This window comes from Castor canadensis, chromosome 2, assembly GCF_047511655.1.
Source record: "Castor canadensis chromosome 2, mCasCan1.hap1v2, whole genome shotgun sequence".
Lineage (NCBI taxonomy): Eukaryota > Metazoa > Chordata > Mammalia > Rodentia > Castoridae > Castor > Castor canadensis.
Window position 1 is genome coordinate 190,271,891 of NC_133387.1, and position 144,179 is coordinate 190,416,069.

Genomic DNA, 144,179 nt, shown 5'->3' on the forward strand with positions numbered 1-144,179 from the left:
TTCTACTCAGCCATGAAGAAGAATGAAATCTTATCATTCACAAGTAAATGGAAGGAACTAGAGAACATCATCCTGAGCGAGGTTAGCCAGGCTCAGAAGACCAAAAATTGTATGTTCTCCCTCATATGCGGACATTAGATCAAGGGCAAACACAGCAAGGGGATTGGACTCTGGTCACATGATAAGGCAAGTGCATACAAGGGAGGTATGAGGATAGGTAAGAAACCAAAAAAAGCAAGATAGCATTTGATGTCCTCAGTGCAAAGGAACTAATGCAGAAACTTCAAAGTGACAGAGGCCAATAGGAGAAGGAGATCAGGAACTGGAGAAAAAGTCAGTTTGAGAACAATCAACTTAGAATGTAACCCATATGTATAGGAAAGCAATGTGAGGAATCTCCCTGTACAGCTATCCTTATCTCAACCAGCAAAAACCCTTGTTCCTTCCTATTATTGCTTATACTCTCTCTACAACAAAATTAGAAATAAGGGCAAAATAGTTTCTGCTGGGTATTGAGGGGGAGGAGAGGGAGGGGGCGGAGTGGGTGGTAAGGGAGGGGGTGGGGGCAGGGGGGAGAAATGAACCAAGCCTTGTATGCACATATGAATAATAAAAGAAAAATGAAAAACAAAAACAAAAACAAAATTAGAGATAAGGGCAAAATAGTTTCTGCTGGGTATTGAGGGGGTGGGGGGAGAGAGAGGGGGCGGGGGGGGGGAATGACCCAAACATTGTATGCACATATGAATAAATGAAATTTAAAAAAAGAAGGTTGAAGTACTAATAAAGAAACATGGGTGGTAGTAAGATATTAAGATGGCATCAAATTACTAACTAGAGGACTAATTAAGGCATGTGATCATATGTGTTAAAGGGGGAGTGAAGGTTTGCCTCAAGTGAATGACTAAGAACATCTATGTCTACCAACATTGAAAATTTCAGCCATAATGCCCAGTTACTGAAGCTAATGGTATGCAAAATGATGTCTTTAAATTTATTTTTTAAACTAGCTCCTGTATTTGTTTATGCTGCTATTAGATGAGACTGTAAAAATGAGAAATATTTTCATATGTATCTTTTTTATTTCAACATATTAAATGTACAATCTTGGATTTAAAAAGTAAAATAAAATAAAAGGAGACAAACGAGTTCAAAAATTTTTTTTTAAATCTTGATATTTAAGAATCATGATGTTCAGGCTGCATACCCAACCAATTAAATCAAAATTTCTGGGAAAATCTGAAATCATCAAAAGTTCCCAAACTGATTTCAATGATTGAGAATCACAAGTTTGGTTTCTGCTTCTTAAATTCTCTGCTAGCTATAGGTGATTTAAAAAAAAGATTATGGTGTTGGGGTCGAAACACATGGCCTCGTGACTGCTAGGCAAGCAACTCTACCATTGAGCTACATCTCCAGTTGCTAAAAGAGTTTTTTGCTCAAATTATTTTTCTTATAATTTATGTAAGGCCTCAAGAGAGAAAACTCTATGGTACATTTTTAATCTTCCTTATCACTTAACAAAAGACTGAAAAGTTCTCAATACTTACTTGCCAATTGCTTCCAGCTCTCTGAACCCTGCTGTGCCTTTTCCTCACTCGACACAGACCTATTTACCCCAGGAAAACAGAACAAAACAAAACCTCTGTATTCCATTTATGGATTGAAGAATAATTCTCAATTTCAAAAAGAATAAATATAATATAGGTGCTATAGTTATATTTAGTATTAGAAAATGACAAATTCACACATGCAAGAAACATCTGTGTGATCTCATATCATGATTCTTCAATTCTTGGAATGCATGTGCACATTTGGATGTATGCACGTGTATATGCACACATGTGTATGTTTGGGAAAAAGAGACATATTTTGCTGTCTACATTAAACATGTGGGTAAGAAAAGAGATCCAGTGAATGTGACTTAGAGAAGTCAGAGATAAAGAAGATAACTGTAGTGCAATCTTCAGAGGGGAGAAAACATGTCTTTTGGGGGGGGGGCAGGACTGGGGTTTGAACTCAGGGCTTAACACTTGCAAAGCAGGCGCTCTACCACTTGAGCCACACCTCTCATCCTGAAAATATGTCTTGCTCATTTAGTACCTAGGTGGTACTAGCACAACTGTGTGTGCGTGTGTTGGGGAAGAGCATATGTATGTGTGAGATGGAAGAATATAAGATCAGTATTACAGCTGTTGAGAAAAATATGCTTCAAAGAGTCATCCTTGAATTGACTGTAGAAGCTATTGCATTTGATCACTGGCACATCCTGGAAGGACCTCATGTTTGTAAGAAATAGCACAGCCAATTATCAACTTTACAGCAGATGTAGCCCTGAATTAAGAATATAGGTAAAAGGATTTATTTCCTTACATCTCCAGAGAGGTTTTAACATAAACATATCGACTGAACTAGCAAACACAGTGCATTGAAATGCCTAGGGAAAAACCAAAGGAAAAGAAAAGAAACCCGAAGTGGTTTGTGGGAGACAGAAGTGTCATGGGTTTTACTCACCTTTGAAGAACAGGTAAGAGAATGAGTTGTGCTGTACACAATAAACGATGATGAGCTAATTAATTTGGTCTGGCTCACAGAGCAAACTAAACTTTGCTGGAAACACATTTCTCCTCCTTTTTGCTATTCTTTGTTAAAATATTAAGTTGTTTTTGTGAAATGCATTTTTAAATCATTAAGCTAAGCTTCTGACAAGCAGGCAAGGTGACTCTGGCCTAAGTAAAAGGTTTGAGGTCACGTCTACTTTTATCTCATATGAAAATGAGCGCAGCACAATTTATAGTGCTTTCCACTTAAAAAGAACAAAAAGATGATTATATCATCAAGGGTAGCAGCTAAGAACATGGGCCTGGTGTCCTGGGTTTGATTCTGGCTCTTGCACACCACAGCTATAAGATTTTTCACAAGTACTTCAATATCTCTAAGAACCAGGCTCTTTATTTGTATAAAAGGCATAAAATGCAAGCAATTAAGATTGTTTTGAGGCTTATAATAGTTTTTGAAGTATTTAGCATGGTGTTCAATTCCCAAATCTATATCCTCCTCATTCCTCAAAATTAACTTCCAATGAATGATAGCTATGATTATGATTATGATATACTGTTGATATTGTAAGAGTACTTATGATCTGATTAGGTTTGGGACCTAATCATATCTGGGTTCAAATCCTTATTGTGTGACCTCAGAGAGTCACTTAACTTTCCTGAGCTTCATCATTCTATTTGGGTATAATGCCCACCTCTTTGGTAACATCAAATGTTAGTGAGATATTGAAAATATGCATACCCAATAGATGTCAGTCGACTTCAGCCACATTCTCTAAAGAATAATGTCCAAATTTTTACCAAGAAATTCAAGGTCCTTCACAATTTGAGTTGCCTCAAACTCCTTTTCTAGACTCAGCTACAAATGCCTTCCCTCTCATCTCCCTTTCTTCCTCCTCTCCTTTTCCTAATTCCTTTCTCCTTCACCTCATAATTTCCCACTCTTAGATCTGGGATTATGGTCTTTGAGGAAAAGAGCCCCTCATGAGATTTTAACCAAGGAAATAGAAATAAAGCCACATATGTGATCTTGAGAATTAAATGAAGTCAAGAGCTGTCTTCTATCAAAGCACCTCAGAGAACTAAGCCATCAATACTTCAAAATGACAAAACAAAAGTGAAGGCTTTCTGTGTGTCACTTAGACTGCTTAGAGCAGCTTCCATACTGCATATGTGTCTCCCTTGCTCGGCAGAATTGAGGGTTGTGGCAGAAGTTTGAATACAGGTCACAGAGAAGCTAGAATTCACATCTGACAGTCATCAAAACAACAATAACAAATGTTGATGAGGATGTGGGAAAAAGGAACCCTTATACATGGTTAGCGGGAATGTAAACTAGAGTTGCCACTATAAAAATCTGTATGGGTTTTTCTCAAAAAGAAAAGCAAAACCTAAAAATAGAACTGCCATATAATCCTGCTGTACTACTCCTGGACATTTATCCAAAGGAATGTAAGTCTGCCTACAATAGAGATACCTGCACAGTCACGTTTATTGCAGCACTGTTCACAATAGCCAAGCTATGGAATCAGCATAGATGTCCATCAACTGATGAATGGATAAAGAAAATGTGGTACATATACATAATTGAGTATTATTCAGCCATAAAGAAGAAATTGAATTGTTATTTGCAGGAGGATGGAACTGGAAATTATCATGATAAATGAAATAAGACAGACTGTGAAATACAAATGTCACATGTTCTCTCTCCTATGAAGAATCTAGACATAAAGAATGACAAAAGTATAAAATGAATTATTTGGGGGTAACAGAGAGGGTAAAAGGAGAGGATGAAGAGGGTTGAATATGATCAAAGTACTTCATTTGCATGTATGAAAATAGAATAATGAAGCCTGTTAAAATTATTCTAAAAGGGTGGAAAGGCATAAGAAAGAGTAACAGAGGGGATGAGATTGATAAAAGTGTATAGTATGTATGTATGGAAATATCACAATGAAACCCTTGGCACAATTAATATATACTGATAAGGAAAAGAGAGAAGAAAGAATTCACTCCTGAGATGAAGACAGGAAGATATGGGTGGAACTTTGCAAGTTTGGATTCAGTACTGAGAGTAGTGGAGAATCACTGGAGTTCTCAGTAGAGAAATATGATCAGATTGGTGTTTGAAAACAACAGAATATGTGTTATTGCTTAAAGGATGGTGAGGTTAGAGCCAACAAGACTTCTTGTTATTTTTGCCATTTTGACCATGTAAGTGAGCACCTTATTGGCATTGTTAACATTACGCTAACCATGTTGTTTAGCCATCGACACCTCCACTTCCAAACCTCTTCCAACTCTTCCAAATAGAATTTCTATAACTATTAAGCGATGACCTATCCTCCCTCCTTCAGTTCCTGGTAAACTCTACTCTACTTTTGTCTATTCTAGATATTTCATATAAGCGGAATCTTATCATAATAATTGTTATTTTACATTTGGATTATTTCACTGGGCACAGTTTTCCAGGATCGTCATGTTGTGACATGTGTCAAAACTTTATTCCTTTTGTGACCCAATAATATTTCATTGTATGGATATGTCACACCTATTTATCTGTTCATCTGTTGATAGGCACTTAGTTGTTTCCATTTGGGGCTACTATGAGTAATGCTGCTACAAATACTGGCATACAAGAATCTGTTTGCATCCTTGTTTCAATTCTTTGAGATCACATACTGAGGAGTGATATTGCTAGGTCATGTGATAATTCTGTGTTTAACTTTTTGATGAGCCACCAACTGTACCATTCCCCATGCCTACCATCAATGTATGAGGGGGAAAGAAAACTCTAGGGAAAATCTTATTCAGAAAATTTCTATGGGTGTGGCTGAGAATAAAGACAAAGGAAACTGTCTCAAGGGGACAGTCCTCAAGGGGAGAGGACTTGGTTGTATATGGCAATGTCTGGGCTGGAATGGGGTGGGAGGCTGTTGGGTTTGAAGAGAGGGAGAAGTCTAAGATTTTGAGCTTGAGTTAGGAAGGCACATGATAGAAGTTACAAAGAACTGGTCAGGGTTGGAGAAGAAAATGAGTTCATGGATCCAGTTTTTGACTGTTGGGTTTGAGGTGTCCATGAGGCTTAAAAGTAATTTATTTGGGTGCTCAACAGAGGCTTGGGATATAGCTAGGGAACTAATTAATAGGAATCCAATTAGTATTGCATATAAGAAATATGGACAAGGTTACAGAAAGTTCCAAGAGCACCAGGATGGCTGAGGGTAAGTCCCCAGGCATTTCTGAGGTAGGAAAAAAAAATAAGAGCATAAAGATATCTGACAAAGGAACCAGGAAAAATGATGAAGCAGTGATTTTCAAGGAGTGAGTGAAGAAACACCCAGCCCATGGTCTACCACATTGACTAACTACTCTTTTACTAGTGTTCTCAGTCCTGTTGTCCTTCATCACATTCAGCTGGCAAGCCCTCTCCCTGAGCGAATCCAGTCTACTTTCCATAATCCTTAAAGAGAAGCCTTATGCAGTACAGGCAGCCCGTTATAAATTCATGGCTGTGTACCTTGGCTGAGACCTCAATATAGACTTCTTGATCATTCTCATTCTTCCATGTCTGTTTAGAACATTCAGCTCACCTCTTCCCTCCAATCTTTAGACTCCTCTCCTAATTCTCTACAGAATTCACTGACTCACAAACTAATCGAAGAAATATTTACTGAGCTCTTAGCCTCAAACTATGTTCAGCGCCTCCTGCTTTACAGAGAACACAGAGCACTTCAAAAGGGCTTTCTGTCTTAGTACCCTTGCTTCTCTGCTTCCCCATTGTGATAACAGAATGGATGCTTTTGCTCTGATCTAGATCAGCCCCTCTATCTTTGCTCTAGATATCCCATTCTTATCCCATTCATCCCATGTCTTCAGCTTCTATATCACCCCAGTGACTTCCATTGAGTATATAAACATGTTCACATCTATAGTGAGACTCTTATGGGCTCCCTTCATACCCCCATCCCTCTCCCCAGTTTCTGCCTTTCCTTCCCTGCCATAACCATACTTGAGGTCAGAGAGTTGTTCATATTCACTGTATCCACTTCTCATCCCTCAATTCCTAGCCCACTCATTTCACTCAAAGCTGTTCTAGATAAGGTTGCAATGACCTTCTGGTTTTTAGATACCATAGATTTTTCAGTCTTATCTTTCTTGACATTGTTGATCACTTTCTCTTTCTAGAAACACTTTCCCCTGGTCTTGCTCTCCAGGTGAAGATTTAAAGGTCCTCCCTACCTCACCCTTAATGCATCTAAACTTCCTACTTTAGTAATAAAACATATCAACAGAGCCCATCTTATTCTGATAGGGACTGCCTTTTCTTATTCCCACCCCTAGTTTTTCAAAGAGCAGTCTCAACCTTTCCCCTTCCAGTTATGTCTTAACCTCACTAGCTATTTCTTGCAGTATAAGACACTGTCAACTATTTCTCATCTTAAAAATTTCTATTATGTTGACCTAAAAATGCACCCAGTTGGTATTGCTCATCCTTCTCTGGCCCCTTCCCTATCTCTCTTTTTCAGTTTTTCACCTTCCATTACCTTACCTCTTAGGAATTCCTCAGTACAAAGGACAATGATGACTATGACAGTACATCTCTCATAGGGTTGTTGTATTAAAAAAATAACATAGCTATATTCAATTTTAACTGGTTGGTTTCTTGGAGAAGTTGAACCCAGTATGGCCAAACTCTTGATTTTTTAAAGTGGAACCAAGAATTCTACATAAAATATTTTGTTTTTAAAAGGTTGGAAACAGCTTGAATAAAGTGTACATATTGAAAACATACCTGAGTTCACCCTGTAGGCCATCAATCCACAACCTCTGTTCTAGGGTGTTCAGATATCGCTGAAAGTGATTGATGTGTGTATCTTGGGGTTTACAAGGGTTATTTCTATGGACTTACCAAGTGCCTGGCACAGTGTGCTGTATATAAATACACGTTAAATGAGTCGCACGATCATCTCCTTTTATAATAAAATTTCTTTGTTGGTATTCAAGCTAATGGTTGGCAAAACATTTTGGTTTCATTCATAGATTAGTTTCTGCTAAAGGTCTGCTACTGGTGTTTCCCAGCTGTTAAGTGTTGCTATTCTTAGTATTTTGCCTTAAGGTTTGTTTCACAAGATGCATCTACTTGTGTCAGACATTGGCCATTGCATTCCTTCAATTGCCTTATCGTCACTTTTGTTTATGGCATCACCTTTTACTAGAACATAGCATTTCCAGTGTATAAAAAAATGCTTTCCCTGTCTAAAGAATAAAAGGACTAGTCCAGAACTGCTTTTTCCCACATCTTCTTAAAACTACACAGTATAACAATGGAGGTGAAGATGGTCACTTCTATATTGTGTTTATTCATCCAAAGGTAAGAGATTGGGAAAAAATCATCGAGAGTATATTTGTGTATCTGGCATAAAGAAGACAAATAAAATACAACCTTTTAAGAAAAATGGAACAAATGATAGAGTATGGTGTAATATGAGTTACAAAGAGAAGCAATTATATATACACTTTATAGGAGAGGTGGTTGGCCAAGCGATTAAGAAGAACACAGGTTTCTAGAACAGACTTCCCAGGTTCCAAGTTTGGCTTGATTACTTATCTGCTATTTTGAGCACACTACTTAATAACCTCATAGGACTTGTTTTTTTTTCCATTTGTAAACAGGGAAGTAAGGGAATATACCTTATAGGATTATTTTAAAGATAAATGTGAGTTAGTATGTCTGAATGCTTAGACTAGTGTTTGGTATAAGGTAAGCACCCAATAAATGTTAACTGTTATAACTACACAAGATGCACTTAACTTGTGCGTCTGGAGATAGGTCACTAAAGAGACATAAAGTTAAGATTTTTTCCTAGGTAATTACTGATTGATGTACTGGAGATTTCCTCAGTAAATATTTATTGGGCATTTTCTATGCACTGGGTACTAGATATTTAAAAATAAATACAGAGTAGAAATAAAGGGAAACTTCCTAAGCAATGAGAACAGTAGGTTCAAAGTCAAGAGAATGTGAAAAGTCAAGGTGAATTCTTAGAAATCTCTCTCAATGTGACAGAGAACAGCAGAAGAGTTGACCAGCAATAAGAGATTACAAGAGAAAGAAGTAGGAGTGGGGGTGTCAGTCTTTCATATCACACTGTGGCATTTGAATTTTATCCTATAAACACAAGGAGCCAAAGCTGGAGGAGATGTGATCATGTCTGTGTTCCTAATACATTACTCTTGCAATAATCTGAGCCAACTCAGTTTTTTAAGGAAGTGAGACTTCCCTTAAAACTTCTTATGGGGGAGGGAGGGACAGTTTTTTATGTGAACCAAAACTAAGGGATTTGGTAAAAGTACTTACAAATGAAGAAGTGAAATTGAAAATAAGTTTTCCATGTATGCAATAAAATATTTTGATTTGGAGTATAAGGCAGTTATCACAAAAAGAAACACTTTATAATATCTGGGTATTACGTGGGTATTTCACAGCTCTTTGAGCCTGGTCCTTCTGGATCTTTCTCATTGCTATTCTGTGCTTCATTAATTCACTTAATTAACAAACATTTACGGTGCCAGACACTGCTTTAGACCTTGGGATTCAAGAATAAACAAAAAAGACAAAAGTTTCCTGGCCACTGGAAGCTTACATTGGAAAAAAGACAAAAGTTTCCTGCCCACTGGAAGCTTACATTTCTCTGATGCACATAAAATAAACACTAAATATAAGTTAAATAAAAATAGGAGATAAATGTTATTGACATAAAATGAAACAGAGTAAGAAAAATTGTGACCAGGTGCAGTGACTTACACTCATAATCCTTGTTAGTTGGGAGGCAGAGATTAGCAGGATCACAATGCAAGACCAGCTGGGGCAAAAGTTACCAGAGATCCCATCTCAACCAACAAAAAGCTGGCGTCCTGGCATGCACCTATCATACAGCTATGCAAGAAGCATAAATAGGAGGATCCCAGCTCAGGGTGACCTGAGCATAAAAGCAAGACTTTATTTGAAAAATAACTAAAGCTTAAAAAAGGGCTGGTGGCTTGACTCAAGTGATAGAGCACCTGCAAGTACAAGGTCCTGAGTTCAAACCCCAGTGCAAACAAAAAGAAAAAGAAAAAATTATTTCAACAATAACTGAAAGGACCTGCAAAGCCCCCTCACTGCAAAACTCAAGTCCCCTTGATATGCACTGTTCTCAGCCACGCAAAACAGAGTCACCCTGAAAAACTGTGTGTGTACAATTACATATACATGAGATTCATTAAGTCTACTTTAAAGAAGGTGGTGTAGACAAGGCTTCAAATGAGCTGGAACACTGTCTCCCATTATTTACACAATAAATAATCCCGGGGCTTGGCGATAATGATGGTAGTGGTAGTGGTGTGTGTGTGTGTGTGTGTGTGTGTGTGTGTGTGTGTGTGTGTGTGTGTGTGTGTGTGTGTTTTGGACAGCATCTCCCATTTGGAACAGGGCTAGCCAGAGTCCTATTCTTCTATAACCTGTCTTAATAACAGCCCAACCCAGGCAGGAACCTTGATTGTTTTTATTTTTTCTTATCACAAAAACAAACTAACCCCCCAACAACCTAGTACCACGGAGTGACGTCCTTGCTCACTGATCTGCCTCCGTTTTTTGCAGTCCAGACTCCAGGGGAAGAATGCCACCTACCGAATCATCCACACCAGCTAGCCAATCCTGCAAAATGCAGCAGTATTCAACCCTGGAAGGCTCCAAATCCCTTCCTTCTGATTATTCTTTGGTCTAAAGGGAAAAAAAAAAAAGCCACTACTTGGACTGACAGGAAGTTATGCTCTCAGTGCAGATATCTGATAAACACTTCCACATATTGTAGCCCTCTGAATAGCTAAGCCAAATTTCAGCCTCCTCTCCCCCTACATTTTTCTTAATTGCGCGTTCGGGGTCAGAATGTCCGCACCTCTGCAGCCCGCAGACAGAGGAAAGCGCTGGTGCAAGCGCGTGGGGCTGCTGGACTTGGTGCTGCAGAAGCCAGCTGGGGTTACCCACAGGCTAGCTATCTCGGGATTGCACAAGAGGTCAGGCGACACTATGGGCTTCCAAATTTGTACAGCCGCTGCCATCCAATCCATCCCAAAGCCTCGGGAGAGGGGGTGGGGGATCCCCTCTGCAGTCCGCTGAAAGCGAGGCAGCAATCCCTGCAACTCCAGTGTTCATGCTGAGGTCGCCACCGCTCCGCAAATGCGTGTGCTGCAGAGGCGCCTTCCTCCGCGCGCGGCGCGGGAAGGGATGCGGTCGGGTGGGAGTGGGCAGGGCGGCGTGAGAGGCGCGTGTCCGTGCGTTAGAGGTTCTCGTGCGTGATACGATCGGGTTGAGAGCCTTCAGGCTGTGCCGAGTCGGAGTCGCGGACCGAGGTCAGTTGGTGGCCAGGGGTCTAATGCCATCGATCAGAGAGGCGCCCGGCTCGGCGTACCGCAGGCCTGAGGGGAGGGCTGGGGCTGGAGGAGGGTGGCGGGGGACGGGGGGGGGGGGGCGGGTCCGTCCCAGCGCCCAGCGCCGAGGGGCGGGCCCCAGGGAGGGCGGGCCGCGGCACTGCCGGCCGTCGCAGTTGTAATCGCCTCCAGCCCGCGGTGGCGAGCGCAGGCTACGGTACATGGCCCCGACGGGAGGCGCGCAGCCCGCACCCGGAGCTCGGCTCCCTGCTTAGCGCGGCGCGGCGGCACCTCGGGACGCGCGTCCTCGCCCCTCGGCCGCCTGCCCGTGGACATGACCGCGTAGCGTCCTCCTGGCTGGGATTTGCTTGCAGATTTTCTTCATGGAAGCGATGTCTCCCCAGCAGGATGGCTTAGGGGGGCAGCCGGGGCGCTCCTCTTCCCTGACCGGAGTGTCTCAGCTCGCGGGAGGCCCGGGCACCAAGAAGGTGAGGATTTTGAGCGGGGGACTCCTGCGTCCTCCGCCGCGACCAGCAGCCAGGGCGATTTAACAGTCGCTGCCCTCTGGCTTCATCCCAAAACGTTCCCGCCTTCCTATCCCCCACCCTGGGGCCGCGATGCTGCCTCCCGGTCACCCCCAAACCCTCGCTTCGTGGTATTAGAGTCCTGATCCCGCTCGGAGCGGACCCCGCAGCCTTCCCCGTGTCTCCATCCGCTGCAGGAAGCGCAGCCCGGCGCGCTCAGTCCTGGGGCGCGGACCTGGATTGGGGGTCGTCTTTCCCCGGCCCCTGGGGTTCCCCTCCCCCAATCCTCCCCGAGGTGGCCTAGGCTGGGTCATCTGTCATCTCCAGTCGTCAGGACCCGCGGCGTCGGCCAGGTGCAGCGGCCAGCCACGAGGAAGGTGGGCGGCCGAGGGCGCCCGCGGGCTGAGCCGCCTCACCTGGAGGCGGAGGCGGAGGCAGGGCTCCCCCTTGCCCTCCGCCACGGTCCAGGGTCGATCCGGGTTTTGTTTGCGGGGGAGGGAGTCTGGGAGGTGCGGGTGTGGGATGCTAACGGTCCACACTGCGGGCCGCTGGGGCTCCGTGGGCCTTGAGCTGAGCAGGGTGGGGGTCGCGCCGAGCGGGGGAGCCTTCGCCCTAAGCTGGTCCTTGGGACTCGGGCCGGGTGTGGGTGTGAGCGTGGGGGCGGCGCCCTGGTTCACTGTCAAAGCCGGGAGGACCGATGTGGGCAACAACTTGTAGCGTTTGCTTGGGATAAACACGGCCCGCGGTGCCGGGAGGATTCCTGTCGGTGTCAGGTTTCCTTGGATCAGTTCCCAAAGCAAGTGCACGTGGGCCGCGGGCCGCCGGCCTCTGCTCTTACCCTCTCTTAGGAATTGATTTGGGGGTTTCTAGCTGTGTCTGCCTCCCCCCTCCTCCAGCACAGGACCTTCCGAATATTTGGGCATTTTTGTTTCTTGCCATGGTGGTGCCTTTCTAGCTTCTTTGGAAACAAGTTGTGTGATTAGAGAAACCATCTAGCTCTTCCTTGAGAAATATTTGGAACATTGCATGGCTATAATTAGACTTAAGGGGTTATACTGGCTCACTGTTCCTCCACATTTATGGGTTTTCATAAATCTCCCACCAGGATGGTGGGTTGGCTAGAGGTCAGTTGAGAGGTGAGATCACTGCGCGCGGTATAGAAACATATGTGAGCTCTCAAAGACCTTGACAATTTCGCAGGGCCATTTAGGGGCATCCAAGAACTTGATGAATGGGCTCTAGTGCCATCTCAGTCTTTGCAGTCTTTGATGTATTGATGCTGCTGTTTGTCCTTGTCGTTTTCTCTGCCTTTGGAGATGGAGGGTGTGTGTGTGTGTGTGTATGGAGGGTGTGTGTGTGTGTGTGTGTGTGTGTATAATCAAGTATTTCCTCTTTCCAAATAAAACGTGAATTTACCAAGCTAGCGGTATGTTTGGGGTGGTAAATGGACATTTAGTAATTGACACAGATTTTAAACCTTTGAAAAAAAACAGATTTATTTTTTCTGAACAGTTTTCTTTCCTTTTTCCACCCCTCTAAAGCTAACTAAGCTTGCTGACAAAGGGAGCAAGCATTAAACAGCAGCTTCCTACTGTCGAGTGGTACTTGGCCACTAGGGAAGGTTGCTGTCCCCTTTTCCCTGTGTTCTTTTTACTAGCATAGCTACTGGCTCTAAGATGGTGTCCTGCATTACAGCATAATGAGGTAATACTTTACCAAACCCAGTACCTACCTTCCCAAAATTGTTGGGAAATTTAAGTGTGAAAATTGAAGGAATAACGGTATATAAAGTAAAATTTTGTTCCAGTTGTTCAAGCCCCACATCTAGGATTCGTTTTGAATTCATTTCCTCACTCTGCACCAACCTATTCACCAGCAAATCTCCTATCACTTGATAGTAGGGTAAGTCTCTCCAGTTCATCTCTACTGCAATCTCCATAGTCCAAGCCAAGCCAGCACAGTTTCTCTAGTTCCTTTACAGAAATTCTTTGTCTCTCTGACACCTTAATGTCCTTCTAGGACCCCATCTGCATTTAGCAGTACCAATACAATTTTTTTAATGTAAATTGAGCCCAGCATGGTGGTGAATATGTGTAATCCAGCACTCTGGAGGCTAAGACAGGAAGACCTCCAGTTCAGGCCTATAAAGCTGGACTATATAGCGGGTTCAAGACCAGCCTAGGCTACAGAATTGATGGTGTTGCTTACAAGTGGCTTTCTATCACATTTACAATAAAATCTAGACCCCTTTTTTTGGCCCTGTCTACTTCTCTCACCTATCTGCCTGTCCTTCCTCACTTTTGTGTTCTCCAACCATGTGGGCCTTCTTTATCATAATCAAGTCATCACATTCATTCCTAGTTTGCAGCCTTGGGTGTTGTGAATTCCCTTTGTACTTGCCCCAGTGTTAACTCGTTTGTGTTGTTCACATCTTAGCTCCTCCCAGAGGCCTGCCCTTACTTCCTAAAGGAAGTCACCCCTCAGTTACACTATACCTGCAACTTTATTGTCATCTTAGCATTACACTTTGCTGATATTTTCTTGTTTCCTACCTGTTATCTGCATCCCTCTCTATTTTAAAACCATGAGAACAGGCACTTATTCTATATTCCAGGTTCTCATCTCCATGCCTAGAATAGTTCATGGTATGTTTTTGGTGTTTCATCAGCCTTGGCTGGGTTCTGTAGAGCAGTGAACAGGACAAGCATGGCCCCTGTCCTCAGAATTTATGGCTTACTGCAGGTTCAGCAAACCTTTTCTTAAAGGACCAGGTAGTAAATACTTGAAGTTTAAAGTCCACGTGGTCTCTGTTGTGGCTATGTAGCTCTGCCCATTGTGTAGCCCTAAAGCAGCCTGGACAATATGTAAATCAATATGAAATTGAATGGGCACAGTTGTGCTCCAATAAAACTTTATTTAGAAAAACATGCAGTAGGTTCCTGCTATGTAGTTTCCTCACCCCTGGTTTGGAGCAGTGGTATTGAGGAGGACTTTGTGTGGGCATGCAGTTGTCTCTACAATGTCTAGTTCAGTAGCCTCTACCTGCTTGTGTCTGTTGAACTCTTGAAATGGGGCTGGTGCAACTGAAGCGCTTCACTGAGGTATAATTGATAAGCAATAAACCACACATATTTAAAGTATGTAAATCTAAACGTTTTGCTGCAAATATGCACCTATGAAGCCATCTCTGCACTCCCAGGCAACCTATGGTCTGCTTCCTGTCACTGGAGATTAAACTTGCATTTTTAAGAACTTATATAAATGGAATCATACTTGTTATTCTTTTTTGTCTGCCTCATTTCATTTGATATAATTATTTTAATATTCATCCATGTTTATGTGTCTATTAGTAGAGCCAAAAGAGTTCAGATTTTTAAATATTTGCATATGCATAATAAGATATCTTGGGGATGGCACTCAAGTCTAAACATGAAATCCATTAATATTTCATACACACTTTATACATGTAACTTGGTAAGTTTATACACTGTTTTTAGTGTGCCTGTGTTTTGACTGCAATCTGTCACGTGAGGTCTGCATTAGAATTTTTCACTTGTGACCTAATATTAGCATTCAGAAAGCTTCAGAGTTTGAAGCATTTTGAGTTTTGGTTTTTCAGATTAGGGACACTCAATCTGTAGACCACAAGATTTGCTATACACTCACCTCATAATGAGTATTTGTATTGTTTCCAGTTTGGGACTGTTATCAGTAAGTGGCTATGAATATTCAAATACAAATTTGCATGGACCTGTGCTTTCATGTCATTGAGGTAAATACGGAGGCATGGGATGACTGGGTTGGATTTTAGCTGGATAGCTTTTTAAGAAACTGCTCAGGTGTTTTTTTCCAAAGTGATTTAACACTTCCACTTCCCCACATTCTCACCAACATCTGTTGCGTGGCTTGGGGTCATAGCCATCCTAGGTATGTATAAAGTAACACCTGTTGGCTACTTCCTTAATGACTGGTGGCTTTGAGCATCTTTTCGTGTTTTTATCCATCAGTCATTTTGGGTGAAATACCTACTTAAATATTTTTGCCCAGTTTTAATTGGGTTTTTATCTGTCTTTATTATTGCGTTTTCGGAGTAATTTATGTATCCTAAATTCCAATCATTTATTAGATCTGTGATTTTTCAAAATGTTTTCTCTATGACTTTTTATTCTTTAACAGCAGCTTTCAAAGAACAGTTCTTCCATTAGGTAAAATCGAATTTGTTAGGGTTCTTTTTAATTTTACTTAATTTTAATTTTAATAGCCACATATATTTAATGGTTGTAATATTGTGCAGCACAGATCCAAAGAAAGAAACAAAAACAGGAACAAAAACCTAGAAAATATTGGTGTTATTAATGAAACAAACATGATCCTCATTTGGACAAGTTGTACAGATTTTGAGCTTCACCACTCTGCGTTAGGTCATTCAAGGAAAGGCCTTTTTAAAGTGACCCTTAACTCTTTCATAAGTGAACAAGAGCGTGCTGCAAAAGCTTTCCAAAAGTGAGAGATGCAGTGAGTTCAAAGGTCATAAGGTAGTCTCAAATTTGAGGAACTAGTTTGTAGATGCTGTATAAGATGCTAGCCACATTTATTATTTTAACCTCAAGCAGAATTACCTATCTGATCATTCATCTTTATTTGCTATTTAGAAGATTTTACTCTTTCTAAAAATCAAATCTATCCTCAGAGGACAAAAATTTTCTAACAGACTCTTCAAATAAATTTGTACAGTAATTCCTAAAAATAGGGCTCTAATTATATAGATAATTTCTTTAAATTCTTCTGGAATAATGCATTCTCAAGCTATCCATCTATGTACTGAGCAGTTCAAGCACAGGGAAAGCACATATTAGAATCAGTTCAGGGATGACTTGTGTCACATTCAAGCACACTCGCCCTATGGTTTCTCTTGCCAATCAAAAAATGTTTAACTGGGGGAGTGTTAGGGCAGGGAAGAGAGGCTTACAGGCACAGAAAGCCAGTCAAGGGAAATAATTTTAAAATAGCTCTTACGTTTTTAAATATAGCAGCTGCTGTTACGAACTTCATTCTGTTTTGTCTGTCTTTCTGCATCCTCTGGGTCCGAGTCTGTACATAGCACTTCATGCTGACTTTGCCCATGCCTGTGTCTGGCACTGGAGACTCAAATGAAACATCTTCGTTTTACTCTGCAGTATTCAATTAATGAAAGGACTAAACCCATGGTTATACCAGTATCCGTCTCTGGTTCTCTGGTGTAACTCACAAAGTTAACTGCTTAAAAGAAAGTGCATACAATTATTTTTTGTTATCCTCACTGCAGCAACTAGGTGAATATTAGGTAACCTTTTATAATCAGAACCTTAATTGCTAATCTAATTACTTTAGTATCTTTGTGGCTTTTTTTAATGCCTTCATGTCTGCCACTTTCTGATGTTCTTCATAAGCTACATCTCCATGCTGATACCTCAGCCTAGCCTGCTGTTGGAAAGCTTGGGATATTCTCGAGACTGACTCAGGACTATATTTCAAAGTCATGTGTGGGTGCTCTGAGACCTGTGCCTTGGGTAATTCTGCTGTGGGAGGTCAAGTGTGTGGGAACCCCAGCAGAAACGCCTTCAGTTCAGTAAACTGAAGAGTTTCAATCTGAAAAAAAAATACTTCTGCATCTAGAGTTATTCTTAATTCAGATGTGGGTACAATTACCCATTGTAGCATGGCAAAAGAAAAATTAACCTTTTGTAACTCTATAATTCACATATTAGGCAAGTACAAATCACAGTTAAAAACAATCTTTTATTTTTATGTATTTGTCTAAAAGTTCGTAATTTTGAAGATTGAGTCTCGTAGGTGAAAATTGGCAGTTGTAACTCATAGGCTGGAAAGTCACAAGTCACAGACATTCGTTTTGTGCAGATGTTGCTGTTAGATCTGAGATAAAGATTGTCATGAAGCAATTTATTAGTCCCAATAATGGCAGCATTCTCCCAAGCTACGTTCCACAAGAGGTAGAATATGTACAACATATGCAGTTTCTTCTCTTTTGTTTCTCATTTTTCTCTCTTCTCCTGCAAACCCTAAGACTGGTGGATGACTGACGGTCATTGCCTTGGCTCCTTTTCCAGCCTTCCAAATTGTGGCAAAGTTCCCCAAATGTGAACAAAAACTAAAGATCACCCCCATCCTAATTTTCTTCAGACAATTGCTATAGTTACTGATATTGAATAGAGCCCTCTGTCTACAGGCTTTCTGCACTTGCCGGGACCTGTGTATTTCTGAAATCTGGAAAGTTTGAAAGACCAACAGAAAGAATAGGGCACACACTTCCTCAGTAAGAGTTTGTGTCTCTGGAGACCTGGAAGTATATTTCATGAAACCTCACTGAACCATAAAAATAAAATATACATATGCCTTTAAAGAACTGCATACATATAATTGTTTTGTAACACTTGACAGTTGTAAACATGTTTAACCACAAAGTAAGTTGAAAGGAAGTCAAGATTTGTAATCACGTGTTTTGAGTAAGTTGTATACGGCCCTATAAGTCACAAAATGACTCTGTATTGAAAAGAACATCCCGACAGAAGGACAAGAACAGTGAAAATTCAGCCATCTAAGTTACCAGGTGGAGAGGATTTCACTTTCTGTAGGACCCATCCATTTTCTCACTTCTGTGTCTCGGGCAACACAGCCCAGATTCTTCTTTAAATTTTGTTTCAATCTTACTTTCTTTTATCTAGAACCAGTTTAGGTTAGAAACATCCACCAGATAGCAGAAGCAGCCTATCAGCATTGACGTCTCTGGTATGCTGAGCAGCCTTGACCTAATTTTGACAGACACCTGTCACACGGCACCACTGAAATGTAAAACCTGTTTTGGGATGTCTGGTCACTTGTGTGTGGACTGTAAATGGAATACATGTGTGGCCACATCAGCTCACGTATCAGAGATCTGGAACAGCGAGCTTCCTTGTGGCCATTTGCTTTCCTTTTCTACCTGGGACCTGATTTACATCTAGGAAAGGGTCTGGATTTTCTCTTCTGCCTATCCATTTGCCCCACCCCTGAACCTCAGCTTTGGTGGTAACCATTGCTAGGTATTACTATGTCTGTGTCTAAACAGAGTTGGGTGTTTTCTTTTCTCTCATTTGATGCCCTCTTTTTAAATCATTGCGTCTTTTGGATTTGATCACAGCACCTCTTCCCTCTGCATGAGAAAGCTGAGTGGCTACTGTAAGACAAGGACCCCAGTCGCTGCAGGGGTATCTGATACCTTCAGCCCCTTGGCCCTGGGGCAAGTAGATGGGTACTGGGATATCCACAGAGACCCTGTGTTTATTGCAGTGTCCCCTGGCTGTACAAATGGTAGTATGTTGTTTGGTGGCTATGATGTGAAAAAGATGTGGTGGGGCCCTGCCATGTAAGGGGTTATTGGGCAGAGAGCATTGGTCATGGGCCCTGTGTACTTGAGTGCTGCTGAGGGGGACCATGACCCAAGGTTGAAACTACTGGCTTTGCTAAGAAAGTCCAATCAACTCAAAGGCCCCACGCAATACTCCAGAATCCCATATGGGCAGAGGGGCAGGTGGAGGAACAAAGAATAATATACAAATACGGGAGATTCTAATATTGTCATATTTATATACGCCCAGCACTCAGGCACTTTAAAGTTTTCCGAGGACTTTCATAAGTGTACTTATGGTGAGCTTATGTATTGTGGTGAGCGGGCCAGGTAGTATATCCATTTTAGAGACCATTTGAGAAATTATGCCGTAGAACTATAGCCCGGAATTAAGGCCCACTCCCTGCTACCCCTGTGTCCATTGTGTGGGTTCTCATGCTTGTCACTAAACGGCATGGTGATAATTGTCTTGTGGAAAGAAGAGAGAGCCAAGGTAGTAATTGTTTCTTTCTTAACCTCAGAAGGGATTTTAATCCTTCTCAGAAATCTATACTGTGGTGATAGTTGTTTTAGCTAGATGCTCAACCTGATTCTGGATGAGATGATTTGTGAGCAAATATAAGATTGTACTAGCTTGGGGTGGTGGAGTGGCTCAGGTGGTTGAGAGCCTGCCTTAGCAAGTGTGAGGCCCTGCATTCAGACCCCATAAAAAATAGCAAAAAAGATTGTACTAGCTGAACACGGTGGGACATGCCTGTAATCCCAGCACTTGGGAGGCTGAGGCAGGAGGATCATGAGTTAAGGCCAGTGTTGACTACATAGTGAGTTGGAGGTCAGCCCCTGACCTACGTGTGTGACACTCTTAACATCCCTTCCCCCAAAATGCTTACACTATCACAGGCAAACTGAACATTGAAGGAGGCTTTAGCCTATCCAGTGGTCAAAATCTTATTATAATAGGAGCTAGAAGCAAGGTGCACGGGTAAAAGTAATTCTCTTTTTCCCTAGCAGGGCCAGTGTTCTTGAACCATAATTATTGGATAACTTGAGCATGTCTCCACACATAAATGCTGCAGGTATGCAGAGAAGGCAAGAAAGAAAGAGTATTGCTCACTAAATTGCACAGACTAGCCACAAAAGGATTAATGGTCAACTTTGAGTAAGCTAGAATGTGAATTTGATTAAGTGTTTTTCTAACCTTGAAAATGTGCACTTCTTGAAAATCTTCCCCCAAAGCTCATATTTTAATGCTATCCTTATTTATTTTAAATGCTTAAAAGTGACTTTAGCACCATTTGATTGAAATGCTTGGATTTTGTTTCTAAACAAAGCATGGAAAATTGCAGTTCACCTCTGCCTTAAATCTTTTATCCTGTTCCTTTCTTTTGATATGCTTTATTTTTCTTTCAGTCACTACGAGAGCTAAGAATGACCAGCTCAGAGTGATTTAGAGGTTGTGAAAAATACTGCTCTACTGATTGACATGAAGTTAAAATTGTAGTGAGGGTTTAGATTGTAGATTTTTATGTCAAACATTTCTGAATTGTTGAAAATACAGAACTTTTTTTTCTTCACTTACCTTCTTATAAATCCATTTGCCTACATAGGCACACTTGTGTTACCACTTTAAAATATCATATGTAAATGACGTTAATTCATTCACTTATGTACAGCTCTTGAGAATTTACTATGTGAAAACCCTAAGTAGGGTCCGGGAGGAGTAGTGGCAACCCATAATAGGCAGATGGCCAAATTCCTCAAAACTCTGAGGAATTCAAGAAGAGAACTGCTGAAACATTTTGTACAAAAATGTATTAGACAAAAGGCAAATCAGCAAGTTTTACATTCTCATATGTTTTACTTCAGATGGTTGTTACAAGAAAGAAGAAAATTATAGCATCTGGCCAGCAATGATCTTGTTGGGAGTTTGCCTAGTGGTTTAGTAGTTAGGTAGTTAGGTTTTCTCGTTTCTAACAAATATAATTCATATACCATACACTTCACCCACTTCAAGTGTAGAGTACAGTGGCTTTTAGGTTAGTTGTAGAATTCTACAACCATCACCACAATCAGTTTTAGGGCATTTTCATTACTTAAAAAAGAAACACCACACTGCTCAGTTGTCATCTCCCAACTCCCTAGTCTCCCCAAGCCCCAAACACTAATCTGTGTTAATTCTCTATATATTTGCCTAGGACAGTTTAAGCAAATGGAATCATAAAATATATGCTCTCTGTGACTGCTTTCTCTAAATTAGCGTAGTTTTTTTCAAAGTTGAGCCATGTTGTAGCATGCATCAATATTCATTTTATTGCCAAGCAATGTTTCATTGTGTAAGTGCCCCACATTTTGTTTTTCCATTCTCCAGGTGACAGACATTGGGTAGGTCCCACTTTTTGCCCATTGTGAATAATGCTGCTATGAACATTTGTGTGCAAGTCTTTGTGTGAATGTACATTTGCAGGTCTCTTGGGTATGTACCTAGGAGTGGAATTGCATGATGTGTTAAGTGACAACTGTGTTTAATCATTTAAGGAACCACCAAACTATTCCCCTAAGTAGGTGCATCAATTCATTCTCCCACCAGCAGTATATGAGTCCAATTTTTCCCACTTCCTCACTAGGAAATTATCTTATTTTTATCATCCTAATGTGTATGAAGCGATGTCTCATTGTGGTTTTTATTTACATTTCCCTGATGGCCGTTGAGAGAAACAGTTTCTCATGTGCTGTTTTTATATCTGTTTTGGAGAGCTGCCTCTTTAGAGCCTTTGCCCGTTTTTTAAATTTCCTTTACTAGTGAGTGGTAATATTTCTTTGTAAATACAAGTCATTGATCAGGTATATGGTTTGCAAAATTTTTCTCCATTCTGTGGGTTGTCTTTTCACTTTCTTAACTGTGTTCTTTGAAGCATGGAAGTTTTCAATCTTGACATTGTCCCTTTTGTCTGTTTTTTTTTTTCCTTTTGTTGCGTGTGTTTTTAGGTGTCACATTTAGAAAATCATTGATTGCCTCACCCAAGGTGACCAAGGTGGCCTGTGTTTTTGTTCAGATTTTTATAGTTTTAAATTCTTGATTTTAGGTCTTAATTTTGAGTAGATTTTTGTATGTGGTATGAGTTAGGAGTTATTTCTCTGCACACAGTTATCCAGTTATCCAAGAACCATCTGTTGACAAGTAATTCACTTCTACTGTATCATCAGACAGATGTTTACCATGTAGCACAAAGTGATGAATGCAACAGCGTCTTTAAAGATAGATTGCAGTGTGCAGGTATGTCACCGACTGTCTAGTTCCTTAGCAAATGCCTACATTTCACTTAATGACACCATCCAGCAGAGCCCTTTAAAGATTTTGTTTTTCTATGTGTGTGTTTGGTGGTATTGATGTGGTAAATGGGTGGTTTTTAAAATTCACATAAAACCCCTATTTATTGTATATGTAGTTTGTGCCAGGCATTATATTTCTGAATGCAAAGTACAGTTTTAAAAAATGATTGTTAAAGAAAGAGAGACAATTTGGAAAGGAGATGGAGTCCCTGCTTTCTAGAAAGGGGCAGAAAGATTAATAATATAACAAAACAGTCTACAGCTGAGGCATAGTATAGGAAGAGATAGGGACACAAGGAGTTGAATATATTATACAAGTCCAATTGCTTAAAAATGACTTGAGATGGAAAACACCTTTCAGATTAGCTGATAATGTTGCACTTTTGTATTATTATTGTATAAACAAAAATATGAACTACAGGCTTTTGGTTCTTATCTGTAGTTGTGACCTCTGTTCCTTTGCTCTTGGGCAGAATAGGATTTTTTTACCTACAAAACTGAATTTAGCATCAGAGAAGATAGCATAGAAAATCAAAGCTCTACTGTGTCTCTGATGTGGATGTTTATACTTCCCTAATAAATGGCTGTTGGTGAAAAAGCAACAGTTGGTAAAATTTAATCACTTGTTATTCTCTTTTACAACTTCTTCCAAGTTCTTCCCCCCCTTTTCCTATTTGGGGCAGAGGAGTAGATAGATATTATTTCGTGTTTTTTGTTTTAGTGCACATAAAATTCTTAATTAATGAATTAGGATTTTTGAGACTGGGTCTCACCGTGTAACCTGGGTGGGCCTCAAACTCATGATCTACCTCAGCCTCCCAAGTGCTGGGATTACAGGTGTTTGTGCATGTTTAATTTGGGAGACTGATTAACACTAGGTAAATGCCATCTGGAAGATCATATCCAAAAGATTAATGTAGTGATTCTTTCTTTTTTGTGCCTAATATAGAGCTTATCGATTTTTTAAATATTATCTTTAAAAAATTGCCTTCCTGAATAGCATCCATTATAATGATGCCGTCTAGATGTAAACATCTTGCACTTAGGAATTCTGAAAAACAGAATCCCAGTGGATAAGTGGCTTTTAAGCTAACAAAGAAAATATACACTAAACTTTGCCTTCTGTTTCCTGTGAGGCAAAGAATCATAATTAACCGAGTCACAGAACAACTGAAATTCGTTGGTGCAAATATGAGCATAACCTTGACCTGTCCTGACAAGTTTGCGCTGGTATATATTTGTAAAGGAATCAATAGTCTCGTTCTCTTTTGATGTATTGTATTTCATATAGTTGTTATAAACAAGCAGAAATCCAAGTCCTTATTGCCTTAGTGAATTTGTTTTAAGGCTCCCATTGGCCCTACATGAGCAAGAGAGATCTGTGTATTTTGAATGAATTACTATCTAAATCTGTATATTAAGTTCCAGTTATATCAGTGGCTCCTAAGACTTTTCATTACCTATAAACAAAATTAATCCTGTGGATCCTAAACACATGGTTCATGTAATACTTATTTCCTTATACATCCAGGGTGAATATCAGAACTAGAAAGGACCTAAGAGTAGTCCAATTTTCTCATTTTATAAGTAAGGAAATAGTCACCCAAAGAAGTCACTGAATTGTCTTGGGTTGCATCTCTCATTAGTGGTAGAGGAAGTCTGAGTACAAATAATAGGACCTCAGATAGTCATAGTATTCTGCCTGTAGTTTGATTGCATTATCTTCCATATAAGTCCAGCTGGATGAGATGGATACAGTCAGTATTTGACCCTTTATGCACCTGTCAGTGTCATCACTGAGAAAACAGTTTAGACACTGTTTTCCATGAAAAGGTTGTATTTTAAAAGTACTTTTACAGAGGAATACTTGTCACCATTTTCACAATTAACTGATACCATTGAGAAATAGTTCCTTAAATCAGAAGGTTTCTTAATCCATGGATCTCTAAGAAATCCATTTTATGGGGGTTTCAGAACCCTCTGAAATTGTGTACAAAATTTAGTTCAAAGCTTTTGTAAAATCTCAAAGATCCACTACCCAAAGTCATCCTGGACACTTATTCTTATTTTGTGCCATCTCTTTTTTGCTTCGTCTTCCTTGGTAGATACTTATTTTCCTACATGTGATAGTACTGCAATTCATTTAGAAATTATTACTGTTTCCAAATGAAGAATCTCAGATCGTTTTAACTTTTTTTCATAAGCTCTTTCTTTTCTCCACATTTTAAGTCATTTTATGGCTGCCTTTTGAACCTTTCATGAATTCTTCATAAACCCCAATGCCAAGGAGCTCAGAATCAAAACCATGTCTAATGTAAAACTAATTTAGGATCTTAGATCTGCTGACAGTAATGACAGAGGTTAGGGGAAGTGGGCACAAGGCTGCTGAGATAGGTCCAGGAATGACCCTACAAGATAGCTTAGACAAACCCTCAAAACACACAGAAAGTAAGGGTAAAGCCAACAGATTTTGATACATAGAAAATTTCAAATTTAACTGGGTCCTGATAAAAGGGAATCAGGATAAAGAAATAGAAAGCAAGCCTAGACCTGAAGGTGAAACATTTTTGCAAAAAAAAATCTTGTGTATATAAACACAGCTTGTGTATATGAATAAACTGGCTCCCTTTCTTTGTAAAATCAGTCTTCCAGTATTGAATCTCTTCACATGTGGAGATGCTGGTACCTTGCAAAACAAATACTTGTCCAGAGTCTCTTTCTTCTTGCAACCTTTGTAGCCACAGCAGCCTCTCAGGATGTTAGCTTTTGAGACTTATGTTTGTAGGTATGTTGAGCTCACATGCCACAACATACAAGCTAGATTACAGAATTCACTAGTGTTGGGAAGGTTTAGACTCTTCTGAGAATCTGATGACAACTGTAGACCATTTCTCTACAAGGAAGGCACACATCACACAGAAAATTTTTATACATGTATCTTGGGGCCTGAAACTGATTCATGATTAAGAACGCCTGAGTGAGGTGTTTGACATTCTCTATTTCTTAACCCATTTGTTTCCTCTCCTTTATTAATGTTTTATATAATTGCTTCAGTTGGTGCTAAGGAGATTTGAGCATATCGTATCCACACGTGAGCCAAAAACTAATGAGCAGAACACTAATACGGAGGCCAGAGTAGTGGTGACAGCAATGATTTGGGAGAGATTGCTGGGAGCATGGTGAATTTGTGGGAAGTTCAGCCTGTCTGTCACGCTGGATGATTCTTCCTCAACTCCTATGTAGGTTTTATTTACTAGATAAGAAGTGGTTCTTTTATCACTCATGTAATGGGATACAACACTGAGCCAGCTAGTTAGTTTTATATGGTTCTTATTAGAACAAAATGCAGTTCACAAGCATGGCTGGCCTAAGCCCTTAGGCGGTGAGTGAGACCTCTGGCCGGGATGGGGTGAGAGCATATAGCAGGAAGAATGGCTTTGATAGCATGGCCTATGTTGTTAATTTTACTTATCTGTCTCTGGAGCCAGGCCCTTTGGCTATATATAGAGCTGTAAAATATTGTACGCTTGAATCTAGAGAGCAATTACCTGGATAATTCAAGTTGCATTCTCATTTAGCACAAACTTGAGGTCATCAAAAGAGGGTACGTGAAGTAGCCAGGTTGTCTTATATTTATTTATAGATCACCTCAAAAGAAGAAAAAGATTTTCCTGAATGTATAAATGCTTAAATTTAAAATAAAATGTAAAGGTTGACTGCATGTTTATGTGAGATTCTAGTTGCTGTGCTTACCTTTAACTGGTTTTCCTCCCCCTTTACGTGGCCTCTCCAGGTCCTTTCTTCCTTTGAAACCCTGTTTAGGACATTTGCTGTCTATGAAATAGAAATAGTACTATATACCCTGATGACTTTGTGGGGTATAAGTGAGATAATCCATGCCTAGTCTTTAGCATAAAACCTGACAATAAAGAGCAATATTAATGTTTATGTTAGTGTTTTTCCCAGGTATCCTAGCCAACCTTTAACAGCTCTTTATTCTCTGACTGTAAAAACCACTGCCTATACTGTGTTTTGACACTTACTGTCCTATTTTAGATGCTATGGCTTTATATCTATAATAGAATCGTGGGCTTCTTGATAGGCAATACACATTTGTTGAATTGGGCTGCAGGTCAACATTTCCTTCCCTTACAAAGCATCTGGTCTTCATTTTGTTTTTTTTTTTCCTCAACAGAAAATGAAAACATTAGCAGAAAGGAGAAGGAGTGCTCCATCTCTTGTCTTGGATAAAGCCCTGCAAAAACGACCCAGTACCAGGTGAGTGCAAACCTTTGTGTACGTATCTGATATGTTCTTGGCACTGTGTGTTAGGTAAAAACTTTGGCAGAGCACATACTTTTTTTTGAGGTATAGTGGTTATTGATTTACAAGCACCAGAATTCTCTATTTAATAATGAGAATTATTTTAAAATTCTGAATTTTTTTATTATTCATATGTGCATACAATGCTTGGGTCATATCTCCCCCCTGCCCCCACCCCCCCCTTACCACTCACCCAGCCCCCTCACTCTGCCCCCCACCCCCTCAATACCCGGGAGAAACTATTTTGCCCTTATCTCTAATTTTGTTGTAGAGAGAGTATAAGCAATAATAGGATAAGGATAGCTATACAGGGCATTGACTCACATTGATTTCCTGTGCGTGGGTGTTACCTTCTAGGTTAATTCTTTTTGATCTAACCTTTTCTCTAGTACCTGTTCCCCTTTTCCTATTGGCCTCAGTTGCTTTAAGGTATCTGCTTTAGTTTCTCTGCGTCGAGGGCATCAAATGGTAGCTAATTTTTTAGGTGTCTTACCTATCCTCACCCCTCCCTTGTGTGCTCTTGCTTTTATCTTGTGATCAAAGTTCAATCCCCTTGTTGTGTTTGCCTTTGATCTAATGCCCACATATGAGGGAGAACATAGGATTTTTGGTCTTTTGGGCCAGGCTAACCTCACTCAGAATGATGGTCTCCAATTCCATCCATTTACCAGCGAATGATAACATTTCGTTCTTCTTCATGACTGCATAAAATTCCATTGTGTACAGATACCACATTTTCTTAATCCATTCGTCAGTGGTTGGGCATCTTGGCTGTTTCCATAACTTGGCTATTGTGAATAGTGCTGCAGTAAACATGGATGTGCAGGTGCCTCTGGAGTAACCTGTGTCACAGTCTTTTGGGTATATCCCCAAGAGTGGTATTGCTGGATCATATGGTAGATCAATGTTTAGCTTTTTAAGTAGCCTCCAAATTTTTTTCCAGAGTGGTTGTACTAGTTTACATTCCCACCAGCAGTGTAAGAGGGTTCCTTTTTCCCCGCATCCTCGCCAACACCTGTTGGTGGTGGTGTTGCTGATGATGGCTATTCTAACAGGTGAGGTGGAATCTTAGTGTGGTTTTAATTTGCATTTCCTTTATTGCTAGAGATGGTGAGCATTTTTTCATGTGTTTTTTGGCCATTTGAATTTCTTCTTTTGAGAAAGTTCTATTTAATTTACTTGCCTATTTCCTTATTGGCTCATTAGTTTTGGGAGAATTTAGTTTTTTAAGTTCCCTATATATTGTGGTTATCAGGCCTTTGTCTGATGTGTAGCTGGCAAATATTTTCTCCCACTTTGTGGTGTTCTCTTCAATTTAGAGACCATTTATTTTGATGAACAGAAGCTTTTTAGCTTTATGAGGTCCCATTTATCTATGCTATCTCCTAGTTGCTGTGCTGCTGGGGTTTCGTTGAGAAAATTCTTACCTATACTACTAACTCCAGAGTATTTCCTACTCTTTCCTGAATCAACTTTAGAGTTTGTGGTCTGATATTAAGATCCTTGATCCATTTTGAGTTAATATTGGTATAGGGTGATATACATGGATCTAGTTTCAGTTTTTTGCAGACTGCTAACCATTTTTCCCAGCAGTTTTTGTTGAAGAGGCTGCTATTTCTCCATGGTATATTTTTAGCACCTTTGTCAAATTCAAGTTGGTTATAGTTGTGTGGCTTCATCTCTGGGTCCTCTATTCTGTTCCACTGGTCTTCATGTCTGTTTTTGTGCCAGTACCATGCTGTTTTTATTGTTATTGCTTTGTAATATAGTTTGAAGTCAGGTATTGTGATACCTCCGGCATTGTTCTTTTGACTGAGTGTTGCCTTGGCTATTTATGGCCTCTTGTGTTTCCCTATATATTTAACAGTAGATTTTTCAATCTCTTTGATGAATGTCATTGGGATTTTGATGGGAATTGCATTAAACATGTAGATTACTTTTGGGAGTATCGACATTTTTACTATGTTGATTCTACCAATCCATGAGCATGGGAGATCTCTCCACTTTCTATAGTCTTCCTCAATCTCTTTCTTCAGAAGTGCATAGTTTTCCTTGTAGAGGTTTCACATCTTTTGTTAGGTTTACACCTAGGTATTTGATTTTTTTGAGGCTATTGTAAATGGAATTGTTTTCATACATTCTTTTTCCGTTTGCTCATTGTTAGTGTATAGAAATGCTAATGATTTTTCTATGTTGATTTTATATCCTGCTATCTTGCTGTAGCTATTGATGATGTCTAGAAGTTTCTGAGTAGAGTTTTTTGGGTCTTTAAGGTATAGGATCATGTCGTCTGCAAATAGGGATATTTTGACAGTTTCTTTACCTATTTGTATTCCTTTTATTCCTTCTTCTTGCCTAATTGCTCTGGCTAGGAATTCCAGTGCTATGTTGAATAGGAGTGGAGATAGTGGGCATCCTTGTCTGGTTCCTGATTTTAGAGGGAATGGTTTCAGTTTTTCTCCATTAAGTATAATGCTGGCTGTAGGTTTTTCATATATAGCTTTTATAATGTTGAGGTACTTTCCTTCTATTCCTAGTTTTCTTAGAGCTTTTATCATGAAATGGTGTTGGATCTCATCAAAGGCTTTTTCTGCATGTATTGAGATGATCAAGTGGTTTTTGTCTTTGCTTCTGTTAATGTGGGTTATTACGTTTATTGATTTTCGTATGTTGAACAACCTCTGCATCCCTGGGATGAAGCCTACTTGGTCGTGGTGAATAATCTTTTTGATGTGTTGTTGAATTCGGTTTGCCATTATTTTGTTGAGGATTTTTGCATCAATGTTCATTAAGGAGATTGGCCTATAGTTCTCCTTTTTGGAGGTGTCTTTGCCTGGTTTTGGGATAAGTGTAATACTGGCTTCATAAAATGTGTTTGGCAGTTTTCCTTCCCTTTCTATTTCATAGAACAGTTTCAGGAGGGTTGGTATCAGTTCTTCCTTAAAGGTCTGATAGAATTCAGCAGAGAATCCATCAGGTCCTGGACTTTTCTTTTTGGGGAGACTCTTGATTGCTGCTTCAATTTCATTTTGTGTTATAGGTCTATTCAGGTGATTAATTTCCTCTTGGTTCAGTTTTGGATGATCATATGTATCTAGAAATCTGTCTATTTCTTTAAGATTTTCAAATTTATTTGAATATAGGTTCTCGAAGTAGTCTCTGATGATTTCCTGGACATCCATGGTGTTTGTTGTTATCTCCCCTTTTGCATTCCTGATTCTACTAATTTGGGTTTTTTCTCTCCTCATTTTAGTCAGGTTTGCCAGGGGTCTATCGATCTTGTTTATTTTTTCAAAGAACCAACTTTTTATTTCATTAATTCTTTGTGTGTGTTTTTTTTTTTGTTTCTATTTCGTTGATTTCAGCTCTTATTTATATTATTTCTCTCCTATTTGTTTTGGGATTTGCTTGTTCTTGTTTTTCTAGGAGTTGAGATGTATCATTAGGTCATTGATTTGGGATCTTTCAGTCGTTTTAATATATGCACTCATGGCTATAAACTTTCCTCTCAGGACTGCCTTTGCTGTGTCCATAGGTTCTGGTAGGTTGTGTTTTCATTTTCATTGACTTCCAGGAACTTTTTAATTTCCTCTTTTATTTCATCAATGACCCATTGTTCATTAAGTAATGAGTTATTCAGTTTCCAGCTGTTTGCATGTTTTTTGTCTTTACTTTTGTTGTTGAGTTCTAGTTTTACTGCATTGTGATCAGATAGTATGCACGGTATATAAAATTCTGAATTTTTTAAATAAGACATTCTTCTTAAGAGTGGTAGAACCTTTTAGAGCTAGTATGTATGCTTGGTTGCTTTAAAACTGATTTAAAAGTGAATTTCACATCACATTGTACACAAACATGAAGGTTCCACATTTTTGCAAAGTGTATTGTAAAAATGATTACAAATAACAATATTGGAAAAATGACTGATTATGTCCCCAAATTTGCTTATAATTTTATCACAAGGTGATGCCTGTACATGGATGAGGTGATATTTTTTATCAATTTTAGACATTATTTAAATACTTTAAACTTATTTTTAAAAGAATCTTGATTTATCTTAGGAATTATTGATTAATTTGTGAAGTTTAAAGTGGGAAAACAGATTAAATATCTATTAAAATGGCCATTTTGTGTATAGAGGAAAAGAATGTCCCTTTTGTTCTGGCTAATCTGGAGTGGTTAACTGAAAGTTGTAGTAAAATCTCTCATAACAGAATGAAAAACTGCCTCTACTTGTGGGAGTTTACTGGAACCTTCCAGATAAAGAGAATGAAGTAAATACCTGATAAAGGCCTCTCTCAGGCTGAGACAAAAACATAGGAACAGTAACAGTTTAATATAGGAACAGTAACAGTTTAATATAGCTTAAAGAAAAAGTTATTTTAAAAGAAAGTTATTCTGAATTTCTTTCAGGATTTTAGAAATTTTCTGTACCTAGATACAGTTTCTTAGTATAAGACATTTAAATAAAATTTTCAAGGAATTCTTAAAAATCATTTTTAAATCTTTAAGATCATAGGAAAAAAACCCATGCCAAGATACTCCTTTGCTGTCTTGCCTTGCACACCAGTTGGCTCTCTACGGTCTGTTCCTATGTATTTGGAAATGTGTTCTGAGGTTTTTAATTGACAGATCCATGGATGCTCCAAGGTGGATGATGAGAAGAACACCAAAGTAAAAATTTAACACATGAAGTTCAGCACCCTACAAGATCCTTTTTTTCTTTGCAAGGACAGTCTTTCAAAGTTGTAAAGCTCAGATATAAAGGAAAGAAATAACAATTGCTTTATCAGGTGGTAAAATTGGTGACTTTTTATCAAGTGCAGTCTGTTACTTTGTTGGACATGAGGCTTCTCAGACCCACATATTTATTGCTTTATTCTTTTCAAACTTCATTTTATATTCTGTAAAATGATCAGGTGCATCTGATCCTGGTGTGTTGTGCTATTTCTCATGGTACAGTTCTCGGGGGAGGTTTTGGAGATTGTAGTAAGTACCTCCATGTTCCGGTGGGCTTTGCCAGGGTCGTATTAGTTTATTTTTGTACTTGCAGAACAGCACAGCCACTTAATTTCTTCATTCCAACTTTAGCTTAATTTGCTAATTGCAGTTATGGTTCAATTTTATCTTTCATTTTGGCACCAGGAAAGCACCTCCTCATTAGTGTGTGTTTATTTGCCCTTTCTCACCCTTGTCCACAGGGATGGCGGGCAGTCCTAATATATCATTCCCTCTGTTAGGCTAGCGACTCCCTTACCCTGTGCAGCTTGAAAGCTAAGGTTTCCCAGAGCAGTTTTGGCATTTTATGATTGCGTTTCCTTCAGAACCTTGGAAAAAAGACATGAAGGAAACAGAAGAATAATTGTAACTACTATTGAGAAGGTTCACATTGTTGTGATTAAGAAAAAGAAGGTTCACATTGTTGTGGTTAAGAAAAAGTGGGCCAACCTCCCTGAGTTCAAGCCCTGACCCTTCTTCTTACCAACTGTGAGAAATTTGCAGTTTCTTAACCTCTTCAGGCTTCACTTTCCTCATCTGTAAAATGGCAATAACCCCATTGAAAGAGTTAATATTATAATGTATTTCACATATTTTAATTCTTGTTTAAGTTCTTTTAAAATACAGTTATTCAAAGTATCTAAATCTGTGTGGTCCTCTGACATATAATATCTAGTGATTTGAGTGTTCCAGATTTAGGTCTTGTCTTCCCAACTTGAGTGTCTATTTTTGAGTGAAGGAACCATGTTTTCTGCTCTTCACGATCTACATGTTTGATATATAAATGCTAGCTAAACTGAATGATTCCTTTCTTCCTGTAGATAAGTACTTCAGCTTTCCATTGGTGTGAAAAGAGGTATAGAAGCCCCTGGCTGTCTAGAAAGTGCAATACAGTCAATGTTGAAAACCCAGAAACGTCAATTTTTTAGTAACCAGATGTCTAATGTACGCTGAGTCAGTGTTCACATAATTACTTTGTCCTCTATATGAGGAGTCACTGTCACTGGTTCTCACACTCATAGTGCCTAATGTAATGAGAAGACAGAGACTACATCCTAGAGCCCTGCTTTTAGTAACACAGAAAAGAAAGTGGCATGGATGGTCCCTGCCAATGTCCCCCTTTTTGCATATAAAATTTTTATTTCTTGTATTTTGCTTTTAAATTTCATGACAGATTTTTTTCATCTAAATGCATAAAATGACTGAAAATGTTTTATTTACCTTACCTCCTTTATTTTAATGCATAAATGTAACTCTTAAAACATGTCAGAGTGTGTCTGTCACACTGCCGAGGAATAAAGTCTCCTCTTTCAGTGCAAAGGTCAAATATTTGCTTATCTAAGATCTTTATTCCTTGACATAATGTCACTTTACCAGCCAGCTCCCACAATGGCCCCCAGTGATTCCTGCCTCCTGCTATTCACACCCTTGTATGCTTCTCCCCCCCAACATCATATCACAATTGAGCAGTGTAACCCATAGGATGTAGCAAAAATGACAGTGTATCACTTCTGAGCTCTGGTTTTAAGTGATCATGATCACACTCTCTTTACTTACCTGGGAGGTTTGGGGGAAGTCATGTCATGAGCGGCCCTATGGGGAGACCTGCAAGGGGAACAGTTTGGAAGAGTGTTAGCTTCTCCTTTTAAGAAAGTGTGTCATTTTTTTCTTCATAAATGTGTAGTATAAATTTTCAGTGAAGTTATCTAGGGATTGAGTTTTCTTTCTGGGAAGGTTTTTAATCATGATGAAAAATTCTTTAGTAGATGATAAGTAGAAGTATTTCAGTATTCAGTTCTTTCTTGGGTTAGTAACTCACATATTTCAAGGCCCATGTCCATTTTATTCTCATTGTCGACTTAACACAACGTCACACATAATATTCTTTTATGTTTTTAAAGTATGTCAGAACCACAACAGTGCTTCTTTCACTCTTGATGTTGGTATTTCCAACTTCTCTTTTTTCCCTAGGTAAGTCTAATTAGAGGAATATTAATTGTATTAATCTTTTCAGAGAACCAGCTGTTGATTTTGTTGCTGTGCTACATTGTGTTTTCACTTTCTGTTTTCATTGGTTTATTTTATTTCTTTTTTTAAGATCACTGGATAACAGTTAGGTACAAGAAAGCACACATATTTTTAAAATGTCCAGTTTGATGAATCTTGATTGTTACGCATTCATAAGACACACTACAATCACATGAATATTTCTCTTACCTTCAAAATATTCCTCATTTGCCTTTGTAATCCATCATTCTCAGATACTTCCAACGCACATTAGGCCATCAGTGACATGCATTGATGTCACTAGAGTCTAATTTTCTTTTCTGAGACTTTCATATAAATACTATGCTACCTTATATTGCTGTGTAGTATTGTCCTTTGTGGGCACACCACAATTTGTCAATCCCTTTTACTTACTGATATACTGGATTTTCCCCAGTTTTGTATCAAAAATAAAGTTGTTTTGAACATTCATGTACAGTATTTGTATTTCATATACTTTCATTTTTCAATATATACTAAGAAGTGGAATATCTAGGTTATAAATTAGGCATTTATGTTAAGAAGCTGCCAAATTGTTTTCCAAAGTGTCTGTACAATTTTATATTCCTACTAGCAATGTATGAACACATCTTTGCCAAAACTTGCTATGGTCAGACTTTAATTTTAAGCATTCTTGTGTGTGTGTGTGTGTGACATTCTATGTCCTCATGGCTTTAATCTTTATTCCTCTGGTGACTAATGATGCTGACTATCTTCATGGGCTTATTTAAAAGTGTATATCATCTTTGGTAAAGAATTCGTTTAAATATCTTTTGTTTTAGCCTGGCGCCCATGGCTCACACCTGTAATCCTAGCTACTCAGGAGGCAGAGATCAGGAGGATCATGGTTCAAAGCCAGCCTGAGCAAATAGTTTGTGAGACTCTATTTTGAAAAAACCCTTTACAAAAAAGGGCTGGTGGAGTGGCTCAAGGTATAGGCCCTGAGTTTAAGCCTCAGTACCACAAAAAAAAAAACAAAAAACAAAACCTTTGTTGAGTTTTAAGTGTTCCTTTATAAATTACTAATCTGTACTATCCAGTATAGTACAGATTAGTGTATGTAGCCAGCCACTACACTGGCAATTTAAATACAAGTTAACTAGAAGTGCGATACATTCAGTTCCCCATTCACACTAGTCACATTTCAGGATGTCTTTGGTTTCCATATCAAGATAGTGCTAGCCTCTATGAATAATTTGGAAAATATTTCCTACCCTTCAATTTTCTAGAAGAGTTTGTATTGAAGAATTGTTTCTTTATTAAATATTTGAATTTACCTTAGAAGCTATTTGGGCTGAGAATTATTATTTGTGTGTTTTATGGAAAAGTTATAATTACATATTCAATTTCTTTAATAGGACTATTTGGTTTGTATGTTTGTTTACTTATGTATTTATTTTCGTGGTACTGAGGTTCAAAGTTAGGGCTTTGCACTTGCTAGACAGGTGCTCTACCACTTACACCATACCTCCAGCCCTTTTTGCCCTGGTTATTTTGGAGATAGAGACTTACTTTTGCCTAGGTTGACCTGGACTGAAATCTTCCTCTTTTATACTTCCCACTGTCATTAGGATAACGGGTGGCTGCCACCAGGCCCAGCTTTTTCCCATTGAGATGGAGCCTCACTACTTTTTTTTGTTCAGGCTAGCCGAACTATGATCCTCCCAAGTAGCTACGGTTACAGGCATGAGCCACTGCACTGACTTGTTTATTTCCTTTTGAGTAAGTTGTGGAGATGATGTATCTCAAGAATTTTTTTCATGTAAGTTGTCAAATTTATAGCTGTATTTTTTCATAATATTATCCATTTAATATCTGCAGAATCTGTAGTAATACTTACAAAAAATGAATGTTGAATTGTTTTGACTATGTCATTTTTAAAGTATCATTTAGATGTGTTAATTATGAAAGTGTTACTACATTTTTCCAAAACTGCACTGTACCCAGATATTAGTAGTATATCACTTCAGCTTGAAGTATAATTTTACTCAACTTGAAAACTCAGTCATTTGATTTAAAGGATGTTTTTAGTTGACTTCTGAGTGTGAATTCCTTGTCTCCCTGCTGCTTTTTCCCCCACTGTTTTTCTTTCCCCTTATGATTTAGATAAATACATGTTTTTCATTTATTATATAAAAATGACTTTATGGTTATGTTTGTGCACCTGGATACTGAAATGGAATAATTCCTCTTGGACTTTGTACCATCATTTATTTTTTATTAAAAGAAAAATGAGGAAAAGGAGATGAAGGAATCAGTAACAACTTTTTTTAACATTCAGTGAACACTGGACAAATGGAATAACTTTTAAGTGGAATACTGGTTCAACAATGGCCCTCTGATATATTTTGTTTTAGAATTGTGCAGACTTCTTAACTGAGTATCAAAAATCTAGAATGTAGAATTCTGGACTGAGTTTTCACTGGCCTGAAACTTTTTCATTCTAATGATAATTAGAGATGGCTTTATTTGAGGGTAGCTTTCAATTGTTTTCTCACATTTTAGTTGTGGGAGAAAATGTGTTATAGACGTTACAGTATCCCTTACATTGTATGACTGCAGGAGTCAATAATAATTTCAAATTGTCCCACTTGGCTAAGGTAACCTGATATCCTCTATAAGGGCGTTTTCCCCTTTGCAATTAATTGATATTATAACATCTACCAGATATTCTGTTGTTTGGGCAAGAATTTGAATTTTGCATGATTTTAATATCAGTTTGTGCATTTGCTGCATGCTAAGTGCTCTAAATATATTTCTTCATCTTAAACTCAACAGTCTATGAGATTGGTACTTTTAATTATCCCCATTTGTAGGTAAGAAAAATACAGGCTCCTAGAGTTTAAAGATTAACAGACACAACTTAGTAGAAGAGCTGAGATTTAAATTCTGACTCCAGAACCCACACTATTAACCACATTGCTTAAAAAATAAATAAATAAAAAACAAAACAGTCCTGCATATAGAATGAATGGAGAACTTATACATTGAGCCTTCCACATAGCATTAAAAGAGAATCTTGAAAATAGAGGTATGCATGCAGGAATACAAGAGGTAAGACCCTGAGGTCATTGTCTGTGGTTTGGCTACATGACCTATCCAACAGCATTCTGTAGCTGAAAAGCAGAATCACAGCTCAGATACTCTAGGCAGTTTCAAGATTTCTAGGGGCTATCGTACCCCTCCTCAATAACTCATTCCTTGGCTATAAATCATTGTCTCTTTTAGAAATAGAACTTTAGCATAAAATTACATTTAGCTGATGCATAGATGTGGTTTCACAGAACATAAAGTTCAGATAAAGGCACATAGTTGTAGATAGAATTTTTATTAGTGGGATGAGGAAATGGAGGGAAGAAGAAATGTGCCTGCGTGGAAAAGGAGAATCCTTTACTCTGTTGTAACTAGAACACTAAAGCCTTACTGACAAATGCATCTGTGATGGTGATAAGCTACTGTATTGACATATGCAGCGTTAAAGGGGTATTACCAGTTCAAGTAGAACTTAAAGTTTTCATTGTATTTCCTCATTTCAGATGACAATATTCTTTTTTTCTTCATACCAGTGAGGGAATATGGAATCTTATAAACATTATTGGCTTTTAGAATTGGAAAGACTTTTTCAAGATAAATGTATGTATTTTTCCACCAACCTTTTTATTTAACGAATGAGGACCTAAGGGTGAGAGACACTGACTGCCAAGGAAGTATTTCAGCTAGGGCTAGGGCCCAGGGTTCATTACTCCCTCTTGATTCTCATTATTTTTTTCATATATGGACTTAAAAATAAGACTGGATAAAAAAAAAAGACCAACCATAATCAAGCACAGGAAATCCAGAAAGAGAACAGCAACAAACCTGGTTTTGTTTTGTATTTTTCTGAGGTAATGAAAATGTTCACCTGGAACTGTGGGTGACCTCTTTCGGTTCTAAGAGGAATAACCTTTAGAGAGAGATCAGGATATTCACCCTTGATGGATTGTTCTCCTAGGAATACCACTCCATCTTTGTGTAGGAGGTAGTGTAGAACAACTGTATTTCGGCTGAATAAATTGGCTCTTACTCCTACAAGGTAATGAAAATAATATGAAGGCTGATCTTCCAGAACTTTCCATCTATCCCTAAGTTAAGCCTGGAGATCCTGCTCCTTTCAAAAACTGAGTGAAGAGCAATTCATTCCTTCCTTATCTACCTTGCTGTGTTGTCATTATTTATTTGGTACTCTCTTGTTGTCATGGTTCTGTCTGTAAGTCATGACATTGATCTCTTCTAATTCATCAGTGACTGGAAGGGTCAGCACTCTGTGAGCAGTAAGCTCCTTTCACAGTGTGGTCCAGGCACCAGAAGCGTCAGCATCACCTGGCAACGTGTTAGAAATAACCATTGCAGAGCCTGAATAAAAAATTCCAGGAGTAAAAGTAGACATTTTCTGTGTTTTAACAAATTCTGATACAAGCTAAAATTTGATAACCATTGTCCTAGGTCTTTCTGTATGTGAAGCTTTCTGTCTTGGGAATGATTAGGCCTTAGCCTAATGGTCCAGGAAATGAGAGATACAGTTAATTCTTAGCAACACTAGGAGGGCAATTTCCAGGGCTCTTTGGGATTTCTAAGTACCTAAGAGCTGCTGGTAACCCAAGACAAAAACTATCAACAGCAACCTGTGTCTTGGATCTTGTAGGCATGAACTAAACCTTAGTTCTTGATACAGAAATGAAGTCTTGCTGAACAGTATACCTGTGATTCACTATATTTGCATTATGTGAACCTGATTTAACTCTGCCTATAAATAAGAACAGTTTTCAGCCTATCTTGTTTTTTTTAATCTTCTTTCCCTCCCACAGAGAGGCAGTGAAACAGATGAAATTAGTAGTTCTTCCTTCTTGCCAGGCATAAATTGTTACTTGCTGCTTCCCAGTAGAAGTCTCGCCAGAGCTACTTTTAAATGTGTATTTTAGTTTTTGTACTATAAGAACTACAATATTTTAAGAAGATCTCTTGTAGGTAGATATTAATACTTAGATTTTGACAGGTTTGATAAATGCAGTTTAACCAACTGTCCAAAGTCATATAGTCTTGAAATGGCAGATCAAGTTTCAAACTCAAGTCTGTCCAACTTCTAAAGTTATGCTCTTAATCCTCATCTCCTGGCTTTTCAGCTCCAGACACATCTAAGATCTACTTGCTTCTCTCAGTATTCCTGTTCTGTATTTCTGCTTAGATAATTACTTCACAGCTCAATTCAACTTAGGCCTTTCCTGGCCAGATCTTTCTGTACTCCCTCCCCAACCTAACACTATATTCTCATAGTGATTTTTCATGTTAGTTGTTTCTGTCTCACCACACAAGTAGCAGTCATTTCTTTAAGCTTTTGCCTTTCCCAGTGGCCAGTGACTATCTCAGAGCCAGACTTAGTTTCTTATTTTTTTTCCCTAGTAACTCAAGCCTAAATTTTAATTGACCTTCTATGATCTTCTCAGAATCATAGAAATTCTGGAATGAACTTAACCAAAAAGGAAAAAAAGTTAACTCACATCTCAAATGACCAAGGATTGAAAAAATAGTAAATGTCTTTTCTTAGTAAAATAAATACCCAAGTGACCATCATTCCCATCCTAACATAAAGTCTTTAAAACTGTAACTTTTCCTGAACTCATTAATGAACTGAGTTTGTAAAATCATCAAGTGAATAGAATTCCAAAGCATTATAGCTCCTGAAAAGAGATAGGATGCATGAGTTTTTTTGTTTTTTGGGTTTTGGTTTTTTACCTTTGGCAAAGCATGGAAAGAAAATATAAAAAAACAACTAAAAAGAAACTAAAAGTTAAATGCATTTCTCAAAGATGCCAAGTGTGGGGTTAGTTACCACTTTAAAATAACTTGGATCCCCGTATGTGAAGGGAGTTTTACATTCATACACTGTGAGCCTCCATTGCTTTTTTCACCAAAAATAGGTCAAAGGTAATTCATGAGTTGGAAGAATGCCCTCCTCAGGCAAAAGTTGATTGGGTACCTCCAGGAGACATGTATGAAGCACTGCCAATTTCCTCAGAACCTTCTTTCATACTAACCAAAAGCCTTAAACTACCAAGGAGGTACAACAAACCTTCTCATCCCCAAGGCACAGGCAAAGTTCCATTCATTCCTGGGGAGAAGTAGAAGCACAGCTCATCTGCTGCTTGAAGAAGGAATTCACTCCCTCACCCACAGGACTCGGAGAAATATTTGGTGCTTCTGGAGAGGTAAAGGCTATCTGTCAATATGGGAAGGGTAGAATAAGCCTCCTGGTCCTAGGATTCTGCACCAGTACAAAGAAAATAAAGACAGTCACACTGAAGGAGAAAACTCTTCTCCCAAGAGCTGCCACAGATTCAAAAGCATGGTTTGCCAGCTATGGAATTATGGAGAAGCAGGAATATAGAAAACGCTATCTCCAAAGCCCAGGTGTGCACAGTCTGTATCAAAAAGTGAGATGACCAGGACTGAAAATCCCACATGCCCCCACCAGAGCCTAATGCAAAGTCACAAACAGTAGGAGCCTACTGCTGGAGGAGGGGCAGTACCTGTCAACAGACACCCACCCTCTCTTCCATAGTGCATGCATTCGTGGACTGCTGAAGGCTGAAAGTGGAGCAGGAGCAATGGGAAAAAACCCTACTTGGACCCAGGCCTCATATTAAGCACAAAGTAACAGCAGCTCATCGCTAGAAGAATTTGAAGCCTTTGCTTTACTGAGGTTAAAGACAGCACCAACAAAACCCAAACCTAACTATTGAGTAAATTGACTCAACTTCTCATGCTATCAGCTCAGCAGGAGAAGAAATATGCCCATTTCCATGACTGTATACCATTGACCTTGGTCTTTATTATTTCTCTATGTCAATTTCCAGCATTCAAGCAAAAATTTCATATCACTAAAAAAAAAAAAGGAAAACAATGGAAACCCCCTACTTTTGAACAATAAAGCAATCAACCAGGTGAAGATATGAACCAAATGTTGAAACTCTCAGACAGAGACCTGAAAAGAGATCATTTTATAAAGGATCTAATGGAAGAGATGGACTGCATTCAGCAACAGATGGGAAAGTTTAGCAAACAGGGGAATTTAAAAAGTCAAATGACAATGTTATATGATCTCAAAGATGAAGAATTTTTCAAATCATCTTTTCTGCAGATTTGACACAGCTGAAGAATGAATCAGTAACCCCAAAAGAAGGGTTAATGGAAAGTTTCCAGTGTGAAGTATAAAGAAAAAATGAATTATCTAGGAGTAGTGGAATAATATCAAACAAGCTAACATACATATAACTAGGGTTCCAGAAGAAGGAGAGAGGTGAGAAGGAATGACTGAAACTGTCAGTCTTGTCTCTGGACTTCCACACTCCATTAGGGACCTCTTCCTAGCTATCACAGGCATCACCACACCAGCTGTTTTTAACACTCTGGCCCAATTAGAGTCAAGGGACTCTTCACTTAGTACCAGCATCATGGGCAAGGCAGACTAGATGTGAGCATCAAGACAAGACCCAGGACTGCATTTCTCAATAAGTGTTCAATATATAAGCAGAACTTCCCTGTCAGGTGTTCAATTGGGAGGAAGAAAAGTTCTTCATCAGCTTTCAATGTCTTATGGACATAGTAAAAAGCTCTGAAAAATAGGGAAATACAGAAACTCTTCAACCTAGTATTTCTGTCAAGTGTCTTTTTACCTAACATAGGCTGAGTATCCTTTGTGTGAAATTCTTGGAACCATGACTGCTTCAGATTTCAAGATTTTTTTTATATTTTGAAATATTTTCATATCTTAGGGATGGAGCAGGAGTCCCCATGCAAAATTAATTTATCTCATACATACCTTATAGTCTGAAGATAATTTTTATATAGTTTTGACTTCTACCTGTCACATGAGGTCAGATGTGAGATCTCCTACTTGTGGTGTCATGTGGGCATTCAAAAAGTTTTGGGTTTCAGATTTTTGGAGTAGGGATGCTCAACCCATGTTGTATATTATGCCTTCACAGGATGGGGGTTCCAGAAGAGAAAGGCTTTTTTCTGTTTTATTCAATCCTCTAAAATGATGGCTGACAAATGTTCATTTATTCAGTAGATATGTAAACAACAACTGTGTACCAAACACCTCCTCAGGTGTGTGAAGTTGTATGTCTCCTGCTTTGAAGTTTATATTCTGGTGGGGGATATGTATAGCAAAACATACAAGTCCATTTTGTTTAAAAGTGGGATCTAGTATGGGAAATTGAAAAAAGTCAATTAGTGATGAGGTGAGGATGGTCAGGGAAGACCTGAGACAACCTAACATAGAAGATACTCAGGGCCCAAAGGGAAATAAAGGCTATCATATGCTCTTAGGAAATCTTGTGTATAAAGCAGAACTTGTTATTTTTCTTTCTCAGTCATCTTATTGCCAACTCCAGAGAGCTCCACTCTTGTATAAAGCACCAAATAGTGGGATATCAGAGATAGGCACTCTTACTGACTTCAGAGACCCACATCTTCTTTGGTCACTAAACCTGATGGTGTCTGCCTCTTTCTGAGGAAACCCATCAGTGTCTGTTAGGGGCTTTATGAGACCATAAAAAGAAAAACATCTATCATCATAATTCACTCAGCAAACATTATTTCCAATGACCAAACATTCATAGGAACAGAGCTGTGAACAAGACAGATAAAAACCTATGATTTCATTGGAGCTTTTATGAATGTTCCATCTAAAACACTGACCCAACTGCAATTCACATGCAGTTCTTCCATTCCGCCCCATTCCAGATTGCACTGCTGATAATTAATTGATAACCTAGAATTAAATCATACTTCTACTGAATATTAGTGTAGAATTTTTGTTATAAGATAGTGACTTCCTACTGCACTTGTAGTTGGTGGCCACCAGTTGAAAGTTTTCTCTTCTTTAATAACTTCAGATATACTTGCTTTGTCTCGGTTGAATGTAAGCTCCTTGAAGGCAGGGATCCTGATTTGTTCTGCTCATATTTTGGACATATTAGGCTCTAGTTCCAGATGAGAAACTGGCTTATTCTCCATCCTCCTTTTGTTTTCTTCTCTTTCAGAAGACTGTTTAGCTTTCTGGTGGTTTTAAAAAGAGAATAGAGTCTAGATAGCTCAGATGCATTTAATTGGTCTCTGTTTTTATAGACTACTAATTCTTTGTATAGAAACCCAGAGTTGAGGTCAGTGGAGAAGTTTTTTCTGAAGAATGAGAATGAAACTCCTATTCAAGCTTATATGTGCTCTACTTAAAGATGTATTCTTAAATCTTCTCCCAACCCCTAGACTTAGAAACCTCTAGAGTTTTTGTACAATATAATTTTTATCGGGAATACTAGAGTTGGTAAAGTACTTTCTCACTAACCCTCTTTCCAGGAAGGCCTCTAACACTTGTGCTGAATGGTGAGAGAAAGCACCTTATAGCATTGCACTAAAATGTTCACAATCTGGAAATAAATCAAGCCCACGTGTGTGTGTGTGCTCAGCTCCACCAGCACAGATGCAGTGCGTGCTTTCTGCTTTGTTCAGGGAATGATGTCATCATAGCTATGTGACAAATGACTTAAAGTGTGGTTCAGTTTTAGTTGAGCTGTCAGTTTTTATTTTGGCTAGCTTTTAATATATAGGTTTCACTCTTTAACATACAAGACTGAGCAAAATAGAAACTAAGACACTTGCTATTTAACATTAATACATGGTCATTGTGATTAATCTCTTGATAATTTAAATATAAGGAAAAGATTTTTGAGAATGATGAAAGGACTTTTATTTCATTTTTTGGTGGTATTGGGGTTTGAACTGAGGGCCTCGAGCTTGCTAGGTAGTCTATACCCCCAGCCTGGACTGTGATTTTCCTGTTGTGCTTCACCACATAGCTAGGATGTCAGTCTTGCACCACCACGCCCAGCCATTGGTTGTGATGGGGGTCTCACCACCACCACCACCCTGCAGCTGGCCTCCAACCATGATCCTTCTGATCTCAGCCTCTCAAGTAGCTAGGATTATGGGCTTGAGTCATTGTGCCCAGCCATGAAAGGACTTTTAATATGATTGTTTGAATACGATGTTTTCCCATCGGCCATGGGCAAGTACTTAAATGTTTCTTTATTTCCTTCAATTCACTTTGGATTTCAGTTCAGCAAGTGTCTGTCAAGTGTAAATATATATATGCCAGGCTTTGTATTTTGTAAAGAGCAAATTTGAAAGATTTGTCCACGCCTAAGGGTTTGAGAATTCCAAAATCAATGAGAGCATCTTATCACATGCTTTTATATATGTGTACATAGCCCAAGTCTTCGAGAGGGATGAATTTTAATTAGAGTCTGTTGACCTTTGCAAGAGAAGCAATTGGCTTAGGTTATTTCTAAGAGCTTCTAGTTTGTTCCACCTTTCAGAATGCTATGATCATTTGAAAAAAAGCTCTGCCACTAAGCCCTGCCATGAACTAAGCTGAATGAAGTCAAATACCCATCTTTCCAGAATTCTCCTCTCTTCCTCTTTTATTTTTATGTGGAAGCACTAGTGGAAAAGAATGCCAGAAATAGAGCTGCATTGGTATATAGGTTGTGACAACAATCACTGATGTGGAGAATGCAAGCTGGTAGTCAGATGGACCTGCCTCCTCCAACAGAGTAACTTTCCTTACCCTACACTCCAGTGGATTATTGGAACTGTGGTAGCCATAGACCAAAGAGAGAAAAATCATTCTTCTTCTTCACCTAACTCCAGATTAAAAAATATTACGGCCACTTAAGTGGCTTTGGGGTTTGGTTTTGGTTTCTGAATGATCCAAATAAATTGAATAATTTCTTCACTTTACTTTTATAGATAGAAATGAGCTAAGAACACTGATTTGTTTATTTATCTACTCATTTTGCAAACATGAGTCCTCTGTGCTGAGCACAGTTCTGAGAACAAATGATCAGAAATAACACATGGATCCCATCTTCCTACACAGCATGGTTAAAGTACCCACTAGGAGCTTGTCATCCAGTTCGGGAAACAGGGTACACAGGCACTAATTAGTACATTTGTGTGCTATCAGTATAAGCAGTCAAAAACTAATTACAGCACCTATTCTAAGTCAGATACTGCTAATATACCAGGGATATGGAGTTTTTTTTAAGGTTTCATACAGTTTCTGTATTTAGAGAGGAAAAGATCAAGTAACATAGGTAATAAAGAGAAACTCTGAAATTTTTCCTTTCCTCAGTGACCTTTTAGTAGTATTTTTTCATTGTGATTTATTCCAAACAAGAAATGGAAGAATAGACAAGCTCGTTGACTGTGAGTAAAACTAGATGGAAGTACTGCTAAACTGTTGCTTCTGTCCAAAAGTCAATGCCTGATCGAAAACCTCCTTGCTTTGCATCAGGAAACCATTGTTCCAGGTCCAAATTTGCAAACCAACTGATTTTTTTATATGATGAAGTTTTTTCATTCTGCCAAACCATTACTCTCAAGAAGGTTCAGATCTTTGTTGACTCCTCTGTGAAGATTTTTCTGAACCCTTGCCTTCCTCCAACCCACCCCTCATCTGCCTTCTTTACCACCTTGTGGTCTGAAGAACCCATTCCAGTTCCCAAACACCCTTAATGTTTAGGTGATCCCTCCTTTCTCTTTTTCATATTGCATCATTTTTACATCTAGTTTCAGTGTGTTCAGTAGAGATTGATGGCAACATGTGCCTGGTCAATTTAGAGGATCTTTGTTTTGTTTTGTTTCCGGTTTTGGTGATAGTGAAGTGAAATAGAAGACAGTAAAGTTGTACAGGGTAAAAAGAGTTATTTAAAATACAGTGTTATATGTCATTTACATGTTTGTACCAATAGTGATAGCACCAGGTGAAAAGAATTAGTAACTGGAAAACAGGTAATTCTTTATTGCAGTTGTAAATCTAAAAATTATTTCTCTTTACTGTTAAAAGTCTTTTGGCATAACACTGGTTTACAGTATAGGTTGTCTGTGTTCTACCTAAATCTGTTTTAAGGCTTGGGATTACTTTTGTTGGAAATTGGAAAGTATGTTAGATTTTAATGAGTCAAAGGATGAATGTCTAGGTGAGATTTCTCAGCAGAGGCTTGCATGGAGAACTTGTTAAGGCAGCCCTCTCTAAAACCATAGCATCTTTTTAATGGATTTGGACAACAGGAAAGTTGTTCAGTCATGAAGGTTGAAACAGAAACATCCCTGCTTCTTGTAGTCATCCAAATCTTAAACTACTTTTAGTTTTAAAATAAGCTTTTTGAAAACTGAAATAGACTAGCTGTCAAAGAACATTCTGACTTCTTTATCATCTGATTCTTTTTTTTTTCATTTTTCTTTTATTATTCATATGTGCATACAAGACTTGGTTCATTTCTCCCCCCCTGCCCCCACCCCCTCCCTTACCACCCACTCCGCCCCCTCCCTCTCCCCCCCACCCCCTCAATACCAAACAGAAACTATTTTGCCCTTATCTCTAATTTTGTTGTAGAGAGAGTATAAACAATAATAGGAAGGAACAAGGATTTTTGCTGGTTGAGATAAGGATAGCTATACAGGGCATTGACTCACATTGATTTCCTGTGCGTGGGTGTTACCTTCTAGGTTAATTCTTTTTGATCTAACCTTTTCTCTAGTACCTGTTCCCCTTTTCCTATTGGCCTCAGTTGCTTTAAGGTATCTGCTTTAGTTTCTCTGCGTTAAGGGCAACAAATGCTAGCTAGTTTTTTAGGTGTCTTACCTATCCTTACCCCTTACTTGTGTGCTCTCGCTTTTATCATATCATCTGATTCTTAACCTCAACATTAATTTACAAAAATCTGCTAACATTTTGTAAAAGTTACTGCTGCTGAGTGCAGGAAAGTATGCCTTGCAGTCAGGTACCGTTGTATATGCCTGTATTCCCAGCATGGGGAGACTGGGGCAACAGGATTCTGAGTTGGAATCTAGCCTGGGCTGCAGAGTGACAACCTGTCTCAAAACAAAATCTCAGAGATGAGGCAAATTCTTGGCACTCTGGGGGAGAATTTTCTTGGATACCTGAAAATATCTACTCTAATTTTGAAATACTTTTATAGATTATAACTTTAATTATTTTATCTGTTACGCTGAGAGAATACTGTTGGGGCTTTGTGAATCTTTATGCTAGGTAATGACCAAAATCATTTTATTGGCACCTCCTTGGATTTGGAAACTTTTTTATGTGCTTCTTATTTCGTATGATATCTTCTTAAGTGTTTTCCAAAAATTGTATAAGGTGACCTTGCAGAATCATCAATTACCTAAAATTTTATGCTAACATAAATCCAAATTGGAATCATTTCTTCATAAATGTGCATCAGAATTGTTCTTGTCAAGGTCACTCCTTGGTACTTGGACTTTTCTTCAGCATCGGACCCCTTCCTCCTCCCCTGGTCTTCTGGCCTTTGTTTACAGACAGGCGGCTCGCTCCACTTTGTTAGTTTCTCCTTTTCCTAAAATTTAAAAGTTAGTGTGCTCCAGGGCTCAGTCCTTGAACCTTTTCTCCATCTATTCCAGCTCCCTAGATGAACTGATCTCTTCCCAACCTTCAAACCCCTGTTTTGATATCTTGCAAGTATGTCTCACTTAACATGTCAAAAACCAAAGTCCTTATCTCTGCCTTCACCTGACTTGCAGGTGACAAAAATGGATTTGTCACCAAATCTTAGTAGGTTCTACCTTTGAGCTATCTCCAGAAGAGAGCTATTTCTTACCACTTTCATGGTTACCATACTTTTGCCTACTACCATTCTCTCTCCTAACTTATTGAGTTGCAAAAAGCTTCCAATAAGTTATTATTTAAGGGCTTTTAGCCTCATTACTGTGATTTGCTTTTGAAGTTTCTTGAAGCAAGTGTTTATTACATGCTTGGACTCTTGCCTCTCTCCACTCTGTTCACCAGATAGATCTGTCATTTTTCTGTTCAAATCCTCCCCTTTTCCTGCCTCACAATAAAAGGTGAAATTCTTTACATGGCCCCTGGCTACTTTTGTTGTTCTACCCCCCCAGTACCATTAATAGTGCTTCATGCACTATAGGTAACTGATATGTAAATGACTTGATAATTTATTTACAAATATAGAATTTAAGATTTAAAAATAAAAGTTAAACTTTGGCCAACTAGTTCCACACAGCATACTAGCTTAAAATATTCCTTTATATTCAGCTTTTTATTTAGCAACTGCTAATGATTATTTGCTCTATAGTTCTCCAAATTTTTTAATTTGAGGAGAACACATCAAAAATAGGAATTTATTAAAAAATTTATTTTGAAGGCTTCAGTGAGTTTACTTTCTTAAGACACTTTGATTCATTGCTGTTATTGAAGCAAACACAGTAGCCACCCCCTTATCTGAGGGGGACATTCACATATTCCCGGTGGGTGATTGGAACCATGGGTAGTACAGACTATATGTGTATATGTTAATACACTCAATTCATTTTACTGTACAGACATACTTATGATGAAGTTTAATTTGTAAATTTGGTACAGTAGGAGGCTAACAACAATGACTCTATAATAGAGTAATTATAACAATGTACTAAAATAAAAGTTGGGTGAATGTAGTCCTTTAAAATACTATTGTATTTGCTTACACATCTTCATGAGATGTTGTGAGATGACACAAAGTCTGTGTGAGCAGCGTGATGTAGGCATTGTGTGTGGCCCAGCACTGGACTGTAACCCACAGGTTCCTTGAACACGGCACTAAAATACCGTGACAGTTAACCCGATAACCTAGGCTAAGTGGCTAAAGCCAGGCAGTGTATACAGTGTCGATACACTGGACAGAAGGACAGTCACATACCAGGCAAGACACGGTAGGAATGAGTGCAAGTTCATCACACTACTCAGGATGATGCATAATTTAAAACTTAGAAAGTGCTCATTTCTGGAATTTTCTATTTAATATTTTTGTAGAAAGGAAAACCACGGACAAGCAGAGACCACTGTGTCCATTATGTAGTTGTTTCATATCCTAAAATGTACTACGTGAGTAAATGAATAGGATAGTAGTTAGAAGTTCCTGTGAAAGCTAACTTTCTCTTAGCTATGAATCAACTAGTTGAATCAACTAATTTATATATTAACTTGAATGCTTATATTTTGGCATTAATGGGCTAGAGATAATAGATAGGTTAAGTCACTGCCAGGAAGGTGATGTAATTTGTAGGTATAATGTGACATTTCTTAGTTTTCTAAATAGAAGTTGCTAGCCAAGCACCATGATACATGCTTGTAGTTCCAGCTACTCAGGAAGCTGAGACAGGAGAGTCACTTGAGTCCAGGAGTTTGAGACCAGCCTAGATAATATAACATACTAAGAGTTTGTCTCAAAAGAAAAAATATTAAATAATATTTTAACTTTGGTAGATCTAAAAGTTACAGATAGAACTACTTATAACCAGATATAATTATTTTTCCTCATTATGCCATATAATTATTACCTAAACAAAACTACCCAAGATATTGGAGTGTCTAGTCAGCATGTTGGTAATTTGGTTCATTATTGAATCAATAAGCTTGCTACCAAAAATATTATACTGTAATCACTACACATCTATAATCCTTTGGCTAGCTCGAGTGTGTTTCGTATTCTTCTCTGCTTCAAGATGACTCAAATTAATTTTATTTAGTAGATAGTGAAAGCAGGATTTTTAAATCAAAAGGCTACATAAAACTGACAATTGATTTGGGGGATAATCTAATACTGGTACAGTGTGTGGGAGGTGGTTACTAGTGGAAGGGGAAAGGGTGAAGGAAGGAAATTAAGGTGAGGGTATGTGGTAGATAGACTTCTTATACTTCTGTGAAACAGAACTAAGGAACCTCTTGCAGTTGCTTTAAATTGGGTGGGGAGGAGATTGAGGGGGAGAGACAGTGGGGTCAATGTAACTAATGTATACTATAAGTCTAATCAGATTTGCCACCACAAATCCCCCCCATATAATGAATATATCCTAATAAAAATATTTTTAAATCATCCTTTCATAATGAAATAGAGCTATTCTTGAATAGTTACCATTTGCCACTGGGTTTTTTGAAGTTCTAAATCTCAGGCTTTTCTTTGACAAGTGGGTTTGCATCATTGTTTTTAATTTATACATAGATTATTTCTTTTGAATTACTCAGAGTGCTCATGGGAGTTTGTTCTTTCCTTCATGGAATGTCTTGTCAAGTGCCTTGACCAAAGTAACTTTCTAATAGATGTTGAGCAAATTCTGTGTCAAGGCCAGAAAGAAGTTAGGAAGATTACTCCCTCCTTTGGAAACAATACCTCATTGTGTATGGATCTTGCTCTGTTAGTGTAGCTCTTTTTATCCATCTTTGTCCTTCAGTCCCTTCTTTCATCCTGCCATTTTTAATGTTTTTTGCTTTCCTTAATCTTTAAATGTTAACATCATCATTGATAGAGGATTGTTAATATCAATATATTGATAATCAGTATTTTGGTGATAATTTGAAAGTTCTCCTTGGTACATTTCTTGCTTTTAAGAACCTGCTCTGTTTTATCCAACCTTTTGGCCATCTGTGTTACAAGCCCTTACCCTATTTACTTCATTTTGATCCTGACATTGACATTATCACTAAGCTATCATAATCAAAGTCAAAATTCAAGCTCTATTCATGTTAATTTGGAGATGAAAGTATAACATATTGCTTACCAACACAGCATGGCATAATCACTCTATGTAGTTTTCTTTGGCAATTTGACTGTGATTCTTATCAAGATGATGACTGTTGAGATGTAACAGTTCCTTCCTATGCTTTACCTCATCAGTAAGACATAATTACTTTATTCTAAGTTTCCAGATTTGTTTTTGATGCTGAAATGTTTGAGATGTCATGAATATGCCAAAACCAGGTTTTTATTGCTGAATAAGATAGATTAATTTTGATAGTGGTTTTCTAGCTTCATTTCAATAGTCACATCTTTTTGTCCTAAATTACTTCTGAACCAATTTATTCTGTAAGACTCAGCAGGCTTACTCCTGGCACAGGCAATATAGAAAGTTCTAACCTGGCATATTATAACTAGGTAAGGTAAAACAGATGCTATACTTTGCTACAATAATCACTCAGGCTTGCTATTTAACAGTAAAATCACTGATACCGTGCATTAAGATTAACTTGAATGAAATGAATTAGTACAGATTGGAGAAAAGAGAGCAAGGGAATAGAGAGTCCAGTTAGGAGTTCATTACAATCTGTAGAAGAGGTTATGAAGACCTAGGGTCAAGATATTTTAGTTTTGGGGTACAATATCCCAGAAACATAAGAAGTGATTACACAAGGGAAGTGAAAGAGGGAGTCAGAAGTTACCCGGGGACCCTCACATTGCTGATGGGAATATACACTGGTAGAGCTACCGTAGTGAACAGTTTGGAGGTTCTTCAATAAGTTAAATATAGAATTGCCATGTGATCTAGCAGTTCTAGTCTAGGATATATCTTCAAAGGAATTCAAAACAGATGTTTAAACAAAAAATTTATATGTAAAATTTTATAACAGCACTATTCACAAAAGCTAAAAGGTGCAAATAACCCAAATGTCCATCAACTAATTATTGGCTTTAAAAAATAGTATACCAGTACAATGTAATGTTATTTGGCAATTAAAAGAAATGAAGCACTGAGACCTGCTTCAAGATGAATATCTTTGAATATATCATGTTCAGAGAAAGAAACTGGACATAAAAGGACAGACATTGTGTGATACAAAATAGCCTGAACAGGCAAACCCATAGAGACAGATGTCAGTGCCAGTAACTGTGGGTAGGGAAGGGCTGGATGAGGAACGACTGATTTATAGGTACAGGTTTTCCTTTAGGTGTGATAAAGTTATTTAGGATGCTGATAGTGATAATGCACATTTTTAATGCAGTAAGTGCTGCATTTTAGATTATTCTATGTGTTTTACCATAATTGTTTTTACAAAATTCAAAATTAAACTAGTTTAAAGATAAACAACAGTAGGGCCAGAATCACAACTGAAATGCTTTTAGGTCCTGGGAGGTGCAGTAGACTAAGTAAAGAAGTGGCAGACCCAGAATGTGGTAGTCTTGAGAACTCCAGCTGAGCTGAGTCACTAGACCCAAGGTTTCACAAGAGTAGGAAATAAATTCAATTTGCTTATCCCATACTTTCACCAGTTAACACAATGACTACCCAGCATGTATCGATGCTGAACAGGTATTTGATGAAAAATTAAAATTAAATAAATAAAAGCTGGGCAATAAGGCTATATTCTTTTTGTTGGTCAATTTTATCTTTGTCTTACCCCTGCACACACATAAACACACACACAGCTAATTAATTTACAATTTGTAACAGTCTGTTTTCTTCTTTCTTCTATCTTTCCTGTTTCTTTCTCATTCTCAGCTCAGGCATTCTGCATTTTTTGCCTAAGATTACAAAAACTTTCTAATGGCCTCTTTTCTTCTCTGTTGCCCTATTCTGTTTTCTTCAATATATTACAAACCACGGTGTCCTGCTTTTGGATAGAATCTAAATAAGCATCAGTGGTCTGGCCTCTCGCCACCTCAGGTGCTGTAACCCCAGCCTTCCCCAACTTCCCACGGTTACTGAAATACCTGGTCATGGTTGCCACACTCTTCCTTCTCCTCAGTGCTCTTCAGCATTATTGACCTGTCTGTCTATTCTTTACAACTTTGGCTCCTCCAAGAAACTTTCCTAACCAATCCAGTCTCAGATAGGGACTCATAGTTTTCTCTTCTTTGTGCTCCAGGACTCTGCATTTCTTTTACTGTACTACCTCACTGGTTCATCATTGTGTTTACTTGTCTAATTCCCCTAGATAATTTCTAACTCCTTGAGGGCAGGAACCAATTCTGCTTCCTGTGACTGGCCCATGTCAGGTACTCAGCAAAGACAACTCAATGCTGTTTTTATAAGTAATTTACTATACGGTATGCTCAGTAAAGGTTGAATGGGAATATTTAAGAGATGGAGAACAGAATATAAGTCACAGAGGGATTCCAAGTGAAAATTCAGTTGGCAGAAGTTTTTCATGGAAGAGATGACTTTTGGAATGGGTTTGAGATATGGGAAAACTTTTGGAAGGTAAACTCTCAGTTGCATTCAGTTATTCAACAACTATTGAGCAGTGACTGTGTACAGTGACTGTACCCGATTTTGAGGTTATCTGAATCTAAAACATATCATCATAATCTCTAATTGATTATTACTTGGAAACATAGACATGTCCATGAAGTATTTTGAATTTTAGTTTTCCTTTGTGATTTATATGAAGCAACAACACCTTGAAAACTGTACCTAAAAGTGAACTCATTTTTAGAAAAAGCCTTAGTAATAAACATTAAGAGCTATTATTATGGCCAGGTTTTATGAGAGCTGTTACCTACTTTTAGTAACAAATGATTAAGGTTCTAAAACGTATTGGCATTCAGAAATAGCTTCATAAGCCCATTTGAAAATGAAATGTTAATATGTAAGAAGCAGCAGCAGGTTAATTCTTAGATTCTGCTGGTCATATTTGTTAGATCACTTGGGGCTGTGTTAATTATAACTTCTGAGTCCTAATCAGGCTATATTAAGAGGCTAGTAGAAGTTTATAATCTTACCCTTCCCCCAATTTCTGTACTAGAAGAAGCTCAAATAAACGCATCTCCATTGCACTCAGAACAAAAACAAACACTTTAGAATCACATTATTGAGAAATACATTTTAAACTGATTAAGATTGTAGTTTTTTAAAAAATGCAAAGGTTATTTGTGTTTTTGTTTCCTTCTATGATTTTTTTTCTTTTTAAATTATGGGATGATTGTTTTTCTGCCTGCCCTCCTACCCCACCAGGTATACCCCTTTAGAATCCTTCAAGTATCCTTCAAGCTCTTAAAAAGTAGCTATACTTTCTGCCTTAAGTTCTTCATTTCTCCTTCTTTTACCCCTCAGACTCCAGGCCATTTGACTTCTGCCCTCCCTGTTCTTCTGGAACTCTTTTTTTGAGTCTTAATGACCAACTAATGACTTCTCCCCCAAACATCTCAGACCTCACAGTTTTTGTTCCCTCTATCAGTGTCAGCACACCAGACCATTGCCACCTTTTGTCTTCTTTCTCTGCTGTGTCATTCACAGTCCTCATCTTGTCCATGGGTTCTCTTTCCTTCACTTCTTCCATTCACATCTTTTCTAAAGAATGTGTCTCTGCCTATTTCCTTTTTCCATGTTTCTACCATGTGAAGTTCTAGCCATTCTCAGTGTTATTTATGCACCTTCATATGGTTACCAAATCTGTATTTCTACTTCTGACATCTCTTCCAAGTGAAGTGCTAGGTGCTTGCCTGATTTCTCCATACCATCTGTCCCACTGATAACTGCAGAATCAGTTCATTAAAAACTGAGATCATCTCTTCTTCCCCACCCACAAAAGCTTTCCCTCCCTTTTCTTCTATAATCTACTAGGAAGTGGAAAGGACCTAGATCGTCCAAAGCAATCTGAAAACAAAAAAAAGGAAAAGTTGCTGGATTTACACTACCTAATTTCATGATTTACTGTAAAGAGAAACAATAAGGCAATGTGGTTCTAGCATTAGAATCCACAAGAGGATGAGTGTCACAGAATAGAGAGCCTAGAAATAGACCTCCTATACTTTTAGTCATTTAGTTTTTAACAGACGTGCAAGGAAACCTACATCTCTGCTTCTGAGATCTCTTTCAAGTGTTAAACACTTGAAAGGGAAAGCCTTTTGTGCAAATGATGCTGGAATAAAGAGGTATCTATATAGAAAAACAAAATTAGTTTTAGCTTCTACTTTACACCATAAACACAGTTCATGTGTGATGAATCATAGACTAAAAACTAAAGATCATGCATATTTTTGTGGAGTACAAAGGAAAGTATCTTCATGACTTGGTGCTAGATGAAGGTTTCTTAGAAAGGTTACAGAAAATAAATACCGTATGAAAAAAATTGATAAACTCCATCAAGGGTATAAACTTTTTGTCAAAAAGACAATTAAAGGATATAAGCAACCAACAGATTAGAAGAAAATGTTTTCCAAAAGAAAATATTTTCCAACAAAGGACTGGTATCAAGGATATGTAAAAAAATTCCAACAACTCAACAATAAAAAGATAATCCATTTTTTAATGTGAGGGGAAGGGCAAAAAAACCAACATGGTGACACAAGCCTATAATCACAGCACTTGAGAGACTGAGGTTGAAAGTTCTCCAGCCTAGGATACATAGTGAGTTCAAGGCCAGTCTCAGTTACCTATCAAGACTATCTCAAAAACAAAAATGAGCAGAAAACTTGAAGATAGTTCACAGATGAAGACACATGTAGCCAGTAAGAATACAACAGAAACTAGTTATCAAAGAAATGCAAACTAAAATCTCAGTGAGGTGCTACCATATATCCACTAGATTGGCTAAAATCCAAAAGGCTGACAAACACCACACATTGGAGTGGTAGTGGAGCAAGGAACTCTCCTGTAGTGTGCTGAGAACATAAAATGGTACCACCACTTTGGAAAACTAACTGGCAGGTTTTTCTAAAATTAAGCACCTACTCTGTGACCCAGTAGCTCCACCCTGTGGTATTTACCCCAGAGAGCTGGAAACATAGATCACAAAATACACAGTGCAATAGTAGCAGTTTTACTCATAATTGATAAAAACTGTAAACAGGTAGGTGTCCATCAGCAGGGGAACAGATAAGCTCTGATATACTGAATAGGATTGTGATAAATGTAACATGAATGGATCCCAAAAACATTCTGATTAAAAGATATCTTACACAAAAGAATATATACTGTGGTGTTGTTTTCATAGAATTCTAGCACAGGCAAAACTTATCATCATCTAGAAAAAGACCCGGAATAGAGGTTGCCTCTGGAGCGATAGAGTGGATAACTGGCATATGGAACTTGGGCGATTTCAGTGCTGGTCAAGGAAAGAGATGACCTTGAGACAGGACTGCATAAGAAAGGAAGAACTTATAGCATAAGATTGTCCAGAGAGTTAGGGACAGGAGCAGCCATCTAGTAGGGAAGTAGGAAGAGGGTCAGAGAGGGTGTCGCTGAAGGTTATGTGTCCAGAGGATGTTGCTGGTAGAATGGCCAGGGTCAGAAAGCCCAGTAGCAACTTGGGATCTCAGAACCACAAACTCTTTCATCACTGGCCAGCAGATGCTGGGTGTGCAAACAGGTAGGCTAAAAACTTCTTACTTGGGCTAATTTTAAATAATTGGATACGTAAAAATTTGCATTTGTTATCAGTGTGCTTTTGTACTGATGGTGCTCAGCCTGCATTGAAGAAGTCAACAACCCCAGGGCCAATCCCTGGAGACCATACTGGGCTCATTTGTATAATAACCAAGACAGAGCAAGAGGGAGATTTTTGGGGTAAATAATAATTTTCTGTATCTTGGTAGGAGTTTAGATTACACAGGTAAATGCATTGGTCAAAACTTAGTGAATATACACTTAACATAAGTACTTTTGTGCACTTCATTTGTATGTAAGTTTTATATCAAGAAAAATTCTTGGTGGTAAACTCTAGTTAACAATATGCCTGCTAACTTATTTAGGGGAATATGTACTGCTTTGAGCAGTACTGAAATGCAAGATATAAAATGAACTAATGGATAGGATAGTCAGTTGAATTTGTTTATGATGAAGGAAAGATAGTAAAATTTTAATGGTGGAATCTACATTGGGTTATACATGTGCTTACTGTAAAACTGTTTCCATTTCAATATATGTTTCAAATTTTTCATAGTGAAGTATTAAAAGGCTATTGTATAAGAAATAGGTAAGGGACCAGTAATGACACTGTGCAATTGCATTATACTTCTTGATCAACCATAAACTCTGATTTTATAAACCTTTGTCTTATAGTTGATCATTTGACTAACTGATCTGTGGCATGCAATTTGTTGTAGGGAAAGTCCTTCTTCTGGCATCGACACTTGTGCATTTCTGTCATCATTTGTGTGCTCCAATAGAACTCTGTTGATTGATGGCCAGGTAGAACTCAAAAGAGGCCTACAGAGGCAGGAGCGTCATCTTTTCCTATTCAACGATCTGTTTTTGGCAACCAAAATCAAGTAAGTATACACACACTGTCTTCCAGTTATCATTGTAAAATTGCATTTCTACAAAGGTGCCCTTTCTACACAGTGCTTACTATGGCTAATATCTGAACTGATTTTTATTCTTGCAAAAAAAGTTTCAACTGTTTATTCATTCATCACGTTCACATTCATTTAGGTTCCCATTTGTGGTAGGACTATGAGGAAGAATCTGATGCGCGTGGTCCCTGCACTTTTGGAGCTCACACACTAATGTGGAGCTTATGTGGGGGGAAGTTACAGATTGTGATTTGTACTATGAAGAAAATAAGGTGCTGGGGGAACTAAAACATACAGTACATAGGCGTAGTAAGGGGAAAAAAATCACTAAAGGATGACAAGCAACTAACCATTCAAATACTGGGAGAATGGGCTATATTACAAACGCTCCCAAAATATAACAGCTTAAAACTGCAAACATCTCACACAGTTTCTCTGAGTGAGAAATTGGGAGTGTTTAGCTGGAGGTTTCCAGTTCAAGGGCCCTCAGTAAGATTATAGTCATCTTGAGGTTCGACTGGAGAATCCACTTCCAAGTTCACTCAAGAGGATGGTGGCAGCCTCAGTTCCTCTCTGGCTGTGTCCAGGGGCTCTTTACTTCCTCTGTGCATGAACCTCTACAGGTGCTTCTCAGAGCATGGAAACTTGCTTCCTTTGGAAGGAAAGATGTTTGGGAAGTATTGTGCTGTCATTTGTGAAGACTGTTACTGACCACACAGACCAATCCTAGTATCAGTACGGAAGGGGCTACACCAGGGGTATCAGGAAGCAGGGGTCACTAAGGAGAATCTTAGAGGCTCCAAACCTCAAAGGTTGTGATAAGGAGTTTGAATTTTTTTCTGCAGGGTTTCAGCTGGGGAGTACCATAATGTGATGTGTATTTCTAAACCATCATTTATTCATGTTAGATAACGGTTTTGAGGGTAGGCAAGCAGGAAGACTGTAAAAAGAGGTTATTGTGGTAGTCCCAATGGGAGACGGTGAGGGCTCTATCTAGGTCCATGACATTAATGTTACAGATATATTTGGAAGATACTTTTGAGGTACCCAAAAGGATTCAGTGCTTACATACCAATGCAATTAACACCTGACCTAAAAGGTGCTGGCTGCCTGCTCTGTTCCCTATTCTTGCTAATTGAGACATACTGAAAAATGAGAGTATTTCAACAAATACACTCTCTACAAAAATATTTTTAATCATAGGTAATCACTTTTATTTTATTAACCATACTCCCATACCTAAATTATGCCATGTGGTAAAAAAAAATAAGGTACAGACAGAGTTAAGGGATTGACCTAGCAAAAAACTATATTTAATATGAGTAGTATTAATAATAACAATAAATAAGCATTTATTAGGATCTAGTTGTATACTAGGAAAAAGACCTTAACTTTTATAACTGTTCTGTGTGTTGAGTGTTATTTTCCTTACTTTACAAAAGAAATTGATACTCAGACAAGTTAAGTCACTTCCCCAAGATTGCAGTTATTACTTAGTTAGGTCCGTGTACTAACACAGGTCTATCTTATTTCAAAGTCCATTCTCCTAACTAATATGCAGTCTGCTGTCTCTGTTACTTCATTGATTCTTCTGAATTTCATGAAAGATTCCTCAACCATGTAGAGTGCTTTCCACCATTAAATTAATCTTTTCTTTATAAGTAAAAGGCTCCAACCAAACACTCATTTAGCAAAAAATGTGGTAGAGAGTGCTTAATGAACTGTTCAAATATTTTTTAAAGTCAAAAATTAAGGTAAGACTTTCAGAATGTATTTTAAATAGAAGTAATGCTTACAGTGTAGCTTTGGGATGGATATGATGTTAGGAGGAACACAGAGAAAGAAATCTCTCCTCCCAACCTTTGTACTAGGTGCACTCAAAGCTCTTAAGCAGGGAGGCTACTAGTAGGGGAGCAAATCATTATTTCTAAAAGTAGTAGGTTAGTTATTGTTCCTTATTTAGAATTGTTGGATGCAGTCTGCCTGTTAGTATTATAATAGGAGAATCACAAAGGCCTCAGTTTTTCTGAAGAATCCCCTCAGGTAAGAGTTGTTACAGAAATTGAGCACTGAGGCTCAGGGGTGTTTGTCACATACTAGGAAATGGTAGAGCTGGGGTGGGAACGAAGGCCTTAATTCAAAAGCTAGCTCCTCCTACTCTACCACATTAGGTGCCTCGGTGTGAAGGCAGATGCGCAAATCACAAAATTTTATTACAGTGATTAAATTCCTGAACTTAAAGACTATTTACTTGTAACCTGTATTCAGCTGTGAGGGAATACATTTTCCTTTACCTTTTCTGGATTTTTCCCTCCTTAGCAATTATGATAATGTTCAGAGTAGGAGACCTTTGTTTTCTTACCTGCAGTTATTTATTGTTCTGAATACTGCAAGCATCTAAATGGATTTTATGCAACCTATTGTTTTGCTAAAAGAAAAACCCCACATTTTATATAGCTTTTTCATGTACCTTGCTGTTTATAAATACATTGGCAAATCTGTACCAAAGTCAAGTAGCTGACTTTCATCTCACTTCTTCCTTTCTTTCTCACACAAGGTTGTACCATGTTTTTGAAATATTGTTTGGGTCCACTTAAATGTTTTTATGAGGTGACAAACTATCAGTTGATTTAGGTGCTGTGATTTAAGGAATTTGGTTCATGAAGGGTTAAGTATTTTTTTATATCCGTTAGAAATATTTTAAATTACTCTTCATTTTTTGGCATCAACCCATGACCTTTGAAATAGAACAAAGATATTTGAGATTATTGAATTATTGTTGTTACTATTGTCTAAAATAAACAGCAACCAAGAAGGATTAGCCCTCTGCAACACCAAACTTGTGTCTTTCCTATCCTATCTGACCCTTCGATAAAGGGCTGGGTGGTCCTCTGGACGCTTCATTTATTGAAATAATCCAAGCCTAGCACCTAGTATTTGGTTCTTAGTGCTTTTTCTCTAGTCATGGGGAAGGGAGGCCTTGGCTCCATATTGTATCAACTCATCTTTAGACTGCATTTGGAAACTGCTTTCGGCATAAATAATTGCCGCACTGCCAATTAGTTTTTAGTCAAACTAAGAACGCTTAGTTTAGCAAGTGCAAGAGCTGTGGAAGGGGTGACCCCAAGTATGATGCATTTGATACATTGTAAGAATCTTTGTAAATGCCACCATGTACCCCCGCCCAGCACAACAATAAAGGAAAAAAAATAGTAGAAAGGGTCTAAATGCTTCCTTTTTACTGGCTAGTGTTATGTTTGCTCCATTTTTGTGCTTGATGTCGATAGTATTTGCTGAAAATTGTTTTCAGTTTTGCCATTCCTTTCCATACTAAATTAGCAGAAGTGTTAAAGCCAGATGGAGCCTTCCAGACCATTTTTCATATTCATTAGAAAGATAAGTTATTTCTCCAATAAAATTATGGATATCCATTTTTAAAAACAGGATCCATTTTACAAATACTCAAGTATTTAGAAAGCAGTTAATATTGCCTCTGTTAATAGCCATAGAGAAAAAAAAATGACTATACTTAATAGCTCTTAAGCTATTAACTGTTTGTATACTTTATTCCCTAAGCAAATGGTAAACAACGAGTTCTATTCAGGTTAAAAAAAGAAGATATTTGACAAAGTTCTGATTATTAGTTATCACTAGAATTATATTACATATTTGTGGACTCTTATCTTGATTGCTGCCTTAAAACACAGAATACCTCCTTCTTTAAAAGAGGGTTAAAAAAAAGGGAGGTAAAAATCTCCCTAGTGTTGTGTGTATTTCAACAGGCTATTGGAATTCCTTCTCATATAAAGACTAGAGTATAATAAAGCAAAGTACATCGGTCATATTAATAATTTTGTAGCAGTGAACTACATTTAGAAGTATATTGATTTGGGGATTGTCATCATTTTTTCAGCTGGTTTAAATTAGGTTTATACTTAACCCCTATTGGTGTAGAACTAGTAGAGATAGTGGTGAATCTGCCAGGTATAGTGGCTCATGCCTATAATCCTAGCTACTCATTGTTCAAGACCAGCCCATGGGGAAAAATGTTCTTGTGACCCCATCTCAACCAACATAAAACCTGGGCATAGTGGCATGCACTTGTCATCCCAGCCATGTGGGAAGGGCAAATAGGATCATAGTCCAGGTCAGTCCCAGATAAAGGGAGACCCCATTCAAAAAATGAGGAAAAGGGCTGGGAGCGTTGCTCAAATGGTACATTGACTGCCTGGCAAGTGCAAGGCCCTGAATTCAAACCCCACTACCACCTATGTATATAATAGTCATACCTCTGGGGTCGGTTCACATTAGATCCGTAGGGTTTTAATTCCTCTAGTCTGATGCTATTTGAGTTTGGGAGTGAAGTATTGGAAGTACACTATGACCCCAGGACTCTCCACTTTAACATGAACATTTATTAGAATGCCTGTTTTAAATGCTTTCAGGCTAGTTCCTCTAGATGTTTTGTTTTGTTTCTAATGGTACTGGATATTGAGTTTAGGGCTGTGCACTCACTCAGCAAGTGCTCTACCACTTGAGCCATGCCTCTGGTCCTTTTTACTTTTCGGCTATTTTTATTTTTCGGATAGGGTCTGAATTTTTGTTTTGGGTTTATTGAGACCATGATCCTCCTGCCTATGCCCCCCAGGTAGCTCAGATTACAGATGTGTACCACCACACCCAATTTATTGGTTGAGATGGGTCTCATTTATGGTTTTTTTTTTTTTGGCCTGGGCTGGTCTTGAACCATGATCCTCCTGATGTCTACCTCCTGAGTAGTAGCGATTGTAAGTGTGAACCACCACACCTGACCTAGTTCATCTAGTTTTATGTAGGTAAATGTTCTTGAGATTTTTCTCCCATCTCCATAATAGGCAGATAGACCCATCAAGAAGCCTTGTATCTGATAGACGTGATAGAAAAGCTGAAGGGAACTCCCAGGAGCTTTGTAAGGAGGGCAGTTTCCAGGGCTTTTCATAGCTGCAAAATGACTCCAAGCAAAAATAAGCTCAAGAGTCTGCTCTAACCCAGTTCAGGTTCTCACCCTGCTGCTTAACGTGTTTGATTTGTGGTCAGTTTTTCTGTGACTCCACTTCCTGTGTACAAAATGTTTGAGGATTAAACTAAACAATAATGACCATCACATCGTAAATTCTCAGTCATCATTAGCCGTTATTTTTCATAAAGGAGAATGGAAGTCATTGTTACACTTTCAGATACTTTCTTGTTTTGGCATCAGTGGTGGATAAATTTGATACTTCATTGTTCCAGGGAAAAGATTGTTGCAATGACTTTTTTTCCAGGTCAATAGATGTGGAAATTCCCTCAAAATATGTAAAGTATCTAACACAGAGAGAGAACCGAATTAGAAAACACAGAAGTCATGACCTGGCCTTCCCGAGGATCTGTAGTTTTAGTTTTATATTACCTAAATAGTTGCCAGCAAGAAATAAGATGTTGTCTGTGATCACATCTGTTTCATAAAGATTCACAGCAATAGGATGAAAACTACTGAAATAAAAGACAGAATGCAGCCATCGTGCCATAAGGCACTTTTCTATAACTTAATCAGTGCACCCTAGAGGAAGCTAGAGGAGGCTTTGCATCTAGATGAACCTTCATATATAGCTCCTGCAAAAGCCTTTTCCATTTTATAAACCCCACTGGAGAGTTTTAGCTTTAAAGATTCCATGAATTAGAGGAATGTTAGGGCCAGCTCCATTTGATTTCACATTAGCTTTTAGGTTTATAAACACAAATGGCTTTGAGGGATAGGAAGTCCTAGGCAGTCTCTCTGTCCTTCTCAGTACCTTCTAACTGGAAAGTCTCAGACCCATCCTGAATATTGAATATGTCAGTTAGGTTAAAATTTGTGATGGAGAAAGTGTCAAAAAGCAATTTTACTGCAAACTTAAAGTAGGTCACTGTCTAGGTCCCCCAAGATGAATGTTAATTTTTTCCAACCCTACTTTTTTCTCTTTTGTAATTTAGTTTAGGTTCTGTTTTTAAATTATGGTTTTTCTGGCTCTGCCAGAATACCAGGAAAACAGTTGAACAAAATCTGAAGAAAGGCTGGAAAGTCTTGCAACCACTCAGTTGAAAGTATATTATAATTTCCTCTGATTCTAGGATTTTTTTAATTACATCTATCAAAAGACTGTAATTTTGTCAACATTTTAATAAATCATGTTTTTATATCCAGCCACTCAAATCATATTGCAAGTAAACAGTTATAAATAATAAATTTTTGTAAACAGCTGTCCATTTAAATTAGGGTTTTGATCCAAATTCAGTGATCAATTTTTAGAAAAATAGTCAGTTTTAGATATTTTCTGTCATAAATATAGGCATGAGGACTAAATGTTTCACCAAATATTGAGGCCTTCTTGGCTCAGTAGCCAAGGGTGTTAAAATTTACCAAGCTAGTCACCAAAGATAGAAGCAGCAAGACAGTCTGTCCGTGATAGTGGAGACTTTCCTCACTTAACAAGTAAAAGAAGCTCCTGTAAGACTTAAGAAAAGAAATAACAAGACGTCCTGTTTGGTTTTTATCCTTCTAGACATAACAATAGCTTTAAGATAAAAAATAAAATAAAATTAAGTGATATGTGGACAGCAAGCTGTGTGGATGAGGTTGGAGAAGGCAACACCCATGCCGTGAGATCCTTCGTCTTAGGCTGGCCCACAGTGAACTTTGTCGCCACTTTCAGGTAAGATCCACAGCACGTCCTGGGTACTGGAATGCCTGGCTTCCCTCCTGTTTAGGCTGCAGAGAAGCAAATTTAACTACAACTTGTTGCTCCAAGTTTCCAAGGAAAACATTTTGTTCTGCTTATGTATTAAGTCAAGAAGTCATTTTCTGACTTAAAACATCCACTAAAAGTACTTAGGTGCCTTATTTTTCACCTGCAGACTTTTGAATTAAAATATGTGAAAAATTAATAATAAATAGTGAGAACTCTTGGGGTCATTTTCCTTGGTTTGCCCAGTGATTTTTTAAAGAGGTTCCACTGAAAAGACTGGAAGGAAGGTAACTTCTGGGAATATGAAGTGAAGTGGAGTGGTTGGCTCTCTAGAAACCTCCATCTCCACTATCCCCTTCGCTGATGTCTAGGTATTTGTTTTAAATATTGACTTTTCAATCCTTATCAGTCTTTTCAGACCACTGGAGCAGACTTTCACTGACATGACTTTTATAAAATAGTCCAATTAAGTTTGAATAAGTAACTTACCCCCAGGTTTTCTAAAGGAAAAGCTTTTTTTTATATAAATAAAATTAATGTCATAAAGTACTGAGTTTCCTGAACTGTGCATCAGACTTTGATTTGTCGTTTATTGAGATGTGACAATTGAAAGCAAATTTATGGTATTGTATGAAAATTAGTTTCTTCCTAAGACTGACTCCTAAACCTGGGCTGTGCTGGAGAATGCATGAATACAGAATATGTGTCCTTTTAGCCTGCACCTGATTAGATGGCTCTTTTCGGTTCAGAGCGAGCATTCTAAAACTCCCACCCGTGATTCTGAGAAACCGTACCCCAGCTCCAGTGTTTGTTTTATACTTAAGGAGTCAGTGTTTATGACAAGTACATGAAGTTTCTCATTCCGCTTCTCTTCCGACAGCTCAGGAGTCATCCTGAAGCCAGACAACTAAAATTTTCCAAGCTCTTCATGTTTTAATGAGGGACAGACATTCCATTAAATTTTGTTATGCACTATTGGCCTACCACAAGATTTTAAGAGCTTATTTGGAAGAAACATGTGTTTGTGTCATTTTATGCACATCTTCTATTTTTATGACAGATTTCTATAGATATTATCACTTCCTATCATTTGACCTGTTTGGTGAAAGGAAGCAAATTCAAGTGAGGGATGACTACAAGATATTTTTAATCAAAGAATTTCTATGAAATGTCTTTTTAAGAGAGGGAAGCATGGGAGCATATCTTATCTGCATTCTATTGCTCAGACTATGACTTGAGAGTGATCAAGGTTAACATCACCAGTCACGTCATGTGGATGTCATTATACCCCTTTAATATGGGATGAGAGGAGCAATTCACCTCTGAAGCATTCCTCTCTCCAGAAAACAACTGTAATCTAACCATGACAAAAACATCCCACAAAAACAAATTGAGGAAGATTCTATATAATACCCAACCAGTATTCCTCAAAACTGTCAAGTCAGGAAATTGTCCTAGACTAATCCTAAAGAGACATAATAGCTAAATATACTGTGGTACCCTGGACTGGATCCTAAGGCAGACAAAGGTTGCCAATAGAAAAGCTGGTGAAATGTGAACCATGTCAAGAGTTTAGTTAACAGGAAGTGTCATCATTTCTTAGTTTTGGCAAATGGACCATGATGATGTAAGAGGATAGCAGTAGAGGAAACCAAAACTGGATGTGAAGGACCTAGGAACTCACTGCATTATCTATGTATCTGGAAGTCTGAAGACTAACAGGGGATAGATATAATCAAAGTATATTATATGCATGTATGGAAATCTCACAATGAAACCCACATGTTGTACAATTGATATGTACTCGTAAGAAACATAATTGCTTTCAAAAAATAAAATAATTTCAAAAGTAAGTTTATCTTTCAAACAAAGCAAGCTGTTGAGGAGTTGTGCCTCTCATTTGGCAGAGTGCAATCTTAACAGCTTGACCACACTATAGACAGCAACTCTAAAATCTGAACAAAATGGCAACAGCAACGACCTGAGGGTTCTGAGTGGGAGTGGTCAAAAGGTGAGAGATTCTGGAGAGGAGATGACACTTGGAGGCACCAACACTCATGTGGTCAAAAGGTTTTAGCCTGAAAGCAGACCACAGTCACATCATGGTGCAGGGTAACTAAAACTCACAAACCTCCACAGTCATTCTGGCTTGAAGAAGCAGAGTACAGAATCTGAGCCAAACAAGGTTATTGGAAAGCAAGAGGGTGAATCTCAAAATGGAACATATCAGAGAAGGGAAGCTCCACATTCTGTGTCTAGACACTGTCCAGGGGGACTGACTGCTGAGCCCCACATACCTGGGAGAGACTCAAAGCTGCTGGAAGCTAAGACAGAAAGAGTTCAACTGAGCTGCTGACTGCCACAGGTGAGATAGTTTTTAACTTGACTCAACCAAATTAGTTGTCTGTTGAAACAACAAGAATGTAACAGAGGTCAGAGTCTCTAAAACAAAACATTCCTAATGTCCAGAACGCAATAAAAAATTCCTTGACATATAAAGAAAAGAGAAAACATAATTAGTAGAAGCAAGCCTTGAGATGACTCACATGTTACCCAGGAAAGAACTTCAACACAGCTTGTGTAAGTATACATGAAGGGTAAAAGGGAAATCTACTGAAATTAATGAAAAGATAGGAAATCTTATCAGAGAAATAGAAAATGTTAGAAAAGATCAAATGGAAATTCTACAACTGAGAAATATCTTAAATAAAAATGTCTATGTGACCTTGCAGAATGGAAATGAGAGGACTCACAGATTTGAAGATATATCATTTCAGGTTGTTTTCTCTGATCATCAGACTTTTTAGAGCCAAAATGCATCCAGGACTTGTGAGAAAAGATCAAAAGATGTAACAGTGGAATCCCAGAAAGAGGAGAGAGAAGGAAAGGAGTAGAAGAAAGACTTGGAGAAATAATGATTAAAAACTTCCTAAATTCAGTGAAAGACATAAATACACAGATTCACTAAGCTCAGTGAGCTACAAACAGGATGAATATGAAGAAAATGACATCTTTTCATATAGACAAACTGCTATGAGTCAAAGACAGAGAAAAAGTTTGAAAACAACTAGAAGAGGAAAAATATTAGATATAGGAAAACAACAAATAAGCAAAAGTCTGCTATTGGAAAACTGGATAGTGGGAACTTTCCACGGTAATCTTCTGTTTCATGATCTGGGTGCTGGTTACATAGGTGTACATAGTTTGTAAAAATTTTTCAGGTAGTGCACTTAAAGTTTATACAGTTTTCCCTGCATATCTCATATTCTATTTAGAAATTTAAAAAACACTAAGTATCTTGAAGAAACAGTTTTATTTACTTTGAAAAACTTGATGGGTCAAAAGAAAACATCACATTAATTGTTTTCAATGCAGACTTCCACTAAATAAATCTAAGATTTGACATAACTGAATCTGGAAAATCTGTTTTAGAAAAGAGAGAACACCAAAAGATAATAGGGAAATGTTAAAGATAAAAATTGTATGGTCAGTGATTTTTTTTAAAAAATGAAGTATATTTTCTGATTACCAGTCCTAGTAAATTTTTTATTGAGAAAATTACTAAGCCAACAAAGTTAGAAAAAAATTATAATTTTTATGTCTTTTTACAAATAATATTTTATTTTTCAGAGCAAGAAAATATTTACAATTTCTCAAGAGATTAGAAATATGATTTTAAAATTTTTGTGACAAGACTATATATGAATAAACTTGAAATTATTTTTAACTTTAAGAATTAAACATGCTCAAAAACTAAACTCCCAAAAAATCAATGACCCAATGAAGAAATGGATAAATGAACTAACTAGGGCTTTTTCAAAAGGAGAAGTCCGAATGGCCAAAAAACACATGAAGAAATGCTTAATATCCCTGGCCATAAAAATGCAAATCAAAACCACATTAAGATTCCACTTCACTCCTGTTAGAATGGCTATCATCAAAAAAACAAACAACACATGTTAGTGAGGATGTGGGGAAATGTAAATTAGTACAACCACTAAGGAGACAGGATGGAGGCTCCTCAGAAAACTAAAAATAGAGCTGCCATATGATCCAGAAATACCACTCCTAGGGATATACCCAAAGGAATGTAAGTCAGATTATAACAGAGGCACCTGCACACCCATGTTTATTTCAGCATTATTCATAATAGCTAAACTACAGAAACAGCCAAGATGCCCCACTACTGATGAATGGATTCAGAAAATGTGATATTTAAATACAATGGAATTTTGTTCAGCCATAAAAACGAATGAAATTTTGTCGTTTGCAGGTAAATAGATGGAACTGGAGAACATCATCTTAAGTGAAGTTAGCTAGGCTCAGAAAATCACAGGCCACATATTTTCTACAGGAATATTATGAGAAACAGATTATGCTAAAGGAAGGTCACATATGAGAGAGGGAGGGTAAAAGAAGACAGTTAAGAAGGTGAATATGGTTGTTGTACTTCCTATATAAGAATGAATATGGAAATTTTAAAACTATTGAAATCACCACAAGAAGGGGCCTAAGGTAGAAAGAAAAATAGAGAGGATTAACCAAATCAAGTTATAATACAAATATACATGGAAATGTCACAATGAAACACCCTTTATAGCGATCTTAAACAATCAAAAATGCCGTTTTTTTACAAAAACAAAACAGGAAGGCAAAACAGGTCCTGTCTGGGAGGTGGTACCAGTGAGAGAGAGGAGGATATAAGGAAAGAGGGTCAGAGGGTGATATGGTACAAATATTCTGTACTCATGTTTGTAAATGGAAAAACGAGACCTGTTGAAACTATTCCAGGAATCGGGGGAGGGGAGATAAAGGAAAATGATGGAGGGGTGAATTCAAGTATGATATATTCTAAGAAATTTTGTAAATATCACAATGTACTCCTAGTACAACAGTCACCAAAATAAAGTATAAACAAGAATCATATGGAAAAAAGAATTAAATGCAACAGTGACATCAGCAGAAAAAAGTATTCAATAGTAATTTAGTTGTAAATAGATTCTTATTACTCAGGAGGTTCCTAATTTAAATGCATTTTCTATTAGCTAATTTACTACATTACAATTTTGTTCTCTGAATTTTTTTTAAAAAGTGTCTTTTCCCGTTGACTGACTGGCTTATGGACCCAGACAGTTCCATCTGTGTGGCAAATTTGCCTTTCATCTCAGTATTAAGCATACTTTTTAGTGGCATTATGCTTTAAGCTGCGGAAATACTCTGGGTGAGATAATTAACACAGATTTACAAGTGTGGAAACTGAGGTTTTTGGTTAAGGAATTTGCTTGTCATCTAGCTTGCGTGCAATTTTGAAACCAAATATTTGAATTTGAAGTCAAGTACTCTTTCCTCTACAAGAGCTACTTGTCCCTTATATCTACTACCACTGGTAAAGAGCAGTAAAGTATTAAAATGGGCCTGTCTTGAATCCATCTGAGAGGATTTAATAAAACAACCCCTGACTGTGTCATTTTTCCCAAGTAGCTAAAACTTCCTTCGGGGTCTCCAGAACACAGTTATGCCAAGCTTGCTGCTTAAGTATACAGTTGACAGTCTTTAAAATAAGTATTTTATGTGGTTTAATTTTTCTCCTCCATTTTCTTTGATTGCAGTTCTCCAGAACAAAAGGATACATGGCTCTCTCTCCTCCAGAGGTACTTTTTCAGTATTTAATCTTCAGCAAGTGCAGAGATGTGCTCCAAGCTATTCCCTTTCTCCTTAGAAGAAATTGCTCATTTGTCCTCAAAATAAGCTGCTGTTGAGACCTTACAATAGCTGCTACTTACTGGAAGTAACGTTCTCTCATCAAAAGCATCTCTTCTTTCTAGGAAGGAGAACATTGATCATTTTAGGCAGAAATTAGTCAGTACTATCTCTTCTATCTCTCCTGTCATCTCCAAGCTACCTATTGGAGCTAATAGTTTCTTTAGAGTATGTATTAAGTTTCCATAAATACAAGGTTTTCTTCAGAGCACTTCAAAAATTAATTATCCCTACTGTTAAATATACAGACTGAAATGGTCAACTTAGACTCATCAGTTAGACCCAGAGTCCCTTCCCTCATTCCTTCCTTTCCCTCTCCCCAGGCAAGGGGATAATAGAGATTTACACTCTGTTGGAGAACTAAATGAAAAATGAAAGGCCATCGCTTTGGGTTGTGTTAAAATATTTCATATGTTCTTGTGCTTAGCAAGGTGCCACACCTGTTCAGAGAACACAGGGAGGCTTTATGGATGAAGCATCACCCAGCGCTACCTAAACCTGACAATGCGTCTCAAACCTCACTCAGCATGCGTGGCCCATTCTTTTTTTGTACCCGTGCCTAATGTCCTGAAGAATTTTCCTCTTTCAACCCATAATGTAATCTGACTTGGCTGAGTCTTTTATGTGTCTTTTTTTCAATAGTGTATAAGTACATTGAAAATATTATCAAAACAGATTGATTTTTAAAATAAGCCATGAGCGAATTCCATCTGACTCAGTGTTGTTTTGGGTTGTCGTTGCATTTGATTAGATACATCAATCTAGAGAAAGAAAAGGACTACCCGAAGAGCATTCCCCTCAAAATCTTCACCAAGGACATTGGGAATTGTGCCTATGTAAGTGTTTCTAAGCCAGAAAATTAAATTCCAAGTCCCTGCATAGGTAGAAAACACCATGAATAAAAAGAGAGAGAGTTAGGCAGACAGACAGATTGTGAATGTGCTATGGAAGGAAGGTGTTTAGAAATACCTTAGGGGGAAATGCATTTTCCTATATATGTATATCTTTGTGTATGTGAAAAACAAACCCTAGAGAAAATGAAGCAAGAGAAATTTATATTAACTATAGTATTTTATTTTACATTTACCCTTGGAAATAATATTGCTTGTCAGATGTCTCTTTCTTCTCTCTGCATGAATGTTTGTTTCTCTGGATCTTTCAAAAGTGTCTTAAAAGCTTGCAGTAAAGCTGTTTCCACAAGGAGGTATTTCCTATTATTATTAAGCAGTTTTCCCAACTTGTCACTTCTTAAGTTGAGAGTGCTTATGAAAAGTTGTTTGAATTTTTAGGTATTTAATCCCTCAGGTTAAAAAAAAAGTAGATGATATTTTTAAGGGATTGGTATGTTTCTATCTCACAGTGCTGATTGTACTGTCAGTTAAATACTGTCTTTAATGCCAGTCATGTATAGTTGGTTGACTAAAGCCAACTAAAAGATCCAAGATCTTATCAGTGATAAACAAGCTGGAAACTTGTTTTTATGATGCTGTGGTCTGTAATACTTCATAGCAGCACTGGATCATGCAGAATAGTTCATGTGTGGAAAAGTGTTGTTTGGGACACAGCCAAAGTTATAGAAATGTTCTGACCAATTCTGATGTCACTGCATCAAGGAAATACTCAAATTTTTATGGTATAAGACCACCTAGATCTATCTCCTGTAGTAAAGTAGAAAGAAAAAGTCTTAGTTACATTAAAGATTTTCATGGAAATTCCCCTGACTTAAAAAAAGAAAAAAAACCACTTTATGTATGGAAAGTGTGTACTTGAGAATGAACTTGGAAGAGAAGACAGATGTGGTCAGGTTGGGGTGCTCTGTTTTTTAGCACTAGAACTGTGGATGTAGCTAGGATGGAGTAGCATACTCTAATTGATCTCTGAAGTAGCTTTCGTGGCCAAAGTCTCTTTCAGGAGTGATTCCCCAGATAGAAGTGAATGTAGGGGAAATGTGTTTTGTTTTGTTTTTTAAATCCTTTGCCTTGAGTTGTGCTCAACCTGTGAGTGAATTCTGCTAACATGTAACAGAGGGTCACATTTTAAGTTTTCTCTTTTATTTGTTGATTAGCCAAAGAGTTCTATCTGCTGAAACATTTGTTTTGACTCCCAGAAAGGAATGTAGGGAAAAGTATACTTCTTCTAATCACTGTTTCAGGCATATGTGCCCAGTGATAAAGAAAAATTATCTCAGAAACCAGGTAATTAAAAAGATAGACTCTTTGCCAAAGGCTTTATAAGAGCGTTTCTTTAAATTGAACAGAAGAGACTTAAAAAACAGCAAAGCATTTTCTGAAATTGTATTTCAGTTTAAACCCAGTTTATAACATTCCTGCGCTACTCTGATAGAGGTAGATTCTGGATTGGATACTCTTTAAGTCCTCCCTGTTAGGCTCTGAGACATTTTTATAATACCCTTGGGACTAGAAACAGCATATTTTGAAATCAATTCATTCAAAATCCTTTTTTATTTAAAAAATAAAACTAAAATTCAGCTAACGGGCAGTTGATCCTGTCAAGTAATTGCTGTACAGGGTAGAACACTATCACAGAAGACCAGGGACATGCTTCTAGTGGATCTCATGTAGCCTTGCTTCCTTACATCATTTCCATTTACACTATTTATTTGTGCCAAGTAACCCCTGTCTATCAGGGATGCAATGCTTATTGCTGATTTATTAGATAATTATCATATGCAAAACCTCTGTGCAAAGCAAAAGTGTTTTGATAGTTAGAACTCAGTGAACTTCACACATAACTCAGAATCTTTTTAATTCTTTTTCTGATTGTTGCAGATTGTTTTTAAGCAGCAGTTCTCAACGTAGTGTAGCACAGAACCCTTATAGACCAATACCCAGTTCAATGGGAGATGGTGATAGAATCGAGCTTCCTAAAATTTTTGTTTCTTTTTCTTACTCTTTGACTTCAAGTTGTCTAAGATTTCCACAAAAATCTTAGTAGCCACAGTGGTAAACACATGGAAAGCACTTAATAAATGATCGAGTTTTAGATGTATTTTATAACGGTTTTTACTCTTAATTTCACCTTAGCTGATTATACACTACCCTAAGGAGTAGAATCCCTATTGTGAAAACACAGGAAGAAAGTACACAGGAAGTAAGAAAGAGATCCAGCTCCTTTCCCTTTTTAAATCTCATTGCATTATGGAGTGTAACTGTGGAAATGAGGCAGAGAAATGGCTTCACTGACCTTTGTGTGTATGTGATTAGAAGTGGGGTCTGTGTCCTCTCCCTGAAGCACATTTATACCTTTTAATACTTGCTTAAAGCTCTTATATTCTTTGAGACATATTCTGTATTAAAGGATATAATATGTAGGAAATATAAGTGTCTTATATTCAAGATTCTGTGTCCTATTTAAGTCTTGTGCCTTTTACTCTGTCCACATGTGAAATCAAGATTTACCTTTGGATAATCATTTGACAATGATTATTTGTCTTAAAATTCTTCATTTATAGCTGTATTTCTTATTTCTTTTTTTTCTACAGTCCAAAACTATAACAGTAATGAATTCAGATACAGCGAGTGAAGTTATCAACATGTCATTACAAATGCTAGGGATAACTGTAAGTTACTCTGCTAGACTTTTTTTTTTTTTTTAGACAGGGTCTTGCTAACAAAGCCCAGGCTGGCCTTGAACTCTCTATCCTACTGCCTCCACCTCCTAAATATTCTTAATTGTAAAAAAAAAAAACTGATATTTTAGATTCAAACTAATATTTAGAAATGTGAATGTAACTATTATCCCTTTTCCATAAGAGAGCCAATTATTACATACAAGTCATATTTGGTCTCCAAAAATGTAGAAAGTAAGGACTGAAAGCCTTTACATTAGGGTAATATGAGTGTAGTCTTTTATTTTAAAGCCTGTGTGAACTAAAAAGTATAAAAATTGGACTATAATTTTGTAGAGTAATACATATTTTTATTATATATGCTCTGTACATACAAAAAATATTTATAAAATATTCTTGAGAAGAAAGTTTGAATCTTCTTCACCTCTTCCTTCTTAGCACTATTTGACTGTTCTCCTCCCCGATTTAATTATCCTGTTATTCCAAGATGCAGTCTTAGGATGATGATGAATTTCAGGAAAATTTGTAGTAGAATTTTTACATATGGAAAAGCAGCAGGAGGACGAAGGGGAAGGTGGTGCTATGATCAAAGTACTTCATAGCACCTATGAAAATAGAATAATGAAACCCATTAAAATTGTAAAACAAAAGAGAGAAGAAAATCCTGGGGTGAGTTTAATGAAAGTACTTTATATGCATGTATAGAAATGTGACTGTGAACCCCCTTTGTATAATTAATACATGCTAATTAAAAGAACACTTGCTCATAAGCCATACTGACTGGCTGTAGGTCCTGAGGAGGTCATTACCTCTTATCAGGTAATAAAAAAGGCTGCTTTGAATTGTCATGGATTTGAAGAGCTGTAGTACGCATACCATATTCTTCTGTTTTGCTTTTAGTTTCTTCCTTGTTTGCTGGGGTAGAAGTGAGTTGTTGAAATTTTCTCAGTGGGAAAGATTAGAGTATTTGAGGATGAGGTAAAGGAACATTCTTCTCAGTCCCTCCCTGGCAGTTATGTCAGCACCATAGTGAGTACCTTGATGAGGCCAGGGGCTTTTGAAGGGGGGACAAGAAGGGAAGCATGTGAACAGCATTTTTTCCCTAACGAGACTTTCTCATTAAAACACTCTGCATGGTGTGACAGACACACATAGCACATGCTGCAGTAAGCTCTTAAGGACTCAGGGAAACCACAGTTTGGGATAAGAAATCTGATTTCTTGGTAAAATTGAGTAATATGTTTAAAGTGTAATTAAATTTTGTATGCACTGGTTAAAGCAGGTACTTCTGCATTGATATTTAACCTATATTAGAAAGGGAACAGTTTAAGGGATAGGAAAGGAGATTAATACATGACCCATTTTCTTATCTATGCTTCTTTAGATAATCTGCTCAGACCAGAAAAAAAATCTAATTAGAAACTGAGGCTAAGGGATTTTTACAGTGTTTTCAACACTGCCTAAAAAGACAAGATTTTTATTACATTGCTCTTCCTCTTTGGCTGAGATGAGACAGGGAAGAAATGACTATCTGCGCGTGTGTGTGTGGCCACAAGTGGTCATATGGTGCTCTTCAAAGTCAAAACCCTCTATTTTAAGGGCAGGGCCATGATTTTTAGTCAGAAATACGAGGATGTGAAATATTACCAACATACGTAACTCTCTCCAGTCTACCCTCACTTTAAACATTTTTGTTTTATCCCTCCTAAAGAGTTCTGCAAGATCTGTATAATTTGGAGTTATTTCTTTCAAGTAGGGTTTGCAGTATTGTGGATTCTAATCCTGCTAGTGAACAATTTCGTTTTCCTTGATTGGCCTATTCTCTAGGTAGAATTCTTATCCTTTCTGTGCCCAGACCTGAATTAGGGCTAACTGTGCCAACTACCCATATCCTCACAGCCTATCGGTCATTCTTCTGTTCAGGAACAGCTGAGCTGACAAAAATGTGTCCTTTGAAATTTTATTTTTTAATCACATAGACAGTAGTGTTTTTGATTTGATAGGTAACAAGGCTATCTTTGCAAGACATGTTGGACATTAAGTCCAGTATTCTCTGAGAAAGTCCAGAGACATCACAGAAGTCAGGATTTTAAAGAAGAAACTAGCTTTTTAGAACCAGAAGTTTATTTTTCTTTTGTAAAAGGCCTCCTTATGATTTCACACGCCCCGGGCTACCTGTGTAGTGAGGGCCCAGTTCCATTGCAACTTGTTGGTTCCCAGCCAGAAGCAGGGGAAGCAGTGGTTCTCAGGCCCTTTTGAGTAACGCCAGATGGACTGCAGAAATTAGCATTACCCTCTTGAAAAAACATAACCACCCCAAGAACCCAAGGAGCATTTATATTGTTGCCAAGCTTTTCCTTTTGCAAAGCATAAAAATGCCCCCAAATGTGTCCTCATTCAAGTGTTACACTTGAAAGATTTATTGTGACTTTAATTCTTTTATCTCCAAGGGCTCTGAGAGGGATTTCCAGTTATGGGTCAACTCTGGAAAGGAAGCAGCGCCCTACCCGCTAATCGGTGAGTTTCTGTGAAAATTTAAGATAACTTTCTAATTGTCTAAGAATTGGTCATACAGTCCTAATCCTAAATTATTATTAAATCTCATGTGATAGGTGTTTAATATCTATTGATAATTTGCTGTTATCTATTGCTAGGCAATAGTATCTTTTCACTCAAGCAGCCAATGGTAGAGCTGAGAAAAGAAATGTGAATTTTCCTCTTTGCTTTTCACTATACATGCAGAGCTTTCTTGCCAAGGCTTTTTAGGATTTCTCTCTGAGAAAGCAGTATGTCGTGGTACTCCTTATTCTTCATACATTTATTTTTTCACATTCGGTTCTTGAATTTCCTGTTTCCCGCCTATTACTATGCTGCTTCTGTAGACCGTTTTTAATCCAATCGTGCATCTAATCCATACATGAATGTCCATCTCCTTCCCTAAAGAAAATGAGACAAACAACCCATTTGACTTCTAGAAGCCTTTGCTAATTTACAAAGTAGCTACTACTTTCCTAACTTTACCATTTGTCTAGCCAAATTTTCTAGCACATTTTTGAGACAGGATCTTTACAATATAGCCTACACTGGCCTTCAATTCCCTGTCCCCTTGCTGGTTTGAGGAATTATTGCTAAATAGCTTATGCCTCACCTTATTTATTTAGCTAAAAAATATTTCTTGATCAGTAATTTTGTTCAGTATAGTTAACAGAAATAGAGCAATTAATATGAGGAACAGTATCTGCGGCAGGTCCTGAGTGGTGACAGTTGGTTAGCAACTCTAAAATGCTCACTATCTGCTGCACATGGTGCATAGCCTGTGCATTCTTTCATGTGAGGTCACGATTATGTAATTGAGCATTTAAGTGGTATGGGTCCTCTAGCATCAAACTTTTCTGTGAAGTGTTTCTGGGTTTTCTAATACTCAGAAACTAGGAAGTTGTCCCTCAAGCTGAGGGATGTTGTCATTTTAACAAAAATGACAATGCAACGAAAACCCAAATATTTAAAATAATTTTAGTAATGTTTTGGTGGTACTGGGGTTTGAAGTGAGTGCCTCAGTTTGAGACCCTGTCTCCAAAATACCAACACAAAAAGGGAAGACTGACTAACAAGAATTTTGGGTTGGGTATTTTTCAAGATAGTCTCGCAAACTATTTTCCCTGGCTGACTTCGAACTGTGATCCTCCTGATCTCTGCCTCCCAGGTAGGTGGGATTACAGGTATGAGCCACTGGTGCCCAGAAATTATATTAATTTAATGAAAACCAGGTAGATGGTAACTTGTAGGCTTAGAATCATTTCAAGCTTTACTTCTAGTGCTTACTAAAAAGACTGTGCCATGATTTAGCAGAAATTTTTTGTTATATGTTTTAATGTGCGTTGCAAAACAGTTACAGATTGGCTGCTATTTTGATAAGTGAATTTTGTATTATTGCTGTTATAGAAACCTTTTTGCCTTAATCCCTAGAAGTTCTGTAATGTGTAAATATTAATAACACATTTATGTTAAATGCCTATGCCAGCTGGAAATGAATACTGAGTTATATTCAGTGATAAGAAAACTTATTCTCTGTGCATAGAAAATCTACAGCATGATAGAACTTAAGGATTTACACTAAGAGGAGTATCAACAGAGCAAAAAATCATGTCATCCAATGTCTAAGTTTTAATTTTTCTACTTTGTAAAATCCTTTTCGCATCTATTTCTGTTTATAATTCTCTTCCTGTTGATTATTGCCTATAAATTCCAGCCTGGAAGGGGGCAGTGGGAAAGAATCAAGCAAACCAGTCCCAGTGCTTTTCAGTAACTATGTAACTAATAAAAACCTGTGAGCCAGACACAGTGGCTCACACTATAATGCTAGCTACTCTGGAGGCTGAGATGAGGAAAATCACAGTTCCAGTCCAGCCCAGGCCAGACATTTGTGAGACCGCATCTCAGCCAATGAGAAGTTGGGTGTGGTGGCACACACCAGCCATCTAGGCCTAAATGTGATATCTTATTCAAAAAATACCTAAAGCCGAAGGGGCTGGGGCATGGCTCAAGTGGTAGAGTGGCTTCCTAGCTAGCTCAAGATCAAGTATTGCCAAAACAAAAAAAAAATGATGAAATGCCTTTTCAGACATTCTAGATGATAACAGTGATGTTTGATGCATATGATTCTTTGCCCCTGTTACTTAAATAATATTATCCACTAGTGTTTACTTATTTGAACCTTACAATACTGTGTGATGGTGCTAAATCATGAATTTGCTGAAGATTTACAGATCTAGTTAGTGGCAGAGGGAAAGCTAGAATATCTGAAATGCTTTTCAATACAAACCTGGGAAAAGTCAACATCATACAACTCAAACTGATTTGTACAATCATTCTAAATAAGATATTCTTTAAAGATTTTTTTCTCAGAAGGAAAGAAAGCAAATAAGAATGAAATCCATCACATCTGTGGAGGAACAAGACACAATGAAAAAAGGTTAAACAACACAGGGTAGGGGAAAGGGCAAGGAAGTGCAGTGGAAGGGGGTTTCGTTGACTTAAGTACAACACATGTACAGGTATAAAACCAAGGCAAAAATCCCACTGAACAATGAACAGACACCTAAAAAATGAAGGATAAGATGAAAAACAAGTCACACTAAGAGGAGGGTAAAAGAAGGAAGTACAGAGGTGAATATGGGTGATGTAATTTCTATATGAGAATGAATATAGATTTTTTTAAACCTGTTGAAATCACCATAAGAAGGGAATTAAGGTAAAAAGGAGAAAAATGGAAAGGATGAACTAAATCGGGATACAATACATATAAATGTGGAAATGTCATAATGAAACTCTGTATAGATATCTTAAACAAAAAAGGCTTTTTTTCTTCAAAAACAAAGGACAGGAAGATAAAATGGGTCCTGTCTGGGGGATTGGTACCAATGGGATGGGGAAGATATAGGGAATGGGTAAAGAATATGGTTGAATACTATGTACTCATGTATGAAAATGGAAAAATGAGACCTGTTGAAACTATTCTAAGAATTGGGGGAGGGGGATAAAAGAGAATGATGGAGGTGGTGAATTTAAGTAAGATATATTGTCAGCACTTTTGCAAATGTCACAGTGTACCCCCGAGTACAACAATAATATAATAAAAATAAAAATTTTTAAAGATATTTTTCTCCTTCCCTTTACCCCTCCCCCCCACCACCTGTATTATGTGGTTGTCTGAGTGTACAAGTTGGTTTTTCAGTCAACAATAGGATTCTTTATATCGTCACCCTGGAGTCTACATTTATACTTTTCCCTTTGTAGGGCATGAATATCCCTACGGAATTAAGATGAGCCACCTACGAGACACTGCTCTCCTGACCCAGGGACCCAAGGACTCTACTAGCCCTCCAGCCTTCCTCATGGAACAGCTGCCCCGTGAGATGCAATGCCAGTTCATCCTGAAGCCCAGCCACCTGGCGGTAGCCCAGCAACCAAGTGGTGAGTGGTTCCCTCCTTCACAGGGCCTCCTTTTAGCAAAAGTTTTCATTTCTGGACACAGATTTAGAACAAAGGCAAGGAGCTAAACTCCTACCTAGATAAGGTTGGTTTCTTTCCTTTTGAATTTGCTATAGTTTTTTAAAGGAAAGATGAAGTTTTCGAAGATGGTCTTACAAATCAGCAAGAGGCATCACTAACTTGTAGCCAGTAGCCTCTTCCTTCCTTACCTCTCTTTCCCCTATAACCTCTGCCTGCTGCAAAGTCAAAGTCTCAGGCCATGCCACAGATGCTTCAATACCTCTTTGTACTGTGATACACTCTACCGTGTGCTCCCCCTAAATTGTCGTATTATGAAAAAGAGGAGCTGTCAGTGATGGGTGTCAGAAGTCTGTGATGCACTGCCTGGATCCTGGTACTGATAAGTATGTGATTAGCCTGCTAATCTAATCTGGAATTCCTGTGAACGTGGCTGGCTCTTACTCCATAGTGAAGACTCCAGAACAGTAGCAGTAGTGTTCATAATTTGTCTTTACTCAAGCTATAAGCTCTCTGTATGAGAAACAGAAAATTGATACCAAACTTCCCATCTGCCTTTGTCAGTCTCACCCAAGTAGGGGACTCAGTGAACAGCAGCATAACCTTTTGCAAATGAGCAAACTCGGGCTAAAATTTAAAGGCAGGCATGGGTCTTGAGAGATCATTGAGGCCACTTCCCTGCTACCTGACAGATTATGGTCAGCATCTGAAGGCCAGAAGACACTCTTCATCTGTGTGATCCAATTGATACAGCAATGATGAAAAGACTAAGAAAAATTTGTGTGTGTGTAAGCTGTCCAAACTTAGAGAAACTGACAAAAGTTTTTCTTGTTAGTATAAAATCCTTTTAGACAAAAATCTCTTCTAGTGCATTCAGAATTATTTAGCTTATATTTTTATTTCTGTACTAAAACATTATAGTTTTGAAATAATTGTGATGTCAGTTTGACATTTACTTGGCTCTTTACTCCATGGATTCAAGATTTTGACTTTTTGAGGGGGGCAAAAGAGTTGCAGCTGTCCTCTCTCCTCTTCAAAACAGCCATGAGTATGTTTTTCCTTTCTAGAAGCCCAGATTCCTGCCGATCTCTACCACTTTCTCCATCCAAAGCCCTATCCTGTGTCTCCTTCCCTCCATATCCAACTTGAATTCCATGGTTACCATGACATCTCCTTCTTGCAAATGACTTCAACTTTTTTGATGCTTCTTCCAGCTTTCCCATATACCTAATAAAATCCTATCTTTGGATGCACTGTTAGGGGAAATAATACAGCAAGAGAAAAGTTTAGTATCACCAATGGTCAACCTCCAATGAGTACTGTATACTGTTTTGTGCACATTCCCACACATGCACAATCAACCTTCTGACTGTTGATAACATAGCCTCCAACTTTATACTTCACTGAAGTCATCATAGATCAGCTATCACGTGGGATCCCCTCATCTTGCCAACACCAGCTGTACAAATTAACCTTACATTTGCACCAGTCATCATTTTCTCTCCTATAATGGTAAATTGAGTTTTGGAGTCTAAGGTTGTTTGTTTGCATACTTGGACCATTGAGGGAATGCTGTAGTGATAGCATGAATTTCCATCCACTAAAATAAGAATACAGAGATTTTGGTGTGTTTATTCCAGCACCTAGAACAGTTCAAATAATTACTCCATAAATATTTGTTGAATGATCAAATTAATTGATGCCTATTGTTACCTCATTAAAGATACAAAGAGAATCTTTAAAGTGAGAATATTCCCTGGCTATTCTACCTTTATACTCGTGTTTTTTAAAAACTATTTCCTTTATCAGTTTTTTTTAGTTAAGTTGACTAATCAGGGATCAGGAATCCTGAGATATTTTGCCATTAATTCACTCAGTAAAATTTTAAGCATCCTCTACTTAAATTAGTGGTTCCAACTTTAGATGCTGCATGGTAAATGGGGCAAGGGATGGAGTAACTTTAGCTCACTGGTGTCAAGATCTAACCTAAATACAGAAGGTTGGAAATCATTGTAAAGATCCTGATAGTAAAACTTAAGTCAACACAAAGGATTGCCAGTGAAATTCTGAATCTGTATGTGATCCAATCCATGTAGCATAGTGAGGATATTAAATAAAACTAATTTCCATAGAATTTTTATTGATATAATTGTATACACTACTGATATATCATGGAGTTACTGAAATTTGTTGTGCCCTGAGCTACCAGGCAAAGCAATGAGAGCATCACGGATTACCCTGAGTCCTCAACAATGGAGTGTGAACAAATGAGTTGGGGTTGTATTTCAGTAGAACGATTACGGACAATAAAACCAGAATTCAATTTGTATACATCACTCAACAGTCTTATTTTTTCAATCTTTTTTAAAATGTAAAAATCATTCTTAGCTCAAAGGCTATCCAAGGAGAAATGACAAATTAGCCCAAAGAGTATGGTTTGCTGTCCACTGATTTAGATAATTGAAATTTACATTTAGTCAAAAGTATACCCGCTGAAGTCTGAGTATTCTACCAGACTTTTAAAACAGAGCGTCACACATTCATATCATTTGACTTGTCATCATGCCTTTATATCTTTTGGAGTGTTTTCATTCCAAGTGCAAAAACCAAAAGGCATCTAGAAAGACTAAAGAATGGTAGAGTCTAGAAATTCTACAAATGAAATTATTGGCCCTGAGGATTCTCTCCCTAAATGTTAAGTCGTTTCTACATGGAAATTAGCAGTTTATATAATACTTTGTTTTAAGCTACAAAACAATTACCAAAGGTTTATACTCATTTTACAGATGACTCAGACTTTTTCCAGCAATACAAAGCATGTAATACCAGAGCAACACTTCCCATAGGTCTTTGGTACTTGAATTGTTGCTCTTCTCCCCAGACCAAGCTGCTCATTGTGTGGGCTTGTTAACACTAACTCTGTTCATGAAATAGACCACTTTAAATAGTGACTTTCCCTTACCCTCTCCTTCTGGTACTGTCTTGATGTTACTTTTAATATAAAGCCAATGTGTACATTGTTTTCAGTACTCCCATTGACACACAAAATATGTGATTATCCAAATTTGATGAAGTTTAATGTACTTTAAAGGAGCTGCTTTTGTTACCTCCTTTCCCACTGTGTGCCTAAACTCATCACTAACATAAATTAAAAAGGAGACCCCCCTTTGGAGGAAATGAATTTAACAATAAGACTTTCTTCATTTTCACTCCCTACCCTTGTTCACACACCTATTAGTCTAGTAAACTGACTTCTAAAATGGAAACATGAGCAAATGCTTCTTTTTCAGCACATACTACAATCATGTAAACTTGGCCATATTTATAAAGTACCTCTTGTTATACTCACAGTCAATCTCAGTCTGTGTTTTTTATCTTTAAAATCCACAGAGCTCAATCTTAAATTGTTTAGTACTAAGAAATAGATACTTTGTGTGTGGTCTCCTATGTGGAAAACAGTATCTTGTTCTGGATAAAAAAAGGAAGACAATTCCTATTAGCGTATTGGCTGAGAATTATTAAGCCACAATTAGACAAAATTCCATATCTTCATTTCTAAGAGAGGCTTGTGCTAGTTAGCTTAAGGGAAATATGCCTGTTAACTGACATAGGTGAGCATAGCTGTCCCCCATCTGTTTTAGTTTTCTGCCTCACTGAGAAGACCTATAAATAGTCTTAAACTGAAGCCAGAGGAGTAGCAATGGACCTTTCAGAAGGTCAACTCTGAGACTTGGATTGCTGAAACCACCCTTGGTGTGTTTGGCTGCAGTGTAAATAGGGGGTTGTAAGACTTTCCAATATCTGATCTCAAGTCCCAACCCTGGGAAACCTTTGTTCCTTCTGGCAGGCAGTCGCCCCTTCTCTGTGTCCCAGAGCACTTTATCTACATTCATTTCAAAGCCTGAAAACTCACCCTAGGGCTTAATCCAGTAGAGGTTAAATAAAAGGTTAAATGGCTTAGTTACACCTAGTGTGGAAAACCTGCGTGAAATGGTTTTGGAGGCAAGTGGAACCTGGGTGTGTTCTGAAGTAGCTCTCTGGGTTCTAGCCCTAACTGAACTCTCAGTTCTCTGCCTACAATAGGCTCAGTTTCCATATCAACTTCAGACCCAGAGCTAAATTGAAATTGAACCGAGCTTTCACGGCATATGTCTTTTATTTGCTACCTTTTTGCCCTATTGTTCCTGTATGTTCTTCATTTGTATTTTCTGCTCTGGGGGGAAAAAAAAAAACCTGGTATCTTAATTTGGGGAGTTTATATGGCCAGGATAGAATTTCTAACTAAAGCTTTTTGTTGTTATGATTATTATTCTCTAACCATGAAGTTTTGCAAATTACAATTTTTAATATTCAGTTTTAAAATTTAAGCATGAAACACTTGGCCTAAATCTTGTCAGTCTTATTTAGGAAAACTGTGTGAGTTTAGTTTGCTTTACATTTCTATCAATCACCCATATGTTGTTTATGGCAATAGCATGTTTTTTCATCAGACTTTGACATGCATTAAAAGGACTGCAAGAAAGTAAACTTTAATGAAGTCTTTTCTCAGTCTGAGAGGGAGCCTAAACTCTCAAACTGAATGTTGCATACAATAAAAGGCCTGACTACCACTGAAAGATTTAAGATCAAGTAAACAACTTAATTTCTGTTTTATCCTCTTATCTACATTCGTAAGATGGCTGGTTATATAACTTGTTAATACTGCATTCTTAACTCTGTAAAAGCTAAAAAACAAATATGATGGTTTTAGAAATAAAATGAGGTCCAATATACATAACCAAGACTGAGTACAATGTATACATTAACATACATAGTAAGCAAAAATGTGCACAGCTTGCTAGACATGAAGGAACTCCTAACTGGATTTAAGACAGAATTTAGTTTCATTTTCTGCTTTTGCTCTGTTTTGGTGAAAGCTGAAAATGTTGGGGCAGGAAGAAAGTGCTTTAGTTGAGCAGAATAATAGCATTCTCTCATGTGCCCCTACCTCCTGTAGGCTGTTAAGCCATTGGAGAGTGCGTGCAGAGAGGAGGTCATCTTTGTGGGGAGGAGATTGGGATCATGGCAGCTTTAAGCTCTGTGACCCATGCCCTGGGCAGAGGAGTTTACACATTAGCCTACATAATCTTCTAAGTATTGGAGAGATAGGTAAAATCCTTTTCATTTTAAAGTTGAGGGAAGAGGATAATTCCAAAAGAGTGTCTGAATAAGCAGCCAAACAAATCTCCTAACTCCAAAGAGCATTACATACCTGAGTGTGTGTACTCTGATAGTAGTTACTGTATCCTAAGGAAGAGAAGCATGAGTGATGGTCTTACAGACATTTTGTAAAATGTTGCATATTTCCTTATTATCCCACCACTTGGCTTATTTCATATTTGGTTTAAGTAAGTTATTCTGAAGAAATAAAATACTGAGTTACTGTACAGCCAAACAATGTAAAAGACTTCTTTGAAATTGGTATTTGACACTGCTGACCGTTGTCCTCCTTGGACCATCTCCTTCAGTGTTCCATTATCAGCAGATGTTGAAGAGCTAGGCACCTTTCTGTGTAGCTTGGCTGGGTGACGTAAGAAACAATGCCACGCAGTTTAGTGACCAATTCCCATGCATGAGTGGGTGCTATCGGTGTGTGATAGCTCTTAAAATCTCAGTTCTCTTAATTGCAAACTGTTTTGAATCTGTCCTATGAATGCCTGCTTCAGGTGTCAGCCACAGAAAGGGACATAACTTACCTACAATATTTGAGGTTCCCATTATCAGGTTTTCACTTTTCTAGCATCCTCCCTTCCCCCTTCATTTTCCAGCTGCTATGGCTACCTCTGTCTCTATTTCTCTCCAGAATGTGTTGCTCCATCCTCACCCTGGTGAACTTATAGATCTCACACACATTTGCATCTAGTCATGCTGCCTTAAACCTACTTTTTGAAGATGCAAAGAAAGGGGGGAAATGCAGGACATTATCTCTGGTTTCAGTAGTAGAGACATGAGGTAAAAGCATTCTTCGTTGTTTCTAGATAACAGCTGAATAGAGAAAACCCCTTTTCTCCCTGTCTTTCATCTTGATCTCCTCCTCACTATTTGTGATCTAATGAAGTCTTCAGCTTTTTTGTATGCCTGGTTTATCTTTTAAGAAAATGGGAAAATGTGTGTTGGTATGAAGCACTTTTTGAATTTAGTACCAAAGTGATATCCCAAAAAATGGATGGAAGAAGAACCCAAACATTTGATTCTTCAATATATAAAATATAGTGGAATTTCATGTTTCCTTAGTAACAATGAGCTTCTGTAAGCATTTTCTTTCTTTGAGCCATTGTAACAAACACACTATAAAATGGAAATTATAGAAATGAGTGAAATAACCTACTTTCCCTAATTATCTCATTTTTCTTAGATTCAGGTCAGAAGACATGTAGAAGACGAAGATCTATCATAAACTGGCCCTTTTGGCGGGGTTCCAGCATTCACCTGGACAGCTTGCCTGTGTCACCAACATCTCCTGTGCCAGGACAGCTCTTTGGAATCTCTCTACCAGATATTTGTGAGAATGACAATCTGCCAAAACCTATCTTGGTAAGTCTCATTTTGGCCTGCCAACTAATGGGAACAGAAGTTTGGGAAGTAACAGACTCGGGGAAGTAAATGTGTATCCCCAAATGAAACTCTAGAAACACCCCTGGCTTTGGCTAAGAATCCTTTTTCTTACTTCAAAAAATAAACTTCTAAGCCTACTCAGATAAATTAGAATTCCCTCTGTAAATGGAGAGTCTACATCATCCCTCACAAATCCTTTCACAAATCCCTCAGAATTCTACATTGTTCTGAAAGACTATCTTGAGCTTTTAAAAGTTTTAAAAACTGCTTTATTTGTATCTCAAGTGTTTTAACCCGCAAGATAAACTCTGTGGCACTTAGCTGTCTTTTGCATATAGCATATGCAGTTGGTAATCTAGATAATCACTATTAAGCAACATTTGCTGAGCACCCACTGTCCTGCAAGCACCGTACTTGGAGTATGACATTTTAGACTATGCTGTGCATCTGTAAATGCCAAGAACTACTATAGCCACTTTGTTTATTCTTCACATCAAATTTCGGAAGTAACTTACTTTCCAAATATTTTTTTAAAAAGCCTCAGAACCTTACCCAAGATTATACGGTTGGTATAACTGGCTTTCAAAACTCATGGATTGCTTATTTCCAGAGCCCATTCTCTTTTCTACACTGCAAATAGAGGACATATAGAAAGAAAAATTAGAACACTCAAAATCTACTCTGAGCAATTTTCAAGACTATAATACATTGTCATTACTGTAGTCACCACTTTATACAATAAATGCCTGAACTCATTGTTCCTTACTGAAATTTTGTATCCTTTCACTAACCATTATCTCTCCAGTCCCTGGTAAGGACCACTCTGTCCTCTAAAAACAAAAAAAATTTACTTGAATCCTTTTAGCCATCCATACAGCTCCAGACCTTCAGTGCTTTCACCCTGACCTTTGGAAGCCACAGAAGGCCAGATTCTTCTCTTGTTAGTATGTGTCAAGTACCATTATGGATTTTTCTCCTTTGCTTCCTTATAGGATATACTTTACTTTCTTAACCAAAAAGGCCCACTCACAAAAGGTATCTTCAGACAGTCAGCTAATGTGAAATCTTGCAGAGAGCTAAAGGAGAAACTGAATTCTGGAATCAAAGTAAACCTAGAGTGCGAATCCATTTTTGTGATAGCATCTGTCTTAAAGGTAGGAAGAGTCCATTTTTCATATATACCATTATGTAGCTCTGGTTTTAATTATGAATATTATTCCTATCTGCAAAATCCCATGATAGATTTAGAATCTAGAAAGTGTTTTAAAAATAATTTCATACAGACAACATTGAATTTTAACAAGTACTGCCAATCAGGTATGGTGGTACACTTCCGTAATCTCAGCACTTGGGAGACTGAGATAAGAGGATTGTGAGTTCAAAGCCTACTTGGGCTACATAGAGAAACTCTGTCTCAAACAAACAAAAAGCCACTGCCATGAAGTGACATGTCAGATACGTTTTAACTTTCCCTCCCACAGTACTCTCATCACTTCTGCCACCCCATTAACAAAAGCAAAATTTAATTAAAATTTAAAATAGTCAAAACACACACAGCATGTTTGTCAAAACATTTCCTTGCTATCTGACTGCTTTCCTAATGAAGATGATGTTTTCAAAAATACACTTTTATTAGGCTTTTAAGACAGTTACGTAAGTTTACCATAACAAACATTTACCTTGCAACTGAAAAAGTCGTTGACACCACTGAAAATTCCATTCATTTCCATAGTGAAGCCCACAAATATTCCTCCTCCTAGTCTCCTAACACCTACCTTAAAAGGAGAAGTAGGAATGACTCCAGCATCTGGGCTGCCTTTTGCCTTTACCACATGTGGTTCTTACCCTTCACCCATGTTTCCTTAAGTCCTATCTATGGTTGCAAAGTTCTAAAATACTTTCTTCCCACATTCTTGAATACATCTACCTTTTTGGAAAACCTCAGGTCAAACCCACCTCTACATAGAGCTTCTGACCGCAGCAATCGTTTCTGCCTCAGCCTCCCATCTCCTGAAGGGTTGCAATGCACTGGAGTCAGAGGTAGAGAAGGTCCCAGCCTCCATCCCAGGGCCTGAGGCATAAAAACCTAATTAAGGAAAACATGACGAAGACTTGCATACTCCTACTCCAGCTGAGTGGCCAGCTGATTATAGAACAAACTTCATGATTCTATGAAAAATCAGGTGTTGCTTGGTAAAGGGGCTATGGTCTCCTTTTAAACCCTGCTGTAGACTTTTGAAAATATATCTATATCATTCAAGCGAACTGGAGAGCTTGAGCTAGCTGGTCATGTAATCATTGTGCAGGGTTTTGACTTCTCTTCAATCCTGGGATAAAGATATACATGGTAAGCTTAGCTAGGGACATATGCCAGAGATAAACATGCATCATAATTTTTTCATACAATTGGAATTTCCCACATTTAATTTAGAAAGGTAAAACCTGCATTTTAGAAAAACCTCTTTGCTAAGCTATTCTTCATGGCACCACACAAGCTATTACAGAGAAGCATGGTGTCTTTCAGATTACAGGAATATTATTTGTCCAAAGACAAGCAAAAGACTTGAAAAGTCTTGTTGAATGACTAACACATAACTGAAATGTTGGCATCATGTAACTGTGTTTATTCAGTGGTTTCAGGAAAGAAGACAATTTTTGCCCTAAGCTGGAGTTTGTCTTTGTAAAACTATTTTGAAGTAGTATTTAAGTTTTCCTTTAATTTTTCACTTACCTGGTTTTGCTTAAATTATAACTCTTCAAACTATAATTGGACAAAAATGGCTTGAGACACTATAACTTTGATTCCTCAGACTTTTGAGAAAAAGTTCATATTTAATCTACAGAATCTCATCTTAAATGAACTGTAGAGTTCTGGTGACCTAGGCTCTGGTTTTGAAGGGGTAGAGAATTTCAGTTGATGCTACAAGTTCATAATTGTAATTCAGAACCAGCTCTAGTGCCCTTCTCCACTGTGGCAGTGGTTGTATTCCAGCTGTGAGAGAGTTTGTTGGGATCTTATGAGTTATTATCTTTCAAGTGTAAGATTAAGATCCAATGATATTTTTCTTCAAGATGGATCATAGTGTATGTTCCACTGAGATTTAAAATAGCAGTTATTGCTATATAGTTTGAAATAACAGATTTTTCCCCTTTTAAATCTGACTTTTAAAGTGGGCAGAAGCAGCTAAAATTAGCTTGGAATTATGAAAAATGTCAATAGCTTTACCCCAAAAGAGGTAACTTTTGCAACGATACATCTGAATCACCACTATCTTATGATGGTGCATGTCTACTTGAAAATATAAAACAGAGGAGGAGTTTGAGTCAGTCCATCTTTCTTATTAACTACTCAAAAAAGAAAAAAACAGCATAGTGATAGTGACATGACTACAAAGAAATTCTAAAAATTGTCTTAGCATCTGAATTATAGTTGACTGGGGCTGTGTCACAGTCTCATTTTACTACACCCAGACCCATCAGTCATCTCAGCAGAACAGGGTCTCTCCAGGGAAGAGTAAAATATTGTAGACATGTTGTTTAGTTATTTACACATCATGTTTATTATTAATATGTAAGCTGTGGTAACTTAGTTAACTAACCACGGCTATGTGATTTTCTTCCTCACTGCTCTACTCAGTGAGGAGCCCAGTCGTCACCTAGAATGCTTTCTTCTCTGGAATCTGAGGGCCTTCTAAGGGGAATACTGGAAGGAAAACCCCATTATACCTTGATGCACATAGGCACCAGTATCAGTGGAATATAACGTTGTAGGATCACGGAGACTTTGTTTCCGTCACTTCTCTGTATCAAAGACATCAAACAGAACCTGGTGCATATGAATAAATACACATAGAATGGTTGAATGATTACCAGATTGTGGACTTCACAGAGACCTTTGTGGGCATTTCCTTGAACTAGCTATTTAAGTAAAAGTCGGAGTGGAGAACTTAGGATGGTGTACTTTCAGATCTTTGTTGTACTAGTTTGATAAAATGTATACAAACAGAAAATTCAGCCCAAATAGGTTGCCCTTTGTTTTATTTCCACCACAATCCTGACATTATCTCAAAGACTTGTTAGAAAAAAAAAATCAATGCATATGTTTCTGTGTGCAAGTGATTACAGAGCTCTGTTTACAAAAATGTTTTCTCATGAGAATAATGGCTTTAAATATTTGCTTTTTCATCTATGCAAGGATTTTCTGAGAAATATTCCAGGAAGTATTTTTTCATCAGATCTCTATGGTCACTGGGTCTGTGTAATGGATCAAGGAAATGATGAAGAGAAAATTAATACAATTCAAAGGTATTTATTCTATCTCAAAAATACTTTTAAAATCCTTACGTTTTATATGCTTGTTTATTACAGGTTTGCTGCTGGTTTTGTCCCTAATCTTCTTAATATGAAATATTTAAGTTGTATACATTCTGTATATTTTTATCTGATAGGAGCTGAAATCCACTGGCCCACTAGCTAATACTGAATCCTAATCTGTGAAATATTTAAGTAGACAACGTATATGTTTCATTCAGTGACAGAAGTCATGCAGAGAAAATTACCTGTTCCCTTCTCTCTAGGAAGTCTTATAGATAGGTAAATTGACAACTGCAATGCAGAATAATCAGTGTTATAAAAGACATCTGGAGGACGCTGTGGGAGCACAGCAGAGGCAGTTGACTACTTGAAAAGTGACATGGAAAGGGGGAGTTGCAAAGGTTCAGTATGATCCGAAAGAATGCAATGTCTGTACTCATCACAGGGAGATGGCTGTTAGAAGTCACTGTCCTTCATTCCAGGATATTTCCTGCATTGTAAGTGTGTATTAACAAAAAGCAATACTCCAGTTCTGTGAAACTCTTGAGTCTCAGTATCATTTGCTTGTGCTGAGTTACTTTTCTCCTAGAGCAGCTTTCAAATCAAATCTGTAAATTGCTATTGGTAGACATCTTTTATCAGTATAACATTGTACAATTGTTGAAGACATAGATATCAAAGGCCTTTAACAAAATAGTAAACTTTCCATTCTAGTTAGGTATAAAGTATTCAGAAATAGTCAGCATCCAATTCTATACTTTGTTTCTCATTGTCCAAAATATATCCTAGAAGGTATTTAGGGGATGCTTTTAAAAAATACAAAATGGTGATACTCATGCAAATAAACCTTTTTTTTAAGTCATTAATTAATGGAGGAGCCAGTCCGATGTTATAGTCTGTTCAAAGGAGATTTCAAAGCACCATAATTTAACAATGAAATCAGAAGTGTTGGCATGAAGCCAGGAACCAGTGGCTTACACCTGTAATCCTAGCTACTTGGGAGGCTAAGATGGGATCACAGGTCAAGGCCAACTCAGGCAAATAGTTTGTGAGACCCCATTTCCAAAATGACTGGAGGTATAACTCAACCAGTAGAGTCCCTGCTTTGCAAATGCAAAGCTGTAAGTTCAAATCACAGTCCCACCAAAAAAATTAAGAAATGCTGACATAAATTTAAACGTGGGTACAAAACTGCCTTCTTTTAGCAGGGCAGGGTTGCAGATCAATCAGTTGTCCTTCCACCAGGCAGAATGCTATAGATCAGTCTTAGGTATATTACTATCAGTTATCTACAACTTGAAAGCACATGCTAGATGCTTTATTTTGCACTGAATACACGCAACAATCTTTTGGTCTATTTCAGAATCTTTTATAACTTATCCCTATCAACTGTAGTCATTTTCAGTCCATTGTGTTCAAAAATAGGCCTCTGTTATGTGTTCAACATGGGTCAAATCATCTTATTTTCCTAAGGTTGCAGGTTCTTGTAGGAGAACAACCAATAGTCATGAATATCTAATATATATACGGGATATGTGTGTGTATGTTTTCTGGATGGAAGTAAAAATTCATTTTTGGTGAATTATCATTGAAAAATCTTTATCAAGCTGGGCACCAGTGGCTCATGCCTGTAATCCTAGCTGTTCAGGAAGCAGAGATCAGGAGGATCAAGGTTCAGAGTCAGCCTGGGAAAACAGTTTGAGAAACTCTGTCTCAAAAATATGTAACACAGAAAGGGGTGGTGGAGTGGCTCAAGGTGTAGACCCTGAGTCCAAGCCCCAGAACTGCAAAAACAAAAATCCTTATCAGTTATAAAATGGGAACAGTGGTGTATACTATGATAAGCTTTATACATAAAAGTGATACCATGAGACAGATTTGGAACAGATTTGACCTTGGAAGCTGGTACAGCAGAGCACAGGACCTGGGAGCCTTAATGGGTACTCACCAAGACAGGGCATCCCGTGTTGCTACTTGAAACAAAGTAACACTTTTTATCAGAAAGCTTTTTGTGGGTTTTGTTTGAGAATATTCTGAAATGTTACAGGATTTGCTAGTTTCAGAGAAATACCCCAGGCAACATTTTTATATGACATTTTATACATTCTTTTGCATTGTCATTGACTTATGAAGACAATGTACAAAGTGTTTATTTTCTTTCTGTAGGAGTAGTACTCATGAAAGTGTGTATAATACATGAGCTAAAACTTGTGTATCTGAACTGCTCTTGACTTGCAGGGTCCTGCATGCAAGGTCAGGGGTGTGTGTGTCTTTACACATTTTTTTGTTGATTGCCTTGCTAAAAGATTGCATTTTTTTATGTCTTCAGGCTATTGGACCAGCTTCCGAAAGCCAATGTTGTTTTCCTAAGGTATCTCTTTGGAATATTACACAATATTGAACAAGACTGTTCATCCAATCAGATGAATGCATTTAATTTAGCTGTGTGTATTGCTCCAAGCATTCTTTGGCCTCCTACTTCTTCTAGCCCAGAACTAGAAAATGAATTTACAAAAAAGGTAATGAAATTTTTTGGTTTTGTGCCCTGGGGGACTCAGTCCCCATTTTGAAACAAATTCATGGTATTCTGAAAGACAGTGTTTACTATTTTTATTAGGGTACATTAATGGGGAGGGGGTCATTTTTTTCTTTTATCATTTTCACATTTACTTACATGTGTATACATTATTTTGGCCACATCCACCACCACCACCCTACCCCCCCACTTCCGGCAGAACCTGTTCCACCCTCTTGTTCTCCAGTTTTGTTTGAAGAAAAATATATAATGTAAAAAGAGAAACATGGCATTTTGCTAGTTTGAGATGAAGATAGCTATATAGAGAGCGTCCTAGCTTCCTTGCACTTGTGTATTACATCCAGAATTGGTTCATCTCTACCAGACCCCTTCGCTACTTCCTGGTCCCCTTCCCATGGTGGCCTCTGCCAGTTTAAGATTACTTTATTTGCTCCTACACAGTGAGCACATCAACCACATTCAAGTTTTAGGTTCCCTTTCCTTTCCTTGTTCCTCCCGTGTGTATTCTCCCCTTAGCATGTGACCCGTGTCCAATAATATTACTGCATTTGTTTTAGGTCTATAATCCCACATATGAGGGAGAAGATGTGATTTTTTGGCCTTCTGAGCCTGGCTAACTTCACTTAAGATGATGTTCTCCAGTTCCATCCATTTTCCTGCGAATGACAAAATTTCATTCTTCTTTGTGGCTCAATAAAATTTCATTGTGTATAAACGTATTTTCTTAATCCATTCATTGGTAGTGGGGCATTTTGGCTGGTTCCATACTTGGCTGTTGTGAATAGTGCTACAATAAACATGGTGTGCCATACATTTGTAGTAACAAGAGTCACATTCCTTCAGGTAGATCCCTAGGAGTGGGATTGCTAGATCATATGGCAGATCTATGTTTAGTTTTTTAAGAAGCCTCCATATTGTTTTCCATAGTTGTTGTACTAGCCTACCTTCAGGAGGGGGTCATTGTGATAATTCTATAGATGTATATGTTCTTTGAACAAGGTCTCCCCTCTTATATTTCGTCAGTCCCTCCCCTTTTCAAACAGAATTTGGTGGTTTTCATTATGGTAACTTCTAAATAAATGTAATATACTTCAGACCTCTTAACCCTCCCTTTTCCCCTTCCAGCTAAAAAGACAATTTCTTAAATAGCTTAAGTACAACTCTATAAATTTGACTTTACTAACTGTAGAGTAGTGGAAGTAGTCTACTAGTCTACTCTGGTAGACTAGTGGAAGTTGATACCTTAGGGAGAAAAGTGATAGATAGCTCTTGATTTCTTTCTCTTTTCCTTTTAAGTAGGTTAAACTTTAGCTTTGAAGTTAAACAGCGTAGTTCAATTCTTAGCTCTACCACTTGCCACATGTACAACCTGGGGTGAAGTTAATTACAATGATTCAGTGTCCTTAGCTGAAAAAATAGAGGTGCTAATGATATAGTAGTTTTTGAAGTCACATCCCTACAGTACCTGGCTATTAATAAGGGGTTTAGAGATAGCAGTTCCCTTTGCTTCCAGTATTTCTCCTGCCCCTTGGCCTCAGCTACTGGGACAAAGAAACTAAAGATAGGTTTTAGTACATCTCAGTGGAAGCACAACACTTCTTAATAAACTCATCCCTTTTCTCCCCAAGAACATCTGGTTAGAAAGAATAAAAGGCAATGCACAGGTAGAGACTGGCCATGAAAAACACAAGCTTTCTTTCAAGCTGTCTCCCTCCTTCATAACACACCCATGGAGGAACCCACTTCCTAAACTTGTGTCAACCTGCCCTTTACAAACACACACACATAAAAGCGCCTTGAGTCTTTATTATTGATACCTTGTAAATTACACAAATTTTAAGGACAGAGCCATTGGTACAAAGTGTTAGCATTGGGTTGGTGGAGTGGTTCAGCAAGTCAGCATGAGTGCCTGCCTATCAAGTGTGAGGCCCTGAGTTCAAACCCCAATGCTGCCAAGAAATAGAGAGGGGGGAGTTAGCATTAAGCCAGTGCCACAAATAAATTTCTGTGCCCAAACTCCTCTTGAACATATCATAGTTTTAAAGGGAAACTATTATGTACTTTTATAAAGTATCACTTTAATTTTGTTCTTTTTTTAATACAGGTTTCCCTGCTTATACAATTTCTGATTGAAAATTCTTGTAGGATATTTGGAGAAGAAATCACTTCCCTTTTGGGAGAGGTTTCAGTGAACTGTGACACTGGAGAAAAGGCCTCAGGTATTGTGGGGAAGTGTGTTGGATAGATGTGTGACCATGCTGGGACTATGCCATCCTAGAGCCCACAGGAGCAGAGGTGAAGGGAACCTCTGATCTGGTTCAGTGGGGCTGTCGTTTCTTCCTTAGAAGGCTATAATAGATCAGAGTGTGTTAAGTATGTAAGATGAAGTTTTCAGTAGACTATGCTATGGTTTGAACCTTTCTGTATAATAGAACTGCCGTGGCTGATATTAGAGTAGAAGACCCAGAGGCAGTAGGGGTATTTTCTTCCTCTTCCTCCTAGTAGACCCCAAGACTCCTCAGAATGTTTGAAAACAACTAGCAGACATATAACCCCTAAAATATGAATCCCTATATACCCATTCCAATTATGACATCCTTCAATAATTACAATTGTGTTATGCTACTGAGCATCAATATCTTATCTATGAAATGTAAACAACAAATTCCAATTTTCTTGTTGTAAATATTAAATAATGAACTTAACTTTCAGAGAGCTTTAAATTGATTAGGTTAGAAATGGTTTCACCAAGACTAGAGTTAGGTATGTATAATCAGCAGTGGTACAATGCACGTTGGTAGCCAGTCTTAGTCACAGTCTAGGTATACCTGACGTTCATTCATTCATGTATTTTTATCACCTCTTGATCTCATGACATCTTCATTGTTTTGAGAAAAATCTTACCTAAGGAAAGCCCATTTCAATAGTAACTCAGATAAATTTAGCATACCCCAGCAGGTTTTTCTTCTGCAGTAACAGTTGGGAAGTCTCTGGAAGATTCTTTCCTTCTTTAGAGTAGAAATTTGAACATTCTACATGAAAAGAACATTGAACTATGTACAGTTTGTTTGAAGGCAACATGCACTGTATTTGTGGTAAGTAAAATGTTACTCATGTTTGATTTTCTTGACAGATGTGTCTTGCTTCCAAATGAATGACTCCTCCTATGACAGCTTGGAAAATGAGCTAAACGAGGATGTTGATGCTCCATGCAGTGACTTGGTAAAGAAACTTGTCCAGGGTAGCAGAAGCATGGACTCTGTCTTAACCCTTAGTGACTATGACCTCGACCAGCCTGAGGTGGAAGGCCTTTTAACCCTGAACGATTTTGACTTAGAGCACACTAAAGATGAAGTCATTCAAATGAAGCAGCCTGTTGAGTCCAAGCTGTTGAAGGTTTCACTGGGGGAGCATGCCAGGGCCCCATCGGGCTCGTGTACACCCACCTACCTGTCCACAGGTGCAGCAGATGCTCCAAGACACCTGCGGCAACACCGGCGCTGTTCAGAGCCCACCATCCACTATCTAGATTCAAAGCTTTCCCATCTCAGGGAGTTTTACCAGAAAAAGATTCGCAAGTCCAGCTGTGATGCAGTCCTTTCTCAAAAGGATGAAGACTATCTGAAGCAGAATCAACCCCTCAAGGAAGGGGATAAGACATGTTTTAAACCAAGTTTGGTCACAGGCACTGCTATCAGCAGGAAAAATGCCACTAATCAAAACATTAAAAAGAAAACCTTGTCTGGTAACAGGGGAAATCATGTGAAACTTTTTACCGAGTCCAAGCCAGTGACCATTTCTGTGGCCTCTTTTAGTCCTGTGTCCTCCCAGGGTCATTCCAGGAGCCAGCCCTTTGATGCAGATACATCTGGATACTCCCCGCCACACACAGTAGATGCCCTCAAGAGTTCAGTGACACATCGGCGCTGTTCAGAGCCCAACATAGATGGCCAGAAGTGCAAACTGTCCTATCTCAGGGGGATTTATTCAAAGAAGCAACATAAAACCAGCTGTGAAGGTGGTCTCCTGCATGGAGAGGAGGATTATCTCAAACGGCATAAATCTTTGCAAATTGAGGGGCAAAAGCTTATTAATCAGAGTTTGGTCATGGGGATCGAGGTGGGCAAGGGCAGTGCCACAAACCAAAGCACTGAGAAGGTTTTACCTCCAAGACTTAACCTTTGCCCAAGGACTAGCTACTCTAGCTTATCCTCCCCAGGCACCTCCCCTTCTGGCTCATCAGTGAGCTCCCAGGACAGTGCTTTTTCTCAGATTTCTGAACACTCTGTGTTCACACCCACTGAAACTTCCTCTCCAATAGATTGCACTTTTCAGACTCAAAGAAAACAGGAAGAGCTTTCTTTGGACTTTGACAGTTCCAGCCTCATTTCTGCAATGCCTGGTCCTTCCACAGGGCAGGCCCGCAGCCATCTGGCTTATATGAGAAAGGACACTGTAGAGTGGTATTCACACAGGCACTGTGTAACTCTTCACCCCAGCACATGGTTGAGAAATGGTTTGGCCAGTTTGAAAAACTGGTCCCTCAAAAAGAAAGCAAAACCAGCCAGACCAGAAGAAAAGAAAATAGGACCTTCAGAATTCCCCCCACCTGCTTCTGGCATTCCAGAAGCCAGCTTACTGCAACAGAGACAGAAAGACACACCCCTAAGAGCAGCTGAAGAACTTGGAGCTGTACAGACAGCCCAACGGTGCAGTTTTTATCCCTACCAGGACTCAGAAGAATGCTGTAGTTCTCTTTTCAGCCTGGTGGAAAGCAAACCCAACGAGGGAGAAGAGGGCGCAGGGCAGTGCATTTCTGATCCTCTGCCCTGGGGAAGAACCTCATCCTGCTCTGTGACTGGGGGTGATGTGGCCAGCCCAAACACAGGCCCTACAGTGGTTTGTGATGATGGGGACAGACATTTAACCAAAGACAATTAACACAGTAAGTCTAATATCTATAAGAACTGAATAACATAAAGTCAACAATTGTTACACGACCCCCTTTTGTAAGATACCTGGGATAATCATTACTCGTATTTAAGACAAAAGAATTCTGTATTGAGATTACTTGGCAAAAAGTTTATGCTAAAATATTTCATCACGTAATATTTTGGAGACTGTTCCTTCCTGAGACTTTCAGAGATACAATCAAATGGCTAGAGAAGGCATCTGCTATGGAAGAAGTCTGTCTATGTTAACACTCTATGACACTGTCCTAAGAACACCAGGATGTCATAAATGAAGAATCAGGGACTACTGGGTGGGGAGAGCAGTACAGAAAAACCCTCTACCTAGCATGGAATGTTTTTAATAAGTAGGCAAGAAATGACCACTAACGAAAGCATTAGGAAGAAGCTTGCACAGTTAGAGAAAGTCACATAAAGCTTTTCCCTGAATCCAAGTGAAGGGCCATTTCTCAGGCATCTTCTAGTCCCATGTCTTCACGAGACCATTCTCTGAACGAGCCCCATTGATGGAGTGAGAGTGGGGAGAACTAGAGTGATTCAAGAAGCCATGACATCATTTTTAATTGGTTGTATTGGTTGATTGGATTTGCAGAGGCTCCAAGAAACAGCTCCAAGTAGAAGGAAGGAAAAGTTTGCTCATTTCAATGCCAACTTTTTCCTATTTAAAAAGCGACCCTCTGGCTGCATTTACTATCTTAGTGTAGAGAAAGGAGGATTTGTAAGTAACTCTCCCCAGCTAGGAGGCAAGGCTGCAGGGAAACTTGTCAGCAGAATGCTGTGTTGGTAGCAATATTGCTGTAATTTCTCAGTTTCTACAGTGCCGTTTCTGTGGTGTCTTCTAGTCATATGTCCTCGCAGGATCATCCCAAGAACCAATCCTTTGATACCACTGGATCCTTCCCACCACAGCCACTGACTCTTAAACCTTCCTTTCTCTCATCCTGATAGGCTTGGAATAGATGAGTTTATAGGTTGACACAATATAAGGAATCACAGAATGCCAAACAAAGTGACAGACAGGCCTTCTCAAATAGTGACAGTCTGGGTTTTCTTTCAGAAGTTTTTCCATCTTGATGTCCCAAATGACTCATGGTTTATAAATAATTTAGACCCCTTAAGTTTTAGATCCATAACCTTTGTCCTTTCTCTTACCTTAAAAGAATCTCCCCTCACCCAAATTATCAGGCCTTGCCAACCAAAATGGAGGGATAGCATGAGAACTAGATGTGCCTCTTCATTTTAACTGCTCATCTATAAGAAGTTGTCAAGAGCCCAAGTGAATCTCTTTAGTCTACTATCAAAAGAACTCTTCTCCCACACACTGGTTACTCAAAATTATTTTTCTCATGAGTCAGGAAACTGTCACACCAGCTGTTCTCCCCTTCCCCTCAAGAGTGCATGTTCGGTTTTAGGATTTAAAAAAATGTTTTCTCTAAGATGTTATTTGTTTTTAGTTATAGGTTCTACCTACCTCTCTGGGACGTGGCCCTGTATGTCCTAATCATTGTAACGATTTTTTACAACTGTGTCCAAAGAGCTCCTTCATTACACTGGCCATCTGAGTCTGATGTGAAGTCATTTTTGCCTCATAATCAACCACTCCCATGTTCAGATTGCTGAGCGTCCATGTGCATTTTTCGTGGTATAGCACGTGAAGTCAGCAGGGACTCCCCTTACCCTTAGGGCATACTACTGTCAGAACTGCAAGATGTGAATGATGCTCTTATGGCTTGGAGTATTTTACTGAAAGAAATTACTTCTCTACTTACCAAAATTGTTTGGACCCTTTCTCTTTCATATTGGCAGGAAGAAAAATGATCCACCCAGTTTTAAGCATATTAAAAACTAGTCGCTAAGGTTCTCTAACAACCATTTCCCACTCTGTGTTCCCTTAGATACTCCTATGACAATGTGAATAGTATGTTAATATTGCTGTAAAGTATTGTATGATTTGAAGACAGACTACATGTCATTTTATTATACTCTATTAAGCTATAATATATTGGACTGATCCTTTATCAAAAAATGCTTTGAGTTTGTATATCTTGACAAATTTTATTACCATATGTTATGTAACAAATGTGTATTTTTGTACTTGCAGAAACTGCTGCTAACTTTTAAAGTTGTTTTGGTTTTCAAGGCACTGATAATGGATATATATGAAGTCCATGCTGTTGTCAAATAAAATGCCATTCTGCAGAGTTAACAGTCCCACAGAGCATCATTGACTTTGGAGACTTGTTTTAGTCAATGAGCCCCATCTCACGCTGCACTGAACATTTCATAAAGTATAAGTTACAGAACTGGAGCTTTTACTTATAAGTCAGTCTCTCCAGAAAGAATGGGGTTCTTTTCCTTTCATATTTTTTAAGTCTTATCTACCAAAAGTTATGTGTTAGACACAGTCTTCATTTATCAGAAATTGTGTTTTCATTGTGCTCTTGAAATGAGATATAGTTTATGTTCTTATATAAAAGAAACCATAAGCTCAGTCTGATTGTATGAGAGTTTGGACTTGTCTGACTCAAGTACCTGGCAGACTTTAGACACCAGTGTTTTTTTGGGTCATATGAATTTGCAAACATGACTGGTTTCTCATGACTGCTGTATCTTTGCCTCTTGAAGTTCTTCAGGTCTCCTTTGTATAAATTTAAATATTTCAAAGAGATTCAGAAAATGTACTGCTTAGTCTAGAAAATAATTATTTGTTCTAACTAGGTATTGAGGATCCTAGTTAGATTCTAGGATCCTTTCACAAATGTTATGACTTGTATTTGGGCAATGAATAAATACACTGATGTTTTAATTTCTTCCTACATTTTACAGAAACAAAGATAATTTTGCTTTTAATAATCTAACGTTTTTAGTAAATTAAGAAGCTATCTCCCTTATGGTTTTCCATTTTTTTCATGTCATAACATTGAATCAAAAGCAGCTACTGTACCCTTGACCTAACAGCATACTTTTTCTGTTGAAAAAGGTTATAAGAATTTTATGTATCTTGATCCAAATTCTGCTAGTAATCGTTTTAACTTCTAGCTTCCTACTGGGTCATGTTAATGACTTGAAAGGATGTTTTTGTAAACTGCCTATTTTAGTACAAAGAATAATTCATTACCAAGACATTCCTGGTACATAAGTTTTATTGGCTAAATAAAGTTGGGTAAAATGTTCACTTTCTTTAAATTCTTTAAATTTTCTTAATTCTGGCTATGAGGACTTCTCATAAGCTAAGTTTTCTGCTGAAAGGAAGAGTACTCTGGAACTCTGATTCCGACTCTGCGTTGGAGCCACCTTCATGTCACGTTCAGTTCCTTCTTATTCTTTTTAATACAGTAAACAAGCTTCATTCATCTGTGTATAATGTCACTTGTTATGATAGCTCTGGGGTGTAGTTTGTTTTGAATCCCAAAGAAATACACATCTTTGATGGTATTAGATACTGTTCATTAGGGTTTTGTTGTTGTTGTTCTTATTCTTTTTGAGGTAGTTCAAAGTGTTTCCCTAGCAGACTTTCCATTTGTCAAACTTAAGTACATATGTTTTCTGAAATTTAATTTTACATGGTAGTATAAGATGCAGGTTTTATAGACATTACAATTTAAATACTAAATCATCTATATTTTTTATTTTAGATTCCATTAGTTTGGAATTCAGTTTAAAACTACTCTTTGCAGCCTCTTGATCTTCCATGAGAAATGAATAAATGGACTAAAGGCTTCTAAGATCATTCCTACTCTGAGCAAATAAAATGGGTACTTCTCTGCCAGATCACAGGAGTTGAGTTTTTTTTTAGTACATAAAATTTTTAGTTAAAAGATGCAGACTGACCTAATGGATTAAAAAACAAGATCCAACTATTTGCTGCCTATAAGAACAGACCTCACTGGCTAAAACACACAGAGACTGAAAGTGAAAAGATGGAAAATGATATTCCAAGCTCTTGCAAGCTCTTGTTCCTCCCAGCCTAACTGGGAGCAACTGGAGATGCAGAAAGGACAAAAGATAGAAGGCAAAGGTGAGACCAGGTGTGCTGGGGGCTCAGATGGAGACGCACAACAGCCCTGTTAATTCTTTTCTCTATTATTTTCTTCTTTTACTTTGCTTCTTTTCTTCTCTATTCTTTAAGGCCTTATTTCTCTACTGTTCTTTAAAACCTTGCCTCGTTTCTATTCTTTAAAGTCTGGTCCTCAGACTTGCACTGTCCCATGTTCCCTTTAAAGTCTGGTCCTCAGACTCGCAGACACACAAACAGCATCTCACAAGCCACCCCAGCAGTAGCTTCCACCCCTCACAAGCAGCCAACCAGTCAATCCTCCAATCCAATCCCCCAGTCCTTCAATCCATCCAACCTCTGTGTCCTCCTTCAGCGAGTCTTTTATAAATAGTGCAAATAAGGAGGTGGAGCAACAGTTCTTGGGGAGGGATGTGCCATTGTAACAAGAGAAACCTGCAATCCTACTTCTCTGAACATAAACAACATAGGAAAAGCAGTTGTACTGCATTTTGCCTTCACCTGCTTCTATGGCTGGGGCCATGCCAAACTCAGCATGTAGATCATTGAGCACAACTGTGCTTATGTCAAGTTCTCATAGGCTTCTATAATACACTCCCCACTCCAAGCAGACAAGATTCAAAAGCAAGCAGGAGTAGCTATACTCATATCCAACAAAACAAATTTGAATCCAAAATTGAAAGATAAAAAAGGTAATTATGTATTAATAAAATGAATGATAACTTCAAGAAGATATAACCATAATGAATGAAACTGTGTGTCCATATTCTAAAACAAACAGTACTGGACATATGGGACAGACAGGTTCAGATGCAGTCATAGTGAGTGACTTCAATATGCCACTGTCATTGGTAACCTAGATTTAAAAAAATTCAAACTGCATCATAGATCAAATGGATATAATGGACATCTACACAGTAGTCTATCCAATAATGAAGGGATAGACATTATTCTCACAAGTTTATGGAAATTTTTCCAAAATAGATCACATTTTAGGCCATAAAGCAAAACATAAAGGCAAAAAAAATTCTTGTATCTTATCATATTATAATGGAATAAAACTAGAGATCAACAGGAAATGAAACTACAGAAATACAAACCACATGGAGAATATACTTTTGAATGATTGGTGAGTTATTGAAGAAATCAGTGGGAAATTTCAAAGTCCATAGAATCAAATAAAAATGAAAACACTACTTGCCAGAACATGTGGGATACAAAAAAGCCAGTACAAATAAGAAAGTTTATGAGTGCCTGTATTAAAATAATCAGAATGATCCCAAATAGTAACACATCTCAAGGACTTAGAAACATGAATAAAACAAACTCCAAATTAGTAGACAAAAAGAAACAATACAGTTCAGAGCTGAAGTTAATGAAGTGGAAAAGAATAATACAAAGGATCCATGAAGCAAATAGTTGGTTCTCTGAAAATATAAACAAGACTGACAAACCCTTGGTGAAACTAACCAAAAGAAATTTTTAAATAATTTTTAATTTTTAATTTTTTAATTTTTAATTTTTTAATAATTTTTATTTGTGTAATAAAAATTAGAGTCTAAAAATGGGAAAATTATGATACCACTGAAATCCAGAGAATCATTGTAAATGTTTTGAAAACTTCTATTCCAATCAATTATAAAATCTATAATTAATAAATTTCTAGACATATATGACTGACAAAAATTGAACCAAGAAGATATAAAAAACAAACATCAATAACAAACAATGAGATTGAAGCAATAATACAGCCTCCCAAAAAAGAAAAATTCAGGACCAGACAGCTTTACTGCTTAATTCTACTAGAACTTTAAAGAAGAAACGTTTCCAATCTAAATCTACAAAGCCAGTGTCACCCTGATACCAAACCAGGTAAGTACACAAAAAGAAAGTAATACATCAATATCTTTGATGAACATAGATGCAAAAAATTTCAATAAAAATGCTTCCAAACCAATTTCAGTAGCATATTAAAAGGATCATACAACATGACCAAGTTAGTTTCATTCCAGAAATATAAGAATACTCAAATGGGCAAATCAATAAACATGTAAATAAAGTCAGGGATTTTTTAAAAATCACATGGTTATTTCAATAGATGCAAAAAAAAAAGCCTTTGACAAAATTCAACACCCCTTTATGACAAAAGCCATGAAGAAACTAGATATAGATATGTAAAGATCAAATCTCAACATAATAAAGGCTATATACAGCAAACCTTAACCATTACACTTTTTTTTTAATTTTATTATTCATATGTACATACAAGGCTTGGGTCATTTCTCCCCCCTGCCCCCACCCCCTCCCTTACCACCCACTCCGCCCCCTCCCTCTCACCCCCACCCCCTCAATACCCAGCAGAAACTATTTTGCCCTTATTTCTAATTTTGTTGTAGAGAGACTATAAGCAATAGGAAGGAACAAGGGTCTTTGCTGGTTGAGATAAGGATAGGTATACAGGGCATTGACTCACATTGATTTCCTGTGCATGTGTGTTACCTTCTAGGTTAATTCTTTTTGATTTAACCTTTTCTCTAGTTCCGGTCCCCTTTTCCTATTAGCCTCAGTCGCTTTTAAGGTATCTGCTTTAGTTTCTCTGTGTTAAGGGCAACAAATGCTAGCTAGTTTTTTAGGTGTCTTACCTATCCTCACCCCTCCCTTGTGTGCTCTCGCTTTTATCATGTGCTCATAGTCCAATCCCCTTGTTGTGTTTGCCCTTGATCTAATGTCCACATATGAGGGAGAACATACGATTTTTGGTCTTTTGGGCCAGACCCAACATTACACTTAATGGAGAAAAACAGAAAGCATTTCCTCTAAAATCAGGAATAAGACCAGAGAGTGTCCACTCTTGACACTTATTCAAAAAGTACAACTTGAAATTTTGCCTAGAGCGCCAAAGCAAGAGAAAGAAATAAAAGGATGCAAATAGGAAAAGAAATCAAATTATGCCTATTGTAGATGATATGATCCTGTACTTTTAAAACCCTAAAGAGGCTGAGTGTGTGGTGTCTCATGCCTATAATCCTAGCTACTCAGGAGGCAGAGATCAGGAGGATCACAGTTTGAGACCAGCCAGGGGAAATAGTTCATAAGATCCTGTCTCAGAAACACCCAACACAAAAACAGGGCTGGTGGAGTGGCTCAAGTGTTAGGGCACCTGCTTAGCAAGTGTGAGGTCCTGAGTTCAAATGCCAGTACTACTGAACAAAAAAGAAAAGGCTCTAAATACTCCACCAGAAGATGATCAGATCTGATTATCAAATTTAGAAAAGTTCAGGACACAAAAATCAACATACAAAAATCAGTAGGTTTTCTATAAACCAATAAAGAATGTGCTGAAAAGAAATTAGGAAAATGATCCCATGCACAATTGTTTCAAAAAATTAAATACCTAGAAATAAACTTAACCAAGGAAGTGAAAGTTATTGTGATAAAATGTTTAAGAAAGAAACTGGAGACAAAAGATGGAAGTAATTCCCATGTTCACAGAATTAAGAACCATGGTGGGGGGATACAATCAAAGTGACGTTATATACATGTATGAAAATGTTATCATGAAACCCGTGATTTTATACAATTAATACATGCTAATTAAATTTTTGGTGGTCTTTGTGTTTGAACTCAGGGTTTCACACTTGCTAGGCAGGCATTATTTAAGAGATAGGTCTCACTTTTTGCCAGTGCAGGTCTGAATTGCAATCCTATCTTACACATCCTACCATAGCTGGGATGAGAAGCATGTACCACCATGACCAGCATTTTTCTGTTAAAATGCAATCTGGCCAACTTTTTTTTTTCCTGGGCTGGCCTAGAGTCATAATCCTCCATATTTCTCCCTCCCACATAGCTTGGGATGACAGGCACATGCCATCTGGTCCAGCTATTGGTTGAGACGGTGTCTCATGAGGTTTTTGCCTGGGATGGCTTCAAACCACAAACCACCTGATTTCAGTCTCCCAAGTAGCTAGGATTACATGTGTGAGCTACTGGTGCCTGCCTTTGCTAATTAAATTTTCTTAAAAAAGGAACAGGAAAATTAGAACTTCAATGAAAAAGGGCAATTGACAACAATATTGATATGATTTTTTTTAATTTTATTATTCATGTGTGCATACAAGGCTTGGGTCATTTCTCCCCCCTGCTCCCACCCCCTCCCTTACCACCCACTCCGCCCCCTCCCTCTCTCCCCCACCCCCTCAATACCCAGCAGAAACTATTTTGCCCTTATTTCTAATTTTGTTGTAGAGAGACTATAAGCAATAATAGGAAGGAACAAGGGTTTTTGCTAGTTGAGATAAGGATAGCTATACAGGGCATTGACTCACATTGATTTCCTGTGCGTGTGTGTTACCTTCTAGGTTAATTCTTTTTGATCTCACCTTTTCTCTAGTACCTGTTCCCCTTTTCCTATTGGCCTCAGTTGCTTTTAAGGTATCTGCTTTAGTTTGACAACAATATTGATATGATTTTAAAGCAACCATCTTTAAACAGGTCAAAAATCAAATCGTCTTGAAACAGGTGAAAAAAATGTAAAACCTCAGCAAAGAAATAGAAGTTATACCAAAGAATCAAATGGAAATCACTGGACTCTGTGTTAGTCAGCTTTCCCTCACTGTAACAAAACACCTGAGAAAAATAAATTTAAAGAAGGAAAGGTATATTTTGCTTCATAGTTTCAGAGGTTTCAGTCCACTGTGGGCTTGTGGTAAGGCAGAACATCATGGCAGAGCTCATGGAGTAACAAACATGTTCAACTCATGGCAGCCAGGAAAGGAGGGAGGGGGAAATAAAGTGACTGGGATTAAAACATATCCAGACTCATGCTCAAGTAACTTCCTTCAGTAGGTCCATGAATAGCCCATTAAGCCCTCATTCCAATCACCTCTCAATGGCTGCATCTCTGAACATTGTTGCTATGGGGATGAAGAATTCAACACATAAGCCTCTTGGGGACATTGCGGATCTAAACCATAACAGACTGAAAAATAAAGTAAATATGTCAGTGTGTGGGCTCAGTGAATTTGAGGATAGATTGATAGAGATTGATTAGAGAAAACAGAAAGGAAATGAACAAAGCCTTGGGGACAAGTGGAATATTTTTTTTAAATTCAATATGTGTGCCATCAGTGTTCCAGAAAGAGAAGGTAGACAGTATTCAAGGAAGTAATAGCTCAAAACCCCAAATCTGGAAATAACACAATTTACACCTACAAGAAACAGAGTGAAACCAAAACAGGATAAACACAAAGACACATCATAATTTGATGTCTGGAGATCAAAGATAAAAACTCTTGAAAGTAGAAAGAACACCTTAGCTATAGGAGAACACCAATTTAAATTATACAGGACTCTTTGAAACTATAGAAGCCAGAAATAAGTGGCGAAGAATTTTTCTGACTGCTGAAAGAAAAACTTTCAACTCAAAATCCCATAATCTATGAAACTACCTATAAGAATTAAAGAGAAAATAAGAACATTCTCAGATGAAGGAAAGCCTTTAAGGATTTGTCACTAGGAGACATACCCATCAGTGTTGGGTAAAGAAAGCTTTTTTGATAGACAACCCCCAACATGAGAATAAGTCACATTAAATATTTTAAACAAATTATAACACCATTTGATATTCTAAATGATTATATTTAAAAGATAAAAAGATAAGCAAGATTCCAAGATGGCTGAACAGAGGTATCCCACGCTCACCTGCTTCACAAAGAAGAACCAAAAAAACAGGTAGCTCTTTGAGGTGAGTAACTATAAGAACACTTGAACTCAGCAAGGGAGAGACTGGAACTTTCTAGGACTTTGGACAACAGCAACTAACATCCCAAATCCCCTGGGAGTAGGGGAGACTCCCGTTTGCAAGGGGAAGGATGAGTAGGAGAGTTCCAGAAAAATCCATGCATTTGGAAGCTGGCAATCATATCTACAGGAAAGTTCTACAGTCATCACAAGCTTGTAGCCCAGTTAAATGAGCAACCTGGAATTAGCACAATAGCTTTACTCTGGAAAAGGAACTCACATCATTTCCCCATCAATACAAAGAATCTGGGCTGCTTGAGAAGGGCTCTCTTGTCTGATTATAAACTGCTCTAGGGACCAGAAACTCTTGCATATCACAATCTCTGGTATGTCACAGACATTCCATCACACTAGTACAAGGTTGTAGCCTCACAAACTAAGCTTAGCCCAGCAGAGAAACTGAGACTCCAACACTCAAGTCTGCTTGCAACAGGTGTTATAGGATAGAGGAAAAGAGAAGGTGCTACTTTCAAGAACCCTGAGATCAAACATGTTGTGAAACATGTGAGGACTCAAAGCAACACTCAGATTAAAAGTAAGCACTCATGCAGACCCTCCTATCACACCTTCCTATGCCACATCTGGGCATGAGCTTGTCAGGGCAGGAAGCCATCACCACAGAGGGAAAACTGAAGTTCTCACGTTAGCCCCTCCCTGTGTAGTATGTGGGCCCAAGTCACTGCCTGATCTGAGGGCAGGACTTTAATCCCCTTACCTCTGTCAAGACTGTTAATGCCAGAGGCCATAACCAGCAAAGGAACTTACCTCAGCAGTTCCTGGAGAAACATCTATCACCCTACCCATGCTACCATACCCTTTGTCAGAGTGGGCACCAATACACACTAATATCTGTACCACATCTGCCTGAATCATTGGAGTGTCTCCACCCCTGCATGGCCTCTGGAGACAGTATATATCTTTGATCCCACCATGGCATGCAGTATGTCCAAATTCATTAATTATAACAAAGACGATATCGAGACTACATATAGTATCCAGCTGGAACCAGGAACCAAAGACAACATTGCATACCAAGCCAACACCCAAAGACACATCTTCAGGAGAAAGCCATTTACTGTGAAGACCACCCCTTAGAAGTTAGAGAAATAACTCATCTCCCAAATGTGCAAATTCCAATGTAGGAACAGAAGAGTTACAGAAAAACAAGGTAATGTGCCACCTCCAAAAGAACACAAAACTCTCCACTCTTGGGCATGGTGACACACACCTTTATTACTAGTACTCAGGAGACTGAGACAGTTCAAAGCCAGAATGGGCTACATAGGGAGCCTCTATATCAAGATATCAAAAAATAATAAATGAATTTAATATAATGATTACAAATATGCTCAATGAGATGCAAGAGAACATATGGATAGTTCAAAATAGGAAGGCAATGCATGCCATGAATGAGAAATTCAGTAGAAAGATAATTGAAAAAAATCATAGAGACAGAGCTCAGTAAGTTCCATAAAATACAGTTGTTGAAAGATTCAACAACAGAAGAATCAAATAAGAAAGGATACCTGATCTTAAAGACAGATCTTTTGAAATATTCTGGTCAGACAAAAACATTAAAAAAAGAAATAAGAATGAAGACAGACTCCAAGACCTTTAAGACACCATTAAATGTGGCCAGAAAACACATGAAAAAATGCTCACCATCTCTAGCAATAAAGGAAATGCAAATTAAAACCACACTAAGATTCCACCTCACCTGTTAGAATAGCCATCATCAGCAACACCACCAACAACAGGTGTTGGCGAGGATGCGGGGAAAAAGGAACCCTCTTACACTGTTGGTGGGAATGTAGACTAGTACAACCACTCTGGAAAAAAATTTGGAGGCTACTTAAAAAGCTGGACATCGATCTACCATTTGATCCAGCAATACCACTCTTGGGGATTATACCCAAAAGACTGTTACTCCAGAGGCACCTGCACACCCATGTTTATTGCGGCACTATTCACAATAGCCAAGTTATGGAAACAGCCAAGATGCCCCAGCACTGACAAATGGATTAAGAAAATGTGGTATCTATACACAATGGAATTTTATGCAGCCATGAAGAAGAACAAAATGTTATCATTCGCTGGTAAATGGATGGAATTGGAGAACATCATTCTGAGTGAGGTTAGCCTGGCTCAAAAGACCAAAAATCGTATGTTCTCCCTCATATGTGGACATTAGATCAAGGGCAAACACAACAAGGGGATTGGACTTTGAGCACATGATAAAAGCGAGAGCACACAAGGGAGGGGTGAGGATAGGTAAGACACCTAAAAAACTAGCTAGCATTTGTTGCCCTTAATGCAGAGAAACTAAAGCAGATACCTTAAAGCAACTGAGGCCAATAGGAAAAGGGGAACAGGTACTAGAGAAAAGGTTAGATCAAAAAGAATTAACCTAGAAGGTAACACCCACGCACAGGAAATCAATGTGAGTCAATGCCCTGTATAGCTATCCTTATCTCAACCAGCAAAAACCCTTGTTCCTTCCTATTATTGCTTATACTCTCTCTACAACAAAATTAGAAATAAGGGCAAAATAGTTTCTGCTGGGTATTGGGGGGGGAGAGGGAGGGGGCAGAGTGGGTGGTAAGGGAGGGGGTGGGGGCAGGGGGGAGAAATGAACCAAGCCTTGTATGCACATATGAATAATAAAAGAAAAATGAAAAAAAAAACCACCAACAACAGGTGTTGGCAAGGATGTGGGGAAAAAGGAACCCTCTTACACTGCTGGTGGGAATGTAAACTAGTACAACTACTCTGGAAAAAAATTTGGAGGCTACTTAAAAAGCTAGACATTGATCTACCATTTGATCCAGCAATCCCACTCCTGGGGATATACCCAAAAGACTGTGACACAGGTTACTCCAGAGGCACCTGCACACCCATGTTTATTGCAGCACCATTCACAATAGCCAAGTTATGGAAACAGCCAAGATGCCCAACCACTGACGAATGAACTAAGAAAATGTGGTATTTATATACACAATGGAATTTTATGCAGCCATGAAGAAGAATGAAATCTTATCATTCATAAGTAAATGGATGGAACTGGAGAACATCATTCTCAGTGAGGTTAGCCAGGCTCAGAAGACCAAAAATCATATGTCCTTTCTCATATGCGCACTTCAGGTCTAGGACAAAGGCAGTACTGTTGTTGGATTTGGGTCATATGACAAGGGGAGAGCACATACAGGAGGAATGGGGATAGACAGGAAACCCAAAACTTGAAAGTGTTTGATGTCCCCACTACACAGGAGCTAATTCAGTAACCTTAAAGTGCCAGAGGTCAATATGGGAAGATGACCCAGACGTGGTAAAGAGGTCAGGTATAGATGATTTGATTCAGGTTGTAATATACTTGTGCATGGAAGCAATGCTAGGAATCTCTCTGTATAGCTATCCTTATCTCAACTAGCAAAAATGCTTTGTTTTTCTTATTATTGTTTATGTTTTCTCTTCAACAAAACTGGAGGAAAGGGCAGAACAGGTTCTGCCTGGAAGCAAGGGGGGTGGGGGGGAGAAATGACGGAAACAATTTATGTACATATGAATACATGCATAAAGAGAGAAAAGAAAGAAATGTTGGTAGGATGTGGGGAAAAAGGAATCCTCAGACATTGTTGGTGGAAATATAAATTAATACATCCACTATGCAAGGCAGTATTGAGGCTCCTAAAAACAAAATTAAAATAGAACTGCCATACAATCTAGCAATTCCACTGGTAGGGATACACCTGAAGGAATGTAAGTCAGGTTACAGCAAAGGCACCTGCACACCCATGTTTACTGCAGCACTATTCACAAAAGCTTACCTATGGAAACAGCCAAGATGCCCCACTACTGACAAATGGATTAAGAAAATGTGGTGTTTATATACAATGGAATTTTATTCAGCCACAAAGAAGAATGAAATTTTATCATTTTTAGGTAAATGGATGGGACTGGAGAACATCATCTTGAATGAAGTCAGTCAGGCTTATTCAAGAAAATTTTCTTGAAAATTTCATTTTCCTGAAAATTTCATTTTTCATTTAGAAAACTAAAGCCTGTTTGTTTTCTCTCATATGTGGAATATAGACCTAATACAAATACAGCAATATTATGAAAAACAGGTCACGCTAAGGGGAGGTCACACACGAGAGGGGGAGGGTAAAAGAAGGAAGTTAAGAAGGTGAATATGGTTGATTACTCCTATACAAGAATGAATATAGAATCTTTAAAACAGTTGAAACCACCATAAGAAAGGGACTAAGGATGAAAGAAGAAAAATAGAGGAAATGAACCAAATCAGGCTATAATATGGAAACTCACTGTGTAGCTATCTTAAATAAGCAAAAATGTCATTTATTTTACAAAATCAGAGAATAGGAGGGCAGAACAGGTCCTACCTGGGGGCATTCGTACCGGTGGTAGGGGAGGTGGGGAAAGGGTATAGGAGGGTAAATATTGTTCAAATACTGTGTACACATGTTTGTAAATGAAAAAATGATACCTGTTGAAACTATTTCAGGAATGGTAGGGAGATAAAGGAGAATGGTGGATGGTGTGGAAACAGAGGCAACATAGAAAACAAAAACACATGACCTAGTGACATCTAGCCTATAAGAAACTCACTTCAAATTCAATGACATACATAAAAATAAAAGGATAAAAAATTTGTACTATGAAAATGTTAATCAAAAGAAAGCAGGAGTGGCTGTATTAAAATTGGGGAAGGCAAAGTTTAAAGCAAAGAACATTACCAGAAACAGAATGGACCGTTATATAACACTAAAACAATAGCAATCCAGGAAGACGGAGCAACCCTCAATGTGTATGCACAAATAGCGTCTCAAGTCAGGCAATGCAAACAATAGTGTAATTCAAAGAAGATCCAAACAGATCCACAATTGTAAGTGGTGATGTCAACACAACACTCCTCTCAATAATTGATAGAACAACCAGCCAGGGTATAGAGAAATCACCACCAATCAAGTTTAATCAGTATATATAGAACACTCTCCCCAACAACAGCAGAATACACTTTTTCAATTGCCATAGCACACATAAGATAGACCATACTCTAGGCCATAAAATAGCATCAACGTTAAGACAACTGAAGTTATATACAGTATGCCATGCTGACTCTAGGGAATCAACAGAAGTGAATAACATAAAAGTAATAGAATCTCAAACACCTGGAATACCTCTAGCGTACTGGTCAAAGAAATTTTAAAACGAAAAATTTTTAAATAATAGATCTAAATGAAAATATAATATAATTAATAGATCAAAATATGTGGGAGGCTGCTAAGGTGGTACTGAAAGGAGAATTTACAACAATAAATATTTCATTTAAAAAAAAAAGAGCAAAGATGGCTGGGTATGGTAAATCCCAGCTACATGTGATGTGGAGATCAGGATTGTGGTTCAAGCATAGGATTCCTTCTTTGTCCTCTGCAAGGAGGTTCCATCCACCGATGTCACACATTCATTCTCAGAGTTCTGGCAGTGAACAAAAACGCTTGATACTTTAGACAGCATACCCGCCCCCCCACCCAAAAAAAAACCAAAAAAACAGTGCCTGTCTCAGGCAAGGCAAAGATGTTTGATTCAGTCTGACTGAGGAATTCTCTTCCACATGGCTTCACCTTCCCTCCACAACATGTCAAGTGCAGGTTACCCGCAATGGCCACATTTCTTAGTTAAAATAGCTCTGGTTGCCTTGGTGTCAAGTAAACCAAACTGTTGGGGTGGGGGAGGAGAGGGCTTTCACTTCATTCAGCTCAAGGTGTCAGGGTCCCAGAGCCAGCTGGGGGGGAACCATGCATGTGTTAGAGTTTGCAGAGCTGAAACAGCCACACCACTGCCCTTCAGTGGGTGACACAACTGGTTTTAAGAATGTGAAGGACAGAAGGGGCTCATTTGGAGAAGTTATTATGTACGATACTGCTGAATGTCAGCTCCCTAACCTGGAGAATCTGTCCCTGCTCTTCAGGTTTACCTTCCGTTCCAGAGTGGATCTGCCAAGGCTTTGACATTTGCCCCAGTCTTGTGTGTGCCTGTTTGTGAGTGACCAGCCTACAACAAAGAAATTTTCAGAGGCTGAATGCAGGGAAGATGAAGGGCTGGTGCCGCCTATCTGTCTGCAAGGGGCATATTGCATAATAGCTCTCTTTGATCTTTCTTGTCTGAGTTCCTAGTTTCTTAATATCTTCGTTTCAGCTTTGTAATATAACACGGGGCTACTGGCTTCTTATCTTTGCTGTCTCCCCCTCCCACCTCCATGTTTAATGCATACAGAAAAGCAAGACCACTCTTGTTTGAGGACTAAAGGATGTCATTTTCCTCATACCCATTGTTTGCTGGACTCAGAGATTCTATAGCCAGGAGAGAACTGAGGCTCCACCCCTCTCACAGCCTTCAGCTGGCCTTCATTCCCTCCTCTCAGTTACTAGATGTATTAAGCAGGCAAGCCCATGCCCTCATAGGCTCTGTAGTGTGGAAAGGGCTTGGATTTGAATAATCTGGAGTTTTTCAGCTATTCTATAACTCGTGTTATGAAAAACAAGACCATTGACTTACTTGGCTTTTATATTTTGTAAGCATTTTCTTAAGGGGAATGATAAAAAAAAAAGTCCAGGGCAGTCAGGCCTAGCCCAGAAGAAATGGTATTTTTGTATCTATGGGGTAGCTTCTGGGGTCAGCTGGGCCCCAGGTTTGCCCACAGGATGGCAGTAGGATTAGCTGTAGCATGTAGGCTTCAGCTTAACACTTCTGCGTCTAAGGACCCCCAAGTCACCAGTATCCAAGTATCCCAAACTCAGGAAAGTGGATCATTCTCATCGCAAGCTGACAATTTGCTTCATAAAGATTCCCTGCCTGTTTCTTTCTTTTGCTCTTTCCAAAAAGGAAGACTAGGCAAAGAAAACACAAACTGCACTCTAGGAAGCTCCTCTCAAAGTCATTACTGCAGAGAGCAGGGACTGTCCTTCATGGTTCTATCTGCATATGATTCTCAGTAGTAGTAACAAATACCTATACCCTTAAAGAAATAAAGCCAGCTGTAAACTGCAGAGGGGGCTGGCAATATTGGTGCCCTTTCCTTTGTGTTGTATCTCATTCATGAGCTTAGATAAATGGTGGGAAAATAAGGTCTATCACCTGACTACTTAAATCATATGATTTTTTGATGGAAAAAAATTGGGATTGTGAGGAGGAAAATAAGAAAAGTAGCCACTAGAGTTGAAAAGGCTAGACGTGTTTGGTAGCTTGCTCGGGAGTTTGCTCTGTGTGCCCTTCTATTGTCAACCTCTCTGGCTCTCGTGTGAACCTCCCACTGAAAACAGAAGTCGGTGCCTGGAAGACTGTTTCATGGGACTAACATACTTCAAGGGTGTTTCCTAAAAGTGCAAACAAGTGACAAGAGAAGGATTTGAGTTTTGCAATCTTTCCTTCCTGCTTGTTCCTATAAAAGCTGGTGCTCAGGGGTGTGGGATGGAGGGCAAGGATTAGATAATATGAGCGGTGTAATGGGACACTGTAGGTTATTAATATTACAATACTCATCATCACCTGTTGAGTACCTTATAGCTGTCAAGATTTATTCAGATCCACTACTCAAGGACTATTAGGACATGGGCTAGGAAAACATGATTACCTCCCATCTTACACATGAATAAATCAGTCACCCAACTAGTAAATGGCTGAGCCAGGACATAAGCTAGCTCTCCTGATTACTCACTAACCTTGTGCCCTTTCAAAGCACCAAGCTATAGGGCTTTTATATATACTCAAAATGTGAAGGTTCTACTGCCCTATTCCACTCTCAGTTATTCCAGGTTCCTCTGGGGCTCCTATACCTAATGTGCCTGACAGCTGAAAACAGCCTCTCACATGAAAATTGTACCACCTAGCACTAACCATGAAAGAAAAAACTTGATAAATTGGCATCAAAGTTAAACATCTCACCAAATGATACCATGAAGTTGATGACCTGATAGGCCACAGACTGGAGGGGGCATACATACTACACATATATGTAACAAATCCAGAGTAAAGAAATCCTAAAATTGAGAATACAAAGACAATTACATTTATAGAGTGGAGAAAATGCCTCAGAAGATGTTCCATCAAAGGAGATACACAATAAGCACTTAAGAAATGCTTATCATTGTTAGTTACAAGAAAACACAAATTAAGCCACAATAAGGTAGCACTACATCCCTATGGACTGGCTAAAATTTAAAAGACTGACATCCCTAAAAGATGCAAAGCAATTGGAACTCTTACACATTGCTGAGTCAAGGTGTAAAATGGATGCTTACGTGGGAAAACTTGTCATTACTTATAAGATTAAACATATTTGCTCTACATAATTACCTAACAGAAGTGAATGCAAGTCCACACAAAGACTTATGCACAAACATTCATTGTAGCCAGTCATGGTGATGCACACCCGTAACCCTAGCTACTCAGGAGGTGAAGGCAGGAGAACTGAGGTCAGCACAGGCAAAGTTAGTGAGACCCTATCTCAAAAACAAAATACAAGCCAAAGGTTGGGGGCATGTCTAAAGTGGTAGAGTACACAAAGCTCTGGATTCAATTCCCAGTACTGCAAAAAAGAAAAAAAAGAAAGAAAGAAAGAAATCACTGCAGCTTTGATTCATAAGAGCCAAAAATTTTAAACAGCTTAAACATTCATTGGTAGGAAGATAAATTATTGTATATTCAGGAAATGAAATACTACTTAGCAGAAAAAAAAATGGATCAATTGTTGATACATACTAAAGTACCTTATCTTGAGCAAAAGAAGACAGGCCCCCCAAAGTGTACACTACATGATCCCACGTACATGAAGTCTAAGAACAGAAAATACTAACCTACAGTAATAGAAGTCAGCAAGTAGGGTGATGGAATAGATGGGAAAGGGCCCAAGGGAACTCTGTGGGGAGGGTAATGGAAACCTTGTCTGTTAATTTGGGCAGAGGTTAAGTAAGTGTGTACGACTGTGAAAACTCTCTTAAGTGTTAAGATCTATGTGTCTTATTGTGTAATTATATCTCAAAGAAAGTAAAACACAGACCCAGCTAGATTAATTATAAGGCTTATGGCCCTGTTCCTTGGAGACCAGTTCCTTCCCTCTGAGTGAAACCTAGAATTAAGCTAATGAACTCCCCAAATAGCCTGGGCCTAAGGGGTAAAGGGATTGAAGAATTTCAGCAAAATAATTTCAACCAAAAGCCCTTTCAACTGAAAAGACTACTTCTTTCTGCCTCTACTCAAAGATACAGAGACCTTTTATTTATTACCTACATCTGTTAAAACACAGGGGAGGATACCAGAGGTGCTTGCCGGTCAGCTCCCAAAAAGGCATAAAGCATAGCTCCACAGGGTACAGATGACTTAACCTGCTCAGGGCCACTGGTCACATGGCCAAAGATGTACCTCATTGTTCGCATAGAAGTCAGCTCCAATGACAGGCCTCAGAAGCTGCCTTTAACATTTTAGAAAGGGAGGCTAAAAATAGGACTTCAGGCCATACCTGTATGTTGGTAGGGCAGGATGTTGAGGCGCCCCAAAGAAGAATAGATGGATCCACCTAAACAAGCTCTAGGGGCCAGGGAGTTCCCATCCCAAAGGATCCACCTGGAATTTAGGGAACCAGTCATTTGAGAAACAGTCACAAGAATCACATGCCTTTATCTAGGAGAAAGGATAGGGAGCTACCACAACATTCAAACACTAGGAAGGCACAATAAAAGCTCTAAGAAAACTAGGAAGAGAAGGAATGCACCTCAACATTGTAAAGGCTATATATGACAAACCTACAGCCAGCATTATACTTAACGGAGAAAAACTGAAACCATTTCCCCTAAAGGAAGAAATGAGACAAGGGTGCCCACTCTCCCCACTCTTATTCAATATAGTCCTGGGATTCCTAGCCACAGCAATAAGGCAAGAAGAAGAAATAAAAGGAATACAAATAGGTAAAGAAATAGTCAAAGTATCTCTATTTGTAGATGACCTGATCCTGTACCTCAAAGACCCAAAAACTCCTGGACACCATAGACAGCTACAGCAATGTAGCAGGATACAAAATCAACTTACAAAAATCAGTAGCCTTTCTATACACCACCAATGAACAAATTGAGAAAGAATATAGGAAAACAATTCCATTTACAATGGCCTCAAAAAAAAATCAAATACATAGCAATAAACTTGTTCAGTTTATTCTTAAGTTATATTCTTTGTTAAAGGATGTAAATGACCTCTACAAGGAGAACTACAAACCACTGAAGAAAGAGATCAAGGAAGACTACAGAAGGCGGAAAGATCTCCCATGCTCATGGATTGGTAGAATCAACATAGTAAAAATGGCTATACTCCCAAAAGTAATCTACATGTTCAATGCAATTCCCATCAAAACCTCAATGACAGTCATCACAGAGAATGAAAAATCTACCCTGAAGTTCATTTGGAAACACAAAAGACCACAAATAGCCAAGGCAATACTCAGCAAAAAGAGCAATGCTGGAGGTATCACAATACCTGACTTCAAATTATACTACAGAGCCATAGCAATAAAAATAGCACAGTACTGGCACAAAAACAGATATGAAGACCAGTGGAACAGAATAGAGGACCCAAATATGAATCCAAATAGCTATGCCCAACTTATTTTTGACAAAGGAGCCAAAAACATATGATGGAGAACAGACAGCCTCTTCAATAAATGTTGCTGGGGAAAGTGGTTATCCGTCTGCAAGAAACTGAAACTAGGTCCTTGCCTGTAACCCTATACTAGTATCAACTCAAAGTGGATTAAGGACCTTAATAATGGACCTGAAACCTTGTAGTTATTACATGGAAGAGCAGGGAAGATCAGGGAATACTCTGGAAGCAATAGGTATAGGCAAGGACTTCCTAAGTAGAACTCCAGCAGCCCAGCAACTAAGAGAAAGAATGGACAAAATGGACTAGTTGAAATTAAAAAGCTTCTGCACAACAAAAGAAATGGTCTCTAAATTGAAGAGAACACCCACAGAGTGGAAGAAAATACTTGCTAGCTAAACATCAGACAAAGGACTGATAACCAGAACATACAGGGAGCTCAAAAACTAAACTCCCCAAAAATCAATGAACCAATACAGAAATGGACAACTGAACTAAACAGAAGTTTCTCAAAAGAAGAAACTCAAATGACCAAAAGACATGAAAAAAGACATCCCTGGCCATAAAGGAAATGCAAATCAAAGCCACACTAAGATTTCACCTCACTCCTGGAAGAATCGCTAGCATCAAGAACACCACCACCAACAAATGGTGGCAAGGATGCAGGGGAAAAAGGAACCCTCATACACTGCTGGTATGAATGTAAGCTAGTACAACTACTTTGGAAAACAATAGGGAGGCTTCTTTAAAAACTAAACATAGATCTGCCATATGACCCAGCAGTACCACTCCTAGGGATATACCCGAAGGAATTTGACTCAGGTTATTACAAAGGCACCTGCACACCCATGTTTATTGCAGCGCTATTCACAATAGCCAAGGTATGGAAACAGCCAAGATGCTCCACGACTGACAAATGGATCAAGAAAATGTAGCATTTATACACAATGGAACTTTACTCAGCCACAAAGAAGAATGAGATTTTGTCATTCACAAATAAATGGATGGATCTGGAGAACATCATCTTAAGGAAAGTTAGCCAGGCTCAGAAGGCCAAAAATTGCATGTTCTCCCTCATATGCGGATTAGAGACCTAAAACAAATGCAGTAATATTATTGGACATGGGTCACACACTAAAGGGAGACCATGCACGGGAGGGAAAGGGAAGGAAACCTAAAACTTGAATGTGGTTGATGTGCTCACTGTGGAGGAGTGAATAAAGTAATCTTAAACTGGCAGAGCCACTATGGGAAGTGGACTAGGAAATAGTGAAGAGGTCTGGCGGCAATGAACCAATGTGGATTGCAAAACACAAGTGCATGGAAGTAACACTAGGAATCTCTCTGTATGGCTATCTTCACCTCAGGCTAGCAAAAATGCTGTGTCTTTCTTATTATCTCTTATGTTTTCTCTTCAACAAAATCGGAGGACAAGAGGGTGGAACAGGTTCTGCCCAGAAGCAGGGAGAGGGGTAGAGGGGATGTGGCCCAAACAATGTATACACATGTGAGTAAATGTAAAAACAATGAAATAAAAGAAAGAAAGAAAAATACTTGAAAGGCTATCTAAGAATAGAAGAAACATGCTTTGTTTATTCCACACTACAGAATTTCAGCTAACGGCTAGAAGTGACAAGAAACAGGATTTTAACAAGACATAATGACAATCTTTGCAACTCTACAGCTCTTAGCATTCCATTCACAGATCCATTCATTCAGCCAGTAAATCTATTTTGCTGTTCACTTAGCACTGAAGGACAGGAGAATAGACGTGATTGTAAATAGCTTAGACACACAGCAGTGAGAGCACCAGACCATGGGAGGCATCACGTCCAATCTCAGTGGGGCCGTCCAGGATACTCACCAGTCATTTTGCTCCTTCTCATTCATTCTTTCCTCTACCCAATAAATATCTCTGGAACTCTACTTCATACCAGCACTGTTTTAACTGTGGCATATTCATAGTGAATAAGACAATTTGTCTGTGTGGTTTTCATATTCTGTTGAGAAAAGACAGCCAAAAGGCACACTGATATTATAGTATGAAAAGCAGTGACCAGTACTATAGAGAAAAAGGATGGCTGTGAATCTCTACCACTATCTTTGAGCAATGAAACAGCCCCTTTCTTATTCTCAGCTGCAATGCCTCCTATCTCACTAAGAAAATTATGGTCTCATCCCCAGCCTCTGTACATCCCAAGTATCACCATCTCTTCCCATTCTGACCCAATCACCCTGATTTAGAAGAAAGTAAGCTTCGTCCTCCAAGCCAGACCTCTTACTTCCCCTCCATACTCAGGGGCCTTGCTCCATCATCTATGCCAGTCCCTCCATTCCCTACCCTTGCTCTCCTCATTCAGTAACCTGCCTTCAGTTTACAGCATTGTTCATTTCTCACCATTTTAAAGCTCTTTGGCTATTCCCAAGATGACAAGTAGATGTTAAGCAATGACTCAGTTGGACCAGTTTCCTTAATATGTATGGACTCATAGAAAAGATACACCTGATGGATAAGTGTGTGTGTGCCCATGGTCACAGAAGCACCAGGTGTCATGGGACTCTGGAGAAGCATTGTCAGATCCTTTGCTGCCCCACCTCCTTCCCTGCCCTCCCTCTTCTCTCACAACTCGAGAAGCTCACATTACTTCCCCTCCATACTCAGGGGCCTTGCTCCATCAGCTATGCCAGTTCCTCTACTCCCTACCCTTGCTCTCCTCACTCAGTAGCTGGTCTCCATCTTCATTTCTCCTTCATTACCCACCTGCCCCACCATGTTGTTTCAGTCAGCTAAGGCTGGTTGTTCAAAGATCACCCAGTAACTACCGGAAGCCAATGACTTTCCCATCATTGTATTCAGTGTCTTCATAGTTCTAAATGTTGATGTTCAAGATTTTGTCCTCAGCCCTCTGTTCAACTTTGTCATTTCTGGGGTCTAACTATAACTTGTATTCTGTATCCCCCACAACTGATAAATTAAGAAAATGTGGTATATATACACAATGAAGTTTTATTTGGCCATTATGAAGAATAAAATTATGTTGCTTGCAGGTAAATGGATAAAACTGGACAACATCATACTAAGCAAAGTAAGCTAGGCTCAAAATGTCAAAGGCCACATGTTTTCCCTCATATGTGGAAGCTAGACCTATAAGTTAAATGTACACATCAATACATATACGATCTTTACATTATGTAAATATATATCTAGTGAGAGCGAGAATAAGATTGAGTTAGTGGATCTGTCTAAGAGGACTACAGAGGCAGGAGAGGGAAAGAGAATGTTAGAGAATGAAAAATGTTGACCCATCCCAACTGCATATGAATACAACATAATGCACTGTAAGATGTTGAATAATAGTGGATCAGGTGATAGAGAAAGAATAAGTAATGGAGGGAGTTAATCTAATTGAAACATGATACATAAATGTCTGAAATGCCAAGGTGAAACCTCCCTTGAACTAACATACAGTTTTTAAAAAATAAGGGACAGGAGAGAAAAACAGGTCTTTTCTGGGGAGTGGGTACCAACAGAAGGGAGGAGAGCATAAGGAAAGGGTGAATGAGGGTGAATATAGTGGATGTATTTTGCATTCATATATGAAAATAGAAGAATGAAACCTGTTGAAATTGTTCTAAGAAGGGGGAGGAAAGACACCAATAGAGGGAGTGAATCTAAGACACACTGTAAGCACATATGTAAATATCACAATGTATTCCCCTGTACAACTATTAAATGCTAATAAAAAATCAAAACTTTAAAAAATTAAATACATAAACTAATATAACTTGAATTCTGGAAATTTCATACTTCTCATTCTAGCTGTCTAGATGAGGAGATCTTGTGGTGATGGCACAGTTGAGTGTATTGGTTCTGATGGTGATTACTCAAGGGTAAGCATGTGTAAGATTGCATGGAGCCACACACATGTGCACACACACATGTGCACACACACACACACCCCAGTGCATACGACCTGGTGAGATCTAGGTAAGTTCTATGGATTATACCAATGTCAGTTTCTTGATTTTGATATTGTGCTGTGGTTGTAGAAGATCCAAACATTGGAAGAGTTTGGGCGAAGGGTACAAGGGACTTCACCTTTTCTTTGCAACCCCCTGGGAATTCATATTTCAAAATTAAAAGTTAAAAACTAAAATACATAATTGCATTTTTTTAAAAAAGTAAAAACACAGCAAGAAAATCCTACATCATATTCCCAACCCTCTTTTTTTTTCTATAGGACAAAAATACAAACTCCTTTGCTCAACATTCAAGGCCCTAACCAATGAGGCTTTACTTTGTCTTTCCAGCCCTGCATTCAGTTTGCTCTTTCTGTTAGATCCCTCATTAAATAACTACTGAGTACCTGTGACTGACAGACTGAGGCATTGAAAGTACAGTGGTGAGCAACACAGATAAGACCCTACCTTCAGAAACTTAGTCTTTGGGGAATCTAGAAAATTAAGTAAGCAATTCCAATGGAAGGAGCCAAGTGCCACAACTGTGAAGTACAAATAGCTATCTAACCATTCTCCTTGTCATTGCTTTCCACTTGTTCTTTCTCTTTGTCCCAAATGCTCTCGCCATCACTATGAATTTCAATCTCCACTCTTGTGTAAAATCTTCCCATCCTTCACTCTCATTCATTCAATGCATGGGCTGTGCCGTGGCAGCACTGGGGCTGCAGCTGTGAATGACCCTGGTACGTCTTACATTAGTGGGAGCCAAGTAGGAAAAATGCCAACAAGAAGATTGGAAAGAATGGTTTAAGCTGGGTGGGTCAGGGAAGTGCTTACCAAGAAGGTGATATTTAAACTTGTGGCTAAATGACAAGAGCAAGAAAGAGCATTAGAGATAAAGGAGAAAAGAGGTTCACAGTCTTAAAAAGGGAACTATGAAAGGAACAGAAAGGTTAGTGTGATGTGGTGAAGGGGAAGAGGAAATACGGGAGTGGAATGGTCAGAAAGGTAGGCAGGGGCCAGTTTCCAAGGGCTTCGTGAGTCAGGATGGTGAGTGTAGATGCTACCCCATGTTCAGTGGCAAGGCTGTGGAAGGGCTTAAGCAGGTGAGAAACACACCATATGGGTCAGAATCAATTGCTGCTGCTGTGCCCACAATAACTTGTTTTGTTTTTGTTTTTGTTTTTCTGGAAAAAAATACACAATAACTTGTAAGAGGGCAGACTAGGCAAAAAAAAAAAAAAAAAGAATCAGAGACACAAGCAAGAGGCTAGAGATGCTGGCGCCTCTCTGTGATTGCCCCACAGGGCCTTGTTCCCATTGCTAACATCTCACTTGTCCTGATGTTTGGGATTTGTGGTTTGTGTGTCTGCCTTCCTGATGGGGCTGGTGCTAACAGAGTATAAAGGACTGTGTGTTGTTCTTTTTTTTTTTTTCCTCTCAAGTAATTTCTTAACTATTCAATTTTTATTTATGTCCAGCTTGGAGAGGAAGGAATGTAGATCCTGGAAGGTTCTAGAGAAAACATAGCAATTAAACTAGACCAGAAAAGATGAGAAAACTGGACGTGTGGGGATGGGAAAAAACAAGAAAAGGAACAAAAGTGGGAAATGATGAATGTGGGGGTGGGAGCAGCAGTCAGCTGGGAGGAGTGGTGGGACCTAGAAATGGGAAAATATAAAGTGGGAAGATTAGAAAAATAGGTCAGATAAAATAATGGCAGTTTCCTAATGGGTAAACCAAAAAACTGTTCTTTAATTTAGCTATTGACTGTTTTTGAACAGAAGAATGATAAGATTTGAATTTCATCACAGAAAAATAAAGCCCCCAGAGTGGGGAGGGATGAGAGACAGGAAGAGTAGAGGATGGAGGACAATGTTGAAGGTAAAAGGTAATAGTCCCTGGATCAGCCTTTGTCTTTCCTCCTGAAGCAATGAGTGACCTCAGAAAGCCCTCATTCATACCATTTCAGGGTTTGATATCTGCCCAAGAAATTATAAGGTAGCCACAACTTATACTTTCCCTGTGTCTTAATGCATTTCTGTTGCTACAAAAGAATTCTTGGCAGTGGGTAATTTAGAATGAACAGAAATACATTTCCTCATAGTTCAGGTGTCTGGGAAGTCCACAATCAAGGCGCTGGCATTTGGTGAGCTTTCTTGTTGTGCCCTCACCCAGTAAAGAGAGCAAGAAGAAAATAGCAAACCCACACCCAGAAGCCCGTGTATAAAAGCCCTAACCCTGTTCACTTCATGAAGGAGAAGCCCATATGACCTAATCACTGCTTAAAGGCCCCACCTGTTAATGATATCACATTTGCCATTAAGTTTCAACACCTGCATTTTGGAGGGGACACCATCATTCAAACCAAAGCATTCCTGAAAGCACAGGTGGCATTGGTGACAAAGGTTCCAGAAGTGTGCAATATTCTACTCCTCCGTAAATTGAAAAAGGTTAAGATGCAACCTGCAAAAGGCAGACCCAGGGGCTAGGAAGGCCCATGGAAAAAGGCAGGGATGCTGGCAAGCCTCTAACTCAGAGTGGGGGATTTGTTTTTCCATTTGCATTGCCTTCCCAAAGTGTGAGTGCGTTTTCTTCTCTTGGTCTCCAGTCGCCTGGATCCAATCCCCAGCTCATTCCCCTAGACTAGATTGCCTTCTGAGCTGGGCTGTTCTTCCATTAATCTTCCAGCTGTTTTATGCCCTGTCTTCTGCTTCAGCACACTTTGTGGGTCCTGGGGCTCTTCTCTCTCCTGATGCTATTCCAAGCACCGGTTGTGAATTGAACTCTGATAATGTTTTCCGTCTCTGACCTCCCCAGCCTACTATTGTCTACTCTTGCTTTTTTCTACTTATGCTTCGCTAGCCTCAAAAAGAGGAAAGGAACTAATATTTAATATTTATTTAGTACTTATTACTGACCAGGTACTACACTAAACCATTTACAGGCCTAACATAATTCAATCCCCACAATAAATCTATAAAAGAGGTGTAATTATTATTCCTACTGAAAAGATAAGAAAACTGATATTGGGGGAGCTTACACATATACCTGTGCCTGAATAAATCAAATGTGGACTTGACCTTGGTCAGTATGACCCCAGAAAAGGTCATCTGCAGCACCAAGTACTTTATTAACTGCAAAGATCTATAAAAGTGTTCATTTTAAATTATTTCCATATAAGTCATTTACAGAATCAGCTGAGATCCCTCCCACACAATCTTTTTCTTGTTCCTTCCACCTTAAGAGATTACCACTGGTCTGGAACAGATATGTATCTTTCCACATGCTTTTAAACTTTTTCCAAAATTACATATAGTATTTTTTTTTAATTCATGTGCATGGTTTCATACCAAGTAACTTGCTTTTCATACCATTTGTAACTTGCTTTTTTCACACTGGACATTATTTATGTATTTGAAATTTATCCATGGTGATAAATTTGATCTAATTAACTTATTTAAGAACAATAGTTCACCTGATGAAAAACACTGCATTGATGGATGTTTAAGTCCTTTCTAATTTATTTGACAGTATGGGGTTTGAACTTAGGGCCTTATGCTTGCCAGGTAGGCACTCTACCACTTGAGCCATACCACCAAAACTTTTTACTGTTTGTATTTTCCAAATAGGGTCTTGCACTTATGGAAAGGTGGGTCTGGACTCGATCCTCCTATTTATGCTTCCCACATAGCTGGGAAGACGGGAGTACATCACCACACCCAGCTTTTATCCATTGAGATGGAGGCCTCATGAACTTTTTGCCCTGTGGGTGGAGGGAGGGGGCTCAAACCACAATCCTCCCAATCTCAGGTTCCTGGGTAGCTAGGATTATAGGTCTGAGCCCTTGTGCCAGTCCTTTCAAATGTTTTGTTATTACAATATGCATCTGACTTAGCTCTAGGTGCCATGTGACTTTATTTAAGGTTTATACTAGAAATTCAGTTGCTCAGGTTTTAGGGTATGTGCATCTCCATCTTTCATTTTAATTTCTCAAGTTTCTCTTCAAAGTGATAATACTGGGCTAAGAGCATGGCTCAATCAGTAGAGCACCTTCCCAGCAACCAAAAGGCCCTGAGTTCAAACCCCGGTATCACCAAACTGATAATATTAGTTTAAACTCCTACCTGCATGCTACATCCTCACCTTCGTGTGACATTACCAAAGTCAGAAGCACATATGAAAAAGTCTGAATGGTGGTACATGAGTGTGTTATGTTATTTTATTCTTCTGTATTTCTCCATATATTTGACTTTATTTCATAAATAAAATTAAATTGTTGTGATTGTTGCCTACTTTTATCAGCAGTTTGGATGAAGACCTACAATTCACACTGACGTCATCTATTTTCAGGTATCACAAAACTTAAAGTAGTGAGACCTATATAAAGCCAAGCATCTATCTGAAAAGTAACCTCAACAGGAATTGACCAAACCAACAAAATTAAATTTAATGGAGACAGATTAAAGGTTAAAAATAAAAGATTGCCTTCCTGTGGGCCAGAGAGATCTGACTTAGTAATGCATAGATTTGGTATAAGAAATCTATTGGAGTGGGGTAAGGATAGGTCTGAACAACCAGGATCTCAACATGAGCCATCAGTGTGCTATTTATTTGTATAAAGAGAAGAATGACACCTGAACCAGCTAATCAGTATTGACTAACTGAAGCAAAAATAAAAATAAAAAAGGTATACTGGAAAACTCTCTGCTAGAAAGTTGGCAGGAAGCTGCAGAGCCAGGTTGGGTGGTGGTAAGCTCCTAGAGGATCAGGTAACAGGGACCAAGGTGAGGTCTGTTAGCAGGGATGATCTCTCTCTCTCACACACACACTAACAAAGAGACAGGGTCAAAGTCAGAGAAACAGTTTGCCTCTTAGGTTCTGAGCCAGCTGGGTCAGACCTGAGCTGAAGCACTTAGTGCACATCTTGATTCTTAAAGGAACACACACAGTTCAAACAGAACAGGCTTAGAGGAGGTTCTTCTGCATAAGCCTGGCTTTCACAGGGCAGTCTAACAGCCTCTGCCCAGGGTATTTACTAGTGGTAGAAGAGATCTGCCTCTTGTTACCTCCCCGAATAGAACTAGCAGCAATGACTACCAGCTTCAAAGTGATGGAGCTGAGATCAATATGACCAGGGACTTTCTTGTAAACACAACTAGTCAACAGTGCACTTGGCAGACTGTCACCGGTTTGAGCTTTCTGGCTATCACAGTTGTTCAAGGAAAAACTGAATTCCCGCTGATGGGATATAAGGGAAATAGGTTGGAGGACCTACAGCCTCTCTCCACTCCCTGATTTGTGATTTCTTTCTGGCAAGTGACAATTGTTTTATAGTCATTTCCCTCCCCTGCCCACCCTGCTATGGGCTTGATCTGCTAGAGAGTCTGTTCAGTTGCTAGGTAGCACATGCATTATAGGCACAAAAGGATCTCCAATCTTCTTCTAGAAAACAACTAGGAGCTCACCTGATTCATGTTTCTCATTATAAATATCATAATCACATTCAAAAAAGTCTAGAAAAAGAGAAGAGAAAAAAGACATCTAAAATCACAACCAAAAAACATGTTCATTTGAGGGTTCCCTGCCATTTGTTTACTTGTGTGCATTTATTCCTTAATTAAAATAGCCCATTTCATCTCAATGTAAAGATAACACTACTGATGTTCAAGCAACACATGAAAGCATGATGTCCAATTTATAAATTGGATATTAAAAATCAATCAAACAAGGCTCCCACTGAAATTTCACAGAGAATAGTATTTGTCATATATATATATGTGTGTGTGTGTGTATACACACATGTGTGTATATATACATTACTACATTCAGTCACTTTAATACTTATATATTTGCTGCTTTCCTAATTTATTTGAATTAGCTATATTGTTTTGTACATTTTATTTTTCATTTCACCCACATCTTTGCTAATGTAATGTTCTGTGTACATTTTAAGTTCTATTCTCACTTCACCATCAAATGTTAGTGCATGTCTTGCGTAAACTAATTTTAAATCTTAATTGCTGGGCAGGTTTGAGAAACATTTACTTTACCTATATGTACATATATGAATATATATTACATGTAGATTAAGATGCACAATATTTCTAAAAGGCATATTTTAACAGTCTCCTTGGGACCGGTGCTATTTTGGTTCATAAGGAAGGATTTGTCCAGATGTAAATTATTTTCAAGACCATGAATACACACAGATTAAACAGAAGAAAGAAATGACCACCCATAAACCTTAACACTGATGAGTTTGAACATGGTTCACTGAAAAGAAGAATAACTGAACAACCTTCTCACTGAATTGATGCAATAGAAAGGAAACTCAAGCCTCCAGAAAACAGTTTGTATTATAAACCCAAACATGAATAAATAAAGTAACCTGATATGGAAGAAATGAAGAAAAACAGAGGAAAGCATGAGAAGAACAAAAGATTGTCTAAAATGTCACCCTTTCTAATGTTTCAGAATACATCCTTTATGACATTGCTCTATGCACAAGTACGTGTACATTTGTAACACTTTGTATAAATGAGCTACTGCTGTAAATGGGTAAATTGTGACTCTTTCATGGCTCTGTAATATGTCACAGAGCTCATTTTACACCAGTGAATAATTAAATATTGCCTTCTTTTTTAATGACCCCATAGTATTCCTTAGATGGCTGTTTCAGAATTTAACTGACAGGTAATTGGTGAGCACTTAGAACATTTAGGTTATGTCCAATTTTTTTTTTAACCTGTTGAACGATGCTTCCTAGAGCATTCTTACCTAATCTGTCTTTGGGCTAGGGATGTAGCTCAGTGGTAGAGTGCATGTCTAGAATTCTCAAAGGCCTGAGTTCAATTCCCAGGACTGCCAAAAAAAAAAAAGAAAGAAAGAAAAGAAGTTCACAGTTGTTTATTTTTGCATTCTTGTCTGCTTATCTTCTCAGGCTGTATCTGAATAATTCTAAGAGAAGATCATATCAAAGGCATACTAGAGTGTTAAATTGGATAAGAAAGCTAGCTAACTCCAGCATTTTATATGACGAGGGTGCATTTTGTGGATGGCAGAACATTTCACTCCTGGCAGAATGCCTACTCCATAGTGGGCACTTGCGCACTCCTAAAACTTTTCCCGGCACACCCTTCCACAGGAGGCTCCCAGAACTCACCACTGGTTATACAAAGTGCTAGTGGTCTTCTCCCACCACCCCAGTGAACAAAACTCTGCCTTTTCCTTCCCCTACCCTGCCCCCCACTCTGTCTCTTCTTACCCACCAGAAACGTCACTGCCATATTGTCTCCTTCCTCTATAAAATGAGAATGAAGAAACTGCTTTCTGCCCCGAGGGCCAGCTTCCCTGCATCCAAACTGCAACGCCAACACACTTAGTGCTCCTGGAGCTAGCCCATCAGCCAATCTACACTCAGGCACCAAGAAATCAGAAACAGCACTGGAGGACCTGAAAAGATCTGAGCTACATTGGAGATCTGTCTTACATGGAGATTGGATTCTGAAGTCAGATCATAAAGCAAAAATGTATGGCAGAGACTGATATTTGCCTCCATTTTCCCATCATCGATACTAACAGAACTCCAGTCAGTTCTACACTGAGTAACATGTCCAGCCAAAGGACCATATTCTCCAGCCTTTTTTTTAAATCTTTATTCATATATTCATATGTGCATACATTGTTTAAGTCATTTCTCCCCTCTGTCCCCACTGCCCCCTCCCTCTCCCCCTCATGCCTTTGCTTCCAGGCAGAACCTGTTCTGCCCTTTTCTCCAATTTTGTTGAAGGGAAGACATAAGCAATAATAAGAAAAACAAAGCATTTTTGCTAGTTGAGATAAGGACAGCTATAGAGAGATTCCTAGCATTGCTTCCATGCACAAGAGTATTAAAACCCGAATGGATTCATCTCTACCTGACCTCTTCACTACTTCCCGGTTACCTTCCCATAGTGACCTCTGTCATGTTAAGGTTACTGTAATATCTCCTCTGCAGTGGGACATCAAACACTTTCAAGTTTTGGGTTTCCTGCCTATTCCCATTCCTCCGTATGTGCTCTCCCCTTAGCGTGTGACCCAAGTCCAACAACACTGCTGCATTTGCCCTAGATCTGAAGTCCACATATGAGGGAGAACATATGATTTTTGGTCTGAGCCTGGATAAACTCGCTCAGGATGATGTTCTCCAGTTCCATCCATTTACTTGCAAATGATAAGATTTCATTCTTCTTCATGGCTGCATAAAATTCCATTGTGTATAGATACCACATTTTCTTGATCCATTCGTCAGTAGTGGGGCATCTTGGCTGTTTCCATAACTTGGCTATTGTGAATAGTGCTGCAATAAACATGGGTGTGCAGGTGCCTCTGGAGTAACCTGTGTCGCATTCCTTTGGGTCTATCCCCAGGAGTGGGCTTGCTGGATCATATGGCAGATCTATGTTTAGTTTTTTAAGAAGACTTCATATTGTTTTCCAGAGTGGTTGCACTAGCTTGCATTCCACCAGCAGTGTACGAGGGTTACTTTTTCCCCACATCCTCGCCAACACCTGTTATTGGTGGCGTTTTTGATGATAGCTATTCTAACAGGGGTGAGGTGGAATCTTAGTGTGGTTTTGATTTGCATTTCCTTTATGGCCAGAGATGGTGAGTATTTTTTCATGTGTTTTTTGGCCATTTGAATTTCTTCCTTTGAGAAAGTTCTGTTTAGTTCAGTTGCCCATTTCTTTATTGGTTCATTGATTTTGGGAGAGTTTAGTTTTTGAGCTCCTTGTATATTCTGGTTATCAGTCCTTTGTTTGATGTATAGCTGGTGAATATTTACTCTCACTCTATGGGTGGTCTCTTCACTTTAGAGACCATTTCTTTTGTTGTGCAGAAGATTTTTAAGTTTATGTAGTCCCACTTGTCCATTCTTTCTTTTAGTTGCTGAGCTGCTAGGGTTCTATTGAGGAAGTGCTTGCCTATGCCATTGCTTCCAGAGTATTCCCTGCTCTTTTTTGTACTAATTTCAGAGTTTCAGGTCTGATATTAAGGTCCTTGATCCATTTTGAGTTGATATTAGTACAGGGTGATTTGAAGCTAGGTGTGGCCAATTATACAAGCTAAAGTCATGGGGTGGAGCTGCTGGGAAAGCATTTGAAATGGGTCTCATTGCTCTGTCTGACACTCCCTTCCTCCTTCTTGCCTAGAATGCTGATTGTAAGATGCTTCCTAGTCATCTTTGGTCATGAAGTAATCTGGAACTAGAAAATATGCCGTGCACTGATAATAACTGAACCAAAAGACAGGCTGCCTGGGACTCTGGTGGATGTGCAGTCACCAGGTCCAGACTCTGGATGGTTTTGTTGGAAAGAAATTAACACTTATTTATATCACTTATTTGAGTCTTCTATTACATGTTTCTTAAAGGTAAACTTTTGCAATTAACAAATGATTAAAAGTTCTTTTAAAAATCTCTTAAGACAACCACATGTTGAAGACTGTGTCTCTCGGTAACTCCAACAGAATCAAGGTTTCCAAATGATAAATTGTTTCAAACGAGTACAAAATGGAGTAGATGGGTGACGTTAACAAAAAAGCAAAAACAAAAACTTTTGACACCAAAGTAACCAACTAATGAGTCTGTGTAAGGGTCATAAAAACTGAGATCAAGTAAAGAAAGGTATACTCTGATTTCCCATTTATACCCACAAGGTCTATAGCCTTTGGGAAGATTTGCAGTTAGAATGGTCTGGACCACGTAAGTGTGTGTGTGTGTATTTGCACATCTTTCCCTTTTTCTCTTTTTTGCCTAGCAAATTACTGAATTGCCACATATTAAATGTGTATTTGAAGGCTAGGTATGTAATCCCAGTGACTTGGGAGGATTGCCTTCCAAAGCTGGCCCAGACAAAAACTGTGAGACCCTATCTGAAAAATAACTGAAGCAAAACAGAGCTGGTGCATGGCTCAAGTGGTAGAGCACCTACCTACCATTTGCAATGCCATGAGTTCAAATCCCAGTACTACCAAAAAAAATGTGTGTCATGAAATCTTATTGTTTTTAGAAATTATTTAGTTAATAAGTAGATTATTTTTTCAAATCTCCAAATGTTTTCTTACAATCTCTTCTTTCAGGTACTCAGTAGCTTGTTCCTTTCAAGATGGCATGCCACACTGGTCTGATTCCCAAGTGCTCAAGGTCTTGCAGCTGTGACCTTGGCTACAGAGTTAGCTGGGAAACATCCAAATACTCCCTTCCAGGGAGGTAATCTAAAAGGTCACATGATCACAGCACATAAGATCGTCCGTCACGTAAGGCAATTCCCCTCATCAGACTTAAAGAGGCATTAAAAGCCTTGGTCAGGACATGAAGACAGGGGAGAGAGAACTAAGAACACCAGAACAGACTAGGAAAGGCCACATTGTAGGACCAGGCAATGAGGACAAAGAACCACAGAGGGTCCTACAGCTGGTCCTGGTCTCAAAGGTTATGAGGCAAAGGGCCATTCCAAACACTGTCCTCTCAGTTAACTTTGGCTTACAATAACAAAAATAATGATGCTTTCAAAAGTACATTTTTCTAAGCGTCTACTATACGGTAGGCACTGCATTAGGTGCTTTAAGCATCATTATTCTTCAGGACAAAATTGGGATGTAATTTACAGGAAAGAAAACAAGGCCAGTCCCAAGCACACAGGCACTCTAAAGGCTTTACTGTGCCCTGTCCTATGGCCAGCCTCAGCACTGATGGGAGGGAAGTAAACTCCTCTCTGTGAGAAGGGGCATGACAACCTGTGAAGGTGTGTAATTCTATTACAGGGTAATAAAGACTTGGAACCATTTGTGATCAAAAATCACATTATGAAATCCAGCTTATAGGTGCCCATTTAAAGAAACACTGCTGTTTACATGTGTTGCAATACCATATAATACTACATTAATATGTGCAATAGTATTACATGTTAATCAAAAAATTATTATGAAATAGCTCACACACAAAAAGAATATAACTTTATTTTCATAGTTTAAAATGAACACTGTGTATCTAGCCTGGATTAAGAAATATTTTTTTCAGAACTTAAGAAGCTTCCTATATCTTCTTCCCATATTTCAGTCTCTCCTTAAGTTCATCTTCTTCCTCTCCTACTAGAGGTAACAATTATTAATTTTAAAAATTTTTAAAGAAAAAGAAACATCATGTAACATGAGAATGGAGAATGGCTACCTAATCCTGAAGTGATATAAAAATAATTAGCATAGCTCAAAATTAAAATGACCAGTCTTCAAGCTGCTCCCTGAGAGGACAGCGTGCAAGTTTACTCAGATAACTGGCATCTTTCTTGTGGTTTTGCTGTTGTTGTTGTTTTGCTAATAAAATCAGTTTCCTTCTTCATAGGGTGGAGGTTATTGAAGCATGTAAAACCTGAACCTATCACCAGACACACTGCCCCTTGTTCACCTCCCCAGCCAAAAATCTTGCTTTGGCCCTCTTCTGCAATATGCTCAATATATCAAAATGCAATCTTTTTGAAATGCACTGAAGTATGTTAACACACTTCAGAATACTGCTGTGAGGGCCAAATGCGGGTGCCAGGCCCAGTTTCAGAACTCAACCCATGATAGCTGAAAGCTACTGTTGTAAAAAGCCACCACTCCCACCCTTGCTAGCAATTTGTTTATTCAATAAATGCTTGATGAATTGACTTGATCATCAACTGCAGAATTCATGGCCCCTTCCTCTCTCTTCCCAAGAGTGTTAACAGAACAGAATCCAAAACGGGAGGAGGGGTGTCAAATGCAGCTCCAGGAAGTGACACAGTCCATTCAAACTTTGGGTAACAAAATCAAACACCATTGCCAAGGGAATTACCCATTTTCCTCTATCTTTGCCTCTGCTTGACCTCATCAACAGAGACAAAGAAAGTTAAGTGCATCTTACTCACTTGGCAAATTTTATTAAATGCTTCTGTTTATTCACCAGGAAAGGCACTGAAGAGAGGAGAGGCCATTATGATGCCAGATGAACAAAATTCAGTCTTTGTCCTGGGTTGTTCACAGGTTAATTAGAAGATCAATTCTAAACAACCACCTTAAAGCAGCCTTAAAATAATATGGCAAAAGAATGCTCTGGGAGCCCAGGTGAATGTATGCCTCAGCTGTGTGAGTTTTTCAAATAACAGAAATTGAAAGTACAATTCAATATCATTATATATTCCAAGATCCTAGTAAATGTTTGTTAAATGAATTCAATAAATAAATATTTGCTCTTTTGGAAGCCTGCCTATGTTTTACTCTTGCCCTGGTGACTCCCATTTCTTGGCTATTCCTGGATTGGGGGTACTTGGTAAATATTTGCTTCTGAGATGAAGAAGACTTTGTCAAGCAGTGTTAATTCTACCTACTGCTTGGGATCAAACAGCTACTCCCCAGACACTAATTTGAGTGCATTTCACCTGCAGAACCTGAAAGGTGTTCATGTGCTTTTCCTCTGCCTTTCCATCCCTGCCTACCTCATGTTTGGCCCAGTCTGAGTTCCTAAACCAAACTCTTCTCTGGTCTCCTTATTGTGGGTACCTGGTCTTTCCCCCCCACCACCACCACCAACGCTTCTCATTTCCCCTCTAGAGAGGGAGGTGCTGAATTCTTCAGACAGGAGGCATCCCACAGAGCCAAAAGGAGTTGGCTGCCCTTTTCCAGAGCACAGACATCTTGAAGATATTTGTAATTCTACTCGAAACTGGATGATATACTTCATTGCTTGTGGAATCAAAGTCCACCAGCTGCCAGGGGACTCCATTTGTGTGCTACTCCAAAGTCAAAAAACAAACAAACAAACAAAAAAACAGAATGGTTTGATTCTCCCTCACACACAAATATTTGCACACAAATATCACCACCAAAACCCAAATTAGTAGAATCAGGAATGCAAAAGGGGAGATAACAACAAACACCATGGATATCCAGGAAATCATCAGAGACTACTTCGAGAACCTATATTCAAATAAATTTGAAAATCTTAAAGAAATGGACAGATTTCTAGATACATATGACCATCCAAAACTGAACCAAGAGGAAATTAATCACCTGAATAGATCTATAACACAAAATGAAATTGAAGCAGCAATCAAGAGTCTCCCCAAAAAGAAAAGTCCAGGACCTGATGGATTCTCTGCCGAATTCTATCAGACCTTTAAAGAAGAACTGACAACAACCCTCCTTAAACTGTTCCACGAAATAGAAAGGGAAGGAAAACTGCCAAAAACATTTTATGAAGCCAGTATTACACTTATCTCAAAACCAGGCAAAGACACCTCCAAAAAGGAGAACTATAGGCCAATCTCCTTAATGAACACTGACGCAAAAATCCTCAACAAAATAATGGCAAACCAAATTCAACAACACATCAAAAAGATTATTTACCACGACCAAGTAGGCTTTATCCCAGGGATGCAGGGGTGGTTCAACATACGAAAATCAATAAACGTAATAACCCACATTAACAGAAGCAAAGACAAAAACCACTTGATCATCTCAATAGATGCAGAAAAAGCCTTTGATAAGATCCAACATCATTTCATGATAAAAGCTCTAAGAAAACTAGGAATAGAAGGAAAGTACCTCAATGTTATAAAAGCTATATATGACAAACCTACAGCCAGCATTACACTTAACGGAGAAAAATTAAAACCATTCCCTCTAAAATCAGGAACCAGACAAGGATGCCCACTATCTCCACTCCTATTCAACATAGCACTGGAATTCCTAGCCAGAGCAATTAGGCAAGAAGAAGGAATAAAATGTATATAAATAGGCAAAGAAACTGTCAAAATATCCCTATTTGCAGATGACATGATCCTATACCTTAAAGGCCCAAAAAACTCTACTCAGAAGCTTCTAGACACCATAAATAGCTATAGCAAGGTAGCAGGATATAAAATCAACATAGAAAAATCATTAGCATTTCTATACATTAACAATGAGCAAACTGAAAAAGAATGTATGAAAACAATTCCATTTACAATAGCCTCAAAAAAAAATCAAATACCTAGGTGTAAACCTAACAAAAGATGTGAAAGACCTCTACAAGGAAATCTATACACTTCTGAAGAAAGAGATTGAGGAAGACTATAGAAAGTGGAGAGATCTCCCATGCTCATGGATTGGTAGAATCAACATAGTAAAAATGTCGATACTCCCAAAAGTAATCTACATGTTTAATGCAATTCCCATCAAAATTCCAATGACATTCATTAAAGAGATTGAAAAATCTACTGTTAAATTTATATGGAAACCCAAGAGGCCACGAATAGCCAAGGCAATACTCAGTCAAAAGAACAATGCAGGAGGTATCACAATACCCGACTTCAAACTATATTACAAAGCAATAACAATAAAAACAGCATGGTACTGGCACAAACACAGACATGAAGACCAGTGGAACAGAATAGAGGACCCAGATATGAAGCCACACAACTATAACCAACTTGTCTTTGACAAAAGAGCTAAAAATATACGATGGAGAAATAGCAGCTTCTTCAACAAAAACTGCTGGGAAAACTGGTTAGCAGTCTGCAAAAAACTGAAACTAGATCCATGTATATCACCCTATACCAAGATTAACCCAAAATGGATCAAGGATCTTAATATCAGACCACAAACTCTAAAGTTGATACAGGAAAGAGTAGGAAATACTCTGGAGTTAGTAGGTATAGGTAAGAACTTTCTCACTGAAACCCCAGCAGCACAGCAACTAAGAGACAGCATAGATAAATGGGACCTCATAAAACTAAAAAGCTCTGTTCTTCAAAAGAAATGTTCTCTAAACTGAAGAGAACACCCACAGAGTGGGAGAAAATATTTGCCAGCTACACATCAGACAAAGGACTGATAACCAGAATATATAGGGAACTTAAAAAACTAAATTCTCCCAAAACTAATGAACCAATAAAGTGAATGGGCAAGTGAATTAAACAGAACTTTCTCAAAAGAAGAAATTCAAATGGCCAAAAAACACATGAAAAAATGCTCACCATCTCTAGCAATAAAGGAAATGCAAATTAAAACCACACTAAGATTCCACCTCACCCCTGTTAGAATAGCCATCATCAGCAACACCACCAACAACAGGTGTTGGCGAGGATGCGGGGAAAAAGGAACCCTCTTACACTGTTGGTGGGAATGTAAACTAGTACAACCACTCTGGAAAAAAATTTGGAGGCTACTTAAAAAGCTAGAGATTGATCTACCATTTGATCCAGCAATCCCACTCCTGGGGATATACCCAAAAGACTGTGACACAGGTTACTCCAGAGGCACCTGCACACCCATGTTTATTGCGGCACTATTCACAATAGCCAAGTTATGGAAACAGCCAAGATGCCCCACCACTGATGAATGGATTAAGAAAATGTGGTATCTATACACAATAGAATTTTATGCAGCCATGAAGAAGAACAAAATGTTACCATTCTCTGGTAAATGGATGGAATTGGAGAACATCATTCTGAGTGAGATTAGCCTGGCCCAAAAGACCAAAAATCTTATGTTCTCCCTCATATGTGGACATTAGATCAAGGGCAAACACAACAAGGGGAATGGACTATGAGCACATGATAAAAGCGAGAGCACACAAGGGAGGGGTGAGGATAGGTAAGACACCTAAAAAACTAGCTAGCATTTGTTGCCCTTAACGCAGAGAAACTAAAGCAGATACCTTAAAAGCAACTGAGGCCAATAGGGAAAGCGGACCAGGAACTAGAGAAAAGGTTAGATCAAAAAGAATTAACCTAGAAGGTAACACACACGCACAGGAAATTAATGTGAGTCAACTCCCTGTATAGCTATCCTTATCTCAACTAGCAAAAACCCTTGTTCCTTCCTATTATTGCTTATACTCTCTCTTCAAGAAAATTAGAGATAAGGGCAAAATAGTTTCTTCTGGGTATTGAGGGGGTTGGGGGAGAGGGAGGGGGCGGAGTGGGTGGTAAGGGAGGGGGTGGGGGCAGGGGGGAGAAATGACCCAAGCCTTGTATGCACATCTGAATAATAAAAGAAAAAAAAAGAGGAAAAACAAAAAAACAACAACAAAAACAACCCATATATCACCACCAAGTCAGGGGCTTTTTCTCCCAGGTAGAATAAGCCACTCTATCTCTTGCTTGTCCCCAGGCTCTTAACTCTTGCTCTTCAAGGAGAGATGGCTCGATTTACATTTAGGTCATATATGTTTTGTGGATGCAAAGCAGGCCCAGGCAGACTGCAAGGTTAAGAGTGAAAGATTGTCAGCCGTAAGGGGTAGAGGGATCTCAGCCAAGGAGAGGAACAAATACTTATCTCCTATGCAGTTGATCATCCTCCATGCAAAGGGATGACTGACAGCAGCTTCTCGGGCTCTGCTGTCCAGTGGGGGTCATGCGTGCAGAGCAGTTTGACGAAGCCTTTCCCCCTGAACCAACCCTTGGGGACAGGGCAGAGCAGCCTGCTAATCACCAGGAAAGAAAGACTGGGAATGAGAGTTTCTTCCCAGTCCATTGGGGGCTCACAGGTACTGTCCTGGTCATAGCCACTCTGGCCTTGACTCTGCAGTTTCTACATGAGAAATCGAGCAAATGCAAATGCCCAACTGTATTCAAGAGAGTTCTTTCAAAACTTCCATATGTTCAATAGTAACACGTGAGCCAGGCGCAGTTGAGCTCGCTTGCAATCCCAGCATTCAGGAGGCTGAGGCCAGCCTGGGCTACACAGAGAATTCCAGGCCAACCTAGTGAGAACCGGTCAGAAAAAGTAACAAAATAATAAGAAGTTCTGCCATTTGCTAATAGCTAATTATGAGTCCCACACCTTGCAAACTTCTGGGTAAATACAACTTGAGTCAATCTCACTAGAGCCCTTTGAGGGTTTCACAGATGAGGAAAGTGAGCCCCAGAGATGCCCAGTGACTTGCCCAAGGTTATACAATTGTTGAGTGATGGTCGCAGACCTTGATCTCAGTTCAACCTGATTCAGAAACCATTGGATGAAGCTACCAGACTGAAGCTTCTCCCCTGAAACTGGACGTCTCCTGAGATAAAGTTGTTTTCAAACTGACAACAGGAAAATTTTTATTCTCCTCAATAAATGGTAAATTGCCTCTACTTCAGTGAAGCAAACTGTAAAAATAACACAAAGGACACAATTTTTTGGGGGGTGGCTTGAGACTAAAGTTTGAAATAAGGGCATCATACTTGCTGTACTACTTGAGCCACATCTCCAGCCCATTTTACTCTGGTTATTGTGGAGATGGGGGTCTCACAAATTATTTTACCTGGGCTGGCCTCAAACCGCAATCCTCTCGATCTCAGCCTCCCAAATAGCTAGGATTACAGGCGTGAAATTCGGCACCTGGCCAAGGACACAAATTTGAGAGTCAGCTATTGCAGCAACCAATTACATCCTTCTAACAAGGTCTGAGTTTTATTTCCCTCTTCCCATTCTCAACTTCTTGGCTTCTTACACCTTCTTAATCCTGTGTGTGTGTGTGTGTGTGTGTGTGTGTGTGTGTGTGTGTGTGTGTGAGTTTTCTGTGATCCACTTGATATCTTTTTGTAGAATGAGAAAGAAAATAGTAACACAGGGGAAAGGACAAGTGAAAGTACAGAGAGGTGGATAATTGAACTGATAGATGAATGGATGGACACACAGATATATATGTAGGAAGAGATGTGAACAGTTGGACAGACAGATGAATAACTGAGTAGACAAATGGATAGAGTAGTCTATAAATAAATAGAGCTGCCCTGACCTATGGAGAGCCTGACTCTACCACTCCCACCCGCTGTCTGGACCCTCTGAGAGAATTATAGCTGATTACCAGGGAACATGCCCACTTCAGGGCCTAGAAGCCAAAGTCTTACAATTAGGAGTTGGCTCTCATACCTGGTAAGCAAGGAGGAGATAGGAAAGGCTTCACACAAACCTATGATCTTTGCATAAGTCTGTCACCTGTCAGGCCTTGCTCTGCTGACCTGGGTTTTGTCTCTCCCCACCACCCCATTCTCTCTCCTACCCACCTGGCCAGTGTTACCAGGCCTGATTTTTATCTTTTATGTATGGATTTTTATACTTCTCTCCCACCTATCAACCCCTAGTCAAATTGTAAGTTCCCTATGGTTAAAAAACACCTCTCTTACCTCTGTTTGCCCAGTACTTACTTCAATGCACTAATGGGAGCATGAGAAAAATTATCTCGTGGAGCACATCATGTAAGTGAGCACAAACTCTGTCCTTCTGCCCTTGGGAGTTTCTTTAGCCTCTTTGAGATACTGTCACAAAATATATGTAGTCCTCAATGCTATCATCAGCAAACAACCACCACTGTGTGTGACAATGTCTCAGCACCATCACAAAGGATATTTACTGAGTGCTTGCTAAATATGTTATATAGCACCTGTTAAAATTAGAGGATCTGGTACTGATTCAAGTGCTTTTAACTCAATCTTCATTAAAAAAACCTGTGGGTAGCTCCCATTATTATCCCCATTTCACAGATGAGAGGACTCACACCAAGCAAGATTAAACAACCCACTCAAGGTCACACACATTAGTAAAAGGCAGAGCCTGGTTCCAATATCAGTCAAACTCTCAGCCTGTAGTCTTAACCCCCAAGGTATGGAGCCACTTTCAGTGGCACAGCCGGAATGGGTCTCTTGACTTTGTGGAATGTGGTTTGAGTGTTTCAGTGAGCACCTCTGCTCACATAGCCTCTCTCTGACCAGACATGTGCTGCAGGAATCCAACACAAAAACACAAGCTGGCCCTGGTGCACAAGGGCATCTCCCATTCTGTTATGATCTGTCAGCTTCGGCTTAACTCCTACAGCCACAGTACAAAGGACACCCGAGTGGAAACTCAAAATCCAGGGTGCATAGCTGCCGTTCACTGGTTTCATGACTGCCCAAGTCACTTCACTTCAGCGAGCCTGTTTTCTCCTCTGCAGATGAGAAGCATCACTCTTCCCGGGACACTGCACAGGGCTGTGGTGAGAATGGAAGATGACTGCTAAAAGCAGGGGCTCCACAGGGCTCTTGCCAAAGTCATTGGCAGCATTTCTGCATCAAGGCCCCTTAGAAAACATGATCTTATAGGGTGATTCAAGCAGCTTCCCAAATGCATGACAGATCATTCTTAGGAAATGCTAAGTGGTGTATGCGTCCAACCAGCCCTGAAGGTCACTCTCAAGGCTTATGAGTAAACCATGGTTATATCACTTTGGGCTCCTGGCCATTTGGCTGTGGTGCTACAGATGCTTCAGGCTTGCTCCATTCAGACTTGATTTAACCACGATCATATTAAATATTAAATCATCCAGTGGCAAAAGCAAAGAAGAAAACTATGTCAGGGGTTATTCTGCCTTTTGTTACTATTCATAACAATTTCCTAAGCATTTAGAATGCTCCAATCACAAGCCCAACGCTTCAGAGAAATTATATGAAGCCTAATGGAACTTGGTTCTAAGTTCACTGGAAGTTAAAACTAGGCCCACACATACCAAACTGTGTTTTCACACTCTTGGCAAGCAACAGGCTTTAGAACAAATGAAGAACTGCTTTTGGAAGGGAGAGAGCTGATTTTCAGTGCTGAGATCAGCCCCTTTGCCACCCTGTGTCATTTACTATAATAATTCCTGTCCCTTACTCCTCTCTCAGGTCCTAACATCTCCCCCTTACAGTTGACAGCACTGCCTCCAAGAACAGCACTTTAGCCAGTAGGTCAAGCATGGCATCACTAGCAGAGGCACAAAACAGCATCATGAACCTTCTCCTCACAGGCAAAAGAAGGATACAACTCACCTATGCTATCATCCCACTGAAAGTTTTCACCGTGATCTGATTATGAGGGAGCAATAATCAGATGAGTCTAGCATGGGGGAGATTCTGTAAGATAAGTGGCCTGGACTCTACAAATCTGTCAATGTCATTTTTATAAAAATGCAGGAAACACTGTAGATTAAAGGAGACTAAATGCAGTATGTGGCTGAGCTAAAAATAGCTCTTCCGAAATAATTGAAAACCAGGTGTGACGGTATATTCCTGTAATCCCAGCACTCTGGAGGTTGAGACAGGAGGATCTCAAACAAGACAAACCTGACTTAAAAAGCTAAACATTGATCTACCATCTGATCCAGCAATACCACTCTTGGGGATATACCCAAAAGACTGTGACACAGGTTACTCCAGAGGCCCTGCACACCCATGTTTATTGCAACACTATTCACAATAGCCAAGTTATGGAAACAGCCAAGATGCCCCACCACTGATGAATGGATTAAGAAAATGTGGTATCTATACACAATGGAATTTTATGCAGCCATGAAGAAGAACGAAATGTTATCATTCGCTGGTAAATGGATGGAATTGGAGAACATCATTCTGAGTGAGATTAGCCTGGCCCAAAAGACCAAAAATCGTATGTTCTCCCTCATATGTGGACATTAGATCAAGGGCAAACACAACAAGGGGATTGGACTTTGATCACAAGATAAAAGCGAGAGCACACAAGGGAGGGGTGAGGATAGGTAAGACACCTAAAAAATTAGGTAGCATTTGTTGCCCTCAACTCAGAGAAACTAAAGCAGATACCTTAAAAAGCCACTGAGGCCAATAGGAGAAGGGGACCAGGAACTAGAGAAAAGGTTAGATCAAAAAGAATTAACCTAGAAGGTAACACACATGCACAGGAAATCAATGTGAGTCAATGCCCTATATAGCTTTCCTTATCTCAACTAGCAAAAACCCTTGTTCCTTCCTATTATTGCTTATACTCTCTCTTCAACAAAATTAGAGATAAGGGCAAAATAGTTTCTGTCGGGTATCGAGGGGGTGAGGTGGGTGGTAAGGGAGGGGGTGGGGGCAGGGGGGAGAAATGACTTAAGCATTGTATGCACATATGAATAAAAAAAATTGCCAAAAAGAATTCAAAAAGAGAGTTCTGAATAGAGAAAATGAAGTTAACAAATAGAAAATACTCTGGTAATCTAACAAAGACACTAAAAATTAGAAAAAGGATGTGTAATTTCTCATGTAATTAGCAGAAGTTTTGTTTTAATGGAAATGTCAATTTCTGGTGAAGATAGCATATCAAAATAAAAAAAAAAAAAAAAACAAGACAAGACTGGATGACATAGTAAGACCCTGTCTCAAAACAAAACAAAAATCTTGAGGAAAATTGGTGAAGTTTGAATATGAACTGCATATTCATATTCAATAACTGATGTTAATTGGATCCGGATAAAGATTAGTTTTCCTGGGTGGGATAATGGTAAATACTTAGGTTAGAGAATGGCCTTATTCTTAAGAGATGCATTCAGTGGCGAAAAGATAAGACGTCTACAACTTTCAAATGTATTTACACTCAGTTCTCATTATTCACAGATTCTGTATTTCCAGATATTCCTACTTGCTAAAATTTACTTATAAATTTTAACCATTAAATCGACATGTATGGTGATTTGGTGGTCACTGCAGAAATGCACAGATTAGTGAAAAATTTGAGTTACCAGTATGCATGGTCCTAACAGAGGTCATACAAGGTGACCTGAACTCTGCCTTCTTGTTCCACACTGAAAATGAGTGTCCTTTCTGTAGTCTACTTAGTGCAGTGAGATTTTGTTATTATTATTTGTTCATTCTGCAGTTTGCATTCTCATTGGTGATTTGTTGTTTAAAATGGTGTCAAGCATGGTGCTGATATACTGTTCAAGATTCCCATGTGCAAGAAGTATGTGATGTGCCTCATGGAGAAAATACAAGTGTTATATAAGCATAGCTTAGCTCACATATAAATTGTAGTGCTATTGGCGGTGATCCCAATGTAAATGAATCAACCATATATATTAGAGAGATGTCTTGGAGCAGAAACACGTATAAAACAAGGTTAATGAAAACAGGAATCTAAGCCTGTATTTCCCTTGGGAGAAATTATTCCACCTTCTCTTAATTCATTATTTTATAGACCATCACTGCTGTGAGTAGCAGGAATTATTTGTGTATGTTTACATGCATACATATACATACTGTGTCAGTCAGTTGTAGGCGTCTTATCTTTTCACCACTGAATGCATCTCTTAAAAATAAGGCCATTCTCTAACATAAGTATTTACCATTATCCCACCCAGGAAAACTAATCTTTATCTGGATCCAATAACATCATCTAATATGCAGTTCATATTCAAACTTCACCAATTTTCCTCAAGATTTTTGTCACTGTGACAAAACACCTGAGACAAACAATTTAAAAGGAAGAAAGCTTTATTTTGGTTCGCAGCTTCAAAGCTTTCGGTCCATGGTTACTTGGCTCCATCATTTCTGTGCTGTGCTGAGGAAGAGCACCATGGTGGGAAGCAAATGGTGAGGCAAAGTTGCTTACCTCATGGTGGCCAGAAAGTGGGGGGAAGGCTGGGGCCAAGATACAGCCAAAGGCATACTTGCAAGGACCCACTCCCTTCAAATAAGTCCCCCTCCATAAGTTTTAGCACCTCCC

The 144,179-nt window shown here is 38.6% G+C and overlaps 1 protein-coding gene and 1 long non-coding RNA gene across 6 annotated transcripts; one reads left to right on the top strand and one right to left on the bottom strand.

The window, feature by feature from the left end:
• The first annotated feature begins 10,752 nt into the window (after nucleotides 1–10,752).
• Nucleotides 10,753–100,587, top strand: Arhgap20 (Rho GTPase activating protein 20). Of its 5 annotated transcripts, none has more exons than XM_020172038.2 (15): nucleotides 10,753–10,952; nucleotides 26,404–26,486; nucleotides 56,531–56,695; nucleotides 63,280–63,429; nucleotides 69,072–69,113; nucleotides 69,974–70,058; nucleotides 72,725–72,802; nucleotides 75,262–75,328; nucleotides 78,608–78,784; nucleotides 85,215–85,393; nucleotides 86,407–86,568; nucleotides 89,610–89,719; nucleotides 92,058–92,247; nucleotides 94,369–94,483; nucleotides 95,398–100,587. In XM_020172038.2, the coding sequence occupies exons 2-15, from the start codon at nucleotides 26,407–26,409 to the stop codon at nucleotides 97,203–97,205; spliced, it is 3,408 nt and encodes a 1,135-aa protein (XP_020027627.1). In that variant the 5' UTR covers nucleotides 10,753–10,952; nucleotides 26,404–26,406; the 3' UTR covers nucleotides 97,206–100,587. The 5 variants fall into 5 exon arrangements, with proteins under 5 accessions (XP_020027627.1, XP_073922860.1, XP_020027626.1 ...); XM_020172037.2 differs by lacking the exon at nucleotides 10,753–10,952 and adding an exon at nucleotides 11,131–11,458; XM_074066759.1 differs by lacking the exons at nucleotides 10,753–10,952; nucleotides 72,725–72,802 and adding an exon at nucleotides 11,130–11,458.
• LOC141420902 (uncharacterized) lies at nucleotides 68,923–87,861 on the bottom strand. Its single transcript, XR_012445621.1, has 3 exons — nucleotides 87,371–87,861; nucleotides 85,967–86,044; nucleotides 68,923–69,283 (listed from the first exon to the last, which is right to left on the bottom strand). It is a non-coding gene; the product is annotated as an uncharacterized lncRNA (long non-coding RNA).
• Nucleotides 100,588–144,179: the final 43,592 nt, after the last annotated feature.

Bases quoted from the DNA above. Each gene is read 5' to 3' on its own strand.
- Arhgap20 (XM_020172037.2), top strand. From the start codon at position 11,354: ATGGAAGCGATGTCTCCCCAGCAGGATGGCTTAGGGGGGCAGCCGGGG. The intron at 56,696-63,279 runs GTAAGTATACAC...TTATCCTTCTAG, and splicing joins TTTTTGGCAACCAAAATCAA to ACATAACAATAGCTTTAAGA. The intron at 72,803-75,261 runs GTAAGTTACTCT...TTTATCTCCAAG, and splicing joins TACAAATGCTAGGGATAACT to GGCTCTGAGAGGGATTTCCA.